At 50.1% G+C, this 112,816-nt stretch overlaps 1 protein-coding gene and 1 long non-coding RNA gene across 32 annotated transcripts; both read left to right on the top strand.

The window, feature by feature from the left end:
- Positions 1-11,281: 11,281 nt before the first annotated feature.
- LRRFIP1 (LRR binding FLII interacting protein 1) lies at positions 11,282-95,541 on the top strand. Of its 31 annotated transcripts, XM_030324066.1 has the most exons (26): positions 11,285-11,527; positions 26,732-26,818; positions 34,214-34,231; positions 37,572-37,619; positions 39,138-39,182; positions 39,716-39,796; positions 42,575-42,613; positions 47,634-47,693; positions 50,115-50,183; positions 52,704-52,775; positions 54,116-54,160; positions 55,706-55,771; positions 60,011-60,088; positions 67,884-67,919; positions 68,338-68,463; positions 70,121-70,192; positions 71,925-72,095; positions 74,656-74,748; positions 75,897-75,989; positions 76,998-77,090; positions 78,667-78,808; positions 88,905-88,954; positions 90,513-90,630; positions 91,503-91,582; positions 92,662-92,766; positions 94,692-95,541. In XM_030324066.1, the coding sequence occupies exons 1-26, from the start codon at positions 11,462-11,464 to the stop codon at positions 94,800-94,802; spliced, it is 2,064 nt and encodes a 687-aa protein (XP_030179926.1). In that variant the 5' UTR covers positions 11,285-11,461; the 3' UTR covers positions 94,803-95,541. The 31 variants fall into 31 exon arrangements, 30 of the variants coding, with proteins under 30 accessions (XP_032450449.1, XP_030179926.1, XP_032450448.1 ...); XR_004344056.1 differs by lacking the exon at positions 91,503-91,582 and having other exon boundaries at positions 11,282-11,527; positions 94,692-94,780; XM_032594558.1 differs by lacking the exon at positions 94,692-95,541 and having other exon boundaries at positions 11,282-11,527; positions 90,513-90,614; positions 92,662-92,752.
- On the top strand, positions 11,535-14,714 carry LOC115520073. The gene is made up of 2 exons (XR_003970684.1): positions 11,535-12,457; positions 12,651-14,714. It is a non-coding gene; the product is annotated as an uncharacterized LOC115520073 (long non-coding RNA).
- Positions 95,542-112,816: the final 17,275 nt, after the last annotated feature.

Below are 112,816 nucleotides of genomic sequence, written 5' to 3' on the forward strand. Positions count from 1 at the left end.
AAACGTTTCGCGTGTCCAGTTTCGCGTGGAGACTGCTGGACCTCACACCATCCAACCTCTGTTTTCGGGGAAACACTCCACACTGACGCTCCTCCTTCCTCCTTTTGTGATACCTGCATAAACAGAGTAACTAGGATTTTTCTAGCCATTATTTTTTAAGTTGTGGTTAAATACACCTAATGGAGTTTCGCAACTTAACCGTTTTTAAGTGCGTTCACACTTCAGATGCGGCCATCCCCGTTTCCAGAACTTTCTCTTTTTCCCCAAACTAAAACTCTGTCCCCATGAAACACTGAGTCTCCGTCCCCCTCCCCCAGCCCCGGGTGCCCCCCAGTCGACCTTCTGTGTCTGTGAGTTTCACCATTCCGGAGATCTCCTGTAAGTGGACCATACAATATTTGGCCTTCTGTGTCTGGCTTACCTCACTTTGCGTATTGTTTTCGAGGCTTCACTGAAGTCCCTTTTTATCATTACCTTACTGGATAGTATTAAGCCAACATGAACATTTAGCTCAGGCCCCTTGGAAGTGCCCACCTGTGGCCACCAGAAGTTGGACAGCCCCTCCCCCACCCTTCCCCCCCAGATTTCTCCTGGTCTCCACTGCCTATACCCCTTTGCCTTCTTCCAGAGATAAAAGTTCCAAAAGACAAAGATAGTTCTATGGTGTTTTATTCTAAATGTAGGACATATACTTTAAACAATCATAGAATATTAGAGCTGGAATCTCTGAATATTTTCATCTTTTTAATACTCTTAGTTGCCCCACGATGGCAGATCGTTTCTTCTTTTTCAAAAGCCTATACCATAGGAGAGCCCCTTGACCCAAAAAGAGAAGTCCAGGAGCTTCTCCTGCATAATACCATTCTTTGGAGACACAGTCATACCCCCTTATCTGGCCTGTGAAATTCAGGTTGCACATCTAGATCAGAGTCACAAGTAGGCAGTGACGGGTACCTCGAAGAAAGTAACTGTGGCCAAGTTCGGGCCTCTTGTTCTAGGAAGGTAACCTGGTTACTCCCGCATACTCCTGCCAGAGCCCCATGACTTCCGATTCTGGTTAATATTGCGATTCTAAGGGTTTAACCGGCTTACGTATTGCCTGGCGCGAGGGGTCACGTGCAGCCTGTGCATTCTGAGCTGAAGGCCAAGGGCAGAGCCATGCTGCCTGGAGCCGGAAGGCAGCAGGGGAGCGGGGAGAACCGGAGTTCGTCTGGGAAAAGAGCTAACTCCCATTCCCCTTGGTAAATGGTGACTAGATACACAAGATTTAGATTCCGTGCCCCCTGAATTCTCTTGTAACATTGTGCCTTACACAGACCAAACACCTGCACCTCATTCACAGCTAGCGTTGTATTTACTTAAATACTGATGGCGAATAATGACTCATTTGCTGCTTACAAACCATAGGAAGTAGGTAACACCGTTACTCCTATTTTACAGATGAGGACACTGAGGCACAGAGAGGGGTTTGCGTAACTGGCCCAAGGCCAGCAGTGAGTTTAGGGAAACTTCCCGCCCAGGCAGAGCTGGTGCGTTCCTCGTCTTCCGTCTTCCGGACTCGCCCAGCAGAAAGCAATTGTATTCTAACACCGACAATAGTAATTAACTTCACGCCGGCCTCAGTGCTGCGCCTTCTCCAAGTTGCTTTGCCTGTTTATCTTTTATTGGTCAGAATTAGACACTAGCCTTTAGCCAAGAGTGTCTTGTTCTGAGACGTGTCATTTGCTTCCTTTCAGGTGGTTCAGCAGGTGACTGACCACAGATTCTCTGCTCACTTTATTGGCGACTTTAATGCTATTTAAATTCTAACAAGCTCTGAGTCTGCCTGTATTATGACAGCAAAAGCACCAACTCACATGGCTGCTGTGTCCTTACTAGTTCCCTGAGCCTAGAGGACCCATGTTAAGAGGAGACCAGTAAACCAGGGCTGCTGGGATGTTCTAAGACGGCAGTTCTGATGTTCAGACAGGGTAAAGAAACCTGCGGAGTAACTACGGGAAGAGGGGAGAATTTGTAACCACTTGTACGTCTAATCCAAAAAACCAGTGTAATGTTGAGAGTTCGGTGAAATCTTTTGTGATGATATATTAAAACACACACACACACACACACACACACACATAGCAGTGGCATATCCCACGATAATGATTTTTTTTTTCAATTATGGCAAAAAGGTCAGAGCCCGTTCAAAGTCGTATTGAGGAACAAGGAACTCTGCAGGACCTCTGTGGAGAAACTATTACAATATACTGAAGGCCGTATCAGATTGGAAAGTGGAGAGAGACACCTGGTTTCTCAAATAAAATTCCAGTTTAGGGGACAAGACTGGTTTAACGTTTGACGAGTGGACTCTCAAGTTAATGTCGAAGAGTAAAGAGTGAGACGAACCAAGACATTTTTGGAAAAGAATTAATGAGGGCGATTTTTTCGACTTGTTTGGTAGCCCCAGGTTCTTTGTTCAAACAAAATCCTACCTCCCTCTTCAAATGCAGTCAGTGGGTCCTCTGCTGCTTCCTGAATAAAGTTCACCTATTATGTAAAAAAAGAACATTCTAATAATATCTAAAGGTATTCTGAAAAGCAGTCAAATTCCCACGATGCCATCACTGAATAGAGCGGCCGGCTGTGTTGTTTATTCTGTATTTCCTTCCAGTCTTTGTCTGTATGAGTTCATTTTTACTTAGTCGTATTCAAAATATACTTGTCTAAGGACCGAGAACATGGAAAGCTTGGCTGCGGGAAGAGCTGTAGAGGCCATGCCAGAATTCGGGGGGGCAGCTGCCTGCCAGGGGCACAGCTCCGTGAGTGCTCCCAAAATGCCGATTAAAGCCTCAAACCAAACTAATTAAGCGACAGGGACTACCCACGGCTTCTCTAAACCCGGACGTAAACTGCAGTTCTGGAGTCCTTATCTTGCCGGAAGAATCATCCGTGTGCTTTTAGAAGAACGGACAGAATGTGCTGCAAGCCCTTTTTGCCGGCCTGGGGGCCCACTGTGACCTGCCATCCTGCGTGGCGGCTGCGTCCCTCCCATTCTACACGGGAAGCTGGGGGTGGGGTGGGGGAGTCCCTGGAGGGCCCGAAACCACACACCAAGGAGCAGCAGAGCGGGGATTCCGGCCGGAATCAAAGCAAAGGCTTGAGGGCTTCCTGCGGGAGTCACTGTGGCCTCTGGGTGGGAGTTAGTGGGGCCCTGACCCTTCAGCCCCTTCTCACCCTCTGTGATGGCGCCCGGCCAGAGGGGCCGAGAAGCCAGGCCCCGTTCTGGGACCTTCTCCCGTGCAAGGCTCTTGCTTCCAGTTCACTTCCACCGTGACCCCCTTGGCCTTGGCCTGACCGTGCCACCTCTGAAGTCTCAGCTTCAGACTTCCCGCCTGGGGGGCCCCCACCTTCCGTCTCTATGTCTGGTGCTGACCGCTTTGCTCTTCCTGCTACGACAATTAGCGCGACTCCCCTGTGTCACTTGGTAAGTCAGAGTGCTTCTAGAGCGTGGGAACCTTTGGTGAAGGTACAAGCCCCTGTACATCAGGGGTTCTCGCCTGGGGGCGTTTTGCCTCCCGGGGGACAGTTGCCAGTATCTGGAGACATTCTGGGTCGTCCCAGCTAGGGTGGAGAGTGCTCCTGGCATCTAGAGTGCGGAGGCCAAGGACGCGGCTGGACGTCCTATGAGGCACAGGACAGAGGCCACACCAAGAATTACTTGGCCCCAATGTCCCTGGTGTCGAGGTTAAGAAACCCTGCTCTCTATTCACGTTAGAGTTTCCTCATAAAGTCTGATCCCACATTTGATACTGGATGTCTCCACAGAAGTGGGGTAAGAGGAGGGGGCTTCGATATAATCTGAGTAGCTAGCCTAGCATCAAAGCTCCTGGTCAGAAGCATTTCAAAAGGCCCCAGTGAGCTCAGAGAACCCCGCCCCCCATTATGCCAAGGCGGGTCCAAGCAGCCCCACAAGATGTCAGGTATAAAGGTGCCTGTAATTGACCTCTTTGCTGGTGCTCGGAGATGACGTGGTCAGGAGTGGCTATATGATCTCCGGTTATTCCAGAATTTCCACTCTTATGCCAAACATGCCTCTCCAGACTGCTGTCCTTTGCTCCTCCTTAAACTTCCCTTGAATTTCATCTACAATACTCATTTTTCAAAGGTAAGACTTTCTGATTCTATGTTAAAGCCTTCTGTAAAGATACACAGTTCCTATAGATTGACGGTAAAGGAGTCGCTCGTAATCTGGTACTTTTCTGGAGTCTCTAGGTGATGACTTATCTCTGAACTGTATTTCAGGGACTCGAGTGCAGAGGGGAGTAGCCTTATATCAGGGTAGGGGCTTGTGTTTTTAATGCCACGCGGAAGTGTGTGAGACGGTCTTCATTATACGTTATTTACTCCTTTCTTTAGAAAGATGCCTTTAGGGATGCTGTTTAGGAATTTCTGTACCTTGGGGTAGAAGGCGGCTCTCACTTCTGCCGTTCTCGTCCGTCCTTAAGTCAGGTCTCCTTGAAGTCAGGCTGCTTATTTGTGGGAATGCTTGATTTTTAAACCTTTGAATCCATCTTACCCGCCCTTAAGTTTCCCTGTTTGCTGTAGGTACTGCCTCAATTCAGATCATAAAGCCCTATGCTCCCCACACTTCTTTTCTGTGAATGACATTTGTCGATCCCATCTGTAGCCTGATGGATTTCTGAAGGGTAAAGATTTGTTCCGTGGCTGTGATTATGATTGCGTTCTACCTTTCTAGCACGGTAAACTCAGGGGCGGGAGCACTGAGGTCCAAGCCAAATAAATGAGTGAGAACCTAGAAAAAGCATTGCCTTCACTTATTTAATCACCATATTCTATTCCCAAGTATATGGTGAGGCGTTTGGTTTATTTCTTATCGGTGGGGTATTCCATTAGCTAGTGAACACCATTCTCGAGAGTACAGTGTATTTTCCCACCTCCCTATTTATTCTGAGCAAAAGCCTTTCAAGTTGACTATTCAGAGAGCATAGGTAGATATATTCTTTTCTTTGCTTTAGAGTTGACTTGGAGGGATTTTTCACAATGTGTCCCTATCTGGCTGAGAAATGCATAATAGAATTTGGTTGTTTTGTTTTCAATATTCTTAGAAAATAACTGGTCGATTTTTGCCGTGTGTTACGCTTACGAGAGGCACAACTGGTTTTCCTAAGAGGTAATTCATTGGAGGTGGATGTGGCCGTTTCCTTGGTTACAATAAATGGGAGATGCTTCTGCGATCTCCCACGTCCCCGGTCTGGCCTCAGGATCACCAGTTCTGAGAGACGGAATGAAAAAATGGATCCTTTTTTTTTTTTCCTCCAGGATTGCTATGGACTTATTCCTGGACACTTTTGGATATGAACTTAATTCCAGAGTATAATAAATCAGAGATTATGTTAAGTGTGGGTCCAACTTTACCCTGTGACAGCACCGCTGGGCTTTCTGGAGCTCGTGGAAGGGCTCTGTGTTTGGGAATGGAAACAGCATCGCCCTGGCTGGGCCAGAGACAGCTCTGTGGCAGGCCCTCAATTTCTGTTCCTCCTCCCTCAGCCCCATGCTCCTCGGTCCCTGTGCCAGGATCGTGCTCCCTGTTATCTGTCCTCTCCTGGCCACTTGGTTTCTCATCTCCATTCAGCTCAGAATCAGGGCCAAATCCCAAAGTCCAGACACCTGACCCTTTGGGCCAGAGTCTCTCGGGCCTGTCCCCACCCCCACGCCCTTTCCCCCACTCTCCCGTGGCTCCCACCTTTCAGCCTCTCCCATCCTCACAAACCGAGAGGGACAAATGAACACGTGTCCCTACCCGAGCCCTCCCCCCCATCCCTCCTTCCTCCCAGGCTGCCAATCTGCCATTTGTCACACCTGCCCAAATCGCTAAAAATGTTCAATTGTAGAATTTGAACAACGGCATGCAGTAGCCGTGTTGTAAATTAAAGGCTTCGTCACCCCTTCTCCTCCCTCCGTCTGCCGTGTGTAACACGGCTGTCACACCAGCCCACTGGGGCTGTCCGGAGACGCCTCTTTCTCTGTGTCTCTGACCTCCCCTCGTCCGTCTTGGCTTGTTGCTGGCACATCTCTCACCCCCTGCGTGTCGCAGCCCCACGATTCCTTCCCTCACCTCTTTCCTCTTCTGTGCCTGCGCTCACCTTCCTCGCCACCTTAAACCAGCTCACGCTTGTGACGGTGCCGATGGGCCTGCTGGACACCTCCACCAGGCTTTCTGCCCCTTCAGTGCCGTCCGCCCAAGACCCAAACTCATCACCTTCCTTAGAAAATCCAAAGGGATTTATTAGATGAAAAGGAAGCGTGGTGAATCGCGGGGCACTAGGCGGTTATTAAAGAAAAAAAAATTCCTAAAGACATTCCATTTTTAAGAGAGAGTTTCTATTCCCAGTTTCTACAAAAATAGAAAATACTGAAGATCTATGAGAGTTAATGATAACCTGCCAAAGTCCTCCGTTCAGGAAAATCATCCACCCACCCGCCCATCATTTCTGAAGTGCCCACCGTGTTCCAAGGTGAGGACACCCTCCCATTCTGGAAGGGCCCACTCCCGGGGGAGGAGAGGCTAAGTACCAAGTCGTAGGCAGCTGAGAGAAGGAAGCGTGTGGTTGTATCACACCCCAGCACAGGTGAGTGCTCCCTAAGCAAGAGCCGTTTCTACGCTAGAAACGAGCTCACTCTTCTTTTCAGCTCCCCCGGCCCCGGGTGCTTGTGTCCACTGGAGGCAGCCAGCATTCTGGCCCACAAGCTGTGTTCGCTGCCCCGTGGGGTGCAGCTTTCTCGGCAGATGGCAAGCGGGGTCTGGCCCTCCACCAGATGAAGTGCTTTGTAAACTGGACGGTGCCGTGCAAGTCTGGGTAATCGTTTCACGAACCGGCTTTTTAACGTGAAGTGTTCTTTGATATTCGCCAAAAGGGTCCATACGAAATCATAACAAAAATGCAAGCTCATTGCTTGTAGAAGGATTTAGAGACGTTCATTTTGTAGCAATTCGTGTTCACGAAAAGCAGTAGTTAACGGCTGATTGTGACTGATTTAGAAAAATGGTTTCGTGTCAGTCATCTGACTCAAGGGGAAGCCGAGAGCACCCCCCGCCCCCACCGTCTGCCCTCTGCGTCGTGCTAGGATCCCAGGAAGGGTTTGTCTCTGTGGTTCCGACACTTAGAACCAAACCGCAGCTGGAGGCAAAGCTCGTGAACCTAGCAACAGACCCAACACCATGGAGATGAGTAAACTCAGTTTGGGTGTGGCCATGTTGGTTAAATGTCCTGGCATTTGCCGGTCAGCTCTGCTTCTGCTGTTCCCAGAACCAAGTGAGACTGATCAATTTACCTTTGGCTCATTTCCCAGGGGTCCCTTAAGAAGTTAAGTCCCCACCGATGATCTTACTGTACATCGGAGAACTGCTTTTTAGACATTGGACATTCAACTTTTGTTGAGGGGGCACAGAGGATCACAAGCAGGGCGACTTCTAGGAATGCCTGAGAAAGTCTAGAGCGTTCAGGAACCCTCACTACAGAGCTCCCAGTGACTGCACGTTTGCTGGTCCTTAACAGCCAGGAAGGGGCCGGAAATCCAGAGTCCACCTGTTAGAAGCGGCACCTTGGCCAAAAAACTGTGGAACTGGGGGGAATTGAACCTGCGTCCCTAACCTCACAGCTGCTGATATAAGGACCCTGGGGCAGCACTGGCCCAGTCCAGATGGACGGCCACCCTGTTCTGAGCACATCCCCCCCCCCCCCCCCGCCCCCGTCATGCTGCTCAGCCCATGCAAAGACACCCCGGGTTTCTCCTGCTAACCTTCCTGAGGATGGAAACCTGGGGCTTCTTGTCTGCTTTCTTCTCACCTGACACTCAGGTGGTTTTAGTTTTGTCTTCTTCAAGGGAAAGGGTGTTGATTACTCTGCCAAGCTGCCTTTCGAGCCCCGAGCACGGGGGAGAAATGTGTATTTGGAGCGAGACATTCGACAGAATGTCACTTTTGACAGCTGTACCCCCTGTCTTCCATGTTTTCCTGCACTTGCCGAAAACAAGCTTGTAGGCTCCTCATTAAGTCCTTACAAGCGGCCTTGCTAAGAATTAAAAAAAAAAAAAAAAAAAACCTGCCTGGAAAGGGGGCTTCAATGAAGGACCTTTTCATTAGAGACCTATTTATAATCAAAATCAACAGAAGGCAACGCGACCCCTTGGGCCCCGGGATCTGCACAATAATATCAAGAAGCATGGATTCAGGGCTCCACTTACAATTTAGGCTCTGACATTCGCCCTGTGGCTGGGAATGGTTCTGGGACTTGGCCGTCTCCCAGGACTCCTGGACTGAGACACGCTCACAAGGGAGCAGTCTCCTATCTGGAAGGATGTTGGGTTAGCAGTTTGCTCTGATGTGCTCCCACTTAGTGGAGTAAGAAATCTCTTGTGCACAGACCGTTCTTATTTTACTGCTGGTATTGTTAGTTTATCCCTAGAACTAAAAGTAGCCAGCTTCTTCCTCCCTGACGGTGTCCTGCCACCCAGGGCTTCTGTAGCCGGCCCCTCTTGTAGCTTCTCTGGTCATCCCCGTTCTCAGCCATTTTAACTCAGTGTTTTTTGTTTTTTTTAATCTTTATTTAGTTTTGAGAGAGAGCGGAAGCAGGCTCCAGGCTCTGAGCTGTCCTCACAGAACCTGATGCAGGGCTCAAACTCACGAACCGTGAGATCATGACTTGAGCCAAAGTCGGACGCTCAACCGACTGAGCCACCCAGGCGCCCCTATGATTGAAACTTTTGATGTCATTAATTGTTACCTGAAATTATGTTATTGTTGGTCTTCTTGCCAGTTTTTTTATTTAAAATTTTTTGTAATGTTTATTTATTTTTGAGAGAGAGAGAGAGAGAGAGAGAGAGAGAGAGAGAGAGAGAGAGAGAATCTTAAGCAGTCTCCACGCTTAGCGCAGAGACTGACTAGGGGCTCGATCCTATGACCCCTGGATCATGACCTGAGCTGAAATCAAGAGCCAGACACTCAACCAACTAAGCCACCCAGGCGCCCCTCATTGTTGCCCTGCTTCCTTCCTGCTGTAGAGGAGGACAGGAAGTCCTGGACACCTTGGGTGGGGACTCTGGGGACCATGGGAAGAGAGGGGCTGACCAGCAGCATTGATTTACCTTTCCATCAGGCCAGCAGGGCTGCTCAAAGGGGTCTGTGCGTTGGTACCCTCGGTCCTCCCCTCTGTAGCGGGCACTGTCATTATCATTGGCATGTTTCAAATGAATCTCCAGACACAGCGCTAAGTAACTTGCTCTCGTGACAGAGCCAGGAATGGGACCAGGGACTTTAATTCCAGAGCCCACTTAACGGCTTCCCTGCTCGGTTTCATGGAGCTGATACTCAGATTGGATGGTGGCTGGAGGTTGGGGAGAATGCAGACATCTGGCATTGCCCCGTCACAGTGCCCTGCTCTGGGAGATGTGGTCATCGAGTTTAGGATGGCCAGTAGCTCTAGAATTTGCCTCCCCAGGTTGGAATATTCAAGCTGACGTCTATCATTCTCACCTGTGAAGTTGCTGCTGCTACCAAAATTATAATTGCTTTCCATGATAAATTCTCTAAGTTCCACACTTGTTTATGTAGAACAGTTTATTTTCTCCAATGAATGTAACTTTCAAGGATCAAGAATTGTACCACACTAACATTTCAAAAGAGGCACAGAATAACAAGAAAACAGGCATTAAAAGGTAGGCGTTTCACTCTTTGAAAGGTCATTTGGCAAACCTAAAGATCATCCATCAAAGCTTGGCGCGGAGTTCGCCTTCATCAAAGTTGAGGCCTGGTGAATTTCTCCCACATCGGTCAGTCCAGGCGTCTGCTCGGCCTCTCTTTCTGTCGCCCCTCCTCTCTCCCAGGTCAGGTCCTCTAGTCCATCAGTACCCCCTGTGCCCGCCCACCCTCCGGGTTAACCCCTTCCTTTACGAGCCCACTCCTCTGAAGCCTGGTGCTCCGGCGCGCCCGTCCACCGTGGGAAGGTCAGTGCGCACAGGCCACGCGCTAACATCTGGCGAGAACTGTGGCTCGGCGGGCAGAGTGCGAAGTTGGGCTGCTGTAACATCGAAACGTGAATCTGTGGTCTCGCAAGACTTTCTGGAGCCGCCTTTGCAGAGAATTAGGCCAAGCGATTCTACTGAAAACTCCCGTTTTGAGGCGGGGAGGTGGTCTTTCCGAGAAGGACCTTCTGGGCAGGAGGGGGCCCGAGCAGCCTCGACCCAGGAGAGGAGGAGGGGCGCAGCCAGGTTCCAGGCACCCAGGCCCAGGGCCTGGCCAGGGCAGAGTAACATTCCGGTGAAAACCTGCGCCGCGTCCTTCCCGTCGCTCCTGCCCCAGCCTGGCGAGGTCCGCTCTGCCCCGAGGACTTTTTAAGGAACGAGCAGCGCGCATCCCGGCGCGGGGACGACCCCGCTCCGCTCGGCCCCTGCCTCACACCGCCCTCCCGGCCGGACCCCCGGCCGGTGCACGCAGCCCCCCGGCTCCGCGCCGAACCGCTGGCACCCGCCCTCTTTGCTGCGCGGCCGACGCAGTTTTGTGGCTCCGACAGCCGGCCCCTTGTCGGGGCGACGCGTTAACGGGGTACCCCCGCCAGCAGGTGCTACCGCGCTCGGGCCGAGGTGGTCGCGAACTCAGAAGCTCAGTTTGGCGCGAGTCAGGAGGGCGTCGCGGGGCGGGAGCCGCGGGAAGCGGGGGCGGGGTCAAGGCGGCAGTCCGCCCCGCCCCCCGCCCGAGCCCCGCCCCGGAGGACCCCGCCCCGCGCTGGCTCCTCCCCGGAGGGCCCTTCCCCCGCCCAGACCCGCACGGGCCCCTCCCCAAGCAGACCCCTGTCCCGCGAGCTCTCCACCCGCAAGCCCCCTGTTTCCCCGGCCCCTGAACCTCTCAACTCGCGCTCCCCCGACTCTGGGCGGACAGCCGGGGCTGGGTTGTGGGCGGGCCGGCTGGGGTCTTTTTTTTTTTTTTCCTCCCCTCCACCTCCGCCTTTCCGGTGTCGAGCGGAGGGGGTTGGGTGGTGATTGATAACCGCGCAGCTGGGGCGCGGGGCGAGTAGGACGGACGCACAGGGTGGACGGGGGTGGCGGGGGCGCACGCGGGTGGGGGGCGGGGGTGGAAGGACCCTCGGGGGCGGGGCGCGCGGGAGGCAGGGCGGAGGGGGGGGGGACCCTCCGGGGCGGGGCGCAGGGGGCCGGCCCCGGCTCCACCGCCCCCGGGTGCCCCCGCCCCCTCCCCGCCCGGCCCCGGCCACCTGCGCCCCGCCCCGGCCGCGCCCGAGCCCGGGAAAGGCGGAGGCGCGCCTCTGCTTAGGGAAGGGCGAGTTCCCGTTGCGACGCGCCGTGTGTGTCCGGGGACAGTCGTCCGCTGCCCTGGGCATCGCGGATCCCAGGACGTTCGCGAGGGCCTTTCCCGGTTGTGCGAGACGGCGCCCCTCTGGCCGGCAGGATGACCAACCCTGCGGCCACGCAGAACAAGGAAATAGACTGTCTGAGCCCAGAAGCCCAGAGGCTGGTAAGACGAAAACACTGTCGAAACTTTCGGTTTGCCCCTGGCTGCCCGGGGCAGGGCGCGCCGCCGTCCTCTGGGCCCGGGGAGCTGTGGGGTGGGAGGTGCGGGCCGGAGCGGGCTCTGCCGTCGGGGCTGCGCTCCGGCCCCGAGGGCTCGGCCCCTCCTCGCGCGCCGGGAAGCACGTTTTACCGGCCGGAGCCGCCCCTCACCGGGACCAGGAGGAACGCGGGCGCTCCCCTCTGCCCGTAGCGGTGGCCTTTCGACGCGCTCCGCCCAGCCCGCGACGGCGGTGGACCCAGCGGAGGTCTCAGAGCTGCGCGTGGTCGGGAGTTTCCATCTCAGCTGCTAGTTTGGTGTTTGACAAAATCCAGCACCTGGGAACTGGTGCCCCCACGCAGAGGCTGGCACCTCCAGAGGCTGGGGTGGTTTGGGGTAGTATTTATCCTGCTCTGGATGTTAGGACCTTTGGGGCTGAGCCCCATTCCTCCAAACACCTCCAAGGACCCCTGTCACCTGATCTACTTTGGCTGGTCTCCTGGGGTCTCCAGGTCTGGACAGGACCCTCCCTCTACGGGATTTTGCAGTTACTCAGCTCAGTACCCAGTATTGGGATCCTGTATGTGGGGCTGGTTTGACATTGAAGTTGGACAAGGGGGTAGGGTGGCAAAGGTTTGTAATTGCCGGTTTTCATGAAGCTTGTGGTTGACTTCGAATGGGAACCTAGGGAGGCAGAGGGGTGCACTTTGGAAAAGAACCATGATGTCAATGCTACAGACAGGGACCCTAGATTTCCACTTTACTGGGCTTTTGTGGAAGCCTTGATAAAAGTGTGAGCCCAACACAATCACTCCTTCATCAGGCAGGAGTTAATCATCTACTGGGAGTTTGTGGAGGGTCCAAGATAAGACCGCCCTCGCCTTGGAGAGTTTACTGGTAAGCCGGGCAGAGGCGTAGAAATAAATAGACTGTGATGAATAACACTTGAAAGTTACCTTCCTTGGTGAGTACGGTCGGTCAGGTGGATATTTTTAAGGTCTGGTTTAGCGCGTTCCTATGGCCTCATTTTAAACCTCCATGAGCCAGACGTTGAAGCTGGTTCCTACCCCTTAACCTGGCTGGTTTCCAGGGGCCTGGGAGCCTGCAGAGGGATTCTGGTTCACCATCAGGGGAGCTAGAAGGAAGGACGAGAAGGCTGCTGGGAGATGCTGGTGTTTCGCGGAGGGGTCTGGGCAAACCATAGATGGCAGGCGCAGAGTGATGTTAACCTTGGGCAAGAATCGAGCTCAGAGGGACGACGTGCCGGGCAGGGAGCCCTCGAAGGAGGACAGAATAAACATGGAGAATCAGGATGTGAGGACGGGAGGCACAGGCCATCGGAGAAATGAGGAGAAAGAACCAGTGTGGCCTGGCCCTGGCTGTCGACTCCCCTTCACCCTCACCCCGTGGACTGGATCTGGTTGAGACACACACTTCTCAGAGGTGCTGTGGGACTAGGTGCCAGCGGGTCTGGAGTGGGCTTTGATTGAGGCGCGCCATTGTTCCCCAGCGCCTGGACCCAATACGCTCTGAAAACTGGAAGTTGTTGCCTTTTTTTGGTAAGGTTTATGGCAGAATTCATTTGGCCGGGAGACCTTCCCTGGCTGATGGGAGGCTGTTTTCTATCTTTCTCCCTCTCCTTGTGAATATTCACACATTTCTCTGCAGCCTGTGAATGGCCTTGATTGAGGGCTGTCGCTCCGGGTGGCCACAGACCATACGGTGTTTACAACTTACTACCCTCCTGAAATCCCAAAACGTTGAATTCTGGTCCCAGGAGTTTCCAACAAGAAATTGTAAACCTATAGGAGTTGTTTGGGTGTTTTTGTTTTTGTTTTCTTTTTAGTAAATAGTAGCACAAAGTATCTTAGAGTGGGGCTTGGGGAACAGAAATAAAACTCCATGTTTGTTTTATGAGGTTAATGGTCTGATTAAAAGGAAGTTGAACAGTTGGGGGCTCTTTACATAAGTCAGCCCTGGCCCCAGAGCTCCGGGAGAGGCCAGCGTAGAAACCATACATTTCTTGAACTTTTGTAACTTCCTCCTGTTTCAGATGGGTTGTGTTATCTCTGGTCCCTTTCCATATGCTGATTAGCACCAAGCCCTTACAGACCGACCAGCAGTCCTGTCCCGAGAAGGTGGACACAGCCTCCCAAGCCCCGTCTCATCATCACAGATACCTTTGCAAAGGTCCCCCAGGTCTGGGCGAGTGCCAGCATTGACCGGAGTCCGTGCAAAGGCCGTAGGCCCCTCTGTTGCTCAGTCTGAGATTTTGAGCCCTGGAATCATGGTTTGTTTTACATGGGTCATTTTCCCAAGCAGTTAAGGTATAAAAATAGTTACGTAAGAGCTTTTCCCATAGGATTAAGAGTGGTCCGCTAGGGCAGAGATAGAGACAAAAGTCCCTTTTGCTTTAAGAGTTAGTTTCTGTTCAGCCGAAGCTAACACGACATAGCGGAAGCCTCCTTAGCAACTTTTTTTCTTTTTTAACTAGAAAACCCTTGAGTCTAAACTGCCACTTACACCGAGCACAGGAAATCCAGTTACAAAACAGGTCTCAGGCCAAGTTAGTCGGAGTATTACCTGATTAGAGGTCCTTATCTGGTTTCTACAGAATTGTGAGGCCGAATGTTGGTGTAACATGTTTGTGCCTCAAAAGGCAATGTTCGAGAGGAATTTGTTATCCCTGAAAAATCAGGAGACGTGACTCAGCACAGGCATTGTTTATGACTGGTTACTCAGTGTTTCCAAGTATCTGTTCATATTTAAGAGTATTAATCTTGGAGCCTTGGAGGCCATAAGGTCCAAATTACTAACCTGTTATCGAAATAAGCCTATCACATCCCCCCACTAAAGGTTGGACCCAGAGGGTGGGGAGCAGAGGAGTTTGTACTCTGGGCCACCAAAATTTTAGTGGTTTTTTTTTCTTTTTTTCTTTTAATAAAGAAGCTCATTTCCATGGAATGGATTTACTAAATTTTCATTACTCCCACTTTTTAGATAAAATTACATACATTAGTTTCTTTCTTCCACATGTACATCCATGATGTAATAATTCAAAATTGCCATGCATTTGATCGCAGACCACTACTGAAAACTCCCCTTCCCCTGGCCACATTCCAAAATAAATAAACAACAAAAACCAACAACAACACGAATGTGTCTTCTGAGACTCCTCCATTCATTCGGGCAAGAGCCAGAGTTCAAGTGGTTTTTTGTTTTCTCCTCGGACAGTAACTGGACAGTGTTAAAGTCATGTAAGTGGTTTTTCCTTGAGTCTAAAGTACAACTACTTTGTAGTGGGGAAGTCATTTAGCCTCACTCGAACAAGGACTTTTTAACCAGAATGTTCCACTTGTATGCTTGCGTGATAGGGCTTGTCAAAGCAATGTCATTTCTGGTCCTCATGTCTTTTTCTGTTATCTGGCAAGTAGGTGTGCAATCTTCCAGGGGGAAGAGAAATAGAGTGGCCTTTTGGTGCGGGCTGGGACCCTCTCCTCCCTCCCCTGAAACTCCCCCCCTGCATGTTCTCCTGGTGGGCGCCTGACCTCACTTGTCTTCTCCCGGTGCTTTAAATTTTTTTTTTTTTAATGTTTATTTTTGAGAGAGACAGGGACAGAATGCAAGTGGGGGAGGGGCAGAGAGCGAGGGAGACACAGAATCCGAAGCAGGCTCCAGGCTCCGAGCTGTCAGCACAGAGCCCGACGCGGGGCTTGAACTTGGGAACAGGGAGGTCATGACCTGAGCGGAAGTCGGACGCTCCGCCGACTGAGCCCCCCGGGGCGCCCCTCTCCCGGTGCTCTTAAAGCTGAGTTGTGTTCGCAGCTGGTTGTGTGCTGCTGTGGGAGGTGCTGTGTAAGTATCAGCAGGCAGCACTTGCTGAGCCCTGCGGTGGCCGCCTTGCTAAGTGTTTTCTGCAGACGTCTTCCCTAGCCCTTGCTGGAACCTTGTCCGGTTGCCTCCACGTACAGATGAAAGGGAAACTGAGGCTCAGAGAGGTCAGGGGACTTTCCCAAGCGCACACAGCCGGCAGGCAGTAGGGCCGGCTCAGACCCAGGCCTGCTGGCTCAGAGCTGCTGCTGAGAACCATTGCCAGTGTATACAGTTTGCAGAGGCGCTGACCGGCCGCTGCTCGGCTGCTCTCGGCGGCCTCTGGGCTGAAGGACGTGTTTTTTACTAAGGCAGCCTCTTAGGACACATGCCCTTGCTCCTGAATGCATGGTGAGACGTCCTCGTTGCATCCAACGTTTTGTTGCCCTTCCTGGTAGTTTTCAGACAGAAGAAGTTTCAATGGGCTTTATTTTTCTAAATAAGGAAAAGAACAGTAGAAACGAAAGAGCTGCAGAAATTTCGATTTTTCTGTTTTCATCCTGCACTAACTTTGTAACTCTTACGGGTGTCAGCATCCTCCAGAAGCCTCCTTCCTGGGTGCTGTGTGCTTGCACCCCACCCCACCCAGACAGACAGGCTCCCTGAGAATTGAAGTGATGTGGGGACAGTTGTAAATAGCCCTGAGCTGCCTGATGTAGGAGCCCTGGTGCTTCTGGTTGTCCTGCCTTCTTTTGAGAAGGAACAGTTCCAATGTTTGGTTTTTAATGTTTATTTATTTTTGAGAGAGAGACACAGAGCACGAGCGGGGGAGGGACAGAGAGAGAGGGAGACATAGGATCCGAAGCTGGCTCCAGGCTCCGAGCTGTCAGCGCAGGGCCTGATGGGGGGCTCGAACCCATGAGATCATGACCTGAGCTGAAGTCAGACGCTCAACCAACTAAGCCACCCGGGCACCCCCAATTTCAGTGTTTTGTGACACCTTAAAGACACGGGGTTTGCAGAGAAATCCGTGAGCAGAACAGGTGAAGGTGAAGGGAGTGGAGCCCTGGTGCACTGGCTGCAACGGGACGGCCGCCAGGATGCTGTCACCTGCCAGTCCCACACTGTTATTTGTGGCCACACTGTATTTGTTATTTCTTTATTCCTTTGTAATTCCGGCATGATGAGGCTGTTAAAGGAAATAAATGTGAACATTCTCTCATCTCAGAAGAAAATACAGGAGGTGTTGGCAGCAAGAGGGGAAATGTATCTGCACGGAGGGTACCGTGCAACATCCTTCGTCATCGGCATCCGTATGAGTAGTTGCTGAACTCAAGAGGATGATGTGGAGTTTGAGTAAATGTTCCTCAAGTCACTGCTGTCGATAAAGTAACATGGATAATTTTGTTCCTGAATAATACCGGTTTGCTATTTTGGGCATGTGGGGTGCTTTTAAGAAGTTCATTACCCAGAAAAACAAAGTCGGGAGATTTCTGGTAGCAAAACGGGGAGAGAGAAGTGATCGTCTCACAGTAGAAACAACTCACCCCTGGTGGAGAGAGAGACACGGTTCTAGAGACAGAGGAAGCTCCCAGAGATCACATAGTCTGATTCCTCCCACTCCCTGTGATGAGGGCTACTGTTCAAAAGTGATGTCCTTTCCAGAAACCACACTCATAACTCTAGAGCACAAACAGGTGGGTGGGGGAAAGAGGTGATGGGGATTAGGAGGGCACTTGTGATGCACACTTGTGATGTATGGAAGTGTTGACTCACTGTACTGTACCCCTGAAACTAGAATTACACTACGTGTTAATTACCCTGGAAGTAGGATAAGATAACGTAAATAAAGAAATATTGCATGATTAATACCAAAAAAAAAAAAAAAAAGGCAACATACTTTGTCAGAGCCCATATACCTGGTAGACAGTCGAGCCAGGGGGGAAGGCTGGGGCTGGGTGTCTCTGCCTGCAAAAACCCAGAGCCCTGCTGAGGAGCCCGTGCCCGGCCTGCGGAGAGGTGGCACCGAAGTTCTGGCCTTTTCCATCTGGTCCCCCGGTCCGGGCTCCTGGAGGCCCATGGCCCAGCCACCTCAGCCTTGCAAGGTAAAGGCTTCTCTGAAGGCTGATGTTTTATCGTAAAATTCCATGATCATTTTACAGTCTACTCCGGAACCCATCGGAGTTGGTGTTTTAGATTACCAGTTAAATGTCAGTCTTTAACTTTCTGTCCTCCAAACCTTCAAGGAAAAATTGACAAAGTGTGTTTTGTTTAGTTTATGGCTCATGCAGCGGCCCCCGGACCCGTGCCCTTAACCTGTACCGGGGCTGTTTGGACAGTGTGGCCGTGCAGTAGAGAGGTTCAGCTCCCCCGCTCCACTCTGCATTTTATCAAAAACTGCGGTCCTCAACCCTGTCAGACCCAGTGCCCCCTTTTTATAGCAAGTTTTTCACATCCTCACTGCTCACCTGAAATGAAGTCCGTAGGTAGTAAGATCTGGTACACATCATCTCAAGTCAACGTAAGGTTTTAACTGTAGCGTTGAAATGAAAGCAAACGAAGGTAAATTGCGATAACAGAACGTAGATGTTGACATAGAAACGCTCCGGCCCTGATGTCCCAGAAGAAGGACGGAGCGGTCACACGTGTGCAGACCTGTGCCCAGCACCATAGCTGTGGGCAGACTGACACAGGCGTGCTCTGTCCCAGGTGCCGCACGTCACGTTGCTCTTGGTGGCTCGACGTTCCAGAATGGGCACCAGCTCTCCGAGAGGTCTGAACAAAGCCAAGTGTAGCCTTCCCTCAATTTTCATGCTGATCACATTCCTGGGATTTGCAGCGGAGGTTGAAACTGCACAAAACATACTTTGATTTTGTGTGTCAGTTGGAAGCCATTTGTAGATCCGAAACGGATAGAGTCGTTTTTTTCCGTCTGCCTAGATAGTCCGTGGGAAGGTTCTTCAAGGTGCAGTCCTGCCTGAGTGTGGGATGGTTCGCCTGCCATGGCCTGCCCCTTCCCCACTTTTTTTTGAGAGAGAAGAAGAGCACGTGTGTGTGTGTGTGTGTGTGTGTGTGTGTGTGTTTGCACACTTGCGCAGGGGAGGGGCAGAAGGAGAGAGAGAATCCCAAGCAGGCTCCACACTCACGTGGGGCTCGCCACGACCCTGGGATCATGACCCAAGCCGAAATCAAGAGGCGGTCGCTCAACCGACTGAGCCACCCAGGTGGCACCACCCTGCCCCTTAAATGCCATCAGTGCCTGCCTCCACTCACTGTGACCTCCCAACAACACGCCCCAAGTTCCCAAAATGCCCTCTGCAGGGTTGGCACCGCCCCCACTGATAACTGCCATGCCAAAGCATCTTCTCCTCCGTGGTGATTGTAGTTACAGACATGTCCCTAAACGTAGGTCCCCTCTTTGGGGAAAAACATACAGTAATTGTGTAAGCAAGGGTTTGGGGAAGATGAGCATTTTTTTTTTTTTTTTTTTGACATGCACATGACGGCTGAGGGACCCGGGGCGGTGGGTGCCTGGCACAGAGGCGACCTGAGCCTCAGTTGTGAGCTGCTGGCTGAGCACGATCCCCTCCCTGTTGGCACCCCTGCGGGAGAGCGTGTCCCTAATCCCACCTGCTTGCTTTGACTAGTGACCCACCTTTAGAACCTACTGCACGTGAGGGGTTGGGAAAACAGAAGTTTCTGGCTGTTGCCACTTCCTGGAACAAAGGCCACTCTGGAGAGGGATTCTGCACAGCTGTCCACTCTCAACGGGAAATGTGTGCGACGTTAGAAGGCGCTTCCAAGCGGGCCTGTGTACGTGGCCTCCAGCGACTCGGGGGTTTCAGGCCTGCCCGTCAGGAGCTGCGTTCCTCTGTCCTGGGGAAGAATCACATGGACAGAAGTGCTCTGCTGCTTTCTTTCTTTCTTTCTTTTTTTTAAATTTTTTAAAATGTTTTTATTTTGGGAGGTGGGGGGTTGGAAGGACAGAGAGAGAGGGAGACACAGAATCGGAAGCAGGCTCCAGGCTCCGAGCTGTCGGCACAGAGCCCGACGCGGGGCTCGAACTCACGGACCGCGAGATCATGACCTGAGCCGAAGTCGGACGCCCAACCGACTGAGCCACCCAGGCGCCCCTAGTGAACTTTAAATACATCCTTAAACTTTCCCCGAGAGCTTATGAGCTATAGTTACATTATGTGGCCTGGAGGAAGAAAGTCTGGTTTTCAGTTGTGCTGGAGTCTAAAGCCTGACGGCCAAAGCGAATGTGTATAATCAATGCTAAAGCTTCCTCCTAACTTTGGGACGCTGTTCAGCCGACAGACCGATTGCTTGTGTTTCTGCACAGCCCATGCGGCTCATTTCCACTTTACGTCTGAGGAGACTAAGGAGGCGGCAGTTGCTGAGGTCCCCAAGGCCTGGGCCCTCTCCGTTGACCCCGGCAGTGTTCTAGCTGTGTGGCGAGTCCCCTCCCACACACCTGTTCTCGGATGGTTGCACCCAGCGTCACAGAGCACGCAGTCACCTCACACGTCAGCAGCGTGCACGAGGGTGCCCTGGGCTCTGCACTGAGGCCGTGGCGGCCGGCTTCCGGCACCTTCACCCTGGTGCCTGTCTAGGCCCCAGGGCCTTCCTCGCGTAGCTGGAGGAAGTGAAGGAAGCATGTCTCGGTCCCCTTTCTCAAGCTGGCCCCAGAGTTGTGGCTCATGAACCCCTTCCCGCTCCCACGTAGGGTTCTAGAAGCCCTGGGAGGGCCCGCAGAGTCCAAGAGCGGAATAAGAACATTTCCCGTGACTGCAGGATGAGACGGCTTGGGAGACCGAATTCCACACTGTGCTCGAATCCCAGGAAAGCCTGGAAGCTCGGGACACGTACACACAGAGCCGGGCTTCCCTGTAGCAGCTCAAGGCTCTGCAAGGGACCCAGTCTCCCTCCTCCTCCGCCAGCTCCTGCTCTCAGCCCTTCTGTTCTAGCAGGTACTCCTCATGTCCCCGTACCTCAAGGGTCATCACGCGGGGTCCTCCGGGTGGTTAAATGGGGAGGAGCCACGAGAGCCTTAGAGCCCCCAGGTGCCACTGGAATTGGGGTGCAAGGTGTTGGGGGACGGGGTGTGGCAGCATCTCTGCCCCCACCCCCAGCCCGGCTGCAGGAAGGTGAGGTCGGCCGGGGTGCAGGGCGTTTGGGAGCTTCTCGGCCGAGGCCTGCCTCCTCCCTCCTCGTCCTCCTCACGTCCCCGCGCAGGACTTCTCTTTACAGTTGTCCTCAGCCTCAGACCGCAGCTGAGCGGGGCTGTCCCTGAGCTCCCGCCGCACCTTGGGATGACGCATCCGTCACGGCCTGGACCGTCTGATGCCCCGAGCAGGAGGCCTGTCGCGGTGTCAGCCCAGAACGGGTGCGTCTGGCTCTTCCCCCGCCGCCCTCTGTGTCCTGCTCAGTGGACTCGGCTTGTGCTCTGTGGCCCGCTGTGGGACCGGAGCCCGTCGGGGCTGTTGCTGTGGCGTAGTGACCCCGCCCTACAGGATCCTGCTTTCCCCCCAGACCGTTCACCTGCTCCCCGGCCCGGCCAGGCCCGTGCTGCGGGGACAGGGCTACCAGGGGAGAAGGGTCCCCCCCCCGCCACCCGTGCGCCCCTGCGGCCAGCCCCGGGCTGGTGGCCTCTGTGGCTGCGGGGACCCCACCGGGAGACCCAGGGCGTGCGGGCCGTTTGTTAGGAGGCCTGGGGTCAGGCCCGTGCCGCTCTGTGTGCGCAGCATCTCCCCCGCTGTACGCGACACCGTGGCGACGGAGGGCCGTCGTGTCTGCGGTAAAATGGACCGTGAACGCGGAACTTCGAAGGGTTCAGCCTTTTAGAATTATTCTAAGGCCACTGTGGCGATGAGTGGAGGCTTCTGACCGTCTCCGTCATCAGAGGGCGCCTCACTTTAAAACCTAGCATGTCAGGGGGCCTGGGGGCTCAGTGGAGCGTGCGACCCTTCATCTCGGGGTTGAGTTAGAGCCCCATGCTGGTTGTAGAGATTACTAAACAAACAGAATCTTTAGACAAACGAAACAGGGTCAGTAAAGCTCCGTCTGTGGGGTTCCCAGCCAGGGCAGGGGGCCCCTGGGGGTGAGGGCACTTGCATTCCGGCCAGGAGCCTGGATCTCATCCCCGTGCCTGGCTGGATCAGCTCTCCCCTGCCCTGCCCCCGACCCTGCAGGGGCCTCGGGAGCAGAGGGGGAGCCTGGCTGGGGGAGCGACAGGGGTTTCCAGCAACAGAACCAGGGCCACCTTCCAGCAGCAGTGAGCAGGGTTTGGGTTTGGGGGCTCCTTCATTACCTTCCTTCCTCTCTCCCTCTGCCTGCCTCCCCCCTTTCTTCCTTCCTTTAAAACGTTTGCTATTTATTCTGAAAGCTGTCAAACACAGAAGGGATGACAGAAAGCAGAGGTCCTTCTCACACTTGAGCAAGTGCCTGCGACCCCCCCCCCCCCCCCCCCACCAGGGACATGCTGATTCTCCCCCAAGAGCGTCTGGGTGGGGTGATTCTGCATCTCTAACTGTTCCCAGGTGTGCTGAGGGGTGGGGGGCATGCTGTGACAGCTAGGTCCCACCAGCCAGCCCCAGCACTTGTCAGCTCACAGCCATTTAGACCCCACCCACTCCCCCCCCAGCTCCTCTCGTTATTAGAAGGCAAGGCCTAGGGAGAGCTTATCATTTCTTCTTAAACGCTTTAGTTTGTTTCGCAACAAAGACACAGTGGGGTGCAAGAGGAGGCTTGGGGCCCAGAGCTCCGCCTTTTCTGGAGCCCTCACCCCCCCACCCCCCGGGGGGCGGGAGCTGAGGGCTTGGTACCCTTTTCCTGTTGCCTCCTGTAGGAAGGGAAGAGGGCAGGCCAGGACCCAGGAGGAAGGGCCTGCTGCTGCCCTAGCGGGTCCCAGAAGGAGCTTGGTCCCAGGCCAATCGGTGGAGCAACCGAAGAGCTCCCCGGGAGCTGAGGGTGATCGAACAGACCCCTCGCCCCTCGCTGGGCAGTGTGTGAACTCCCGTTTTCCAAGCTTGCTGTTTTGAAGCGCTGTGCGGTTTGTACCTCTCCACCTTGCCACTCCTTCCCCCGTCACCATACCCCCACCCCGGGCCTGGCTTTCTCCTCCGGAGACTGGGGACCCACCCTGCAGCCTGAAGGCCCTGCTCTGGCTGTGTCTGAAGGTGTTACCAGGTTGGGTGGCCCTGGCTGGCGATCACCAGTAGCCGCAGTCCCCACAAGTGGAGAGCAGAAGTGAAAGTAAGTGTTTGGAAACTCTCATGCAGTCAGACGTGGCTGTGAATTTGTATTTCACAAAAGCGTGGGTGGTGATGGGTTTGTCCTGAACCACAGAAGCATTGGCCTGAGGCCCACGGAGCCCTAGACCCGTTGCCTGGAGGGGGGCAGGTGGGAGGCAGCACTGGGCCTCACAGGAGAGGTTGGAGGGGAATGAATTCTCGTTTCCTTATCATTGTGGCGGACCATAGCTGTCTTGTGTTTTGTGTTCATTTAATGACTTGATCATATCACATATTTTCTCTGGAGACTTTGCACTGATCGTTTGAGTGATCATGGTCTCTTGGGCTGTGGGTCAGGCTCTTGCGTGTTCTTGGAAATGTCAGCGTTTTTAGGATGAATCATGTCAAAACCCTACGATTTTTCGTTCAGGCATCTCAGGCCAGGGTCAGGGTTGTGATGTTGATTGCAGTTCTGTGCTCACAAAGTTGGCTGGGCCGAGGTTTTGGACTACTTTAAATGTTGGCCCGTATGTCTGTGGGTTTTTAATTAGCCGATTCCCAGAAGCAAGCATGGGTGTGACCACTTCCTGTGCCACGGACGTCTTGCTTCCCACGTACGAGTCCCACGAGGATCCTGGGAGATGGAGCTGTGCCCACGGCGGCCATTGCCAGGACACGAGATTGTACCGAATTACGTATTTACCTCCTTTCTAAATCCTAAACCGAGGTAGACTGAAGGGCGCCTGGGTGGCTCAGTCGGTTGAGTGTCCGACTCCTGATTTTGGCTCAGGTCGTGAGCTCATGGTCGTGAGATCAAACCCCGCATCGGGCTCTGCCCTGAGTGTGGAGGCTGCTTGGAATTCTCTCTCTCCCTCTCTCTGCCCCTTCCCTGCTTGCTCTCTCTTTCTCTCTCTCTCAAAACAAATAAAAAGTTAAAAAAAAAAGAATACTATTTTTAAAATGTAGATTGACTACAGTCGCTGTGTCTTTGAGGTTGGCCAGGGCGTCCTCAAGAGGAATTTACTGCATAACTTGGTTCATTCAAATGCGTCCCTGTCATCCCAAGCCCAGGTCCCTCGAGTTGGGGGCTGGTGGCTTTCAGTGCCATTATCCTCACGGCTGGGACGGACTTCCTGGGCTGGACATGAGGGCCCCCACGGGTGGGTGGGTCATGACAGGAGCCTTTTCCTGGGTGGGGGGAGGCCCCCAGGACTAGCCGCTGTGGTCTGACGGGATATTGTACTGGAGGCCTGTCCATCTGGCAGGGCGGCCACTCCAGGCCTCGGGTCTGTCCACGTAGGGTGGGCTCTTCAGGGATCTTCGGCCCGGTCCCAAGCAGAGCAGGACCGAAGGTGGGCGGGATGGGGGTGCGCGACCCCTCGGGTCAGAGACACGAGCACCGTGAGAGTAGGAGTCATCTGAGACCCCACCTCCCCGTCCTCGTTATCTGTCGCCTCGTAGCAAATACTCACACACCTGAAATAGCACACGTGTCTCATCTCGGTGTCTCGGGTCAGAAGCCGCAAGCGGAGGACTCTTGATTGCAGCTCAGGTCCTGATCTCACAGTTCGTGAGCTCAGGCCCCACGTCGGCTCCGCACTGACAGTGTGTGGAGCCTGCTTCTGATTCTCTCTCTCCCTCTCCCTGGCCCTCCCGCGCCCACACTCGCTATCTCTAAAATACATCAACCTAAAAAAAAAAAAAAAAAAGAAGTCCGGGCACAGCTTACTGGGTCCCGCGCTCAGGGCCTCACAGGCTGCAGTCATTTCTGGAGCCTGAGGTCCCCTCGAGCTCACATGGCAGAATCTAGCTCCTTGGTGTTGCAAAACCAAGCTTCCCGTTTTCCTACCGGTTGTCAGCCGGCTGGGGGTCCCTCTCGGCTCTTAGAGCTCACCTGCAGGTCCTTGTCGTGTGACCCCTCCCGGGCCCTGTCACACATGCCAGCTTGAGAGTCCGTCTGACTTCCAGTCCCTCTTTTAAACTTTTTTTTTTTTTACCATTTTATTTATTTTTGGAAGAGAGAGAGAGAGCATGAGTGGGGAAGGGGCAGAGAGAGAGGGAGACACAGAATGTGAAGCAGGCTCCAGGCTCCAAGCTGTCAGCACAGAGCCCGACGCGGGGCTCGAACTCACGGACCGCGAGATCATGACCTGAGCCGAAGTCGGACACCCAACCGACTGAGCCCCCCAGGCACCCCCGCCCCAGTCCCTCTTTTAAAGGTCTCATCTGATTAGGTGAGGCCCACCCAGGATAATCTATCTTTTGATTAACTCTTGAGTCAGCTGATAAGGAACCTTAATTACTTTTGCATTTCTCTTTGCCATGTGATGTAACCCGGTCACAGGACGGGCGTCTGTCACTCTTGCAGTGCGGCTCACTCTCAAGGGGAGAGGATTATGTGGGAGTCTCAGGGACCCCCGAGGATTGGGCCTACCGTACTCCTCTCGGCCTGTGTGCCCCTGCAGCCCTCTTCCCTCTGTCCCCTTTCTTGCTTCTCACATTCCCACTCTGTCCCTCCCCTTCTCCCTCCCCCATGACCTCCCTTCTCTTTTCCCCGATCCCCTCCCCTGTTCCTCCCACCCGAGCTGAGGCCATAGCTGTCTGGTCTGTGCCGGCTTAGACAGGGAGCCAGCAGGCAGGGAGCCCACGCCTCCCCCCAGGAAGATGGGGAGGCAGGCTGCACTCAGTGTGAACCTCGCCCTCTTGCTGGCCCGGCCCTGGGCTACGGCATCACAGCATGGCTGGATATCTGTCAAGTGAACCCCCCACCCCTCCCCTTGAGCTTTGCCGGATCTTTTTATAGACCCCGAGCGCCCCTTCACTCGGTGTAATGTGGTTTACAGAATTGAAAATGGCCCCGAGGTATCAAAGTTCTGAGGCTGCTGCGATTTTTGACGCCCCTGACTTGAGGGACCTGGGCTGGGACTGATAAAGGAACCATGAGAATGAACCAAGTTAGAACAGATTCCTTATGAGGACACACACAACGGCCGACCTCTGACAGATCAGCGGTGGTCAGTTTTCAACTTAGATGAGCACTTGGACAGAAGATGCATTTGTAATTCAGTACAAGTGTGGCGGGGGGTGGGGGGGGGACACCGCCCCCCGACGTGAGCCTGGTCCTTTGAGAGAAGCTGGATAATGACCCTTGGGCCCCCTCCTGCTTGCTGGCCCCACACCACACCAGAAGTACTTGGCCGTCTGTCCTGGCCCTGCTTTAACGTCTGAAACTGTATGTACAGAACTGTCGGTGGAAGAATTACAAGTGTATCCCCCCCCCCCAAATTAAGTGGAAAGAAGGTGGGTTGTGTTTGGCCCCAAAAAGCCTGCATGGTGCACCTGCACCAGTTACCTGACTAGCCCTCCACTGTATCAGCTGACGTGGTGCATAAACGTGACATTTGTAAAATTGGGAAGCAGTGTCCAAGCGGCAAGTTCCATGGCGGTGGGCAGCCCATCAGCCAGAAACACTCTGCCACCATCTCGGTTCTCTCGATAAAAAAGATGGGCTTCCCGGCACTGCAGGCGGCCACGGGGAGCTGAGGCCAGCGGGGTGCCCTGAGAGCTGACCGGACGGGAGTTCTGGAAAGCAGCAGTCCGGAGTCCCAGCCCCTGGAGACCCGTCTGGCAGCCTCTCCAGGCCTCCGCTTCCTGCTCTGTAAAGGGAGGGGTTGAGCCGGTGGCCTGTGGCCATGCCCAGCTCTAATGTTTGCTTCCTGCAATGGTGTGTCAGAGCTCCAGAGGAAGGCACACTGCCCAGCCCTGGCGCTTTCGCGCTGTGCGACCTTGGTTAAGTTACCCTCTCTGTGCCAGTTTCCTCATCTGCAAACCGGAGATGGTAACAGTATCTACCTAACGGCACTGTTGCAAGGAGCATACGGCATGACACAAAAAGCCCTTAGAACAGCATCCACTCGGCGTTTAGCAAGGGCTCCGTAAATGGTAGGCATCCTTGTTACTGTAACTTTTGCTGCTGTCCCTCCCGATGACCCTTAACTCTTGTCAGTTTGCAGTGTGTTCCTGTATGTTTATTAAGCCCTGAACAAAGTCTCTTGCAACATCCTCGTCGTTAACGGTGGGAAGGAGGCGCTGGTCTGTCTGCTGATAAAACTCGTGTCTGTTTCAGGCGGAGGCGAGGCTGGCCGCGAAGCGTGCGGCCCGCGCGGAGGCCCGAGAGATCCGAATGAAGGAGCTGGAGCGACAGCAGAAGGAGGTAACGCGGCTCCATTATTTATTTTAGGGATAGTGTGCAAACACAGGCACCTGTCCCGTTGACAGTGCCCGCGATTGGAATGCACTGTGCCTGTGACTTTGTTCAAGGTCAGGCCAGGGAGCGCGCATAGCACGGATACCAGACGTGCCTGTCCCAGGCCTCGATGTGCTGGATCCCGAGACGGCCCCCCCCGCACGGCCACTTGCCTGCAGACGTCTCCCAGCCCAGGCTTCCGGCTGAAAGGGGCCGAGAGTCGCTGGCTCTGAACTTCGAGGTCCAGCCGTCGAACTAGAATCTCGAGCCTCTGAATTAAAATGTGAAGGAACGGGTTATTGTTTTTTTAAACTAATCAAACTGTTTGTTGAAAAATACTTCCCCTGTGGTTTTTACGTGTTTTAATAGGTTTCGTGATGACTGAGGCCCACGGGGGGGGGAAATCACCGGGGAAGTGGACGGTAACGTCCCACCCCGGGAGCGTGGACAGTAATGTGTTTACACACCTGTTAATGCCGTTTGCCACTTATTTTCATAACCTTGGGCTGGAGCCTGAGCCGTGTGGGCAGGATGAGGACTCTTGAACTCAGAGCAGAGAGCTTTCCCCTGAGCTTGAGGTCAACACGGAAGAAGCAACTCCCCGTCCACCTGACCTGTGTCCTCTACGGGTCACACCCTGCGGGGACATCCACACCGGGCACCGCTTGAGGGCTTTGAGTGTATCGTGTCGCGGGGAGGTGGCCGGGCGCTTTGCCCGGGGCTGGTTGCACACAGCCAGCATTTCGAAGTTGAGCGAGTGTTTTAAAGCCTGTGAGATTTCAGATAAAAACCTGGATTTCCAGTTTCTCCAAAAATCACCGCAGATTCCGCCACACAGCCTCGAGTTCCCTGTAGGGTGAGACCCGGCCACCAGCCCCGGGTGTCCTTTGTCATTTCCCTGCCTGCAGAGTGTGCAGTCCACGCTGTGGAGCTACAGAAGCAGGGAAGGGGCACAGCCACGTTTGGATTTGGGGAAGAAATCTCTTCCGTGGGGTTTGAAGGTGACTAGACCAAGCCAGAATGTTACTTAGGAGAATCCGACCACAGGCCGGATGTCCCTGCAGTGATGGGGACAGGCGGGAATGTGGATCCCCACCCCCCCCCCCCCCCCCGGGGAAGGCCACACCACACCAGCAGTTCCTGGGAGTGACCCAAGCAGATGAGGGTCAGTCACACTTCTGCGGTAGCTTAGCCCTTGTCCTGTGTTTACGCCGTGAATGAAGACGGGACAAATATTTGAAAGTAAATCACCACGTTCTCTCTCCTCGTTAGAAATACACACACAGTTGTGGGCCTGCCTCTAGAATTGACTTTGTTTTTTTGTCCTTTTTTTCTCTTAATTTATGCAGAGCACGGGTTTGGCCCCTTCTCAGTGCCTTCCCCCAAGAATCACATGTGTCATTTTCAAACTGGATATAGGCGCTCTTGAATTTTCATGTTAATTATCCGGCCTCGACTGTTGAGCTGATGGCTAACATGAAGCCCCCTCCCCTCCCGTTGTGTCAGGGGCGAGCTTCGGCTCCGACCGGGATGGGGACCTGACTGATCCCCGCCTGTGAACCCCAGGGTACCGGTCACACCAGGAGTGACTATTGGAAGTCATTCAAAGAAGCATTTTCAGGAACATCTCTGGAGAGAAGCGTTTGAACGAGAGGTAGAGATGAAGTATAGGTGTTGCTGGTAGACTTTGTCACATACCTGAGACAGTGTCACCTGTGCTGTAGGACAGTGTCACCTGTGCTGTAGGACCCACCCAGACGCCAGGCACCTTCTGTGCACTCAGATGCCGGGATCAGTTGTAACCAGAGGCCGCCTAATGGAAACGTTCTCTTAGAGTGCACTGGTTTTTAAAAATTAGGTATTTTTCCTTTTTCAAATGCTTTTCTCTTAAAGTGTTTTTTTAACGTTTATTCACTTTTGAGAGACAGAGCAAGCGGGGGAGGGGCAGACAGAGAGAGGAGACACAGAATCCGAGGCAGGCTCCAGGCTCTGAGCCATCAGCCCAGAGCCCGACGCGGGGCTCGAACTCACGGACCGCGAGATCATGACCTGAGCCGAAGTCGGACGCTCAACCGACTGAGCCCCCCAGGCGCCCCCTCCAATGCTTTTTTCAAATTGCTGGGTATCAGTTGCTCTTTAGAATGTTTCTGTTCGTTCAGTGGATATTTGCAAGCCCACTGTGTGCAGGATGCTGTTGCCCCCGACCTGGCTTCAGAAAGGAATGGGGCAGTGGGGGCAGTAAGGTGTTAGTGCCAAGGGCCACCAGCATGGCCAGGAGCTGCGCCAGCGCCTGGGGCGACGGCTGCCCCGCTGCCCAGGGCCAACGGCCCTGACCTCTCGCCCTCTCGCCTTCTCGGGGCTCATTTGGTTTTAATCAGCTCCCCTGGTTCTCCCGCGGCCCCCAGTCATTGTGTTAAGGTCATAAAAGACCTGTAAGAACAACTTTCCTTTCACCTCCGCCCGGTTTGGCCACAGTTGGTGGCACCTTGTTGCTATCAGTGTTTCGGGTGGCCCGTGGTGCCTCTGAGCCCCGTTGCTGGAGCGGACGCAGCGGGCTGGGGAAGGAGACGGCGGTGACGCCTGGGTTTCCAGGAGGGCGTCAGTGATCATTTTGTCACTGTCCTCGAGGGTAGGAGAAGATTAGCGTTCGCTAAGAATAAGATGGGAGATTTCTACAGAGCCAAGGCGAGAAGGAATCATGCAGTGTGTACCTTCCCATCTGCCTTCCAGATTCCACGTGTAGGTAAAGTGTGTCCTCTCCCGAATTGATTTAAATACAAGCCTGCTAACATATGTGGCCTGGCAGAAGTTCTTGATTTGGCAAATGAAAGTTAAAAACAGTTGAGGCCCGAAAGCCCCTCTCTGAGTGGCCTCCTTAGAAGCCTCCCTCAGGCTGGGGGTGGCCCTCACAGCAGCCGTGCGAGGCCAAGGCCCCCACGGTGCACACGGACACGGGAGCCCGGTCCTGGCCGCAGGGCGTTGGAAGCCGGGCCTGTGCGCGGGCACTGCCCGGCTCCTGTGCGGCACGGGCCGTCCCCAGCGTTCAGTGCCCACTGAGGAGCTCGGCTTTGCAAAGGAAGCCTGGTTAAAACCGGGGATCTGATCACAAAGGCCACAGTCGGCCTCGTGGGTCTTACGCACAGGTATCGTTCCATTAGTACCCGCGTTGGAGTTTTGAAATTCTCCATTTTAACAAGATGTGACAGCTTTGTAATGATTCAGGTCCAATGGAACGTCTCACCGGGAAGCAGGTGGTCGTTTGGGTCCTGTCGGTATCCACACAGTCGCACAGCAGAGGCACGTTCAGGCCTGGGAGCGGCTTCCCCCGAGCGTGGGTTTGAGTTGTGAGAAGACCAGCGGGAAAGCTTGGCTTTACTTGTGAGAAAGTGCCTCAGGTGGACACTAGCTTCTTTTTTTTTTTTTTTAATTTTTTTTTTTTTCAACGTTTATTTATTTTTGGGACAGAGAGAGACAGAGCATGAACGGGCGAGGGGCAGAGAGAGAGGGAGACACAGAATCAGAAACAGGCTCCAGGCTCTGAGCCATCAGCCCAGAGCCCGACGCGGGGCTCGAACTCACAGACCGCGAGATCGTGACCTGGCTGAAGTCGGACGCTTAACCGACTGCGCCACCCAGGCGCCCCTGGACACTAGCTTCTTAATTTCCCTTCCCAGCGTGACTTCACCCTCCTCTCAGTGTGACCTCACCCTCCTCCCCGGGTGACCTCACCCTCCTCCCCGTGTGACCTCACCCTCCTCCCTGTGTGATCTCACCCTCCTCCCCGTGTGACCCCTCCTCCCGTGTGACCTCACCCTCCTCCCCGGGTGACCTCACCCTCCTCCCCATGTGACCTCACCCTCCTCCCCGGGTGACCTCACCCTCCTCCCCGGGTGACCTCACCCTCCTCTCCGTGTGACCTCACCCTCCTCCCCGGGTGACCTCACCCTCCTCCCGGTGTGACCTCACCCTCCTCCCCGTGTGATCTCACCCTCCTCTCAGTGTGACCTCACCCTCCTCCCCGTGTGATCTCACCCTCCTCCCCGTGTGATCTCACCTCTTCCCCGTGTGATCTCACCCTTCTCCCCGTGTGACCTCACCCTCCTCCCCGTGTGACCTCACCCTCCTCCCCGTGTGACCTCACCCTCCTCCCCGTGTGATCTCACCCTCCTCCCCGTGTGGCTTCACCCTCCTCCCCGTGTGGCCTCACCCTCCTCCCCGTGTGGCCTCACCCTCCTCCCCGTGTGATCTCACCCTCCTCCCCGTGTGACCCCTCTCCCCGTGTGACCTCACCCTCCTCTCCGTGTGATCTTACCCTCCTCCCTATGTGACTTCACCCTCCTCCCGTGTGACTTCACCCTCCTCCCTGTGTGATCTCACCTTCCTCCCCCTGTGATCTTACCCTCCTCCCTATATGGTCTCACAGACATCACTTGCCTGTGCTCATCTTCCTTTCTATGTGTTCTTACCCTCCTCCCTGTGTGATCTCACTCTCCTCTCCGTGTGACCTCACCCTCCTCCCCGTGTGACCTCACCCTCCTCCCCGTGTCATCTCACCCTCCTCCCTGTGTAATCTCACCTCTTCCCTGTGTGATCTCACCCTTCTCCCTGTGTGACCTCACCCTCCTCCCCGTGTGACCTCACCCTCCTCCCCCTGTGACCTCACCCTCCTCCCCGTGTGATCCCACCCTCCTCCCCCTGTGACTTCACCCTCCTCCCTGTGTGGCCTCACCCTCCTCCCCGTGTGATCTCACAGACATCATTCACCTGTGCTCCCCCTCCTCCCTATGTGATCTCACAGACACAGTGATTGAGTGAAGGTACCTCAACAATTCCTTTTCTGCTGAACTCAGACTCTTATTTGGGATCAGTCACAGGCCTGATGACCAGCTCCCACGATGTGAATTATCCGTGTGTCAGGGAGGAAACGAGAAGCTAACCCTGGTCCACGCAGCCGGGGGGACACTGAATGAAGGAGGGGCATGTGGGGGTGGGCAGAACACAGAGACAGCCAGGTCAAGGAAGGGGTGAAGCGTGGAGGGAGGCCCCCTGGTCTGCCCTGTGGTTTATACTGATCTGGTTGGCTCAGCAGAAGCACTGACCCATCCAAGTGACAATTACGCGGGCAGAAACGTAAGGTATTTGAACTAGGAGAGCACTGGTGTTTAAAGTTTGCTTTCTCAAAAAGGGTAGTTGAAAGGTTTAAACTAAAATAGATGCGTATTTTCTTGCTAGTCAAAGAGAACTGGGGTAGGGCAGAAGGGACGAGCAGGGACATCCTGGGAGCCCCTGGTCCGGGGCAGTCCACACACACCTGGGTAGTGTCACAGTGTGTGAGGGGGTCTCCCCGAGTTTTATGTACAGGTGAGGAAAATGGACAGTTTCCCCCACAGCCGCGGTGGTTGAGCTAAGATTCATGTGTAGATCTGACCGCTGCAAAGCCGTGGTCCTCCGCGTGTGCTCTCTACCTCAAGATCAGGTTAACGATAAAAACAAGAACAAAGGGCAGTGTCCGTGGGATGAAAGTTGTCTGTGAGCTGGCTGGCACCACAGCAAAGGGGGAAGAGAAGACGTACACAATCTGGTCATTTCACAAGTAGAGGCAAACCTTGGAAGTCATTTTCTCGTCGGTGTGGACTTAGAAGCCCAGTATAATAAAAGGAATAGGCAACTTTGTTGGAGTTTTACAGACAACACAGAAGCAGTAGCTGTTCTGGATTTGAGCCAGATCCTGGGGCGGGGGACCGGACACGTGCGTGTGCATGCATGAGCGTTTGTGTGCACCTCCGGAGGGAGAGACGAGGCAAGCTAGCGGAGTCTGGGGATTTCGGAAGGTGTACAGACAGCACTTCCCTAGCCTGCCCTTTGCATATCACATCTCTGGGCCGGACTATTCTTAGACCGCGCTAACACAATTTGAGGTTATACAATCTGATAGCCCGGGGTACTGGCATTTTAAGTTGTTGGTTAAGTGGAAATGAATATGCTTTGGAAGGCCAGCGTTCCACTAGGAAGGTTGATATTTTGGTGTAAGAAATTGAGAAGCATGATCCCCGAGCCGTGTATCTCTACACAGGTGTTTCTGAGCTGGGCCAGAAAGGGTTTCCTTGAGAGGGAGCGCAGATCCACTGAAGGTGGACAGAGCCTGTGAGTCCCTGGAGGAGGAGGGGGAGGAGGAGAAGTGACCGTCCCTGGGGGCCAGGAGAGCGGGAAGCTGGTGCCAGAGGTTGGGAGTTCCGGAGGCAGGCTGTGTTTGGAGCCACACGGGGGCCTCGGAGCTAGCTGGGATTTACCGGGACCACCCCACCGAGGCCAGCCCAGCCCCCCTCCGCCCCCCGCCCCATGGCAGAGCCCCTACGCTCACCCATCACAGTTCTTTGCCCTGCAGATGGTGAGAGTCTGTGGCCTCTGTTCACTGTGCTGGGGGCTGTTTAGAAGGATGCTGAGGTCCTTTCTAATGGATTCATCAGGGGAGAATAACATGTGGAGAGTCTTTGGGAACTCCTAGGGAACCTTTTATTTCACACAAGGACCCCCGCTAAGAGAAGACAGATGGTGAGACGTGCCCCCCCTGGTGTGATGTTCTCTTGCTAGTGACTTTCATGGAGAGTGCTGTGTTCCACGTGGTCGTAATGTTGTGTATGTTCATCCGTGCTCCCCCACGAACACCTAGAAACGCCTTGAGTAAAGCCTGACTTGGCCGATGTTTTGTTCTGTGAATGAATGAGTGAGCAAATGAGTGAATGAAGCAGATTATCTCCGCCTCACCTAGTGATTGGGACACCCTGAGGAGAAACACCTGGAGCAAATGAATATGTCCGTGCGTCATAATAGGCTTTTTAAAATGTGTATTTCAGTTCTCTTCTAGTGATCGCTCGGTTGAGCCGTAACTTTCCTGGCATTCTGTTTCTGTCTGCATGAATCAGGACAGGAAAGCGTCTTTCTTCCTATCTGTGAATTTGACCAGTTGACTTTATAATCTGGTTTCTTTGCTTTCTAGTTAAACTTTCATCGCAGTGCAAAGAAATTTCGAATTGAAGACGAAGTGCTCTTCCCCACTGATGGTGACGGGTTCTGCAGACTCGTGCATTGGAATGATAACCGGATTCTCGTAGGGATCCGTGTGTGCGCCCGGGCCTCACCATTGTACCTAAAACAGAATGTAAAGGAGTCAGGAAATTAAGAATTCTTTCAATGAGACTTCAAACATTTTTCAATTCGTATTTTACCAGTATTCAGCCCCCCCACCCCAGTATGACTTTTATTCACATTTCCAGGTACTTACAGAACCTTTCTTTCTGATGCTTCTCCTCTTGTAATTGGATTTCCTATTTCTTTTCCCGTTTCTTTTGCCCTTCTCTGTAGATCTATCAGGTTCAAAAGGTAGGCTCTTTCTTCTTTGTTTTCTAAATTGCACGTACTAGTTTTTTCCTTGCCAAGGGCCTGGTCACCTTTCAGAAATAATGCCCTTCATTGAAATAGAAGTTGTTACTGCTTCTTTTACTGCTTTGTTGATGAATCGGTTTGATCAAGATGCCAAAGTTGCTACTTATACCCCCTTAAAAAGCCACCATTAGACACACGTCTGTTCACAGAAGGCTTTCCTCGTCTCTGCTTTTCTCAAATTAGAAAATCACTTCTTTGAAAAAAAAAATTCTAAGGCAAAGTAAAATCACATTTCAGGATGTGGGAAACCTTTGAAATCAGCTGTTTAAGGAGACATTATCCTTCCATATAATTTTATTAGAAAAAAAATTAAATATCCATGCAGATTACCGTACACTAAAAGAGTATTAAATATTGATTTAAAAATCGGAGCAAAAAAGAAAATGATACAACAGGAAAATCCAAGAGCTTAAAATATGCCTGCCGTCCACCCCTAACATTCAGGATAGTAACGTGCCTCTCTGTTCCCTAGCCCTTCATAGAACCAGCTGAAGGTTAGAGATAAATACACTAGCAGGCCAGGTGCAGAGAGTACAGTAGGAAACAACCAGGTAAGGGGCTCCTGATGCAGCGATGATGATGGAGTGAGTGGGAATTCAGAGTGTGTATACTGGAGCCTTTCCTGTAAATGTACCTAGTTTGTTACTTACGACAACCATAATAGCTGCTTTTCATAAATGTATTTAGTCTATAGATGAAGAATGGTATCTTTTAGAGCAGCTAAGAAAATCAAAGTAAGATGACTGTTTCAGAGGTTAGAACAAGCCCTTTTAAACACAGTCCATTTAAAAAGTCCTCCCGTGGGGTCCTTTGCTATGATATCAGACTGCCTTTGTGTCCTGCTCCCCATCCCCACTCTGCATAACTATTACCTGGTGGGAAGAAAGCAGGTGAGTAATTGCAATGGATGTTGAAGCTAGGTCCAAACATACCTACAGAGTCTCCGTAGGAATTTAACAAGTAAAAGGCAAGGGGGAACCCTCACTGTAACAAATCGCCCTGAACTGAGGAAAGAGACTCCACCTGCTAATTTCCACTCTGGTTCATTCCTTTCTAGTTCTAGATCACTTTTATCTTCTCAGCAACACCAGGGACGGGGTGTTAGAACTTTGTCAGAATGTTAACTTGTACACAAAGTAAAACTAGAAAGGAGTTCAGGAAGTCCCCGCTCCAAAAGCGGATGTACATTTTTGTAATAAATATGTGCCAGGGAGGGAAAGCTTTCCTTATTACCATTTGAGAAGAGGAAAAGGAGGCAGTAAACATCTCTCAGCCCATCTGGCTGTTCTGTGCGACAGTTTCTCTTCTCCTGAATCAAAGCTATTTCTGAAAGTCAAGCCCCTTTTGTAAGTTTGGCTGTTGCTTCCTGCGCATGACTCACTGGCTAATCATAGTCGTTTACATTTGAAACATTGTACGCTTTCTGCACGCTGCTGTGCTGGCCTGCTCACTAACATCAGAACTGCTAGCTGGGGGCACCTGGCTCTTTCTGGGGGTGTTCTCCCTCCCTGAAGTGACATGGAAATGTAGCCACAGTCATAGAGCTACTTATATAGGCCACCATGATCATCGCAAAAGACAGCAGTAGATGGTGTGCCTTTGCTGATACAGGCACAGAACTGGCAGAAGAAAATAGGGAGACTGATAATACAAGCTTCTTTTTTTTTTTTTTTAATTTTTTTTTTTCAACGTTTATTTATTTTTGGGACAGAGAGAGACAGAGCATGAACGGGGGAGGGGCAGAGAGAGAGAGAGAGACACAGAATCGGAAACAGGCTCCAGGCTCTGAGCCATCAGCCCAGAGCCCGACGCGGGGCTCGAACTCACGGACCGCGAGATCGTGACCTGGCTGAAGTCGGACGCTTAACCGACTGCGCCACCCAGGCGCCCCTGATAATACAAGCTTCTTTTGGAATTTAGACAATTTTTGTGAACTGATGTAGGCTCCCCCCCCTTTTTTTTTTAAAAAAAATACATTTTTTCCATCTTGTAATTAAGCCAGGAGATGACGAGGTTTGGTGGCATCTCATTTCACGTGTGAGAAACACGGAATTTGGCAGTGAGAGTGGAGCGAGCGTTAACGCACAATAGCCTGACGCTGTTGCTCGGCTGGGAAACTGAGCTCGAAACATCAAAGTAAGGAAAGTGACTAACAGGAAGAGACCCGGCTCGCGTAGGTTTGATATTGCAGTTCTGCCCCGGGCGGAATGCTCGAGTCTGCTTCAACTCTCCCTCCAGCGTCTTCCTCTTCCAGTCCGCCGCTGTCTTGAGGAGGAAGGGCCAAGACTGTCGCAGAGCCATCTACTGAAAGTCTGGCCACCCCTCAAGATCCACTGGAACTAAGCCAAATTTAGCAGCGTGTTGCGGCGATTGGAAAACAATTTCAAAACTTGTCTTCTACTTTCAGCAATGGATTTTTTCTTCCTTTTTCTGATTATAAGGTTTTCACGTATGAAGAGGAAAACCACATGTTGTGTGGTATGGGGGTTTGGTCAGGTATTCCTCGCTTTTCCTGTTGGAATGGAGGGAAAACTGAGGAGAAAGGCAGAACCCCATTATCTGAGACTGTATGTGGGCTCCCACCGATCTTTGGAATTACTATATTTAATAATGGTAACAGCCATTCTGAGTCCGCTCTCCTAGTTTTAACTTGACCCGCTGTGGCTTAGCCAAGCAAGCTAAACCCTGCAGACATTGGCTAAAGAAAATGCCGAACATATAAGCTGCTCATGTAAATTTTTTTTTTTTTTTCCTGCACCAAGCCCTCTTAGCTAAGTCATCTTTGCATCGGTGACGTGCTATAAAGACATCCAAAGAACGTAAATTCTCCTGGGCCTAAATTTAGCGTGGACACCAGATAGCTGGCGGCCTAGGGGTCAGCACACATTCTCTCCCTCCTCCCCCACACCGAGGAAGCTTTTCTCATTCTGCTGTAGCAACAGCATGAGTTCTTTCGCTCCGCAGGCTTGAACAGCCTTCCCCAAGGGCTGCTGGGCTGAGTTTCAGTTCCCGGTCCAGAGTGCCTCGTCCTGGCCCTGTTGGCTTGCCTGGGAGGGGTGGGGTGAGGAGGGCGAGGGGTCTCTCTGCACAGGCTCACTGTGCAGATCGCTCGGGAGCGCTCCCCTGCGGAGCCGCGACCTTGGTCTCTGCTGCTTTGCCCCAGCATGTTACCCTCAGCGTGTGGCTTGGGCAGCGGTTTGGAAATGCATGTCAGAGCAGTTTCTTGTGTGGTTACCGTCTCACTTCTTGCCTAATTTTCTTTCCCTTCTGTCCATAGAAATATTATGGGCTGGACACAAAATGGGGTGACATCGAACAGTGGATGGTAGGCCTTGAATACAATTTTAAGAACTTTAAGTGGCTTATAATTTTATTCTTTTAAAAAAATTTTTTTTAATGTTTGTTTTTGACAGAGAGAGAGAGAGAGAGAGATCAAACATGAGTGGGGGAGGGGCAGAGAGAGAGGGAGACACAGAATCCGAAACAGGCTCCAGGCTCTGAGCTGTCCGCACAGAGCCTGATGCAGGCCTCGAACCCGCAAACCGTGAGCTCATGACCTGAGCCAAAGTCGGACGCTCAACCGACTGAGCCACCCAGGCGGCCCGGTTTATAATTTTATTCTTATTCAGTTTGATTATAGCAATAGATTCCTGCCCCGCCATAATTGAATCCTGAGACATTTTCTCCCCGGGACTTCTGGTCTGGCCTGATTGTTTACATCCCTGTGAAGCTGGGTCAGAAATGGTCCTGGCCGGGCATTTTTGTCTGGTCTGTTCAGTAGCCGCTGACTCTTGGAGTCAGCACGCTAGCTGTGGCTTGTGGGGGTCTCCGGGGCCACTGCCTCCTGTCGCCTTGGGCAGAGGACTCTCCTCCAGGCACACTCAGCAGGAGATGGTGCCTCAGGCATGACCCTCTAGAAGGGGGAGCATTCTCCTTGCCCCAGGAGAACGTGGACCCACTCCTTCTCTCATTAATTCATCCACCTCAATTCCCGCCCCTGCCTCTTGTCCTTGACACCTTACTGAATGGCCTCATGGACATCATCACATACTTTTAGCAATTAAGAGCCTGGCCAGTGGAAATGCCACAGTCATTGTCCCTTATGGATAAATAATGCAAAGAAATGTAAAATTATCTCCTCTCTTAGACACTTGTATAGAACGTGAAAGAGAAGAGTTCTTGAAATATAAAGAGTATATATGTCCTCTACCGAAAAAATTATTCACTTCAACCTTCATTATGTGTAAACCCCATCATTTTAGGCTTCTGTGGCATAGGCAGATGTATTTTTGTCAAATCTTAAGACCCAGTTAAAAGATGTATCATTGCTTTGTATACCATCGAGAAAGAAAAAAGTGCTGCTAATTATAATGTGGGCAACCTTGATTATAAGATATACCCCCAACTGCAGAGATGTGCAAACATGTGGAAAACTGTGCCTATCTCAGAATGCACAAAATACAGTAGATGGGGTGACACCCTTATTGGATCTTTTCCAGAAATGATTTATCTTCTGATTCCCAAAGGAAAGAGAATAACGTTCTGAATGTAGGGGGAAAAGTAGACTAGTTTTAATGGACCACATAGTAGAGGTTAGGGACAAACTAAGGCCCAACCTCTCTCCCAACACATGCTTTTAAAGCCAAAATGAAAGATGCAGATTACTTGTGTGCTTACATACCCCCGCCCAAAGAGAACATCCTTCCCCAGTGGTTTAATTGAAGCCTTTGATGACAGCAAAGAAAATATTTATGTGACATTTATATCAGAAATACCAGCGGACTAAGGCTTCTGCTCTGTCTGTACCTGACCTTTAATGCTGTTTCTTCCCTTGCTTTGGTAGGAAGACAGTGAGCGTTATTCACGTAGATCCAGAAGAAACACATCGGTTAGTACTGTGTTCATTTTGATTGAAGTCTAATTTGTAGTTGTAGTGGCTGAAATACATAAATTGCGTGCATGCGTGTGTGTATTTTAGTGATGCTTATAAAAGAAATTAACACTGATACTATTACCTAAACAAAGGCTTTTAGCCTGTTGACCTAACTTGGTGAAGGGAGCATTGGAAACTTCTGAATATTAATATGTTCGTGACAGTTTTAATGCTCTTTCTGCTATTGAATACCCATGAATAATTTTGAGAGTGACACGCACTGAGGCTACGTGTTTATAGGTTGCCAGCAAAGAAATGACATTAACGTAAAGCGGTATCATCCAGAAACAGCCCTCTGTAAACAGAGGCGCACAGACGGGGCCGTTTGGAGAAGACACAGGCTCAGGTGTGCTGAGATTTCCAGAGTCACCTACCTTGGGGCCCTGCTATGGTGTCGTGGGCCACGTCCCCTCTGAAAGCTGGACGTCGGCTTCTTTTATGCGTGTTATATTATGCTTCATGGCTGTTTTCATCCTTTCTTTCACTAGGCTTCCGACGAAGACGAGCGCATGTCAGTGGGTAGTCGTGGAAGTCTGAGGGTCAGTAACCAGGATGACTGGGTTTGCACGGTACAGTCTGTGTGGACATCCTTTGCCCCCTGTGTCCCCGCAGTCAGATTCCGCGTCCATTACCCCGCAGTCTTGTTACCAGTATCTGGGAAGCCGCTCGTTTGAAGTCTCATCACTGGTGGCATGTTTCCTTGTGGTGCGGAAAGAGTATTGGTAAACGCGGGCACTTTTGTCGTGTCTTTCGCCCGCGTGGGCAAATCGTAACGTTTTTATATCCCTCCGCATCACAACACTGCCACGCCCCGATTAAGTCCTCTCTGTGCGGCGCTGGTGCCCTGGAGGGATCCTGCTTGCCTCCACACTCCCCGCCAAATGTGCATCTCAGCTCAAGCACCTGTTAACTCAGTGCTGTTCTTGTGTAGCTCCTTGAAAACTACAGCAGGCGACCTGGTGGGAAATCAGAGCAGGTCAGAGCCCTGAGACCCGGGTCTGCTCACCCAAGTCCTTCCTTCGGTCAGCGGCGATGGAACGTCTTCGTCACTGACAGCTTGATGGCTGGCAGAGACGAATACGTGGTTTTCCGTAAACATTCCCAAAACCTTCATAATTAGACTGGAGAACATTGCGTGCTTTGGGAAGCAAAGCAGAGAAACTGCGTTTTGCTTAGTGCCTTAAGTCGGTAAATGACTGCGAGCATGTCCGTGTTACCACCACAGGGTTGCTGTCGCTGTCGCTGCTGGTAAGAAGGAGGCCTCAATGCAGCCGCTCCATTTCACTTGGGGACAGTATGGAGTAGAAAGCTTGTTTCCACCTTAACAATTAAATTATAGTATCACTCCTAGACTTCTTTTTTTTTTTTTTTTTTTTTGACGTTTATTTATTTTAAGAGAGAGAGAGCTCGAGAAGGGGAGGGACAGAGAGAGAGGGAGAGAGACAGAATCCCAAGCAGGGTCCATGCTGCCAGCATAGAGCCTGACGGGGCTCCGACTGACAAACCCGTGAGACCTTGTTCCGAGCTGAAATCAAGACTTGGATGGTCACGGACTGAGCCCACCCGGGCGCCCCACCAGCCCTAGACTTCCCGTGTGGCCGCTGAGCGTGCATTTCGTCGGCTGTTCACAACAGTCAGCTATAAAGATAACACACTGTTGGGGTGTCAGGCAAGTCACTGTCACTGCCCTGGCAGGTGCCAAGAACAGATCTGCATTGATTTTGCCAGAAAGTAACGGTTCAGATGTGAGGTCTGTTCTAGAGCTTCCGCACTCTGAAACTTTCCCCTCAGCCATACGGTCGTCACTTCCTCATAGACCTTCTCTCTGACAAGAGGCCAGAGGAAGTAACTTTTATGTAACCAAAACACCATAAATGCAAAACTCAGTTTGCAGAATCTGTGGAGGAGACACAGGAGTAAGCAGGCCCAGGAGAAGGGCGGCCCTTGAAACCGAGAGAAGATACTGTTTCCAGGAGGAAGCGAGGGGTCCAGTAAGCATGGGACCGAGGGCCTTAGCATCGTGGAGGACGTCGGTGACCTTGACAAGGAGACTTTTGGTGGAAATGGGGAGAGCAAAACCTGATTAATGCAGGCCCAAGAGAGAACAGCAGAGAAATCGGCCGCAGAATCCAAATCTATCACCGTATCGTTTTCAGATCTTTGATCCTCCACACTTAGTATTCGGGATTTGGGGTACACTTGCATTTTTCTGGGAAGAGAATTTGTCGCTTTCTTAACGTTCTTGGAAAGTCTCCTGACCCCAGGGAGTTTAAAACGATTGCAGTCTTAGTGAGTGTTAGGGTGTTTATAGCCTTCATTTCATTCTCAATGAGTTTAACCTACATAAGTTACGTTTCTCTGCTAGACGCCGTTCTTTGCCAAGATTTCAAGCATTTTTGGTTAAGGTGTCACATTTTAGAGAAGAGGCCCACAACCTGGACGTTGAATAAGAGAGGGGGAGAAAGTGGAAAATCAACCGTGGTTGGGATTTTCATGTTCAGCCGGGTGGTTTCCTACACCGCTCTTCCCCGTGATATGTCTGATCTCGTGAAATAACACTCTTTAAAAACCACAGACTTGAGCACTTGGATCCTGGAGATAAGAGGCAGACCTCGTAACTCTGACGGGTTCAGGACAAGCGCAGAGCAGCGAGGAGGTGACAGCATCCGTCCCCAGGTCCTCTGGGGCCTGGACGCTCTGACCGCCTTTGGTTGTTGGGCCAACTGTGCTGCTGGGAGAAAGCTCATCTCGCTCCCTGTCCGTACAGGGTCAGTTCATGCTGTGTTTATGTGTCTTAATATTCTGAAATCCTCCATTTGCAAAGTTCAGAGGTCAGGTCTCTTATTTCTTGACTTTCTTAAAATATAGGCCTTCTTCATTCATCACGGACAGCGACGTAAACCCCAAACAGGAAAATGTTATCTCCCTGGGGTCTGCATGGACCTTCTTCTCGGCAAACCTAGATTTTTGGACATCTTAAGACTTTCATTTTTCTTAGTTAAAAATTGAGAGTGATACAGGTGTTCCCCTTTTGTCTAATATAAATAGAGTAGGTCTTATATAAGAGGAGGGGGTCAGACTGCTCAGTCTGATCTCGTGAATTACAGCAACCCTTGCCATGGAAGTTTGGTTTAATGTTACTGCATTTTATGATGGCTTCATTCTGATGCTGTTCCTTTTGTAAATACACAAGATCCTGGAAGTCCTGAAAAAAAATGTAATTTTGTGAAGATTTCAAGATCGCCTGGCTTGTATTTTATGTTTTGTGATGTATGAGTTAACTTATTCTCACTGATCTTTGACAACTCTGTTTTCTGTTGTTTTCCTCTCCATCCGCACGCCGACAGCCACAGCCTGACCTGGATTATGGGGGTCCTTACGCCTGGGTGAGACGGTTGGATAGATGCTGGGGCGTGATCCTAATAGTACTTACTGTGTGATACGTAATAACCTATGGTGCTTCCACTAATCTCGTGGTTGTGTTTGTCCACAAAGCCAAGTATGTCTTTGTCCAGAAAGACACACTTGCTGTCCCCCAGACTCCCTCGGGGGACGACGGGCCAGAGGGCAGATGTCCCCACCAGAGTGAGCGCTCTGCGTCCAGAGCCCCCTGGGTGTGTCACTGGTCCTCAGGGTCGGCCCGTGCGTGAACACACTCACTCACCACGCGGTCTGTGAGCACCAGCTGTGTGCACCAGTCGGGGGGAGGGCACTTTGCTTTCAAGGAACTCCGATCAGATCAGGAATTCCCAAAGCCTCTGCATTGCTTTTCAAAGATTAAGTTCAAAGTCACTTTATCTAATGAAAATTCCGTCGTTTTCTGATCTGTCCGTTGAAACGAAATGTGCGATCTGGCCCTTTTGCCAAAAAGTGCTGTTCCAGTAACAAAAATGAAGGCTTTCGATTTAAATTCGGAGTTTCCCTTCCTACGTCCGTCTGTCTGCACCTCATGCTTTCTGAAAACCTGTAAATTTAAACGACAAATTAAAAAGGAGAGAAGTTTCATCTCGCCAGAAATTAGCAATAAAGTGATTTCCGTACTGAAGGGATTGTAGCAATTTAGACATGGCTGCATTTTTAGGACTTTTTCTAGAGCATTTTGGGCTTCATTCATTCTACCGCATTTCAAAGTTACTTAGCAAATCTCTGTTTTTAAAACGCGTTTTTGCCTCTAAGACGATAATTTAATAGTGCCATAGAGTTGCGTAGCACTGGTGAGCCCCGAGCCTCCTGCTGGGCTGCTGGTTATGGATCGGAGCCGTCGAGGGACAGGGACGGATCCGCCACGGAGCGTGGGAAGCCCAGGGGCACGTGATTAGATTCGGGAAGTGCTTTCACACAGCGTCCCACAGCACTTAACAGTGACCTCAGTCCTCACCAGTCCTCGTAGTTCTTCCATTCTCCACCATTCAGCACATCAGCAGCAGATTTCTAGATGTTTAGCCTTCTCATTCTAAACCCAAAGCAAATTGTTTGTCAGGGCCAGTCCCTGGGGGAACGAGTGGCTACGTGTGTTAGCAAGACACGGAAACACGTTTCCGATTTCATTTTTATTTTTCAGTTTTCATTCTGTTTTCAAACTCAGTTGAGTGCCTGAAAGACTGCACTTCAGGGTTTTGATTTTGCCTTCCTTCTTTTGCTTCCCATCTCCCATACCCTTGGACGTGATCTGTCTGTCGACTCACTGTAAAAGTAATCTAACACCATTAATCAGAAAAGACAGCCGTTGCCCTCCGCATGCTTGCACGTGAGGGGCGCTGCTTTGATAGCCCAGCACGGTGGCTGGTGGCATTGGGACTAATCACACGTTTCCCTTGGAATAATTGGCTGCGACGGGACGTTTATGCTTGGATCTTACACTCTTTTAGAAAACGCTGATTTGTGGATGTCTTCTGTGTTTTGTTCTCTCTGATAGCAGTGCTCGTGTGTGTTTGCTGTGTGTGAGATCCACCTGGGAAGCTTATCACAACACACTTCCCCAGCCCCCAGCTCTAGGTGCTCTGATGGCTGCCTAGGTCAGGGTGCCGTGGTCCTAAGATGCACACCAGGTAACCGTGATGCAGGTGGTCAGCACAGTAAGGGTGTTGAAAAATCGCCCCGTAGGGGTGCCTGGGTGGCTCAATCAGTTACACGTCCAACAGCTTTGGCTCAGGTCATGATCTAACGGTTCACGGGTTCAAGCCCTGCGTCAGGCTCTACGCTGCCACCTCGGAGCCTGGAGCCTGCTTCGAGTCTCTGTCTTCCTCCCGCTGCCCTTCCAACACTCACGCTTTGTCTCTCTTTTCTCTCTCAAAAAAAAGTAAACATTTAAAAAAAGTAAAATAGAAAAGAAAAGAAAAATCGCCCTGTAGAGCAAAGAAAGTTCAAACAGAGCCCCGACTTAAAATGAAGCTGGTATCCCGTCTATGGACTTTTTATTCCGATGCGTTAGGTTAATTTTCAACTCTCCTTAGCCTGTTCTGCTACATAAAAACAGCTCCACCATAAAAACTAGCCAAGAGGAAAAGGTTGGTGGTGTTCTTTAAGAAGTCGGAGTACTCTAAGGGCGCCTGGGTGGCTCAGTCAGTTAAGCATCTGATTCCCACTCAGGTCGTGATCTCACTGTTCTGAGTTCGAGCCCCGCGTCGGGCTCCGTGCTGACAGCTCAGTGCCAGGAGTCTGCTTTGGATTCTGTGTCTCCCTCTCTCTCTGCCCCTCCCCTGCTCACGCTCTGTCTCTCTTTCTCTCTCTCTCAAAAATAAAAGGAACATTAAAAAAAATTTTTTTTTAAAGAGGTCAAAGTACTTTTCACCATAGAGGTGTCCATGAGCTCTGTGGATTGGAGAATTTGTTCTAGGAATATACTCCCCACGGCAGAATTCCACTACAACAGAAAGGGTGGGTGTTCCACAGAGCTGTTGAAGGGGGAGTTTTTCCTGCACGGCCGTGGAAAGCTAGGACAGAAATGGTGACAATGAGGGGCGCATTTGCCCTCCCGCCCTTCACGGCCCTCTGCTCTGGGCTGCACACCGCGCTGGAAAATGAGAAGGCCAGAAGGAAGAACTCGCATGGGGAAGGATGTATTTCACAAGCAGCAGTGGAAAGCCAGAGGGTTCATATATGTAATATATTTTACTTTATTTGTTAGTAAAGGAAAAGGCATCAAACATTGATTGATGTTAGCCTTTCTTGTTACATTAATTTTTCCCAGGAATGAGTTTCTAAGCAGATAGGAAAGGTATCCAAGTCCTTGATACATGTTTCCATATCAGAAAATCCTGTCAGTGGGGAAAGGGATTAGATTAGATTAGATTGAGTAAAATTCCTGCCTATCAAATTTATTTCAGAAATGTTTTAATGTTATTCACAGAGTTTTCTAATTTATTTTTTTTTATATTTATTTTTGAGAGAGAGAGAGAAAGAGAGGCAAGTGAGGGAGGGGCAGAGAGAGAGAGAGACACAGAATCCGAAACAGGCTCCGGGCTCCGAGCTGTCAGCACAGAGCCCGACGCGGGGCTCGAACCCACGAACCGCGAGATCATGACCTGAGCCGAAATCAGATGCTTAACTGACTGAGCCCCTCAGGCGCCCCAAGGTTTGAAATTTAAAGTTGAGGGATGTCTACATACCCTTTTGTTTCATGTAGAAACTTCAAGTTGACTTGGTATTGAGTTGTAACAAAAGTAAATACATAGTTTTATAGTCAGGATGGCATGAACCTGGGTTTGTAACCTGTCTGGAAATCCCTTTCTTTATTCTTCATTAATGTCTAGCTGCGGAATACCTGCCAACCGGTCTCCCGATGCCCGACCCCGTGAGCAAGGCTCCCGTTCCTCGTGGGTGCTGGGTCCCTCCCACGGGCGCTCACTCAGCCACGGTTCATTCATTCTACGGCACACGGTTCAGGCACTCGGGATACTCATTTTAATCCGGTCTAACCCTCCCAGTGGCCTTATAAAGTATGTATTTCTAGGCACATTTTTAACAGCTGAGGAAGTGGAGGTGTCAGTGGATTAAGCAACCAGCTTAAGGTCACACGATACAGCATTGATTTGGAATTCGGACTCACCTCCACGACCCCCTGGCGTCTCCTTCCGGTTTTACCAGTTCTGTGGACTGCTTTCCTTTTTCCTTGTTTTAAATTTTTTTTAACGTTTATTTGTTTTTGAGGGTGAGAACACACCAGCAGGGGAAAGGCAGAGAGAGAAGGAGACAGAGAATCCCAAGCAGGCTCTGAGCTGTCAGCACAAAGCCCAGCACGGGGCTCCATCCCATGAACCATGAGATGGTGACCTGAGCCGCTCAACCGAAGGAGCCCCACCCCCCAACCCCACTGTTTTCCTTTTTCTATCTCGAGAGCTGGTCAGGCCTCTGACATGTAACAGCTCTTGTCTTAAATCAGCAGAAACATCCTTATAGAATGAGAGCAATTCGAGATAGGCCAGACTTTGGCTGGTGGAACGTGGGTGCAGAGGTGAGGAGAGAAGGGAGGTGGGGTCCCAATCATTCTCTTTTCTAGAGGACAAATTAGGAAATCATGAAATGCATCCTCAGATTTCATTCTGAAAAATAAAGTTGGAAGACAGGATGAATGAAAAGCTAAGACAGAGGGGCTCCTGGATGGCTCAGTTGGTCGAGCATCCGACTTCGACTCAGGTCATAATCTTGCAGTTCACGGGTTCAAGCCCTGTGTCCGTCTCTGTGCTGACAGCTCAGAGCCTGGAGCCTGTTTCAGATTCTGTGTCTCCCTCTCTCTCTGCCCCTCCCCTGCTCCCGTGCTCTCTGTCAAAAATAAACACACATTAAAAAAAGAAAGAGAAGCTAATCAGAGAATCTACCCCCATGAGAAACATTTTTTCCATGATGAACTTTGGCACCGAATTATAGATTGAGCAGAAGCTATTTCTGAATCTTCTGAATGCAACTTCATACCGGGCCATGACTTTCAAGGACTTAACCCTGTGAACCAACAACTGAAAACTAGTTGATGTGGGCCAAGGCATTACCCCACTTGCCCGTGGCATTCAGGCCGCTGGAAAACTAGGACTCCCGCGGCACCCCCGTAAAACGGGAAACGGGAAAACTGCCGAGGAAAAGCAGCCGTGGACCCGTGGCCACGTGCTTCACCCCGCGGGAAGGGCTGGGCATTGCCTGCAATCCTACAGTGACCTGTACTGACAAGTAACAGTGACTCGGGCGGCTGTGATTAGCTTGAGTGTCCGATCCCCCCCCGAGTTGCGGCAGAGCAGATCAGAAGCACGGAAGCATCTAGGGGCATGCTAAGGTTTGTGTTGTCCTGGGCCTGTCATTCGTTCGCTCCGCGAAGGAAGCCCAGTTTACAGCCCAGCTAATGCTTCCCTGCTGATTTGTTCCTGCGTCTTCATTTGTATGCTGATGTCAGTTTTCTTCTTTTCTTCATTGAAACAGACAAATGGTTATGATGGAGAATCATATGGATCCCAGTCCCTGAATAGAAGATCTGGCAGGGTTAGTATAGTAAATGCGCATGCCACAAAACTCAACCAGGTTGCCGCAGCGGTTTAAAGAGAATATTGCTACATTTAGCTTCCTCGTGGTTTTGGTTTTTTTCCGGGTGATAAAGGGTCTCTCCCCACCCCCAGCCAAGCACGTGAATGAGTGGAAACTAATGGTTTTCAACTGGGAAACACTCTTCGAAAGTTGGTCTTCCGGACATTCTAAGTCTCAATGCAAGAGGCGGATGTTAAAAAGAATCTCTTCAGCTTAGAAATATGTAGGATTAAGTACTCACTCTGTCATTATTTTGTTGCCCCGGGTGTAACATGCAGAATGCGTACAGTAAGTGTATTCAGCTTTCAAGTATACCTCCCATCTGACATTCTCTCCCTCCGTGCCCACCTCTCCCTGGGCATTTTAAGGACACGTATGTTCGAGTCCGTGTTCCCCTGGACCCTGACCATGGAACGCTCCCAGGGCAGGGGTCAGAGACCGCAGAACGGGCAGGGTCATGAACGTTCCGTGGTGGGAGAAAGGAGCAGAGGGACCGACAGCAGGAGACAAGTGGGGAGGCCTTTGGATCTATCTAGCAGGGAGGTCACAGGGGACTTCACAAGGTCACAAACTGCGTATATTCTAATGAAGTTTCATGACCCACTTGCAGACCCGTTGTACATTAAATTATCTAAAGTCTTCCTAGTCCTACATTTGCTTTATTTTTCACCTTATAGTAAATTTTACTAGTTGTATAATTAGTGTTTCTTCTCATTTATCTTACTTGTATTAAGATATATCCTATCTGCACTTGAATTCTGTTTTCAGGTGTCAGAGGGGTTACCCAGTCCCACTGTAGCTTTCTGAAACTGGCTGATGAGTTTAGCCTCTCGTCCTCTTAAGCATTGCATACACCTCCATGTCATCTAAACTCTCCTCATTCCAGGCTAAAAAAACCCTCCCCTTTTAAAGGCCGTGTCTTCCTATTTATGTTTTTTACGTTGACGGCCTTTGGATTTCCTCCAGTTCTGTTATGTTTTCCTTTAAGGTAAGGCCGCCGTCTGGGGATGGAAGCAGGCAGCACACCATTCTGTCCTCGTGTGGTGGGGACAGCTGTGTCTCCTGTGCACTGATCGGAGCTGGCTTTACAGGACAGGCTGCAGGACTCTGCTGGCCCCAGACTGCTCATTGGGGTTACGTTGGCTAATGAGCAACTTCTTCCCCCAGAGGCATAGTTTTCCCCATAATTGATCCTAAAGAATCATCGCTTAGAGCTGGCAGTTCCTTGAGAAGTTCCGTCATCCACTCTTTCTACCCAATGCCACCTTCTTCTCTAGAGCACCCCGGTCAGTACGAGGTAGCATCAGTGAGCTATGTGCCATCCGTATGTCTGTATTTCTTCATCTTTGACGTTTATGTTGAAACAGTGTTAACGGTAAGCTAAACAGTAAGTTAAAAAAGTTAAACCTTTTGATTTGGTTTAGGATTTGAGCAATGCCTCTAGAAATCAAATGCAAAAGAGCTTGTTGGTAAAATTGCTCACCGCAGAGTAAAACGGGACAGAAAATTGATCTCATAAACAGTGAGGAAACAGAACAATTGAAGAACCAAATAGCGTACGTGCACGCAGCGAGTCCTGTGGGAAGGTCCCAGGGCGAGGATGGGCTTGGAGAAAAGACTGGAAGGGAGGGAGGCATTTCACAGATGCCAGCAGCACACGTCCGTGGGGAGGAGTAAAATAGCCAGACTGACCACAAGGGTTTGGAAGCACCTCTTTCTTCCGTGAAGGAATTGAAAGTCTCCGAAGGAGAACGACCTTGACCGTATGGATGAGCATCTTACGCCTTGTGTGTCACATGCATCCGTACTGCCTCCCCGTGCAGACTCTGACCTTTATAAGGTATACGCCAAGTCCCCGGAGACCGCTGCGGGTCTGGGGGGTGGCTCTCGGCTACATGGGTGCAGCTCGCTCAGGCTGCAGCCACCTCCCTGCAAATTCGGCTGAGCTGAGCCATCAGCTGTGTCAGGCCCAGGAAAGATGGAAAACACTGCACCAGACATCATCTTCGTTACCTAACGAAGTACGTAATAAGGAAAGTCCCCGGTGGGAGGTTACAGGCGGCTCATCAGGAGATTGAGTTGAGTAAGTAATTACGAATAATTTGAGAGCTGAAATATTGTGAAAACCAGTACGAGTTAAACCATAAGACATCGCGGGGATGGAAACACCAAAATACAGCTTAGGACCTCTGGTTGTTAAGAAGTTCTGCCGTAGCCGAGTGTCTTGATTCTTAAGCTACATTGGTATTTCTGGGGCACTGATACCGGTGTGATTTTATACATTGGTGATTTTATATTTGCCTTTTGGCCAGGACAGGTGGTGCTTTGGGGGACAGTGAGGAAGTGCTCACCACTTACAATGTCTTCTTTGGTTCTCAGAATTCCAGCTACAGCAGCAGCGGTGAGGGCAGATTCTCTACTTTGTCATCAGCCAGAGAGGAGACGTTGGTTGGTTTTCATTTAAATCTTTTCACATCCTCTATTCAAAAACCACAGGTTTTGTAGCATGCAGTGTTGTGTGTGAATTCAGTTCTCTTTTCATTTTTCACGCCTGTTTTACTAATTTTCATTTGGGTGGATGCTGAGGTCAGGTTGGGGGCAGTAATAGACATGATGTATTTTATGCAGGCTTAGCCCACTGTCTTGCTTTCGAATCCCTATTTGCATTCAAGCTGGGTACAAGGAAAGAAAGTATTCATGTGGGTGTTTGTAGTCAGAAGTAATCAAAAGGGGGGGGGGGAGAAAACCTTATCATTCTTTCCTTGAGAGTTCCTGAAAACAATTACTTTGTAGGGTGCATGCAAACTTTGTGGCAGTTTCTCAGGGACAGACTGGACTAGGGATGAAGACCACATCAAATCCAAATTCAGATGTCTACACAGTAGAGTTCCTTCCCACACTTTAAGGACATGCATCGATCTCGATGGGCGCAAAGATTTCTCAATTATGTGAGAGCTCTCATAGAGAAGGTTTGTTTTCCATCAGGCTCATGCTCACTTAGCAAACACTAGGGAACCTAGTGTGGGCAGGACTATCACAGAAAGATCACACAGGTAACGCGTGAGATAGGTCGGTACTGTGGAAGCATTTACTTCTAGAACAAAAGGCAGACCCAGCTACCAGATACGCTGGTGCAGCATAAATGGGACAATAGGGAGAAAGGGGTGTCGCAACAAAGGATGTGAACTGAACCTCGAAGAGTACGTGGGGGAAAAATAAATAGAAACTAAGGAGCTAAAGCCGGTGGTTCCTGGTCCTTCTCCCCTGTCCTGCCTCATCCCCTGCCCCCTCTCATTCCTGCTGCAGGGGGCTCCGGACACGGCTGGCCTTTCCATTCCCCCATCAGCTTGCTTGTCCACTTTCCAAACTCCACTGTTGCCTTTCAGCCCCATATGTTAATAAGAACTCCTCCCTTTCTTCCCCCAGTAGGTGAATTTTGACTGAAAACAAGATCAGCTGTAATCACCAAAGTATTGGTGGGTTTCGCCATCTTGAATTTTTTGTGTATTGTGTGAATTTCAGTGGGAGATTTTGCTGTTTCCAAAGAGCACCTTGTCGTCCAGAAAACTTGACTTCCTCGTCACTTTCTGAGCTGAGAAACTTGCTCTGAAGTAGACGATGGTGTTAGGTAGCTAATATGTGGGTGTGAATTATTCACCCCAGTTCAGCACGGATCCGACTCACTTAGATTCGTTTAAGAGAAATAACCCACATTGGAGTCAAAATTAGAGCCGATCCATTCAAAACGTTAAACATCAGAACTTTCCTGAGGCCACATGTCCCACCCTTGTTCTGCCCGAGGTCTTACTGTACTCACCGACCGGCAGAATCTTCTGGTAATTACCGTGTTCTGTAGGTATTATATCTATTCCTGCAAAACACATGGGTATGTTTCATTTTAGTTAAATCTAAAACAGAAAGATATTAAGGTAGCACGGAGTGTTGAAGACTCCTCTAAATAACTTCTCCAGTCTTCCAGATTTGTCAGACCTACACCCTGGCATGGCGGCCACAGCTGTGGACGCTTTCTCCCCCTTGGCACTTTCCACGTCCCACAGAGGGGTTGACAAGATGGCCACTACCCACGGTGTCCTCTCAACCATTCTCTCAATATTTGTGTCAGACGTTAGAACATTTCCCCCCTGTTCCGTCCCCCCACCCCACCTCCAGAGTTCCACTTGCCTGCCCCTCAGGTCAGGTGGGATAGCTTATGCAAGACATAGGAATGTTAGGCACAAGTTATGGGACCTTGAGGGGATGGCAGGATATCTTCAGGTGCCATCAGGCTACTTGAATGGAGCCACTTCATCTTCAAGGACTGTCCCGTGCTTGTACAATTAGTAGAATACTGCCAAGGTGACAATCTGGAGCTGCTGGCTTCTTCTTCAAGGAGCCTTCCATTTGGATAAAGCATTTTATTTGGGGAAACAACTTGTATGGTAGCATTCCCCAGAGACGTTGCATAGACTGTTGGTCTCAGAATTAGACCCCTGAATTAGACCCCGTCTTCTGTGAATCCTGAACACATACGCATTGTGTGAATAGCTAACTAAGAAAGCCAGGTCAGAGGTCCTGTCCAGTGAAATATCTTATTACATAAAGGCTGATACCTCTGCCAATCCTTAGTTTTGAATTTTTCCATCCAAACTTTAAAACTCAGAGCTCAAATTACAAAGACCTCTCAAACCCCTATGGTCTGGCTGTCGGTTAAAACGTAATGAAATGTAGTTTTGCCTGTTTGTTGATTCAGAACTCCTGGTTTGGTCCCGTGTCCTAGTTTTGTCAATTAACCGGATCGTCTTTATTTCCTTCTGATCGTCCTCCTTTCTCCCTCCTCCGTAAGTGCATGCCCTTAACCGATTTTGTCGTAGAAGGTAGTTGTGTGCGGACGCGCCATACCGTTGTACCTTTGAGGTGAAATGAAGCTGTGAGCCCTTCTCCCCTCCTTCCCATTTTCTCTGACTACAGGGACTCTCCTGCTCGGACCTCGGGCTTCCCAGGGGCGGCCTTGCTCTCCTGTCTACCCAGAGCGGAAACCAGGTCTGTCCTCCTCCTTGTCACCCGCTTCCCTTCCTCTTTCCTTCTGTGGGGTCACTTCACTCTCTGATCAAATGTACGAAGATACGTCAACCTCTTCCATGTCAAGTCCAGAGAGCAGAGTTTAGCAGGCGTTTTATTTGGCTTGACTAACTTGCTAAGACTTTCGTCAACGTTGTAAGACATTATCAAAATCATTTAGGACCTTATATAGAAAAAGGAGCCTCTATTAAGTGTATATTTCCAAAAGCTCAGGCCCAAAGAATTGGTCTCTTGGGGCTCTCTCCTCCTTTTCCAGCAATTGTTCCCCATTTGGGGTTTCATGTGTTTCTTTAAAAATATTTTTCTCCTGTAAATGTGTCCAGGAAGCAATTTGGAAGCCTTTGTGCCTAATCTGGTTCCTCCATCTTTGAGAAGTGGGAGAACAGCCCTATTTCTTTGGCTCAGTCTCCCTTCTGTTTCCTGGTTTGTTTTGTTTTGTTTTGTTTTCACAAGGCGGGTGGGCGGGTCAGGCCCTGGGCTGTAGGTACAGGAGCCCGTTGTCCATACAAGGAACTCAGCGTCAGAGCCCTGCACTCCTCCTCCCGCAGAGGTTGAACCATATCTCCTTGCATTGCTGTCTCCCCTGCCTTGCTGAGTGACTCATCCTGGGTCCCGCACATTCCCTGACCCTCTTGGTGGCCCTGCACTGCGGGCTTACGTGGCCTCTGCTTGTAAATGAGTCATGATCCTATTCTGGAACTCAGGGTCTGGCCGAGCCAGGAGCTGCCCTTTCACTGGGGCACATGCCCGCACAGGCGCGGCTCAGCCCGGGTCGGGATATGGGTGTGGGTGTGGGCTCCCCGTTACAGGGACGTGCCAGCCCTGGCCGGCTGGAGAAGTCTTAACAGCTCCTGTTGGCTCCTGGAGACCGGGACTGGGATCATTTGATGGAAATAGAAGCACTGTGTCCGCAGCTCTCTTCCTGTGTGGAAATTGATGTATTAACACCCTGGAGTGCTTTATTAACCTGGGATTTTGAGTTGTGGGGTTTGGTTGCTGCTGGTGACATTTTCACCTTGTCACCATTCGGTCTCACTCCCTGACTCTTTCCTCCAGGAATGCCTGAAAAGAAATGACTAGAAAATAGTCCTATTTCAGAGATCCTGGGGACGTTTACTATCTTAAAGTCGGATTTGTGTCTCTGTGATTTACTGAAAACCCTAAGTCGACTTTTTTCTTTCCTTCTGTTGTACGACAGTTCAGCTGTCATGATTACTGAAAGCATCATGATTATCTTGTCACTGTTATTTGTTGCTGTTTTCCAAGGCTTTTAAAACCTGCCTTTCGCTCTCGTCCTGCAGCCCTCCTATCTGTACAGTGCTGCCTGGCCTCCTGCAAGTTACCGGGTGCGTGTGCTGTCTGCCCCCCTCCCATCCGCCACCCCCGCCCCCTTCCCCATCCCTCCTCTGCCGTCCCCTGACCTGCCCCCGCCCCATCCCCCCACCCTCACCCCTGCACAGTCCTCTGACCTGCCCTCCACATCCCCCCCCGTCCCCTTTCCCCTCCACAATCCCCTGACCTGCCCCCCCACCTCCATCCCCCTTCCCCTACAGAGGCCTCTGACCTGCCCCCCCGCCCCCAATTTCCTTCCCCCCCAATAGTCAGTCCTCTGACCCTCACCCGCCCCCAACCCTTCTTACCCAGCCACAGTCCCCTCACCTGCCCCAACCTCCCTTCCCCCCCATACTCCCCTGACCTCCCTTCCCCCTCCCACAGTCCTCTGACCTGCCCTCACCCCCCATCCCCTTTCCCCCCCACAGTCCCCTGACCTTCCCCCGCCCCATCCCCCAACTTATCCGGGCCCCACTGGCCCCCTCGGGGCCAGGCGCCTCTCACACCTGCTCTGGGAGTGTGGAGGCGCATGTCTGCATCTTCACCACCTGAGAGCTCCCCCCTTACAAGGAGCCTGTAGGACCGGTGATGTCTGTCAGTCCCCTTTGGCTGGATCTGGGCATTCTTTCTCCCCTAGCTGTCATACTGCCTCAGGCTCCGGGAAGACACGTGCTCGCATAGGATTATTAGCCAGGAATGGAGCAAAGACATCATTTACTTACTCTGCTGGCAGAAAGAAAGATGGCTTTTGATTTGTTTGGTAACCTCAACTGATGTTAACCCATTGCGCTCTATGACTTTGTAAATTTCCAGTTTTAAATACAAGGCACTTCCCCCTTGCAGGAAACCCTCACTAAACAAAGTAGTTCTACTGTATTGCTAATAAGCTTCTGAATTTTCATCAGAATTCACCCCTAAGAATTAGCATATATAACTGGCTGAACAAACCAGCTGTGTCCTCAAGGAGAGAGAGGGGAATCCAAGCTCCTTTCAGCCGGGCAAAGTTCGGTGTGGCCATGCACAGTCCTGTAAACCCCCATTCGCCTTCAGTGCCTAATTACGTGAGATTTCCAGGTTAATCAAGTATTGTTTTCTAGTTAGCAGTTTCCAAAGAATTACAAAATACTGAACTATCGTTATCATACTGCTGTATCCCGAAGTTTCTTCGTACTAGCATAATTTTCTGCACGTCAGGCGTGAGGATGCCATGACAGAATTCAGGATATTTGAATTATCTGCTCACTTTAAATCTGAATTAACAGGTTTTTCCTTAGCAAGGAACGTTTTTCAGAACGATGCGTTTCAAGGAGCTACTGGGGGGTTGCATCGCATGCCAGTTAACAGCAACTCGTTTCTCTCTCAGATCTTTGCATGACCCTGTTGTGTACAGCTTTGGCCTCTGTGGGTGGTTTAAGGCCTTCCCTGCTTGTTTTCCATCGTGATTTGTTCCGAACGTGTTCTTCTCTCGGGTCAGACCTCCTTAGCTTCCCTTTTCCTGTGTTCTGGGCACCGGTGGAAAGGGAAGGGCTCCCTGACCTGACAGTCTGTTTTTGTCACAGGCATCTGTGTTCGATGACATCGGTCCCGGCGGGACACGGCGGGGTAGTGCCTGCGGTTCCTATGCTGTAAGGCATTTTCTGTGGTTTCCGAATTTTCTCCCGTGTGCTGCATGACCCTGACTGGCTTACTGGGCACAGTCCCAACCCCTGGAGATAACTAACCAGAGTTACAGGGAGGAAACGCTATCTCATCTCAATTTCCCATTATAGTGAGGCTGGGTCATGGATGATGCGAATCGCGAAGCCTTTGGTTGGCGGGTTAGTGTCCTCACACGTCAGTTTACATTGAGTTCAAGGGAGAAGACCCACCTCAACTGAGTTTCATCCGCTGTTTTCCTGCAACACGCTGACAGTACTAATAAGTGGTGAGGTGCCCTTAAAATAATAAAAGGAAGAAGAGGGGAGTTCCACAGGCTGCAAATTATTTTCACCTCTGGATACTTGAGGAAGATGAACAGATTTATTAGAGACTCAGGATGTTACACGTACATAATTTCCTTTTATTTTGCCGTCTCTCCGCCTCTTCAAAGGATTTGAAATGACAGACTTGGCTATCACATAAGGGTGTAGCTAGTCGTGCAAGAAATACTTGTTGAATGAAAAAAAATGTGTGAATAAATGAATGAAAGAGGGAAGCAAAATAGAAAAAATGGAGTCAGTCCGTGGAAGCGGGAAACCAGTTGGCCCATCTTGAGGGGCCGCGGAAACTGAACGGCAACTGACCACATGGGTCCTTCTGCCTGGCAGGGCTCCCCCCCTCAGGTCCTGTGAAAATGGACCCAGGCCCCATGTGAAATATAATGGCTTGCTAACCACTGCTTGAAAGTGCTTTTATAACGTTGCTTTCGGTGTTAATTGGCTACTTAAGTGGTTAAATAATCCAATTTATGGTTTACTGTATTTCATGAGTATTTAGGAATCCTTACAAAGCCAATCAAACCTACAGGCTTCTCTAGAATGTAATTTTTATAAATATCGAAACCCAATCATTAACTGACACAGCATTGGTTTTTGTTGACATTTAATTAACCATTTATTTTATATTGCATAACATTTTATTCTTTTTAAGATTTATCTTGAGAGAGAGATGGAGAGAGAGAGAGAGCAGAGTGGGGGAAGGGGGGGGGAGAGAGAGAGAGAGAGAGAGAGAGAGAGAGAGAGAATCCCAAGCCCTGTCAGCACAGAACCTGAGATCATGACCTGAGCCGAAATCAAGAGTCAGACACTCAACCGACTGAGCCACCCAGACGCCCTTATTACATAACATTTTAAATGGGGTGGAGCCCACTGTATTAAGTCTTTTTCTCAGTTCTTAAACATGTCTGTAGGCCATTAAGAAGCTCACAGATCATGCCTAATGCGTGCATTAGCTCTGGCCTGCATATGATTAGGATAAAGTGCAACGAAATGGTTTTCTTCTATCAGAAAAGAGACAACATACTAATTCTTCAAGAGAATGAAACTTGTCGCAAGCCCTGGGTAGTTCTCCTGTGACCCAAGTAGAACTTCGGATCAGGCAGGATGTGTGTCCCATCCACTCTCCTTCTATATGGCCTCTGCAGGTGGACTTTTAGACCACCCGCCCCTCCCCCATTCTTACCAGGGCGTTGCTGAGCACTCTTACTTGTGTGCTTTCTGCCTCCTGGAGGAACCACCTGGGAGCCATGGGGTTCGGGAAGTTTAAGGAAGTGAAAGGTCTTCTTGTCCTGACAGCACAAATGACTAAAATCTAGCCACGTGTCCCTGGCATCAAACCATGCCGAAGAAGTCAGAGGGAACAAAAACAAATTCTTTCTGCGCTTATCACTGCACTCCCACGCAGAAAGAGCCCCGCGTGAATTTGTTGAATTCAATTGGACAGATTGGACCCTGGGGTTGAAAATCCCTCACATCCTGTCCCGCAATGCAGGGTGGAGGGGGGGGGGGGACCCTGTGTTTCGACCTGAGTCCAGGCTGACCCCCCTCGGCCTGCACAGGGTGGTCCTGATCCCGCAGCGTCCAGCTTCTGTTAGCCTCCCCAGGAAGGTAGCTCCACTGCCGTGCATGTTTGCAATTAAATGACTTAATTACAGGGGCGCCTGGGTGGCACAGTCGGTTAAGCGTCCGACTTCAGCCAGGTCACGATCTCGCGGTCCGTGAGTTCGAGCCCCGCGTCAGGCTCTGGGCTGATGGCTCGGAGCCTGGAGCCTGTTTCCGATTCTGTGTCTCCCTCTCTCTCTGCCCCTCCCCCGTTCATGCTCTGTCTCTCTCTGTCCCAAAAATAAATAAACGTTGAAAAAAAAAATAAAAAAAAAATGACTTAATTACAGTTTAACGACTAAATGGCTCACTTTTAAGTACCATTGTTTTGCCTGAAAACCTTTCTATTTTATACCTTCCTCAACATCCGTAAGGTGTGTGTGTGTGTGAGGTGGGGGAAGGACTCCTGGCCGTGAGTGAACTGGCGGGAGTTAATTTGACACGCTGGGGAGCAGTCATCACCACCAGTGCGCTCTGAGCCAGGAGCGTGCAAGTTGCTTGTAGCAGAAAGTGAAGTCGGGGAAGAGAGTGATGTCCATAATCCTTGGCACCTCTGTGTGGCCAGTGTCCTTACGATTCCATGTCCCCGGTCGCAGGCTGATTAGCTTTTCCAAGGTCCCATGGCCAGTAAGAGATGAGGCCTGGACAGGATCTTTATAATTTACATCAGCCCCGCATCAGCCACACTGGCTCTCAGACACCAGCTGCTCAGAAGGTGGCACCCTGGACCCGGGTGATACTGACCTGAAACTTACTTTTCCCTGTGAGATCAGGTCAGTTGACTTGAGAGCAGGTTTTGACTAGGCGTTTGGAAAGACGTGGGCCAGCAAAAAGCCCTGTCAACCACAACCTGTCCTATCTCTGCATGGTGAACCGGGACACGAATGACGACCTAGAACGCAGTAGGATTTGTCTCTAGGACAGTTTTCCTCTGGCTTGTGACCGTGAACCCAAAAGCAAAATTCTTCTGCCTTAAAGCGCTGACCTTGGGTATTTTCTTTTATGTTGACCAATAAAGCAAAAGGCGAGACTAGGAATGGTGGTGAGTTTCTTGGTGTACGCATGGCTGTATTTTCTGTGCACCTGTAAGCGTAAGTATACAATAGATACTAATGGGGTAAAGAAACGAGAAGGACGATGGGGTAGGGTGGGTCTGGCTGCTTATAGTCTGAAGTTGGTTTTGTTCATTCAACAAGTATTGCTTAAGTGCACCCTGTGCCTGGCCTCATCCGGTCCCTGCAGGGAATTCAGGGAATAGACAAAGACCCTGTCCTCAGGGGATTACATTCTGGTGGAAAGATGTGCCAGCTGAAAGGTGGTGTTTAAGATGAGAATCGTGAGCACCTCTGAAGTTCTGAGCCTAGAGCATGCAGGGAGGCAGAGAACAGTCCGCTCCCGCCAGGGTACACGGTGTCCCGGGGGGCTGGGTGGAGGGGCTCACCGCTGGGCTGTGCAGGTCTCTGGGACGACGACGCCCCTCAGGCCACGCCACAGACCGCTGGCTGACTGCGGTCCTCAGTCATGTGCGTGTTCGAATCCTGCCTCCCGGCTCCCTCTCCTCGCCCACCTCGCTCAAGAGGCAAGTAAGACTTGAAAACACAAGAACAAAAACACATGGCACCGTGTCTAGGGCTGGAACAAAGGTGAATAAAAATCGAAGTTAAGAGGGAGAAGCTTCCAGATCGGCTACTTGCTGTGTTTTCCTTTCCCGGAAGAGAGGAAGTACAGGCAGACAGACACCTTCATTCAGGCCACCAGACCAGGCAATCTGGGCCATGCCTTGATTTGGTATTAACCCTAAATCTTACTTTGTTTTCACTTGGAATGAGAGAGAAAGCAAACTTCTCCCCTGCTAAAAAAGCCAAGCACCCTGTCCGGCTGTCACTTTCTGTGCTCAAGTGGAAGGACTCATGTTCTCAAATACACAGACCTGTCCGCGTGGACGAGGTGGCTTTCTGTGCGTAAAGCAGGCGTGACTCCACAGCCGACTTGAACGGACGCTTTGTGTTACTTTCTTTTCGCTCCCCCTGAATTCTGTGTCCTTTTGATACTAGGACTGATTTTTTTTTTTTTTTTCTGTTCCTCGCGGGCCTTTATTTGAAGCTTGGAGACACAGCCTTCCTTTTCACGGGGAGCCTGGTGTCCGTGCTCACCCCTGTCTTTTCCGCACTGCACGTGGCTGACCTCTACTAACGGGCCGCTGGTGGGGGCCTCCGCTGTCACTGATCCCTGCTGACCCTGTCCCTTTGTTTCTGTCTGCGTCCCGGCGGCGGGCTGCGCGGGCAGCCTTCGGAGCGCGGCGGCCACCTCAACTCCAGCTCCCGGGCCTCCTCCAGAGCCAGCTCGGCGCGGGCCAGCCCAGTGGTGAGTGTGCGTCCTGTCCCGTCCTGCTCGGCCACCATCCTGCTCGTCCCTTCTCCTCCTCCCCTCTGCTCTCTACCTCGCTGTCCTGCAGAAGGGACCCTCCACCTCCAAAAACCTAAACCCAGCATAAAGTGGGAGGGCTTTCCTAAGATTTATTTCAGGTCTAAGCAAAGACACAATTGGGAAAAATGCTCCCAAATTTGGAATATTACTATTCTGTGATACCAGAATTGCATTGCTAAATATCTAAAGTTAGCGGTTATCAAGAAGTTAACGGTGCTTGGGGCTGGGCTCTTCCTGGGATGGAGGGAAACTTTGTCCAGTGGGGGGAAATGTAGCCAGGCGTACTAACGTGTTGTTTTTTCATGAGTGAAAAGTTGGAAGGATTGGCTTTTAATATTGTGTTTGTGATGTCGTCTGTTACCGGACCCAGATAGTTTTTAAAATCAAGTATCGCCTAGAAGGGTCATGGTGTTCCTAGCTCTGCCCCGCCCCCCAGTTGCTCAGTATCGAAAAACTGCAGGGGCACCCGGGTGGCTCAGTCGGTTGAGCGTTTGACTTCGGCTCAGGTCATGATCTCGCAGTTCACGAGTCCAAGCCCCGCATCAGGCTCTGTGCTGACAATCCTGTAATGACAGAGGATTCTGTGTCTCCCTCTCTCTCTGCTCTTGCCCTGCTCATGCTCTGTCTCTCTCTCTCTCTCTCTCTCTCTCTCCCTCCCTGTCTCAAAAAATAAACATTGAAAAAATTTTTAGAAAAGAAAGAAAACTACAGAGCTGCCCTCCTGTTCCTCACCATCTAGTCCCCAGCCTTTCAGTGTCCTTGTTATGTATTTTTCCCAGGGTCTTTGCAATTTCAGACGTTTGGTACGAGGCCGCCACGCAGTCTCTTTATAGGAAGGCCGTGCAGGACAGTTGCCCGGGGGCATCTGGGAAGTGGGCAGGCATAGTGTCCGGTGGGCAGGAGCTGGGGCTGTGTGGCATGCATGCCCGCCCCACACGGTAAGGATTGCCACATCAGAGGACGGTGGCACCCTCCGTGGTAAACCCCGGCTATAAGAAGGCAAAATGGGCAAAGTGGATCCCTTGCTCTGCTCCCCACTTAGGGAGAAGCTTGAACGTGGTTACACAACACCACGATTAGATGTGTTGATGCCTAAAATTTAGGAAGCGTTCCTGCTAATCAGAGAAGAGGCCGTGGGGCCGAGATCTCCCGCTTGCACAGATGTGCCGCTGGGCACCGGTTTCATGCAAATACAGATCCCAGCTGCTTCTGGGGAAGCGAGTAAAGGGATTCCTGGGAGCTGAGCGCGTGCGGTCGAGGATGAGGACACAAGAGATAGACCAAAGGGACGAGGATTCTAGCAGGAGAGCCTGCTTCTTTGTGGAAATGAAGACTCCCCACTCCGTGTCGACACAGGTGCCTGTACCTGCCTCTGCACACGCTTCACACGCCCCCCCCCCCCGAGCCCCCCTCACGGCCTTTTGAGCACCCCCATCCTGGAGAGGGGTGCTGAGGAGAATAGGAGAAGCCATGGCCTGAACAAAAGCTCAGGTGCTCGCTGGGGTGTGTGGGGGCCAGACGCCCCCACAAGGACCAGTTGCAGGAACAGGAAGATCGTCGTCGTTCAAGGTCACGTAGCTTCGGTTTTTAAAATCGGGCAGGTTGCTTTTTATGGGTCGTCCATGAGTGACCCGAGAGCAGTTCTTGTGAACTAGGGAATCCCTGCTCACTGAGGCCACGGTGCGCCACCCTCTACGTCCACTCTTCGTGGTGCCCTTCGTGGCCTGGGGTAGCACAGCAGATGCAGGCTCAGCCACGTGTAGCCTTAGAAGCCCTGGGAGTAAAACGTTCCCACGATAAACTTAGCGGAAAGTCACTCTTCCTTAGGCACGATACCCTCGCGCGCTCGCTCACCCTTTGGAAACCAGTGAAAGTGTTTGCAGTTGGCAGAAGGTGGCTGTGGCCTGGCTGGCGAAGGATCCCGGGCTCCCTTCGCACAACGCTGGGGTGACCGCTGGGACGTGTGGAGCTGTAAATGCCACGGTTATTTGACTTCTTTGACATCATGAAGTCACAGAATAACGGGGCTCTGTCTAGTCTCTTTGACTGAGGAGACTGGGATCAGATACAAATTTCTGTGCCATCTGCTTCCCATGTTTGTGAAGAATTTTACCCACGTACGATGGGTTTAGTGGGTCACCGTAACCAGAGAGGTGGGCGTTAAATGTGCCTCTGGGACCTGGTGACCAGCGATGGACAGCCTCCCTGTGACCTAGCTGCGCCCAGACTCGGAGCCCATGCCCTCGGGAGCCTCTCCAGGCGCCATTGACGGGGAAAAGCCACCGGAACAGAGGCTGTGAGGCCCCCCCTGACTCTAAAGCGCTCCCTCGTCTTAATTCTGTGTGTTTACAGCCAAGGAAACGTAACTGTCCTTACCTGTGGCTTCCCCGAGCTCCAAAGGGAAGGTGGGCAGAAGAGCTCACAGTGCGGGAGGCTGAGCTAACTTCCCAGTTCGTTACAAACACATAAACCCTCCTTTCCCTTCCCTGAGTGAAGTGCTCATTCACAAAGGTCAGCGGATCATCACACTGTTGACACGTTGAACGAGCAAAGGTCAGCATCTCGCAGACTGTGTGTGACGGGCCATTCTCCAGCTCCATCTGGGCGCCCAAAGAACCAGGGACTGGTCACTTGCATCCCTGCTGTTGCCGGTCGGTGGCCCTCGATCCATGGCCTGATGACTCATCAGGAATGTGGTGCGGGGGGAGGCGGGGAATGTGAGGGAGGACAGGGGACAGGAGTCTCTCTGGGAAGGAGATAGGATGGGGAGGGGAGGAAGGGACAATTCTAGGAGGCTGGGTGTGGAAGAAAGCCTGGTGCACCAGGGGATGGGGGAGGGGGCACTCTTAAAGAGGAAAAGTAACCAGAATGGAAGAAGTGATAGCTTGTCCCACTTGAAAAGAAAGGTGCCTCGGCATCCAAAGACATCGCCCACCACTTGGTCCTCTTGGCCTTGTAGGAAAGCAGAGAGGGCGCCCGCCCGGTCTCAGGACATGTCTTTGACCTTCCTCTCGTTTTTCCCATTCTATACATGAGCTGTATGTTCTTCCCCAGCAAGTCTGGGGTCTTCCCCTTGAGGAAGCTATTGAGTACCTGGAATGTTCTAGGCACAGGGCTACAGTGTTGAGCAGACGCACCTTTCCCAGCCTTCACGGATGCATTGACTGGAGGAGACAGGCCGGCAGCAAACAGCACACATACAGTGTAAAACTCCTGGGGACAGACGCAGGAAGCTTTCCGAGTTGGAACCAGGAGGCTTGGTACTCCCGGCCTGGAGCCCACGCAAGCAGAGGGCCTCAGCTGGTGCAGCCTGCACATCTGTGTCGTCGGGGCCCCGGAATCCTTCCGGGAACCCAGGGAAAGCTGCCCAGGTTCTAAAGCATCCATCAGAAATGTCCTGAGCGGAGCCCGGGTTCATGTCCCCCTGTGTGCATGTAGAGAAAACACGAGTGACGGAGCGTGCAGCCGGTTTGAGCTAGAAAAACAAGACTGTAGACTCCTCCTCTGCATTGTATGAAGAGGCAGGGGCGGGGACCAGGTGGAAAAAGAGGTCATGCATTGTGAATACAGGAGTTCAAGGCGAAGTCATTCAGGAGAACGTAATGATTGCATGAAAAGCGGAAATCTCCACGCCAATGGAAGACTTTACTGCTTATTTATATTTGAAGGAAAATTACCCTGAACGTGGGTGTTTTCTGAGCAGTGTTCACGAGTGTCCCTTTGTCTGTCAAGAGGGACCGTGTGCTGACGTTGCTTCCGTGGTCCTGTTTCCCATCCGGGCTCTAGGGTTGCCCGGCTGGGGGGTCGGGGACACCATGGGGAAAGTTCCATTGTGCCTGGCCCCTCTGCTAGAGCCCGTCCATGCCCACACGTTGTATTCTGTCTCGAGGAAGCCGGGCAGCCCAGGTCGGGACGTCTGGACTCGGCAGACATCCCGTTTGAGCGAGCCTTGCTGGCATGCTCATATAGACGCGATGCTGGAAGCTTGGAACTAATAAAACATTTAACGTGCTACTGTGAGCACTTGTGTGTGAGAGGGAAGAGTTGCCATGATTTAAAATTCAACAGAAAATTTTCAGAAGTGACTATTTCTAGTAGACTTCAGAAGAGGCCTTTGTGTATGCTCAGTGGTGATTGTAAAATCCTGGCACACACGTTTCATAAATCTGTTGCTGTGAACATTTCATGCTGACCTGAAACATTTAGAACTGCTCGGCACGGGGGAGTAACGGGGTGCCAGCCTCCCGGAGGCTGCCCTGACTCAGGGAGGCCCTGCAGCTCGTCCCAGGCCCCAGGCTCGCGTGCACCCCGGTGCCTTGGCAGTGGGTGCGCCCGACAGCATCTCCTGGGTCCCTCTCTGCTCCGTGTCTACACCGTGGCGCCCCCCACACCGCGTCTGGCAGCGGCTAGGACAGTGTTCACGTTTTTCAATTCTGTTTCTCTACATAGTATTTTCAGAGGTAAAGTGCAGTGTTTTTGTCAAAATCGAACCCACGGCCCCCCAGGTGACTTGTCTGTCCCTTTGTTTAGGGGAAGGTGAGGAGGGCTTGTATGAAGTGAGTGCAGGTGCCCGCGGCTCCAGGACCTGCCCCACTCGGCTCTGTCCAGGCTGCCATCTGGTGGCAGCTGAGGGGACTGCGACGGCTCCTGCCTCGGTGGCGCTTTCCGTGGGGTCCGTGTACTTCTATTTCAGGAGGGCTGGCAAACACACGTGTCCTTTGTCACTCAGAAACACAAAGCGGCACCCACCCTAACATGCCCACGAGAGGTGGGACGCAACGGTTAAGGGGAGACTGGCTTCCTTTTTTCCTCGCTTGGTCTCTAGACGCATCCGAAATTTCCACGTTCTGAGTTCATCATGTGTTTCGAACAAAGGCTTTTTTAAAACTATTTTTGAACTTTTTTTGAACTAAAGAGCCAGCCGTGGTCCTAGGTGTTTTGTCTCATTTGATGTCTCGCAAATTACAAAAATAACGTTTACGTGGATGGTATCAGGTGAAACAGCACAGAACAAAGCTGTGTTAAAGACCCCCACGCCCCGGTGCACGTTCTCTCTCCTCTTTATTACAGGAAATACTAAAAACCGCGGGGCCTTCTTTTATAGGCGCAGATATTACTGTGGGTGAACAGAGGATTTCTGGTGTCTCGTGTATACGTATGATATTTATCTGTTGCTGGTGAGTGGTCGGAAGGGATTCTACACCGCAGAGCAAAAAGGCAGCAGACTTTTCAGCGGTGGCTCGACAGTCTGTTAAACTGGGCTTCGTATTCGACCAGCAGTTAAATTACCCTCCTTACCTTCATTAAAATTCGTTCTGCAGACCACCTGATTCTAGGGAATGAAGGCGTCGGGCCCGGGAGACTTAATAAACCGATTCCCCTGCAGACCAGTTGCTATATAGCCCGCTTTTCTTGAGTGATTTGAAGTTTTCAGGAAGATTTTTATTCCCAAGGGGAGAGGAGAGCCCCACTTGAAATGCTAGATCATCGTAACTCAGCACATCGGCCCAGGGCTCTGTGGGGCTCTGCCAGGGACGGGGAGACAGAACCGTCCTGAGCAAAGACCGCCCCGGGATATCCGCAGTAGGCTGACGTGGCATCCGTATCTGCAAACATAATGATCATAGGTGTACGTGTTTACACACACCAAACACGCATACCGACAAACGGCAGGTGCTGTGGCACACAGCTGGAGAGTGTGTACCCGGCCACATCAAGGAAAAGGGCACATGGGGTGGAGATTGCCTGGAAGGCTCCCGTGAGACACACAGGCTCGCGCTGGCCCCGGGAGCGCCGCCGGCTGTGGCCAAGTGGAAAGGAGAGGCCTGTGGGCGGGGGGAGGACTGGAGTCCCAAAGGCCCCCTCCCCCACCCACGGGGCTCACTTAACAAACTGGGAGTGAGGCCAGTCTGCTCTTTGGTCCATCCCCCGGCCTGAGGATTGACCTCTTTGCTCACGTTTCCTCTCCTACTCTCACGACATCAAGGAGACCCGCAAGATGAAAGTAGAAGGTTCTCGCTAAAGACCCAAGGGTGGGCCTGGTGGGGGGACCAGATGTGGTCGCTTCAAGACCCCGGGGCTGAACTTGGATCTGTTGAGCAGGAGACCCTTGAGCTTGGCTGAGCTGAGAGCTGGTTCCAGAAACTACCTTTTTTTGGATTAATCGAGTATTCTGTAGGATTCCATGGCAGCCTCTTGGTTGTCTGGTTCGCTCTTATATTTGCTGTGTCATTTTACTGTTGGCTTTAGGTGTCCTGCCCTCGGAGAGAAGGGTGAAGGCGTGAGGGGTTTGGAGGAGAGAAGGTGGCTATTAGCGAGGCTTGCTGGCGGGGGACGGATGGTGAGGCCGTGGGCATCTGGCCCCGTGTGGGCCCAGGGTGGGCCCAAGACAGGGATCATTCGTCCTTACGAGAGATCGCTGCCTTTATTGAGGCGCCCCTGCGCCCTCAGGCTCTCCTGTGCGCAGCTTCATGGTGGGCTGTTTACATGTCCACGAGCCACCCTGCCGTGGCCTCCGACCCAGCTCTGTCGGGATTCCTCAGCCTGAGTTCGGACGGTCTATGGTGCAAGCATACAGGGTATCTGCAGAGCCCCTGATCGCCATCCGGCCTACTGAGTCAGAGCCGTGGCCCGCGCTCGTCGTGTGCACCTGCGGCCGGCTCCCTGGAGGTCAAATTTAGGAACATCTGAGCCGCAGGAAGGAGGATCGGAGACGTGAGGGGAAAGGCATGGTTCGTTGTCAGCTTCCCCCAGAGGTTTGGACACAAGCGAGCCCCAGGTTCTCTCACCCACCGTGACCTTCCCGGTGCGCTCGCGGCAAGGAGCTCTCAGCGTGCACCAAAATGAAAACAGTCGCCCTTTGTTGGACGCTCAGCAAAGAAGGAAGTAGGAGCGGTGCCAGCCTCGGCCTGCTGACCCTGAGATACCCTTGAGGTACAGGGTCTCCCTTGGGGGTGATGCCCTGGGTCCCACTGAGACAGGATCCTGCCTGAGGAAGGGGCAGAGCGACCTCAGGGACGCGTGTAAACGGGAGACACGTAAAAGCCAAATTTGGAGGGGAGGGGGTCTCACTTTTCACCTGGCAGATTTTCCTGTGCCTTCACCCCCCTCCGCCAGCTCCCCACATCTGGGCATCAGTCCCGAGACGGTTAAACCAGAGTCTTCATGGGGACTCTGTTACTCATGAGAAGTAGGAAAACTTCCAACCAGTTCCGCTGCTTCCTCTCGCTTGGGAGACCCAGGCAGCGGGAGTCAAAACGAGGACTCTGGTCGCGTCTTCCAGCCCCAGAGGCTCCTGGTCCTGCTCTCCCTCTGTAACCATAGTAATGTGGGGGGTGGTGAACAAGCTGGGCGCCTGTCATCCTCTCCCACATCGGGGACCGGCACGCACAACTGTGGAATCTGTGAAGGAAGCTTGTCCAGTTCATGAACGGATCCCTGATGACGAGGCTTTCTGCAGTCAGCGTGGGTGTCCTTTAGCTGTTGTGTCCGCCCGGAGATTAAGATCGGTGAAAAACCACACAGCGAAGTTCGAGCTGGCCCACCAAGCTGCCCGCGAGCCCCCGCCGTGCCCGCACCGCCTGGCAGAATCATCTCCGCAGGTGCTCGTTGGCAAAGTAGTTTTTAAAGCACAAAGGAAGCTGATGTTTCATTGTTACCCGCGTGCCCCTTAAATCCCTGTTACCCGCTCAGTGATCTTAAGCGTTTAGTATTTGTCCACTTTCCTCCACAGGTTGAAGAGAGACCAGACAAAGATTTCACTGAGAAGGTAAGGAATTTCCGTAAGCCGTTAGGTGGTGTCGTTGCTGAACGACGAGGGGCCTGACACGCGTGGGTGAAATGAACAAGAAAACGTGTCGGTTCATCTTTGATAAAGACTGTGTGTGGCCCACCAGCCGGCATCACAGCCATGAGGGGTCCCCAGGACTCACTTGTAGCATGTGTGTTAAACCCCACAGAGAGGCAAAGGCATCCACCGTGGGCCCGACCGTAGAGCGTAAGGTTAATCCAGGCCAATTCCCAGGCACCCACGAGGCCCCTCAAAGTGAATCTCTCTTTATCGCTTTCTGGGAGCCACGGATGATTTTCCGATTGAAAACTGAATTCAAGTGAAAGTTCCGTAACAGTAGACTCGCGAGTAATGCTGGTTTCGTCCGAAATCACATTCGATCCTTGCAACCTTGCAGGGGTCTCGGAGCCTGCCCGGCCTGTCGGCAGCCACGCTGGCCTCCCTGGGCGGGACTTCCTCCCGGAGGGGAAGCGGGGACACGTCCATCTCCATCGACACGGAGGCATCCATTAGGGAGATCAAGGTAAGGCTGCCTACCTACTTATGACCTAGAGGAACCTTTTATGAAAATCAGCCTTCAAGTCTATATTCGTAAAGTTCCAGATCTTTCTTCTTGCTCCGGTCTCCCCTACCTGCCTTAAACACATGTTCTAGGCACCCGCAGGAAGCCACACCTGCCTGCCCCGCCCCCCCCAGCAGGGCAGACAGGTGCCCGTGCCCTCTGCACCCCCTCAGCTCCCTGGGCACACCCTGGTGGGGGCCCTCGCCACACCGCACCGCGGTGCTCGGCTGCTTCTGTAGACACTCAGTCTCCATATTTTGGAATGTGTTGGACACCAGATCACTCACTGCTCCCAACAACCCCACTTTCCCCTTTCAGTGTCTCCCATTCTCCGCCTAGAAGGTGCCCCTCTTTTCTATTTGTAATACGCATAACATGCTTTCAATAGATCTCATCGTTGTATCTTGGTAATTTTTTTTTCCCTTCCACTGGAACATAAACATTTTTCTCTGAAAAATGGTGCATCCTTACCACTCAGTGCGAAGCCACCGTGAGTGTGTGAGAGAGAAGTGCAGTGCTGTTTGTTAAGGTAACTAGGAAGCCCAAGGTACTGGCACTCGTGTCCTCTGGAGAGCAGAGCCAAGGCCAGAGGGGGAAATGTAAAGGATCGGAATTGGCTTCGCTGATGGAAGAACTTTCTAATAATTAAAACTGGTTGGGGGGTGCCTGGGCGGCTCAGTCAGTTAAGCGTCCAGCTCTTGACTTCAGCTGACCATGATCTCATGGTTTGTGGGTTCGAGCCCCACATCAGGCTCTGCACTGACAGCATGGAGTCTGCTTGGGATTCTCTCTCTCTCTCTCTCTCTCTCTCTCTCTCTCTCTACCTCCCTCCCTCCCTCCCTCCCTCCTCTGCTTGTGCATGCTCTCTCTCAAATTGAATAAATTAACTTAAAAAAATAAAATGTGCAAAATTGTAGTAATAGTGGCCTAAATTTTGTAAAATTTTGTGAAAATATCATGTGAGAGACACCTCAATTTTGATCTTTGTAGTTTTGAAATTTATTTTATTTTCCTTTTGCACTTAAGAGGAAAAAAAATGGAAAATCACTTGCTCAGATTTCCTGAATGAAGGAAACTCCCCAGAAATAGAAAAGATTTAGAGAACCACTTCTCTTTTTTTTTAATTTTTTTTAAATGTTTTTTTTTTGAGAGAGAGAGAGAGAGAGAGAGAGCGAGCAGGAGAGGGGTAGAGAGAGAGGGAGACACAGAATCGGAAGCAGGCTCCAGGCTCTGAGCGGTCAGCACAGAGCCCGACGTGGGGCTCGAACTCACGGACCGTGAGATCATGACCTGAGCTGAAGTCGGACGCTTAACTGACTGAGCCACCCAGGCACCCCAATGTGTGTTTATTTATTTATTTTTTTCGAGAGAGAGAATGAGTGGGGTAGGGGCAGAGAGAGAGGGAGACACAGAATCCGAAACAGGCTCCGGGCTCCCAGCCATCAGCACAGAGCCTGACGCGGGGCTCGCACCTGTGAACCGTGAGATCGTGACCTGAGCGGAAGTCGGACGCTTAACCAAGACTGAGCCACCCAGGCGCCCGAGAACCACTTCTCTTTCTTCATGGTCGTGCCCCCTTTTCCCCTTGATATGATTTGCCTCTTTCACCAATTCCTAGGAACTGAATGAGTTGAAGGACCAGATTCAGGACGTAGAAGGCAAATACATGCAGGGGTTGAAAGAGCTGAAGGTACCTGTTCGTGGAAGTGTGGGCTTATGGTATTAACCCAGCTTAACCTTCAGAAATCCCAAAGACCTTCCGACTGCATGCCTCTTCCTGGGAGCCTCCGGACTGCAGAATTCCAAGCGGCAGGGACGCCGGCGTGGGCTCGCACCACGTGCATTTTGAGCGTTCTCCCAAATGCAGCTTTTGAGCCAAGACCTGAACGCCATAACCCTCAGTAGAAAAACTAACACGCTTCCTGATGCACGCTTTGTACTCACTCCCTTCCCCCCGGCGTAAGCCCAGTTCTTCCCACAGAAGCGGGCCGTCCGCTTGCAGGAGGGTGTCCGGGTTTCCTTCACGTTCCGCAGCCCTAACATACAAAGAGCGCTCCCTCCGTTTGCTTCTCAAAACATCTGATGTCTGCCGATGAGGCGTTCCGTACCGCTGTGCTTTTGAAACATCCAAATTATTTGCATGCTGTAGAATTTCCCTAGTTGAAGCAGTGTCTGAATGGGCACCATCTTGGATTTGAGTAAATACACCCCACTTTTAGAATGTGAAACGACTGCGTTGTGCCCACCAGGAGGTATGCTTGCCACATTCCCTGAAGGTGAGGTGGATAGTGTGGGCTGTGATCTCCGTGAACCTAGCAGTAGATGGCAGACCTCCCCCTTCTTTCTCAGCTCCCCAGAAGGAGTCTGAGTTTAGTATCAGACTACGAGCACCAAACAGAGGACACGTTGGTTCTAAAGCGACTCAGTAATCACTGGCATATTTGTCACCTCTCTTTGAAAAGAGGGGGAAATTATGACGGGCTCTCAGCGCGTGTGAAAAAGGAGTCACGGAACCAGCCGTGGAGCCACTGGTCCCACCTAAAGTCATCGCCCTGGTTCGCACGTTGCAGGCAGCACTGGTCTCCGCGAGGCCTCTGACGGGACCTGTTGCACCGGACCGCACAGCCCAGCTCCCTTTAGCTCTGGTGGTTCACACCCCGGGGATTTACTCTCCCCGTTCTGGGGTCACCTGGCCCTGATCTGTGCTCTGGGATGTAAGCACTGGTCTACTCTGTGGCCTGGCCGGCACGGGTGTGAGACACAGCAGGGCCACGTTGATTTTGCAGGCCTCTTTCCCCAGCGCTGTCCTTTCAAAGGAATGCGCTCTGTCCTTCCAGCACCGACCCAGTGAGGCCTGTGTTGTTTGCTTAGTTGGCCTGTGGGTTGAAACCTAAAATTCTGCCGAATCCTTTCCCGCCTCACAAGCCCAGGCAGGGGCAGCCGGCAGCTAGCGGTGGGTGTTCTGTTCTCTCCGCCATCACGCACTGGCTCTTTCCTGGGTTCTGGGCACATTTCTTGAGTGATTCCTTCAGAAACCTGTTGAGGACCCCAAGCCGCCGCAGCAGGTGCCCCTGAGTGATGAGATCGGAGGCAGGAGGCCTGCCCGCGCTCAGAGCCTCCTCATCGTGTATCTCCCTTGTGCTGATGGCCGTGGAAGCCATCTTCCTCCCAGACACAATTGAGAGCCAACTCTCTGAGTTAATAGCTGATGTTCTGAGTGGCTAATAACCGATTTGACCAAAGTGAAAAGGGGGGAATTTCTGTGCGTTTGAAATGATCCTGTATTTCTTCTCCTGGTTCATTTGCCCTAAGATTAGGGCTGGATTTTGTTTGTTTTGTTGTTGTTGTTTTCAAAGACCACTCAACTAATCTCCCTTTTGTTTTCTTACTATGATTTCAAAAACATGACATGGTTTCCGCAGGACTCGCTGGCGGAAGTTGAGGAGAAATACAAAAAGGCAATGGTTTCCAACGCTCAGCTTGACAATGAAAAGACGAACTTCATGTACCAGGTTGACACATTAAAGGACATGTTGCTGGAGCTCGAAGAACAGCTGGCTGAGTCCAGGCGGCAGTACGAAGAGAAGAACAAAGTGAGCTTCTGTGTGAGAGAGAATGGTGGAATGTGTGCGTTTGGGATAATGGCGCGTATGTGGAGTGTGTGTGTGTGTTTATGTGTATGTGTGTTTGTACGTATGAGTTTTTTTAGTTTATTTTTACTTTTTAAAATTTATTTATTTTGAGAGAGAATGCATGCACCAGTGGAGCAGGGGCAGACACAGAGGGCAAGAGAGAATCCCAAGCAGGCTCCACACTGTGAATGCAGAGCCTGACTCGGGGCTCGAACTCAAAAATCCATGAGATCATGACCGGAGCTAAACTCAAGAGCTGGGCGCTTAACCGACTGAGCCACCCAGCAGCCCCTGTCATCATCTTTTTCTTTTTTGTTTTTCTTTTTAATTGAAAAAAAAATTTTTTTATGTTTATTCATTTTTGAAAGACAGAGAGAGACAGAGCACAAGCAGGGGTGAGGCGGAGAGAGAGGGGGACACAGAATCTGAAGCAGGCTCCAGGCTCTGAGCTGTCAGCGCAGAGCCTGACGCGGGGCTCGAACTCACCAGCTGCGAGATCATGACCTGAGCCCAGGTCGGACGCTCAACCGACTGAGCCACCCAGGCGCCCCTGATCGTCTTTTTTTTAATGATGGTCCTCCACTTGTCCAGGAAGCCCAGACATCTGAGAATAAGAATGCCATGCTCTTTGCTGAGGGATTTGCAATAATATTAAAATTAATTATTATAATTATAATATTAATATTAGTATCATGCACAACTTCAGTCTGTAAACTAGAGACAATTCTACTGGGAGATTATTTGTGTGTTTGCATGTAAGGTAAAGTCATAACCATGGAAAAAACATGCCTGTAAAAACCAGCATGTTTGAATGGTCATAAATGGAGGCTTTAAGATGTTCCTGTGGGGGCGCCTGGCTGGCTCAGTCGGTAGAGTGTTTGACTCTTGATCTTGGGGTCCTGAGTTTGAGCCCCACGTTGGGTATAGAGATTACTTAATAATAAAATCTTTAAAAATTGTTTTTCTATTAAACTGCATTTCTGGATTTTTATTTTGTTACCTCTTATCACCGACAAGAAATTGTAGGTATCAAATCTTTTAAGAAAACGATATTTATTTTCACCTGATTGGAGAAAGTCACAGTTATTCTATTTAAGGATTAAATACTTTCATTAAGCTAAATTAGGTTAATTTATGATACCAGCAAAAAGTCTGAGCCTGTGTTGAAATTAATGACAAAAGACTAATTAGATGTTCTTTGTGGAACATAAAGTAAGGAATACTTGTTTTTCAGATTTTTAGGAATTATTTGGTCTGTCAACCCCTGGGATGTTGTCTGATTTTTCAGAGTTGCTGAGATAAGCAAAATTTATGTTGTGTGTGTCCCTATCTTTTTTTTTTTAACTGACTCTGTACCCTAAATCCCAAGGGTCAAAACCAAGCTGCCATTAACACCTCAAAGGTCTCCTTCTTTGACTGCTATAGAGTTGATTTAGAAGCTAAAGAAGAATTTTATTTATGAAGTTTCTGGGAGCAAGACTCTGAAACAAAGGAGAAACTTTCCATGAGACTCGCTGCCCTGTTGGAATATAGGAGCAGAGAGAACGTTCTGGGCCCCATGTGTGGGGGAGGACACATTAATGCCTTCTAAGTACCCCTAGGATGTCCTCACTTAGGCATCAGGAAGTAGACCAAGAACCCCCAAATCTAATTCCAGAGAATTTGGATGAATCTGGAATGTTGTCCCAAGCTGGGGAGCAGGGCCCAAGCTGGGGAGCAGGGACCGAGCAGAGCCCCCAAAAGGCAGGCCCTTGTCACAGCTAGGAGGGTACGGGGACCCTCGGACTTCAGAAGGTGGGCGAGCAGTGATGCCAGGGTGAGAAGTGAAGGTCATGTACCTTCCAGAATAACCCCTCACCGACCTAGGAGATGGACCCCGCTGTCCCCTAAGCTGTCGGCCGTCAGTTGGATACCAAACCGTCCTCAGGGACCGTGCAGCGTCTAAGCTTCTCGGGGACCTCAGAGGAGCGTGCTGCCGGGTCCCTGGGGTGAGGGCGGGGTCGGACTGGGCGATCTTTGTGCTCCCCACCTTTTCCTGTTTTGTCCCTGGGGTGGGGGCCCCGGAGTACAGAGTTGGCCATCCCCTTAGTTAGATACGCTTGCCAAAGTAGACCATGTCTACACCCCTTTTGGTCCCCAGTGTTCCTTGTTGAATTTCAAAATCGGGGAGAGTTCCCTCCGATGTCCGTGGCACAGCCACCCCCCCGCACGGACAGCCTGGGCTGCGGCAGCCCCTCGGGGAAGGGGCCACTCCTGGGCCCTGCCGGCCCGCGAAGTGTCAGGGGGCACCTGTCAGATGCACCGGGTCCTCGGGGAGAGCTCACGGTAAACCAGAAAAGTGCAGAGAAGTGGGCTCACGTCGCTAAAAGGCCTTGAAAGCTGTGACGGCGGGTATGGTAACAGGTAGTCTGTTCCAAGGTCAGTTAAGTCGTGGGAGCGCGGACTAGGAAGAAAGTGCGTTCGCACCGCCACGTGCACGGTCAGTCTTTTCCTCCCTGGTCGGTGTTTTCCTCCCTCGTAGGAGTTCGAGAGGGAGAAGCACGCGCACAGCGTCCTGCAGTTCCAGTTTGCCGAAGTTAAGGAGGCCCTGAAGCAACGAGAAGAGATGCTGGAGGTGGGTAGCCCTTCCCGGTCTTCTCTTCTCTTTGTGGCTTAGGAGGGCGTTGCGGGTGCATTATGAAAGTGAACCGTTTTCTCGAAAATCGAGAGTTCAGGCTAATTCTTCATCATGCCTCGCCTAAGGAGAACAGTCCCTTTTGCTGGTGAAGATTTTCATTCCTTTTTGTTTGTTTGTTTGTTTGTTTGTTTAACGTTCACTTATTTTGAGAGAGGGAGAGCGCATGTGTATGCGTGAGCAGGCAAGGGGCAGAGACAGAGACTCCCAGGCAGGCTCAGCACAGAGCCCGACGCTGCGGGGCTCAGTCTCACGAGCTGTGAGATCGTTCGTACATGACCTGAGCGGGACGCTTAACCGACAGAGCCACCCAGGCACCCCGAAGGTTTTCACCTTTGGTGGCTTTGCGTTTGTTTTGGGAGGTGTGACAGAATGATGGCCCCCTACGAGGTCCACGTCCTGATTCCTGGGATCTGTGGATGTGACACCTTACCCATCCCAAGGGACATTGCAGGTGTGATTAACTTAAGGGCCTTGTGATGGAGAATTGCCCCTAAATTATCTGGGGGCCCGGTGTTATCACAGGGAGGCAGGAGAGTCAAAGGCAGCAGCGGGGAGGGAGCAGAGGCTGGTGCCTAGGGAGGAAGGGCCGTGAGCCAAGGAACACGGCGGCCTCTGGAAGCTGAAAAGAAGGGGAGGGTACAGCTTCTCTCCTAGAGCCTCCGAAGAGAGTCCAGACCTGCCCTCACCGTAACTCCAGGGCGTAAGACTCATTGTGGACCCCTGAGTTCCAGAACTCGAAGAGAATAAACCCGTGTTGTTTTTAAGCTGCTGAATTTGCGGTAACGTGTTACATTCGCAACAGGAAACCGATACAGGCTTGGTTCTAATTTTTTAACCTGATCAGAACTTTAGTGCCTCTGAGAATTTCCCCCAGGCAGGATTTCCGTCTGCGCTCCGGCAGCTGGGGACGAGGCGGCAGCTGGGGACGAGGCGGAGGAAAAGGCTCCTGGGTGCAGAGAGACAGGTCGAATCAGGGCTGATACCTGCTCCCTGGGGCTCCCTGGGGGTCAGAGCTCTCCAGCCCACCCTTTGTCTTCTCGCTTAACCCTTTATCTGCTTTCTTTCTATCTGTTCCTATCCTTCAGGAAATCCGACAGCTACAGCAGAAGCAGGCGAGTTATATCAGGGACATTTCTGACCTTCAGGAGACAATAGAGTGGAAAGACAAGAAGATAGGGGTAGGACTCCCACATCTGTGCAACTGTTCACACGGGCAGTCCACTAGCAGATACAGTGCTTTGGGTCTTCGGTTTGCAGAAACACTTGCATGAGCGTGCATGTGGCCCCAGGTGACACCAGGTAGTAATACCGAGAACGCACTGGCTTACTCAAGCTGCCGTTAACTCTGAACCTGAAGCTGACTTCCGGGACGGGGGGTGGGCATGTCGTGGACACTCACCGGGCTCTCTGCCTGCACGGAGCAGGCCGGCAGCACGCTGAGATGTAAGGAGCGAGGAAGGCACGCTGGGGCAGTTGGACGGGCGAAGGCTCCGGCCTCCTGGAGTCAGTCTCTGTCTGGCGTTTCCCGGGCTTTTCTGAAAGGCATTTGAGGAATCGCAAGGCGGAGGGCGCTGTGCCCACCTATCCCCACCTTGAAATGTGCCCCGGGAGGCCTCAGCCGCCCCCCTCCGTTAATGACAAAAGCAGCCCACCTGCCTTTAGGCGCGATGAGTAGGAAGGAACCCGCTTAGGGTAACCGCCGTGCTTCCTGATGACAGCCGTCTTCCAGAACCCGGCGCCCTCCACGGCGCCAGCGCGGGTCTCCGAGGTGGGAGCACACCGTCCGTGCGCGTGCTTCGCGAGGCCGTCCCTGTTGTCCCTTCCGTCTCCCCTTCCACGCTCGCTCAGGACGTGGAGCGCGTGCGTCTGCCCCAGGACCACGTGGTGTGCATCGGGGACAACAAACGCCGAGCGGCGAAGGACAGAAATAGGATACAGGAGCCTCCAAATGTTAATGCCTTTAAAGGGAGCGTGAGGCGCCATTTCTCGGCTGGCGTAAATCCCCGAGGAGCTTATTCTTGGCGTTTTGTCTGTATCTTTAAGCGTATCCTACACAACGCCTTAACCCTGTTGGTGTTTTATGCAGCAGAAGCCTCCTTATTCCCGCTTCAGTCACCTGCTCACCCGTGCGAATCTTCTCTCTCTCTCTCTCTCTCTCTCTCTCTCTCTGCTCTGCTCACACTCAGGCTTTAGAGAGGCAGAAAGAGTTCTTTGATTCCATAAGGAGTGACCGAGATGATCTTAGAGAAGAAGTAGTCATGCTGAAAGAGGAATTGAAGGTATGAAGCCAAAGTAGAGTTAAAAACGAAAAAACCCGCATGACAGCGGATTCCGGGGTTCTCAACAATGACTGCGTGTGCGAACTGGTGTTAGTTAATTTTGTGTCATTGGTTTTAGTTGTGTTTGTTTGTTTGTTCTTGGTTTTTTTTTTTTTTTTTAATGTTTATTTTTGCGAGAGACAGAGACAGAGAGAGAGACAGAGAGAGAGGGGCAGAGTGCTAGTGAGGGAGGGGCAGAGAGGGAGGGAGACACAGAACCCGAAGCAGCCTCCAGGCTCCGAGCTGTCAGCACAGAGCCCCGACGCGGGGCTCGAACCCGTGAACCCGGAGATCACGAGCTGAGCCAGAGTCTGGCGCTTCACTGACTGAGCCACCCAGGCGCCCCAGATTTTAGTCCTGGAAATTACAAATCTTAGGTTCACTGACACAGAAGAGACACATCCAATAAGCACAGGTTCCCTCGGGTCTGTTTACAAGCATATCTGATCCCAAAAGCAGCTCTGATTTCCAGGAATTTTTTGGATTTTTGTCTCACATTCATTAATAAATTCTCCAGGACATTACTCAAAGTTAGAGAACATATGTGTTTCTTTTCATTGAAGACTCAAGTTTAAGGACTTCTCCAGCTGAACAGTGGTGCAGGTGAGGCCCACACTAACTAGACTTTGAGACCCAGTGGTTTGAGGAAAGTCCCACGTCCTGTTTGGGCCAAGTGAAGGGGTCTTCAGCTGCTGGCTGGACACTGAGTTAAGAAAAACGGGCTCCGGGTGGGCTGTTAGCATTGTAGGAGACAGTGTTGGGAGAGGGTATGGCCATGGCCAGTTCCTACATCGGCGGTGGAAACACGTCAGTGTAAGCTGCTTATATTCAGGGGTCAGGGCCACAGCGGTCAACCAGGGGGAACAGGTTCCTATCACTGCTCCTCCCAGGGCTGTGAGTCCGGCACGGGGCTGCCTCTAAGCTCAGGGAGACAGCCGTGGGCAGCAGGAGTGGTGAGTGAGTCTGAGATCCCTGGTGAAGTGCGCAGCCTGGAGCTGCCGAGCGTTAACTGGTTTTAGAGTGTTTGGCTGTGTGGTGAACGTGGACGATATTTCCTTTGAGTATAGCCGATGTTCCAGCCATTTCTTAATTCCTTCTTCAGCACGAATTGTACTTATTCCTTTCAGAAGACGCACATAACCTCTTTCTTTATCTCTGTCTCTCTTTTTAAAGAATGCACCCAGGGTTTTAAAAGTGAGGTCACTTGACGGTGATTTGCTTGATGCCCTCCTTCGTGGCAGCCTGCGGGCCACTACGTGCAGTTACAAGGGATGCTTATTAAAAGTGTCTGGTCACCAGCACATTAAGGCATGGGATTGATTGGTGCATGTAAGAAAGAGGTGGCCCTTGGAGGAAGATGTCCCAGATTTGTGTGTGTTGATAGAACGCTTCTGAGCGTGGTGTCTGCTGCTTCTCTGACTCTGTGGAAGTTTCTGGACTTCGTGGAAAAAACAGTTTCTTTTTAATTATCATTAACAAAACAGAGTTTGAACCTAATATCAGTCAGCGAGTATTACGAGTCTGTTTTTGTCCCCAGAAACACGGAATAGTCCTCAATTCAGAGATCACTACCAATGGAGAGACTTCCGACACCCTAAATAACGTTGGACACCGAGGTCCTACCAAGATAACAAAAGAAGAGTTAAATGCTCTCAAGACGATGGGGGACGGGACGCTAGGTAAGTGCCGATTCTCCTTTGCGTTCTTGTATCTTCCGGTCAGCATTGGTGCACCTTCCATGCATTATTAGAATTGGCGTAATCATCACTGATCAATTAACCATCACCCAGCATGCCATGCGTTCTGTCACTTCATGGGAGTTTCCTTGCCGAGCGGTGCGATCACCCACGTGTGTTTTCTGGCACGCATCTCTGTGCTCACCACCGATGGCTGAAGAATACATTTCTCTTGCTTCTCAAAGCCACCAAGCGAAACTGTGAAACACAAGGAAGATCGTCTTGAACTTAAGGGACCGTTTGGGCAGTACTGTTTGCCTCTCCTCAGATATGTGCCAAGTACGGCTTTTAACTTACTGCGTTGCAGATTTCTTGAAAGGTCAGAACAGCCAAGGCTGTAGAGCAAGTGAGTGAGTGAGTGAGTTAGTTAACGCTGTTTACAAGAACTGCACATTCTACCCACCATCCATTCGGTGTTTTGAGGCCATGAGGTGCCCGCGGACGGCGGCTTGGGGCTTGTGACATACAGTCTGGTTGCCATTCTCAGGTGCCCTAGGTGAGGGGCAAAGGAGGGGGGAACGAGGCAGACAGGCAGCCCCAGGCTGGTAGAGGGGGTGGGAGGGACAAAACAGACAGGCAGCCCCAGGCTGGAGGGTCAGAGTGGGAGTTGGACCTTTACTAACAGGAGTCTGACTATGCCTTCCCCTTTGTCAGAGGTGCTGTCCCTCTGTAGGTCACATTTTGTTTTCTGAAAGAATGTAAATTGGGAAACCCAACAGACAGTAAGAACATTTGCTGCAGTTTGCAAACACCTGCAAAGATTCACCCGTTGAGATTTGTCGTAATATTTGGCTTTTGGATAAGCGTTTGGAATCTGGTGTGCAGCCTTCGGAATCCGGCCAGCAGATATGGCCTCCTTGTCACTTAGGACCAGCTGTGCCCCTGCTTTTTACAGTGAGGCTGCAGTACAGCCAGGGCCCGTGACTTTGAGTTCCACGTGGAAGCTTTCATCCTACTGCCTTACTCATGGAAATGTAGACACCTGTAGGCCTGCGCTTCTCAAGACTCGCTTCCTAGGGAGAGTATCTCCGTTACCTTTACAACATAATGCGTGTATGCTACACTCATACAACGCCTTGTGTATAAGTTGCTGAAAGGAGAAAAACGGGTTGATTTCCATCATACCTTTATATTAGCTCTGTGAGCAGCTGGGAATTTGATCATGCTGCTCTCATTCAAATATACATTTTATAAATCTTCGTTCACCATTTAGGACACCAACCCTTAAAGAACCAGACATATCGCTTTTATCAGTGAGCTCCAAATGTTTTTTGACCGAAAAATCCCCATCAGTGAAGAATTACGGGAACTTCCCAATATGTGTATTTTTAATCTGCATATCTACATACGTATCTGCAAATATGCGTATATACATGTACACATACTATTTTATCAATGCGAAGTGTGTGTTATAAAACCCGTGCCCTGATAGACATCTTTAAAGGGTGAAGCAAAACTACCAGAAGTCCTACTAATGTTCCCATTTTGTCTGGGGTGAGTGGGCGCACTGTGGAGACCACCGTGGTAGAAAATTATCAGGCTTTCACTTCATAGCAACATGGCATCTAATACGCCGGGGGTGTGTTTGTTTGGAGAATCTAAACTGTAAGCGTTCATTCCAGAGTAGTAACGTGGTTTTTTTAGTTCGTAATTCTTCAGTTGGTGAATAACTGATCGTTAATTAAGTGGTCATCTTGCCCTCGAGTGTTGGCCTCTGCTGAAACACCCCCCAGTCCGTTAGGGAACAAAGCAGGGGTGTGTCAGACACAGGCTGCTTTCTCAGAAACACAGTAATTAGATGGTGGGGGTTGATTTCCTTTTACCTCATGTGAGCTATTTCAGAAGGATCTCCCTTAGGACTGACCAAAGGCTGAATTTCTTCAGGTGAATTGCAGGTTTCAGATGACTTGAAGAGGGTTTTAGAGCCACGTGATGTGCAGTGCAGGTGGACAGCTGAGGAAGTAGGAGTAGCCCAGACGCGTGTTTGGAAATGAGAAGAGGGAACGGGGACCAGAGGTCGTTCTTAAGCCCCTCATTTGGGATTGTTTGGCTGCCCGATCCAGAGCTCTATCTGTTAAACCTTAACGGCACCCTTTGAAAACCAGCTCACACGAGATGGCACCAGCCGCCACTCTTGCCTTGAAGATGGCGGCAGTGGCCCTCGCTGATCAGATGTTGGCTGACGCAATGGCTGCTTGGCCGCACGGAACTGGCAAAGGCTTCTGTTTCGTGTGATTCTCGGGCGATTCTCTCTCCTTAGGAACGGGGTCGGGTGGGAGAGAGAACACGTGTTTACGCTGTAATGTGTGTTAAGCGGTCGCCACCTCACGGGGTCCCTTCAATTTTCTCAATGGTCTTTTAGGAAGAGCCAGTGAAGTGGAGGTGAGAAGCGAAATTGTGGAGAATGTGGGGGAGAAAGGAATGTTGCAGAATACTGAGCAAGAACAGCACACAGAGGACCCAGCACGGGAGCGTGCGGACACAGAGGTGTTCCATGCTGGTGGAAATGCCGAGGACCAGAAAGCCTCTGAAGACAGGGCCCCCTCACTGGGAGTCTTAGCAGATGAGGAACCCGTTCCAAACCAGAGTCTAGAGAATGCTTCCTTTCTTGAAAACACGGAGCAGGTTGAGTCCACACCAGACGACAGGACTGGGGCTTCTCTTGAGCGGTCCGACTGCTTGGGTGAATTAGATGGTGAAATCCCAGGTCTTGTGACTGAGCAGGACAGTTCCAATGCCTTGGATATCAACAACCAAAGTAAAGAATCTGCAGAAACACAGGAAGATTTGAAAATCTTGGGAGAGGGTAGCACAGAGCCATGTCAAGAATCTGCATCTCCACAAACACCTGAAATTGGAGAGCTGGGCAGTGTAGACATGGGGGAGCGAGGTGGGAGCCCCACAGAGGGTGTGGTGGAGGCAGGGCCAAGGGGGCTTGGGGAGCAGGTGGGCACAGTAGCCTCCAGACCTCCGAGGTATAACAGTGACACCGTGAGTGATGATGAAAAGTATGCGGTAGATGTCCCCACCGAGTTGGACCCGAGCTCAGGGCATGACCTAGAGAAAGAGCCCGCCACGCAGGAAGTTGCTGAGCCCAGGGAGCTCCCAGTTCAGAGCACAGCGGTAGGTGAGGAGAGTGATGAAAAGGAGGACCAGGAAAGGGGGCCGAGGGATGAGAAACCGATCCAGACGGAAGTGCGGAACGTGCCTTGTTGTCCAGCAGCCGAGAGCAGTCCTCAGGGAGCAACGGATATAGGTGTGGCAGACACAGAAAGCGAGCCCCCAGATACGAAAGAACCCGAGGAAGAAAAGAATGACCAACAGGGAGAGGCATTGGATTCATCCCAGAAGAAGACGAAGAACAAGAAGAAGAAAAACAAGAAGAAAAAACCACTGGCGCCTATGGAGACCCTGAAAGATGTTAAGAAAGAGTTAACATTTCAGAACCCAGACTTAAGTGAAGTTAAGGAAGAAGAGCAGGTAAAATCTACTGACGAAAAACCAGTTGTAGAAGCACAAGATGAGGTCACTGAAAGCCCAGAAAAGGAGAGTATAGCAGGAAGCAGTGAAAATGTTGATGGTCCAGAGAATCCGAAAATTGAGTCGGATGAAAAACTTAACCAAGAAGATGAGGACGTAAACACTAAAGCGGGGAAAGAAGCAGCCGATGGCGACACATCGGGGTCGGGAGATGACACAGCCCAGTCATCAGGCGCGACGAAGGAGCCAGATGAAGCCGTTCTAAACGATGGCGCTGAACAAGACGGCGCCACCCACAACATTCCAGAACCAGGGAGTGCAGAAGCGTCCGGCGGCACCCTGCTGGAGAATGAAAGCCCCCTCGAGGACATCGACGATGCGTCTCACACGGGAAGCACAGAGCCGCAGGAGATGACGGAATGTGCCGGTCAGGTAGCCCGGAAGGTTGTAGAGGATGAGGATGACCTAGCACCCGCAGGAGAGCCGGGAGCCTCCGATTCAGAAAGCAAAGACCAGCCGAGAGGCGGAAGCGAGAAGGGCAAAAGCAAGGAGGACTGCACCCTGTCGTAAGTGGAGTTGAGGCTGGCTGTGGAGGGGCCAAGGACTGCACAGTAGGTCCAGCTGTCAGAGGCTCATCTGCTCTTAACACTGGCGAGGCTCCTAAAACGTCCCCCGTTGATTCAGACGCACCATGTGACAGTCAGCCACCGAGCTGTCTACCACGTTGAGTTATAGACTGTTACTTGGGGATGGATACTTCCTCGCAAAGCCTGTCACCCCGATTAGAAAGAAAGACACGCTTGTAATCAGTATGCGTTCCAACGGAGAGCACTCCAGTTGTGTCTCTCATAACACTTCGTATTTCTGCTTAAATTCCACCTAAAGCTATCTAGCACTTGCCTTAGGCTGATACTCGTGACCAAATCTGTCGGCATACAGTTGACCAAATGGCATTCTGAGACTTCCATATTGTAAGTACGGTGATATTTAAATTGATTTGTCGCATTCAAACGTGTGCTTTCATACTTGATTTTGATGTGTACGTTATGACCTATGAGGTATTTTATTTTAAAAGGAAATAAACGGCCAAATAGCGTATAGGTCACTGAGTGATAAGATTTGCACCTTAGGACAGTAATGCATCATGTTAGGGATAAGAAAGCACTGGGAGATCTCCCTTCCCTTTACCGCATTTAAATATTTTATCTCAAACCAATAACCTTTTGATCTCATTGTTAATGATACCTGAATTTGTTTTGTAGATTTTGACCTCACTCTGTGCTGATCATGTACCAAAGCCATTTTATACAAAGATTTTTTTTTTTAATTTGTTTCTGGAAGAGATGTACATTGAAATTGTATTTCCTAATGCGGTATTTGGGCGGGGGGACCATTTCTAAAATTTTTTAGGTTTTCTTAACCTTAAAATTACTTCTCTTTCTATTTGTCTAAGTGTTACTCAATCCAAAAGGTGACCGTTTTTGTGCAAACTGCTCATTGGACTGTAACAGGATATTTTAAATAGAGAATCACTTTTGGTGTTTTGGTATAAATATTTTCCTTTGCTGTTTCTCAGTATATTCTTATTGGAAAATTCTTGATTTGATCTTCCTGAAGGAGATCTATCTTTTCTATACAAGGAAGCCTTTTAAAAAGTAATTGTAAAGTTAAATAAAAAATATTGTGAAATGTTAAAATTACAAAGGACTGTACATGATGAATGCTGTTGACACTTTATGAAATTATATGAATTCATGTCACTGTTACAAGATATAATTGAGTGCAAAAAAAAGACCAGAACCTCAATAAAATTTGAGGCAAGTGTGTTATTATGTAACTGAAATAAAAAAAACCAACATTTTATAATTTGACAAGCCTGTGACTCCAGTCTTTGGCCTACTTGAATTCTGACTGCCTAAATGTGGTCTTAAAAGTAGTACCTACTTCTGGACTGCTGATTCCCAGTCGGCCTTGTGTGAAGGACTCATGCTTGATGCTCTTTGTCAGTGACGAATCAACTTCTCTCCGGGCCCCTAGGCCAGGGCCAGTGTTGGACCTTCCTGGGGAGAATTGAGAAGATCTTCCCTCATAGACTCCCCTGTGATCTGTGAGTCTGGTGAGGAACCCCATTCTGTTAAGAAAGCTCTCCATTCTGTTACTGTGTTGACCCAATCCAACACTTAGAATGTTTTGAAGAATATGGTGGAAATAAACATTGACTCTTCCTGTGTAAGTATCCTGAAGTCGGGGACTGATGCGCCCTCTCCACCTGTGCCAGCTACGTGGACAAATACAAGGCTTGCCAGAGACTCAAGTCCAAGGGCTGCAAAGAACTTGAAAGGGGGTCGGCGGCTGCCTGTAACTTCAGCAAAGCCGCATCCACCCTGGAATGCACGTTTGCGAGCAGTTCTCTCATTCCTACTTCCAAAGGCCCCTGGGGAGGTGATTCGACAACCAAACTCACTAAATGGTGAGATCATCCAACCATTTTAAGGGCTTTCTTGCCTCTGTTACTCAACAGCATATGTAAGGGCACTGTGCCATGCTTCATACCCCTCAGACCAGCTGTCCAGGGGTCTCGATCATCCACTCACTCATTTAAGTAATGGACTTTTTGATCACTTCATATCCGGAAGCACTGTGCCGGTAGACAGGCAGATACGAACCAGCTCCTAGTGGACGGGGACAGCTGAGAATCAGCAAGTGAGCAAAGAAAGAAGAAAGGGATTCTGAACAGCCAACCCATTTCTTGATAATCTAAGAGCCTTCAGTGTGAACATCAGTGACCCTGCTCCAAGGGGGAAATGACATTGTGGCACAGCAATTGATGTCCACAGGAAGGCCCTTAAAATTACCAAGAAATCGTTACCGTAGGTATATTCAGGTCAGGAATGCACAGAGGCATATGAGGCAATTTGGAAAGATCCCGAGTCAAAAGATTGACTCAGAAAAGAATGGAAAGTCTACCTGTCAGCCCCATCCCCAGAGCAACCCAGGCCCCTGAGATTTCAGTATGATCCAGAACAGAGGAAAGCGCTGATCACTGATACCTTAAATCAAAAAACGAGAATATTTACCAGCCCCAAACCAGAACATACTACTGTATGTAAAATGGAACTCTTCCTTCAAAAGCATAATTAAGTGTAATTATGAGTATACACAGAAAACAGGGAAAGGTAACAGAATTTTGAATTATGGGCTATTACGATAGAGGCTGAGAATCAATAAATTTTTTTTCAAGGGTTTTTAGGAATGAGATGTATTGCCCTGAGTTTTGGTGAACAGAAAACCCGAACATTTACGTTTCCACGGTCACGAGGACCCTGGAGTGTTGGTTCCGGGAGTTCACACAGATAGACTCCTCTCCTAGGAGACCACCTTGTACAGCACGCCATCGAAACAAGGAACACCTCAGTGAGATTCATTCCAAATGTCCAGGCTCCGGAAGGAGAGGAAGGGGTGTTTGTGCCTGTGTTATGTTAGACTATATGCTTATTCAGTGTGATGATTGTATATAGTGAAAGCTGTGTCTTTTAGGAGCAAGGCTTTCACTCACTCTTTCCTTTTCATTCTATCCACTGTGCCTTTTACAGCAAGGCTTACATTTTTTTCAAGATGTGAATGACCTCGGTGGTGGCTGATGTATACAGTTCCCATCTGTACAGACGTCTCGGGCCTGTAAATGGGGAAAGACCTGTCCCTGTTCTTCCTTTTGCCGGAAGGAGAGGCTCTCTTGGAGGGGCCAGGGGGAGGCTGGCCCCGGGGACGATGAAAACTGTCCACGTGGGTTATAGTCCCAACTAAGTCAGTGCGAGGCAGGAGTGGATTCTTGAGAGACCTCAGCCTCCTGCTCACTCTCTTTGCAAATGCAGAGGGGAGGTGGCTTGTCCTCTGCTGTGGGGAGAGGAGGCCTGAGGCCCACAACGGCTGAAATTAATCCCCACAGGGGAAATTATGCTCCCGGTCGTGTATCATTATCCCCCCTGCCACCCGTCTTCGGTTGCTCTCTGAAAATGGAATCGGAACCCGCTCTCTTGAGTCGTGGGCCAGATCCAGGCAAAGCAGCACAGAGGAGGAGGGCTCGGGGACAGTGGTGGCTGCCGGTGGTTGACAAGGCTGTACCTGGACAGATGGGGTGATGATGGGCAGGCCAGAAGAATGATCAAGGAGAACAGGGGTTCAGAGACTTCCGGAGTGGTCTGCAACTGGCCGCCCCCTGTCCCGAGACCTTGTCACTCTGAGTGTTTCTCATTTCACGGGTCTCTTAACTTGTGTACCGGAAAGCTTATTGGAGTTTAATACAGAAAAACCCGGCTTTTTAAAAAAATGGAGACCTTTTAATAGCCAACTCATTTTGACTTCTCCGTTTAAGAGAAAAGTCTGAAGTTGAAACACCGTGACTTCGTTTTCTTTGATGCCTGGTTTCTAAAAGCTGCAATTGTGGTCTTGAAATGAATGGTTTATGTCTATTTGTAACTGAGTATTATGGGCCAACGATGAGCGGTGACACTTGGTAAATACAGGGTAAAGGTGGGTGTGCGGTACTCTGGTTAAGGATTCCGGTAAGCATACCGACGATGCCCCACCGTGCAGTCAACAAACCAGGCTTGGTTTTTAAACCTGCAAAAAAAACTGTAGAACTGCAAAAAGCTGTTTCGTCTTCTTCATACCAAATTAATTTGCTCCTTTCTCTCTTCCGTTCTCTTCGAACAATTTAGTTTTTAAACTTCCTCTCCAATTCTGCTTCCAAACTTTTCTTCCTTGAAAGTTTACTTCTCTGTTTCCATATTCTCGCCATAAGAGTGAAGGTCACGTTACCCTTATCTTTTGTTGGCTGGTGCTATTGTTACATCTTAACCTTGGTTTTGTACTTGCTACCCAGGATATTTGGAGTCTTCTAATAGAAAGAAATATCGTAATAAAAGCGCACAATACGTAGGTGAGCTTTAAGATCATTTTCAAGTATATTCAGTGCCTCTTACGATGCCTACGGTTTTTGTATATAGACCATAAGATGAAAAGTAATATTGAACAAACAGCTGAGTTTATATTTCATTTCAGCGTTGGGTGGGCTTGCGGAAGAGAAAGCATAAGATATCAGAAGCAATTTGGTTATGCACGTTAAAATGGAATCCAGAAGATCATAAATTTATGGTTGACATTTCTGGTTTCAGTTCTTTTGTAATTGAAAATAACAACTTGGGGTGTTTGGAAAAACAACTTAGAGAAAGCGTGTAACTTGGGGAACCATGTGAGATAGGTGATTTTTTTTTTAGATGCAAATTGCATTTTTTTTTTTAATTTTTTTTTTCAACGTTTATTTATTTTTGGGACAGAGAGAGACAGAGCATGAACGGGGGAGGGGCAGAGAGAGAGGGAGACACAGAATCGGAAACAGGCTCCAGGCTCCGAGCCATCAGCCCAGAGCCTGACGCGGGGCTCGAACTCACCGACCGCGAGATCGTGACCTGGCTGAAGTCGGAAGCTTAACCGACTGCGCCACCCAGGCGCCCCGCAAATTGCATTTTATACAGATTATTTCCTTTTCACGTGGTGAGTCAGAGCTGCGCAGTGTGAGAGCAGTGTCCCCTCGGGAGTAAGAGTCTGGGGCTGGGAGTCGGGCTCCGACACCGAGGTCCCGGTTTAGATCTGGAACAACAGAGGAGGCCGCGGTGAGGGGTGTGGCCCTGAGGACAGTTGTTAGCTGTTCTGGGCCGCGGGTGCTCGCCTGTAGAAGAGGGATGGAGTATTGAGGCGCACCCGTGGGGCTTTGCGGGTGAAGGCACACCTGCTCGAGCCGAGCGGGGACACAGTGACCGTGCAGGACCCATTAGCATCACTGTCACCATCGCACCATCCTGATTTGTCCTTTAAAGTGGTGTAGGGTTTTGCCCAAACCCAGCCCTTGGTCTCCTCCTCTGTATTCCAGATCGTATTCCTCAACGCCCCTTCAAAGAAATGGTTGGGGATGGGTCCTGAGATGCTTCTGTCTGGGGTGGGGGAGGGTGACGGGGACCTGGAGCGTTACCGCGTCTGTCTCGAGACCGTATCCGCTCTTGACGAGCGGGTTAGCAGACTTAAGGTTCGTGGACGTGTAGTCAGAGCTCTGACACTGGTGGGCCCGTGAGAGAAAAGAGAGCAAGAAATTCTCCTGGGATATAAGCTCGGAAAGTCAAGGACAATGAAAATGCCACTGACATGAACCACGATGCCCAGTGCGTTTGTACCTTGCTAATGATGTTGAACCATGAAGCCTGTGAGATCTTGTGTTGCAGTGTGGTTGCTCTTGCATGTTAACCCCAAGTAGAAGATTAGCCTGTTTGCATGCAGCCGGACGCTACCCATGATGACATAAGCATGTTGTAGGAGGTTGACCCAACTCAACCTCCCTCGGCTGACGTCCTCCCCAGTCCTGTCTGTGGCCTCATTCGCTGTGGTACGTGCATAATACCTTCATCATTCGTTTCACTAACCTCAGTGCTCATTCTTCGGTGTAGCGATCTGCTGAAAGGTGCGCTCCGCGGATCCACCTCAACCTGTGTCTTTTTGGTTTCTTTAGATATTAGGTTGAAAAAGCTTGTTGATGAACGGGAATGCTTATTGGAACAGGTAACAATCTTTTTATTACTTTATGAGCTCTGCGGGGGCGGGGGGGGGGGCACCCGAACGTCTCCCTTCGTTGGGGAAACCCTAGCGTGTCATGTCTGCAGATGACCAAGCCAACCTGTGTTCTTGCTATTTTTATCCAAGTAGGGCATCCTAGGTCATGCGAGGTGTAGAGAGGATGTCCCCAAAGACTCAAGGCCACAGAACTGAATTTGGGATGCTCCATGCAAATTGCTACTTAAATATTTATGTGAAGAGCCTAGATTAGCCATTGAGGCAACGAGGCAAGAGCTCTACTGAGTCACCCCAGACACCACTTCTCTCACTTCCGCCGGCTCAGAGAAGTCGGTTTTGGGATCTCTGGGCGATCACCACCCCTTTCCGGCAGATGTTCTCTCGTTCCAGCCGATCGAAGTTGTTTTCATTGGGGTTTACCTTCGTGGCTCTCTTCCACCCCCGGAAACACTAACCAGCTGTCCCATTTGTATGGGACATACAGCATCGTTCTTAAACCCTGCCACAGTCCCTTTCTAAGGAAACTCAGTTCCGTTTTCCTTCATGAGCGCAATCAAAGGTATTTTTGCCTTGCTTGTGACAATTCTCTTGAAGAGTTCCCTCAAAATCGGGGAAAGCGCTCAATGTGGTGGCAGCATTGAGGTTCCTTTGATCTTTTAAGAACGTGTATCCATCGCGATTCCGTACTTATTTTCTCAGAGCAGAGAGCGCCAACGGTCAGTATGGGGCGGGGGGTCTGACTTGGTGGTGCTGGTCGCTCGGGGAGGCGGGGTCCCCCAGGTCCCCGGGGGATGGAGGTTAACAGCACAAGGGCTGGGAGACTCCCCTAGACACCGTAACTTTCTGCAGTCCCGGCTGCTGACTGCATTTCCGGCTCTACCTGGCTCTCCCCGGGGAGAGGAGAGCTCTGCAGGGGCCAGCTCCTTGAAGGTGGCACCCCTGCACCTTGACCGGGCTCTGTGCGCGACCACACGGTTCTGCTGGCGACACGATGACAGTATTTCTGTGCCTGGGGGGATCCAGAAGGTCCTTCCTGGCTTCTTAGTGAATAAAGAAAAGGCGACCCGGCACACCGACTTCCTAACCCTTAGAGAAACACTTCAAGTGTTTTATGTACCATCTCCTCCTGAACTCAAGAGGAATTTCAAACTTAGAAATAACCTTTCACCCCAAGTTACAAAATAATGTATGTCTGATACTGTAAATCTAATTCCATTTTCACCCATTATGCCATCACTTTCTGAGAAAAGCACTAACCGGCCAAAGTTTTTCATTTATTTGGTTTGGTTATTAGAGAGGAGAGACTCCCTACTACAGGTGGCTGGTAGATTATAACCTCTTACTACATTTTTCTGGTACCTCGTCACGTAACCCCTATTCTTTGGCACCTTGCAGACCCACGGAATAACTCCAGAGCAACATCTGATTGTATTTATGGGGTATTGTTTCTTTACACTCTGCTTCCTTCCTGATAGGCTCTAAGCTCAGCTTTTCAGTCTCCTTGAGAATAGAGAAATTCACCTATTTTATCGGTGGGTGTTTTCAGATTAAGAAACTCAAAGGGCAGCTGGAAGAGAGACAGAAGAATGGCAAGTTAGACAATCTGCGTCCTGGAGATGACGTCTTAGAAAACGGGACAGACATGCATGTAATGGACCTACAAAGTAAATGTCAACCCTTGTGTAGAAGTGAATGCTTTACGTGTCCTATTTTTATCCTATTTGTGCTGGAAGAGAAAAACCATCCTCGCAAAAAAAGCCTGGTGTTCCCCTTGGCTGCCCCCAAACCCTTGAGCACAAGAGTGCAAAGAAGTTTCTGTGTGGGATTGAACAAGGATGGGCAGGTGGGTGGAGCAAGGATGTTTCTGTCTGAGCCTAAAGAATAGAACAGGTGCGCCAAGATAGCACCAGGTGGCGCCCCGTGAGAAACCATATTTCCTACGCTGGATGCAACTGCCTTTTTTTTTTTTTTTTAATGTTTATTTATTTTCAAGAGACAGAGACGGAGCGTGAACAGGGGAGGGGCAGAGAGAGAGAGGGAGACACAGAATCCGAAGCAGGCTCCGGGCTCTGAGCTGTCAGCACAGCTTGAACCCACGAACCCCGAGACCGTGACCTGAGCCGAAGTCAGCCGCTTAACCGACTGAGCCACCCAGGCGCCCCGATATAACTGCCTTTTGATCAGCCTGTTGTATGGAAAAATTCAAAGGCGTTTTTCTATACACGTAAACCAGAAAGAAGCTTAAAGGAGATAAAATGACTCCCAGTCTCCCCCGCCCCCCGTGTGCCCCACCCCTACCATTTCTTTGTCCTCTGTGCCCGCAAGGTGCTCTCCTGCCTGGCACTTGCCATCCTGGGCTCCTGGAGAACCTGTGCCTTCTCCTGTCTCAGCCCCACCAGGTGTGGGGCCACAGGCCAGGACTTAACAGATTTGCATGCCGGTTCCTAAGGAAGGGCTTGGTTCCCAGTAACTATTGTTTCAACACTTTAAAAAGCCCGAAGAGCTTAACGCATGTTCCTTCTCTCTCACCCTTTAGGGGATGCCAACAGACAGATCAGCGACCTCAAATTTAAACTTGCAAAGTCTGAGCAAGAGATAACAGCATTAGAACAAAATGTACGTGCACACTTTTAAGCAATATTGGGCAGAGTGACAGTGATGATTAAGCAGGTTGTACTTGCTAGAACTCGCTCGGAAAGGCTGAGCACCAAGAGGCGCAGACAGATTTCTAGAACCAAAAAAGGTCCTCTGTGTATTTCCTGCAGAGAGAGAGTAGGGAAGGGAAGATCACTATTAGGATTCGGGCTGTTGTAACAGATACTAACCCTTTATAAACAATGCTTGGTTGTAGAAAATCACTAAAGTGGCTGGGAAGTTTTTAAAGTTTGTTCTTTAAAGATAATTTAATATTAAAACACTTCACGCAGCGACATTCCTCTTGCCTGGATTTTTCCGTCTTTCTCTCCCAACCAGGTGGCTCTCTCTGGTTCCTAGATTTGGGGTATTCATTGCCTCCAGCATGCTGGGCAAATTTGGGGCAAACTGCGTCCTAACCAAAGGGAGAGTTAAAAATGGTACTCTCTCCCCCTCAGTTATGGGTCTGCGTGGCTCGAACTCTGGGGAATGTTTGAGGACAGAGAAGTGAGAATGGCATCCCACGGAAGGAGTTTAGGAAGCATGCTGTGGCCTCCGTGGACCGAGGGTCTCCGCTGGGCCGTGGCTGCTTCTGTCTCTCGCCGCAGACCTGGCTGGGGACTGCCATCCCAAAGCCTCTGACTCCTCCCCCCTGCTATTTCCTGGGCTTTCCTTCTCCCCTGCCACCTCCACACCATGCCACCCCAGGAGACACTGGACCAGAGCTGAGGTCCTTTGCCTAAGTGTCGTTCTGCATCGACCTGCCTTCAGCAGGATGGCCCTACGCAGGGAAGGGGACAGCAGCACTGTGGGAGCCACCCTTCTGGACCAGGGGTCAGAGAGGGAATGAGGCCCTAGCAGGTGTCAGCAGGGGGGTGCTCCGAACAGCTTGCTTGGCTGGAACCTACACGATAGCCCAACATGCTAGATCATACGTTTGCGTCGTCTGTCCCCCCCTCCATTCCCTAAGCCACACCCCCTTGGTCTCACATGTGATAAAGCAACTGGAGAAAGAAAACAGGCCTATGAATTTATACATACGGTGTTTCCCTTCCTTTTAGGTAATAAGGTTAGAGAGTCAAGTATCACGTTATAAATCGGCAGCCGAAAACGCCGAAAAGATAGAAGATGAACTTAAGGCTGAAAAGCGGAAACTCCAAAGAGAGGTAAATTTTCTAGGCTGTTTCCCGGGAGAGCGGGACGATTGTCCAGCTGGCGGCACGGGGCAGGGGGGGAGGGGAGGGGACATCTGCCTACGACGTCACGGGGAGCCTGGGGCCAAATCACGGCCGCCTTCTCAAGGCTGCCGCTGAGAGTCTGTCTGTCCTTCTGCCCAGCCGCCTACAGACGAGCTTCTCTCGAGTTCTTTGTGTCTTTGACTTTCTACAACTTCACCCCAGTGTGCTGTGTGCAGGCTTCTTGCTGTTTGTTCTGCTGGCTCAAGAGCGTGTGGTGTCTCTTGCATCCATGAAGTCTATTTTCTTTTACATTTATTTCCTTTTGAGAGAGTGAGACAGAGCACAGTGGGGAGGGGCAGAGAGAGAAGGAGACACAGAATCTGAAGCAGGCTCCAGGCTCCGAGCAGGTGTTCGGCACAGAGCCCCATGTGGGGCTCGGACCCCCACAAACCATGAGATCATGACCTGAGCGGAAGTCACTCAACCGACTGAGCCACCCAGGTGCCCCCAGGAAGTCTTTTTTCTAAGTCAAGTACGGAAAGTTTGCAACCATGACCTCCTTAAGTATTCCTCTTCCCTGGTGTGTCCACTCCCCCGCGGGGGTTCCAACCCGAGGCCAAGGCCGGCTGGTGGACGGTCCCTGCAGCCCGCGCATTTCTTAGCCACCTGACCTTGTACTTCCCACTTCCTGGCTGCACTGGTGACGAATCTTCCCGTTCACCTTTTCTGGTCTTAAAGTGTATTCATTCCTGATGCTTTCCTGTTGTGTGGTCACATGTGGTCCTGCTGCTTTGTTAACTGTATCCTTATTTCTTTAAAGATGTCATACACAGGGTGGGGGGGGGGAGGTTCAGTCAAATGAGCATCTGACTTCAGCTCGGGTCATGATCTCACGGTTCATGAGTTCGAGCCCCACATCAGGCTCACTGCTTTCAGCGCAGAGCCTGCTTTGGATCCTCTGTCCCTCTCTCTCTCTCTGCCCCTCCTCCGCTCATGCGCGTGCTCTCTCTCTCTCTCTCTCTCTTCTCTCTCAAAAATACACATTAAAAACAAAGGTGTCACACACAGGTGTTCTGTTTTCCACGTCTGAGGATGGGTTCGTGTCTTTGAGGGCCTGACCCTGTGGTTTCTTGCTTCTGCTGGTCAGATGGCTTGTCCTTCGTGCGTTGGGTGTCTTGTGAATCTACGCTTGATCGGCATTTGTAGGAACACTCCAGGCCAGACTTGGGGAAGTTTCTTGCCGGGAGGGCTTGCCTCTGCCTCTGCCCTTGCCGGTGAGAGGGGACGCAGAGGGGGCTGACCTCGGGACCCCAGCCCCCCTCCCTGGAGGTTTTGGACCAGAAGTAGGGCTGCACACCCTGCTCCCACAACGCGTGTCTGCACGACCGCGTGGCTGCTGTACCCGCTGCCCCGCCCCCACCTTAGGGCACCTGCACCTGGTCCACGTGGCTCCCTGCTGTTGGGGCTTCCGTCTGACTCCCAGGCTCCGCGGCCCTGGCTCCAGGACAGACCGCCTTGGCCTCAGGCGTTCCTTTCTGGTTGCAGAAGCCTTGCTGCCCAGGCCGTGGGGACCGACTCCCGCAGCCGGCCTGGGCCCCGCTCTTCTTTCTCTGCCTCCCTTACCTTTTGTGAGACCCTCAGGACCCCCAGGACCGTGTCATAGGAGTCTGGGGCCAAGTTGTTCCAGAGGATGACTGTTGCCTAGTGACTCATGAGGCCAGAGTCTTGTCCTTTGTGTTACTTAAGGAATCGTTCAGAAAAATACGTCCACGCACAGATGCGTACGTACGTACCTCTAGGACCTCAGTGGGTCCGGGCTACGACCGCGTCTCCCAGTAGGATGGAATCTGGGCGACCCTTTTACGTTTGGGGGAAGCGGGTTCCTCAGAGCGGCCTTTCCTCTTTGTTTGCAGCTGCGCTGCGCGCTGGACAAAACCGAAGAGCTTGAGGTGAGCAACGGCCACTTAGTGAAGCGTCTGGAGAAGATGAAAGCAAACAGGAGTGCGCTGCTGTCCCAGCAGTGAGCACCAGCCTTGCACACGAGCCTGGGCGGCGGAAGGCGAGCGCTGTTTCGCGGGCTTGCCTCTGTCGCCGTCCGGGATTGCTGCTTCCTCCCCTGCTTCTGAGAAGGCCCGCCGGGCACTCGGCTCCCCTGCTCGCCCGCGGGAGCCCCCGCGGCCACCAGATGCCTCTGTCTGCGGCCCCCGCCCCCCGGCGGGGCCGCCTCTCCGAACCTGCAGGTCATTTTAACGAGCACATCGGGCCCACGGGAGCTCCGGGCTCCCACTGAACGTGGCAGTCGAAGTAAAGGCTAAACTGGGACTTGGGTTTTCTTTTCCTGTGTCTTGCTGAAAATTGAGGGGAAATGTCACGGTGTCGGGATTTCCTTTGGGGGCACAATCTACAAATGTGAGCGACTTCAGTAGTATCTCTTAGTCTACGCTTTTCGTACACAAAACACTGTGGAACCACAAGCCATTACCAAGCGAAACTCTTCTCACTCGAAACAAGGGGATGGTCTAGAAGTAAAAGTGACCTTAAGAAGACTCTTCACAGGCAACAAATGAAGCTTTTCTAAGGGATTTTTGCATCGGTTCAATCATAAGGATACTTTTTTCCAGGGTAATTAGGCAATAGCTCCACCGAAAAATGACAGCTTTCCATTTGCATTGTTTAATCCTTATATTTGGAATTGAAGTTGTTAACTTCTTTTAAAGAATGTACTGTTAGAAAAATTAAAACATGAAATGTTGAAAGACTTTAGCCATGTGGTTTGTGTTTTTTTTTCTTCCCACTGAGAAAGAAGATCTTTATTTCATATTAATTGTTCTGTACACGTGGGGTCATTTTTTGAAGCCTATCAAATCAATTAATTTCTCTTGCCCTGTGGAAAAAACAAAGTATATTCACAGGAATCGGAAGAGCTCACTTCCAAGAATTGGCATTCTTAGAATAAAAAATAAACTGAGGAAGTTACAGGCTGGAGACAACTGTGATTTCTTCAAGGACAGAAGTAGAGAAAGTCTGGCTACTTGCTAATTTTTAGTTACTCTGTGTATATTGCACCTGAAGTCAGCTTGGTGACGCGGGCCACCTTTTCGGGACATTAGCGAGCGCAAACCAAGGGTCACCCGAAACTATACCTTGTGTTGACCCTGGGAGAGTGCTGGTGTGGGCGATGTGGGTTGGGCGCCTACGTTTGAGAAAATGCTTCCAGCACGTTGCTGGAGGTCACGAGGGCCCGTCCCCGGCACCGTCTGGGTCCAGGACCCGCAAGGTTATATTGCATCAGGGCACAAGAGGGGTTCGTGTCTCCTCACGCCAAGGACAGCTTACAGTTCAGATCTCCTTCCTGAGCACTTCATAGATAACAATCATCCAATCCACAGTCCACGGTTGGTGCCCACAGACCTGCTATAGCTGATGCATGTTCAGGACCAGTATTTGTACAGAAACCTCCTCTTGCGTTGATCCCGTGGAAGCTCCCAACTGTCCACAGCAACGTGGTTTTTACGTTGACCTAAGATTTGTCAGAATACGTTGGTTTTCAAAAGACTTCCGAGTTTGAAATTTTACTTAATGAGCGTTAAGCGTTCCGGGTTCTTTCAAGAATGCCATATATCAGGGTCCGGTCCAAAAACAAAAACCACCAGTAATTTGAATGGGGAAAATTTAATATAAAGAATGATCGGCCCACCGCAGGGCATCAACTCCGAAGAAAGGGTGGAAGAGAATTCTAGAGAATGTCCTGGAGCTGAGGGAGAGCACCCAAGAGAGGACAAATTAGGATTGAGACCTCACTGGAGGGCCTGGGGCCACCGCCCACGAGAGAGGACAGACAAGTCACAGGGCGCCGGGGGGGGGGGGGGGGGGGGGGGGGGGCTGACACCAGCAGGCGGGAAACCGGGGGCCAGGACTGAGGAGCTAACTTTGCTGGAGCGTGAGCGCCTCCGGGTGGCCTACGTTGCACACCACAGGCGCTGAACGAGAAAGAAGCAACCAGGAGGGGGGAGCCCTGGCTTCCTGCATGGTCTCTCCAACACCCTCTTCAGACCGTAGTGGGCCAGCCGGCAAGGAAGAGATGTTTACTTCATTGTCTTATCCTCAAGGTTTCTTTTCTTTTTATGAAATTTATTGTCAATTTGGTTTCCATACAACACCCGGTGCTCATCCCAGCAGGTGCCCTCCTCGATACCCATCACCCACCCACCCCTCCCTTCCACCCCCCTCAACCCTCAGTTCCTTCTCAGTTTTTAGGAGTCTCTTATGTTTTGGCTCCCTCCTTCTCTAACCATTTTTTTCCTTCCCCTCCCCCATGGTCTTCTGTTAAGTTTCTCAGGATCCACATAGGAGTGAAAACATATGGAATCTGTCCTTCTCTGTATGGCTTATTTCACTTAGCATCACACTCTCCAGTTCCATCCACGTTGCTACAAAAGGCCATATTTCATTCTTTCTCATTGCCACGTAGTACTCCATTGTGTATATAAACCACAATTTCTTTATCCATTCGTCACTTGGTGGACATTTAGGCTCTTTCCATAATTTGGCTATTGTTGAGAGTGCTGCTATGAACATTGGGGTACAAGTGCCCCTATGCATCAGTACTCCTGTATCCCTTGGGGACATTCCTAGCAGTGCTACTGCTGGGTCATAGGGTAGGGTTTTTTCTAATTTTTTGAGGATCAAGGTTTCTTCTACAACCGACATCTTAATACAACTATGTTTAACCAGCAAAATATCCACATATAGAGATCACAGATAATAATAGCAAACACACACAGCACTTCCACGGGCCTGGCAGTTAGATACATATTTTCACTGAATTAATTTTCACAAAAACCCTGTGAGGCTACAGACGAAGAGGCCGGAGCCCAAGGACTGGCTGGAAGTCTCGCCACTGGTAAGAGGGGGGCTCCCTGTCTCCCCAGTCCTGGGAAGATGGCGTTTCCCAGAACTGCGGCTCCAAACAGGTCAAACCTTCCGTGTCTACCTTTCACACCCATCTTTGCAAAAAGAGCAGATCCATTTTATGCACACTTCCTAATCCAGAGGAAGATAGAACATGATTTTCAAATTTATTTCATGTAATACAGCTTCTCCTCAGATAACAGCTACGGGAATTTGTTGCCGGCTTTTTTTCTTCCCGGAATTTCTCGACCCCGCACTACTGACGCCCTGGGCGGGATAGCGCTTGGTTGCTGGGCTGCCGTCCCGGGCATCAGGAGCTGTTGAACGGCATCCCTGGCCTCTGCCCACTGGAGGCAAACGGGCTCCACCCCAAGTCGTGATCAACAAAAATATTGCAAGCATTGCCAAGGGTCTGCTGGGGGCGTGGGGTGCCAAAGCATCCCCCATTGAGAACCACAGCTTTAAGCTGAATTAGAAAATTGGGAGAAGAAAAGAGTTGGTTGAAAACCTGGGTCAGGATCCCTATTGAATTTTTCCTACGAAGTGTTTTCGTTTTTTAGAAACAAAATGGCATTTAGGATGTAGAGAGACCATTAAAAAGACATGCTAAGTGGACAATACAAACGGGTAACGTAAGTCAGATGCAATTCAGAGCCGCTGGGAGGTGTTAGTTTCCATTTTTTGTTTCTGATTTCGCATTCTGATCATCTGAAATGTAAACTACAGAATCAAAACTTACTGTTGATATTTTTGAAATTTTATGTTATTATTCAGCAAATATGGATTTCTGCTTTGTGCAGTGCTGAGCTCTTGGGAGACACCAGACGGATGCCCACCTTAAGGGGGCGGTGGTCCCAAGGAAGGGCATGGCCACACACACTGATAACCACAGAAGAGGGCGGCGTGGGATGGGGTCGGGGAAAGTGCCAGGTGGAGACAGCCAGGTTCAGATTTTCAAACTGGGGCATAAGCATCTGGCGTGTTTCTCCAAATGGCCGGGCCAGATGGGTGCACACGCCTGTCTGGGTATTTGGAAGTGAGAGCTGCCGTCTGTGGACCTGCCCGGCTTCCTGCACCCGTAGCCCGATCCCCAGCTCAGGGGTCGGGGACTCTGCCCTGTGTCCAAGAGCCTCCAGGACTAGATTCCCACCCTGCTCCCAGTCTCTCGAGGACTAGGCAGCTGTCCCAAGCCCCAGCCCCACACTTGCCCCCACACTGCCTTTCTGCTGGCTGGTATGGTCTCTATGTACGGTCGGTTCCTGACCCCCACTGCTTCCTCCTTTCCCCTCTCTGACAGAATAGCCCCCATCACCACCTGCCAGGTGGCTCCTACTCTGTCCCCGAGAGCACTGAGTACGAAGCAGGCTCTTCGAGTCCTGAGTGGCTGAGTGTCTCCGTCTGCAGTCGCCCGTCCACGTGGGTGGCCACCAACCTAGCCTCCAAGCTCCACAAGGACAGAAGTTCCTTTGTTCAAGACCTCACCCGATAGATCTCTTCCTTCATGTCTTTTATCATGCCCTTTAATAAGCTGGTAAGTGTGTTTCTCTGAGTCCTGTGAGCCGTGTGAGCGCCCCCAGCAAATTAACTGAACCTAAAGAGGAGGCCACTGGAGCCTCCAATCTGTAGCCGGTTGGTCAGAAGCACAGTGACAGCCTGTGGGGGTTGGGGTGGCGGGGAGAGCCTTGGAGGACTAAACCCTTTACCTGTGCAAGCTGATGCTATCTCCAGTAGATCATGTTAGAATTCAGTTCATGCCTGCTGTGTCCAAAAATTGCTTGGTGTTTTTTGGGGGGGGTCACCCCCCCCCGCCCACATTGGCCTTGGTTCCAAGAACGCTAAAAGAACTCCCTACATCTCAAGAGGCACATATTCTGTATTTAGATGTGGGTGCCAGGATAAGGGAGGAGGGATCTTGAGGTTTGTGTTTGCCCCTCACCGCTAGCCTTCTGGGCCCATCACCACCGCCATGAGCACACATGGAGTCCACGCCCCCCCCCCCCCCCCCCCCCCGCTCCCCCTTGAGCTCTGCCTTTTGAAGACCGCACCCCTGTCTGGCTCTCTTCCGCTTTGAATGAAATGTTGCCCCATCCCCAATGCTGGGGTGCTGAGAGTTTCTGCCTGAGCTTGTCGTGTAAGCTACCCCAGGGCAAAGCTGCCTTGGCTTCTTGGCTCTGGCCTGCCGGGGTTTTCTCACCTGCCTCACCTAGCCTGGAATTCTGTAGAGCAGTAATTCCTCACCCGCCATGATTTTACTAAGTGGGGCTGAAGATCGTGTGGTCTAATGTTCCCACACCGAGACATTTTAATTTATTAATCTTAAAAACCTAGTTCTAGGGGCACCTGGGTGGCTCAGTCGGTCGAGCGCCCGACTTCAGCTCAGGTCATGATCTCACAGTCCGTGAGTTCGAGCCCCGCGTCAGGCTCTGTGCTGACAGCTCAGAGCCTGGAGCCTGTTTCAGATTCTGTGTCTCCCTCTCTCTGACCCTCCCCCGTTCATGCTTTGTCTCTCTCTGTCTCAAAAATAAATAAACATTAAAAAAATTTTAAAAAAAAGATTTAGCAAAGTAAAACACAGGAGAATGCACCCGTGAATACATCAATGTGAAAACAAAATATGTGGGAAAAATCTGATTTAGCTGGGCGAAAACGGCCAGTCCTCATCTCAGCAAAGGTGCCTGCAGCCGCACAAATGACTCAAAGAGCCAAATCAAGACAAGAAAAAGTTTCCAGAAGGAGCTTTTAATACCTAGGAACCTGTATTAGAGGAAATCTGTGCGTTCTGCTCTGAGATATACAGCATGAAACACTATGGAGATGTATAGTAAGAATAAATAGCATAAAGATTGTTAACTTTCTCCCAAATACAGAGACTTAATACGTTTCTTAGGAAAATCGCTTTGAGTTTTTTCTTTTTTGGGGGAAGGGGGTGTGAATCTCACAGTTGTTCTAATAGTCATCTGGAAGTTAAAAAAAAAAAAAATACCACCAGCTTAGATGACTTTGATAAACGCCCCTGTGGGGTCAGCGAGTAGCCTCCACCAGGTGCTACAGATATTACAAAGGTGCAAAGACAGGTCCCCTCGAGAGCACAGCCAGCCTGGCTCAGGGCACTGGATGCATTCCTGGAGGACCCCCCGGCTGTGGCTCCGTGCCACTGAGGCTCCGCGCCACTGTCCTGAATCTCAAGTCTGCTCCACACATCCCAGCCCACGACGAATTCTCTGTGCCATCAGCTAGAGAGTGTGTCCTTTCAGATGCACCGCATCAGGCTCTATACTCCTCAGCCCGCCTGGTACCCAGCAGGACGTCAGTGGGTGTTTGTGGCATGAGGTGTTAACAGCTCGGGTGAGCAAGCATAAGGGCACTGAAGGGGGGGCGTGGGAGAGGATCTCAGTGGTGTCTCCGTGCAGCACCCCCAAAACTTCTAAAGCGAGGCCCTGTGAGATGATGATGCAGGATTTCTATTTTCCTCTTCACACTGTTCTGCGTTTTCTCCACGGACACAAGTAACTTTCACAATGCTAAAACATTTAATAAAAGTCAGAAGGGAGAAGTTAAATGTAAAAAATCAAATCATAAAAGGCAAGAGGAACCTGTTGTGTAAATAGCCATCATTCTGAACTCGGAACGGGGTGGGGGGAAAAATCACCGCAATAAATCACAAAGAGATTGATGGATTCCATAAAATGTGAAACTTCACATCACAACAGTTTAAGCCCCAAGTCAATGATGTGAGTCCAGACCCGTTAGAGCTGCTGGGCAGAGGAGGTGTTGGCCGAGGCTAGACTCTAAGGCTCCCAGAACTCTGACGAAGAGAAGCAAGGATCCCACTGCCCCAGGGCTGGTGGGAAATGTGGAGATGATGTCAGAAAACTAAGCCTTTGGGGCACCTGGGTGGCTCAGTTAAGTGTGGGACTCTTGATTTCGGCTCAGGTCGTGATCTCAGGGTGGTGGGATGGAGCCCCGAGTCTGGCTCTGCACTCACAATGTGGAGCCTGCTTGGGATTGTCTCTCCCTCTTTCTGTCCCTCCCCCCTCCTCCCCTCCCCCCCCCATAAATAATAAACAAAGATATGCTTTTAGCACAGTCTTTAATGTTTTTTTTTTAATGTTTATTTATTTTCAAGAAAGAGAAAGACAGAGCACGAGTGGGGGAAGGGCAGAGAGCAAGGACACACAGAATCCAAAGCAGGTTCCAGACTCTGAGCTATCAGCACAGAGCCGGACGCAGGGCTCAAACCCATGAACCATGAGATCATGACCTGAGCCCAAAGTCAGACGCTCAACCGACTTAGCCACCCAGGCACCCCCACAATCTTAAATGATTTTAAACAAGTTTAGGGGCGCCTAGCTGATTCAGTCTATACAGCATGAGACTCTTGATCTCTGGGTCATACATTCAAGCCCCATGTTGGGGGTGGACATTATTTAAAAATAAAATCTTTAAGGAAAAAAATAGTCTGGGGCGCCTGGGTGGCTCAGTCGGTTAGGCCTCCGACTCTTGGTTTGGGCTCAGGTCATGATCTCGGCGGTTTGTAAGTTCAAGTTAAATTTAAATTTAAAAAATTTAAAAATTAAAAAAAAAAAAGAAAGAAAAGAAACAGTCTTAAAAAAAAATAATAAAGACAGGTGCCGGAGGGGGCTGAGTTGGTTAAGCATCTGATTTCGGCTCAGGTCCTGATCTCAGGGTTTGTGGGTTCCGGCCCCACACGAGACTCCAAGCTCACAGTGTGGAGCCCACTTGGGATTCCCTCTCTCTCTCTCTCTGCTTCCCCCCACGCTTGCACTTTCTCTCTCTCTCTCAAATAAACGCTTAAAAAAAAGTAAATTCAAAACATAATGATTCGAGTAAAAATCAAAATTAATGCCGAAAGGGGCGCCTGGGTGGCCAAGTCCGTTAAGCGTCTGACTTTGGCTCAGGTCGTTATCTCACGGTTTGAGTTCGCGCCCCTCATCCGGCTCCCTGCTGTCAGCGCAGAGCCTGCTTCAGATCCTCTCTTTCTCTGCCCCTTCCCCTCTGATTCCCTCTCTCAAAATAAATAATCTTAAAAAAAGTTAATGCCAAAACATTCACCAGGGATGAAAAAAATATGCCCATTTTAAAGACGGGATAGCTCTGCCTTGCAGAACCATACTTGGGATTTTTCACTACTTGGGATTTTGATTTCCTTAAAGGACTGCATTGAAATGGGGTCTTGATGACTGGGTTTTGGTGCTCCCTTCAATGTTGCGCATCTCACCCAGGCCCCTCCTGGTGGGGATACCCTAGCGGACTGCCCGAGGGCGGCGCCGTGCCAGGGGCAGGAAGAGACACCTGTCGGGTCGGGCTGCCTGACCACAGCTGGCACCGGGGGCTCTCCCGCCACTGCCGGAGGAGGACTCCGCGGGCTCTGGGCCCGCACAGGGAGCGGCTGGGCCCGTGCAGACAACATCGTCCACACTAGGGTCTGGGGCCGCACCGCAGGGAAGGGTTCCGCTCGCGCCACAGTCGCCTCCCGCGCTCGCCTTGGCACACCGCCAGCCGGCTGCCTTGTTCCCGCCTCCCCGCCCACATTCCGGGCCAATCACGGCGCCGCCCCTGCCGGCGTCAACCAATGGGAGCCCCCGCCGGGCGGTGGGCGGGCCGCCGGCGTCCGTTACCCGACAGGCCTCGCGGCAGCACGCGGTGCGGACTTCGCCTGGAGTCAGAGGCTGAGGTCGCGTTCTCGCGCGGCGGCAGCAGCGGCGGCGGCGACGCGGTTCCGAGGTGCGCTGGGCGTGGACGCGGGGCACAGGCCCGGGACCTGGGGGTCCGCAGCAGCGAAGTCCAGCGGTGGTCGGGCGTGGTGGCGAGGTCCCTCCGCTGCTGATGGCCGGGAGGTGTGAAGGAGGGCGTCCCCGGCGGCGGCTCCTCCGCGGGCCCCAGGGCAGGGGGCCGGGCGGGGGGCGGGTGGGGGCCGGGCTCAGGTCGGCCGCCAAGGCCCCGGGTTTGCGCGTTCCTGGGTGGCCCGGACGTTCCAGAATCCCCCAATTTGGTACGTTTACATTCAGCCCTGGGCGTGGTCCCCAGCCTCACTTCACCAGCGCCGAGGCGCACTTGCACCCCAAAACCTGGCCTGGAGTGAAGTTACCGGACCTATCGCACAAGTGCGGTTACTTTCCCCGAGCAGGTGGACAGCCACCCGTATGTGCATCGTTGTGACATGTGCTCGAGGAGCCCTCGCAGTGGGCAGGCGCGTCCGGACAGGGAGACAGGAGGTGGACACCAGTCCCCCGGAAGTGTGGGGTGTTTGCCGGCCTGGCAGCGGTTCCCGGGACCGCGTGGGGCGGCGGGGAAGGGACCCCGCGGAAGGGACGTTTAGGGTGGGACCCGAAGGTCAAGCAGGAGCGGGAGTTCCGGGTGGCCGGCCGGGAGGGGGATGCGGCGGGCCGCGGAATGCACGTGGCAGACCCGTGCTAGGAAGGAGGCAGGTGTGTCTGGAACCAAGGTGCCAAGGTTAACGCAGAGCCCAGGCCCTTGGAGGGTCTCTCGGGAGATCCTACAGAGTTTTAGTCCTTATTCATCCAAAGAACAACAACCATCTGTTGCTGAGTTGTAAGCAATAGGTTGAGCCGATCAGATTTGCGTTTTGGAAAGACTATTGCCGCCGTCCGTGTGGGAGTCTGTTGGCGCTTGACGCTGTGTCAGATGTTAAAAGTGACAAGACCTGGTAGGGATGAAGGAGGTGTCAGGGGAGAGTCCTGTGGTTCTGGCTTGGTTCTGGGATTGAAAACACAGGAGGGAATCGTTTGGGTAATGAGAACTGGGAGGACACAATAAAGATGGGTACATACCTAGGAGTGGAATTGCTGGGTCACGTGGTCGTGTATTTAACTTATTTAGGAACTGCCAGATTGCTTTTCAAGCTGGCAGCACCATTTTACATTCTCACCAACAATATATGAGGCTTCCAGTTTCTGCAACCCCTTGCCAACACTTATTTTCTGTGTGTGCTTTAAAAAATGATAATAGGGGCGCCTGGGTGGCGCAGTCGGTTAAGCGTCCGACTTCAGCCAGGTCACGATCTCGCGGTCCGTGAGTTCGAGCCCCGCGTCAGGCTCTGGGCTGATGGCTCGGAGCCTGGAGCCTGTTTCCGATTCTGTGTCTCCCTCTCTCTCTGCCCCTCCCCCGTTCATGCTCTGTCTCTCTCTGTCCCAAAAATAAATAAACGTTGAAAAAAAAAAATTTAAAAAAAAAATAAAAAATGATAATATAACCATCCTAGAGGATATAAAGTATCTTATTATGGGTTTGATTTGCATTTCCCTAATACTGATATATTGAGAATCTTTTCATGTGTTTATTGGCCATTTATACATCTTTGGAGGATTGTTTATTCAAACCTTTTTCTTATTTTAAAAATTGGGCTGGCTTTTTGTTGCTGAGTTCTAAGAGTTCTTTATATATTATGGGTAGTAGACCCTTACCAGATATAATGATTTACAAGTGTTTTTGTTGTACTCAAATATTTCTTTTTGTCAAAGTTTTTGACGTTGGGCATCTGTTCACATTTAAGAATGAAGCCTGCACAATCAAGAAGAATGAAATCTTGCCATTTGCAACTACGTGGATGGAACTGGAGGGTATTATGCTAAGTGAAATTAGTCAGAGAAAGACAGATATCATATGACTTCACTCATATGAGGACTTTAAGATACGAAACTGATGAACATATGGGAAGGGAAGCAAAAATAATATAGAAATAGGGAGGGGGACAAAACACAAGAGACTCTTAAATATGGAGAACAAACAGGGTTACTGGAGGGATTGTGGGAGGGGAATGGGCTAAATTGGTAAGGGGCGTTAAGGAATCTACTACTGAAGTCATTGTTGCACTATATGCTGTCTTGGATGTAAATTAAAAAAATAAATAAAAAAAAAAAAAAAGAATGAAGCCTGCAACCCATTGAATGCAGATTTGAATGCAGAGTCAGATATGAATGAGATCCCAGCTCGCTAAAACAGATATTAAAGAGATTTGCAAAATGTTAATGCTCTTCTTACTAATATATTTGAAAATACACATTTTTACATTTAAAATGTTACTTATGCTAAGTATTGGGTTTGTTAGTGTTAATAAATATTGAAAATTTTTCTATTTTAATTCTAACGTGATAAGTATTAATAGATACTGTCCACATAAACAAATACTCCTTGAGGTTCTCAATATTTTTTAAGAATGTGAAGACTTTCTGAGCGCAAAAAATAAGAAACCACAGATGTATTGTAATGTCAGTTATTTTGATAAGCTAGCTTTCTGTTCATCTTACTCTTTATTTTAAATATTTACCTGGAATTCCTAGAGTAGGATCTTTACTGACTTAAGTAAAATCCTGTAAGCCAGGAGTTACTAGGAATTTTTAAATGTGGTATAAAGTCCATAAATCCTTTAAATTATACGTATGTGTATGTGCATTTTCTCAGGGAAGTTAAGTGTGTGATTTTTATCAAATCTTTGGAAACTCCATAACCCCAAAGGTTAACAACCATGAGCCAGTCTTAAGGCAGTAAAAATAATAAAAGGCTACTAAACTCTTGGTATTAGGCCAATTTTTTTCTGTTACTAGCTAAAAAAGAATTTCTGAAACATGAAATTAGAGGTTGAATACTTCCAGCCCAGATTATCTGTAAGCTTCACAACTGTATATCTATTTCAGTTTGTACATGTTACAGGCACTTAGAACTTACTATGTATAAAATGAACTCATCATCTCCCATGGCTTCCCATCCAAAAGAAAAATAATATAAAATTATTCCTTCTCCTTTGTTCCTCGTTGAGTGAGTGTACCATCAATGATGATGAGTTCACTTTGATACATATTAAATATATCATCTTGTCTCCTCTTTTTACCCCTCTTTACCTGGGGGCCATCCCATATTTGTTTTTTTAACTCGAGATGCTCTTTTCCCTTTGAGATGCTCTTTCTTAGTGGTTAGCCCCTATGTGACCTTTATGAATTTAGCTTAGATGTCACTTTCTTTATAAGATTTCCCTTACCTTTATCCATGCAACCATGCTATATTGTCGACTTAATTATCTGTGAAATCCAAAGTAGATATAGGTTATATTTCTCTTACTAGGCTAGAATATTAGTTTTTATTGCTTTTTAAGTACAACTGTCAGTTTTAAAAATTCCAAATGTGTTTGTGTGTGTGACATTATATCCTTTATGTCAAAATCAATATTAAATTGATATAGTAGTCACTGTGATAGCAGACTCCTATTTGCATGTCTTTCAGATCTTAGTTTAAACGACAATGACAGTTCCTCAGGAAGGCCTTCCCTAACCCTAAGACTAGGGCAGGTCATTTTATGTCACACATAGCAATTTGTGTCTTTCCAAATCTCTAGAGTATAGAAATTTCCTAGAGTATTATTTCTTGGCCCCGATTAAGCTGTGGAATGTGTATTTTTAAAGAGTGTCCCACGTGATTCTCATATTGGGCAAGTTTGAGAAAAGGGACCCTATAATAAAATTTATGTGCTCCCTCTCCATCCTCCCATCCCATGTTTGGAAATCACTTGTTATGTGTCTATCATGTTTCACAAGGGTGGAGACTAATCAACTGTGTATCCTCAACACTTAGCATATGACTTAAACAGATTCAGTCATTATTGCATTATGTATTTTTTCACATTTATTCAATATTAATTATTTTTTTATTTTATTTATTTTTTTATATTGAATTTTTATTTAAGAATGATTCTCTAGAGAAGGGTATACATTCCTGAAACTGGAATGGAACTTACTGGTAATAGGATAGGTATATGTTTGACATCATTAGAAACTTCCAAACAGTTTTTCAAAATATTTTTAACAATTTGCATTCCCTCTAGCAGTGTTGTTATGAATTCCTGTTTGCCTGCACCCTCACCAATATTTGGTGTTAATCAGTGTTCTTTTTTTTTCTTTTTTGCCATTCTAGTGCGTGTGAAATGGTATGTTAGTGGTTTAAATTTGCACTTCCCTGATGACTAATGATGTTGAGCACTTTCTCATACATTTAAGAACATTCCGTATGCCTTATGTTATGTGTGTGAAGTAATGTCCAAGTGAAACTTTTTGAAGCTTTTTTTAAAATTCGATTTGTATGTGTTCTTTACATAATCTGGGTAACAGTCCTCTGTTGGATATGTAAATTGTAAATATTTTCTCCCTGTCTTTGTCTTGTCCTGTCACTTTTTTAGTGGTGTCTTTTGATGAGCAGCAGTTTTGAAATTTTGTGGAAGTTCAAATTAACACCTTTTTAGTTAATGCCTTTTGTATTCTAAGACTATTCTAAGAAATCTTTGCCTACCCCAAAGTCATGAATATATTCTCCTATATTTCCTTGAGAAAATTTACAGGTTTGTTTTTTACATTCGGAAATATGATCCACCTCACCTCTGTTACCATATATGATGTAAAGGAGGGGTCCAGGTATTTTTCTTCTCCCCTTCAAAAATCTGGTTGTGTCGGCACCATTTACTGAATATGCATCAGACCTTCCTTTCCACATTGAATTGAATTAGTGCCTTTCTCAAAACTCAAGTGGCTCTCTTTCTGGACTCTCATAATCTATTAGTTTAATATACGACATTGCAAATACTGTAGCTTCATAATAAGTCTTGAGATACATGTCATTTAGCTTTCTTCTAAATTGTTTTGGCTATTATAGGTTTGTTGCATTTCCATATAAGTTTTTAACCAACTTGTCAACTTCTACCCCCAAAAAATTCTTCTGCAGTTTTGATTGAAATTGTGTTCAGTGTGTAGTTCAATTTGTAGAGAACAGATCTTAACAATACTGAGTTTCTTGATCCATGAACATGGTATATCTTTCCTTTTATTTAGTTCTTCCTTAATTTCTCTCAGTAGTATTTTGTAGGTTTCAACATAAAAGTCTTACGCATCTTTCATTACATTTAACAAGTAAGTTTTTCATGTTTTTGATGCTTTTATAAATGATACTCTTAAAATTTTCATTTTCCAAATCTTTGTTGCTAGAATATAGAAATGCACTTGGCCTTTTATTTTTCAACCTTGCTAAACTCACTTATTAGTTGTAGTAGTTTCTTTCTATATCTTTTTTGGCTTTTGTCTGTGCATTATCATGTGGTCTGTGAATAAAGTAGTTTAACCTTTTTTTTCCTCTCCAGTCTGTATGCCTTTTATTCATTACATGGCTAATATCTCTAGTACATGAAATAAGTGGTAAGAGAACAAATGTTTTGTTTTTGGTAGAAATTACTCGATTTTTCACCATCAAGCATGTTGTCTATATGGTTTTTTATTCTTTCACGTTTTCTGTAGATACCCATTATTAGACTGAGGAAATTCCTTATTGTTTTTGGTTTACTGAGAGCTTTTACCATGAATAGGTTCTGAGTTTTAACAAATGTTTAATCAAATTCTGTTTCTGCATCTACCGAGAGCACCATGTGATTTTTCTACTTTATTCCCTAACTTTGGTCAGTGACTGACTGCCTTTATATGTTGCTGGATTTGTTTTGCAAAAAGTTATTTTAGGATATGTGACTCTATGTGCTATTGGTATTTTTATTTTTTTCTTGCAGGTTCCTCAGAGTTTGGTAACAAGGTTATGCTAGATCTGTAAAACATATTGGGAAGACTTCCCTCTTCCTCACTTTTCTAAAGGACTTTGGTTACCAAAGTTGAATTCTGCCTTTATTTCTACCTTAGTAGATGAGTAGAATTCATCAATGAAACCATCTGCATCTGGAGTTTTCTTTGAGGGAAAATTTTTAATTACAGGCTTAATTTTCTTAAGAGATATAAGACTATTCATTAATTCAAAAAGGGGGGCTGTGTGTGGGTAGCTCAGTCGGTTAAGCGCCCTACTTCGGCTCAGGTCATGATCTCATGGTTTGTGAGTTCGAGTCCCGCATCGAGCTCTGTGCTGACACCTCAGAGCTGCTTTGGATTCTGTGTCTCCCTGTCTCTTTCTTTCCCTCCCCCACCTGCACACACTCTCTCTCTCTCTCTTAAAAGTAAATATTAAAAAAAGAGAGAGAGATGGGACTATTCACATTGTTTATTTCTTCTTATATATGTTTTGGAAGGTTGTAGTTTTCAAGGAAATGTGTCTGAATTGTAGAATTTATCAGATAATGTTGTTCATTGCATTTACCATTGTTTTAATGTCTGAAGGTTCTATAATGTCCCCTTTATCATGTATGATATTGGCAATTTGCGTTTGCTCTTAAATGTTTTGTGTGGGTTTAATTTGTTCTAATTTTTCTAGTTTCTTAAGACAGATAACTGATGTTAGGGGTGCCTAGGTGGCTCAGCTGGTTAAGAATCTGACTCTTGGTTTTGACTCAGGTCATGATCTCATAGTTTGTGAAATCGAGCCCCACGTCAGGCTCTGTGCTGATGCAAGCCTGTTGGGGATTCTCTCTCTCCCTCTCTCTCTGCCCCTGCCCTGCTCTCTTTCTCTCTTCCTCTCTCAAGATAAATAAATATTTTTAAGTGATAATTGATTTTAAACCTTTTTTCTTTTCTGTTATAAGCTCTTAAAGCTATACATTTCCCTCTAAGCAGTACAACTTTTGATATGTTGTATTTTCATCATTTAGTTTAAAATATTTTCTAATTTCCATTGTGATATGGTTTTTTTTTTTTTTTTTGCCCATGAATTATTTACAAGTGTTTTGTTTAATTTCTAAATACTTGGGAAATTATTATCCTTTTAATTATTCTTAGTTGTGCTGTAGTCAGAAAATGTACTCTCAAGCGTGTGGAAGATTCTGGCCATGATGTAGTAACAGACTAGATTTATCATGTTGCTATAAAACAACTTGAAAACTAGGCCACGGGTATGAAACAGCTGTTTCCAGGCAGTGCGGGACTGCGACTTCTTAAGGAAAGAAAACATACAGCATGAACCCTGTGGTAGCCTGGCTTCCTACCTGGAACACATTTGCCAGGTCAGTGGCTTCGAACCAGGTACTGCAAGGTGTGCTAGCTTGCTCAGGCAATGAAACCACATTTGGTTGAGCCCTTGCCGTTGGAGTCACCACCTAGTTAAGTGTATGATAAACGCACTGGCATCTCCAAGATGTATGTGTCTTCTGCCAAATATGAGAATTGAGTGGGGATCTGGGAATCCTAGAGTCCTTGGTGGTGACACTCATCTCTGCAGTCCCTTTGGATGTGATATTGCTTTGATTTACCGTTTCTTTTCCTAGGTAGAGGCAGTTCTGATGCCTTCCACTTGGCTTCTCCCACCGTGTAATAGCCCTTACTCAATAGGTCAGGGAACCAATGGGAGGATTCTGCCATCTGTTAAGTATGTCTTTGCCAACTGTGCTTCCCGAAACTGGGCACATAGCCACAGGATGGGTTCAGGGACCCGGTGCACCCACTACAAAATGGACCCAAGCTAAAATTGCACTGATCATCTGATCTCCGTAAGTCCCTACTCTGGTTGGAGGGCCGGGCCACAGTGACATTTTGGGTCTCCTAAAATCAGTGTCAGTGCAGAGCCAGTAGTCCCTGAAAGGTCTGATTAGTTCCTTTTTTCCAATATACAGTTAGCCTAGCAAAAGGCTGTAAGTCCCTTTGGGAAAGGCTAGGAGAAAGATTAACGGTTTTAATTTTTGTTAGTGTATTTTTGGGGTCCTTCCTCAAGAGGACCCAGATTCCCCTTCATTCAAGGTTTTCTGGGTCTGTAAACTGGCACAAGCCTGGGAATTGATTAAGGGGTCAGGACTCTATTTTTAGGACTCAGGTGAGAATTTTGTTCACTTGACCTAGAATTTTCCTCCTTGCACAGATGAAATAAGAATTTAGTAGGCTTTGGGGAATCTGAGTAGCTCAGTCAGTTGAGTGTCCGACTCTTAATCTCAGCTCAGGTCTTGATCTCAGGGTCATGAGTTCAAGCCCCACATTGGACTCAGTGCGGGGTGTGGAGCCTACTTCGGTGTCTCCCTCTCTGCCCCTAACCCGCTTGTGCTCTGTCTCTGTCTCTCTCAAAAATAGATAAACATTAAAAAAAAATTTTTTTTAAGAATTTAGTAGGCTTGATAGGAATTGATATAGGATGGATCTTTGATGGCCTTTTAAATTTTTTTCTGACTGGTTTTCTGTTCAGCTTTTTCTGTTAAGTTTTTTAATTATTTTCCTAGAAAATTACCTATTTTGGTTAAATTTTCATTTATCCATCAGAGATGTGTATAGCAATCTGGTTTTTTTTAACTTTTTAAAAGTTTGCTTATTTTTGAGAGAGAGAGACAGAGAGAGAGCAAGAGTGCAACCGGGGGAGGGGCAGAGAGAGAGGGAAACGCAGAATCCGAAGCAGGCTCCGGGCTCCGAGCTGTCGGCACCGTGCCCGACGCGGGGCTCAAACCCACAAATGGCAAGATCATGGCCTAAGCCAAAGTCGGACATCTAACTGACTGAGCCACCCGAGCCCCACCAATCTCAGTTTTTAAAATAACTTTTTTTTTTTAGTTTATGTATTTGAGAGAGAGAGAGAATGAGCAGGGGAGGGGCAGAGAGGACGAGACAGAGAATCCCAAGCAGGCTCCATACTGTCAGTGTGGAGCCCAATGTGGGGCTCAAACTCACAAACCATGAGACCATAACCTGAGCTGAAACCAAGAGTCGGACACTGAAGTGACTGAACCACCCAGGTGCCCCCAAATTTTTTTTTTAAATCTCTTATTAAAATGCTCCTTTTCTCATTGTGACTCAGTCCTTTCTCAGATTTGTCAGGTATTTATTTATTTTTTCAAAGAATAGCTTTTGGTTTTAGTTATTATTTTTTACTCTTTTTAAATAGGTCACTTCTGCTTTTGTCTTAACTAATTCTTTTTTGATTTAAGTACTTTAGATCTTTTCTATACTCTTTTTTTTTTTTTTTTTTTAAAGTAAGCTCCATACCCATCGTGGGGCTTGAACTCGGGATCCTGAGCTCAAGAATTGCCTGCTGTATGGACCGAGGCTGGAGTTGACTGCTTATGATCATAGTTCGTTAAGTTTGACTTAATAACGAGCATCTAAAGCTGTGGGTTCTTTGAGTTATAACTTTGGCCAGGTCCCATGTATTTAGAAAGTCTGTGCTCTCGTTGTCACCAATTTGTTTTCACTTGTTGAAGTTTGTA

The sequence above is a fragment of the Lynx canadensis genome, chromosome C1, assembly GCF_007474595.2.
Source record: "Lynx canadensis isolate LIC74 chromosome C1, mLynCan4.pri.v2, whole genome shotgun sequence".
Lineage (NCBI taxonomy): Eukaryota > Metazoa > Chordata > Mammalia > Carnivora > Felidae > Lynx > Lynx canadensis.

What these genes read in the sequence shown, in the direction of transcription:
- LRRFIP1 (XM_030324050.1), top strand. Translation starts at nt 11,462, where the DNA reads ATGACCAACCCTGCGGCCACGCAGAACAAGGAAATAGACTGTCTGAGC. An exon ending in CAGCCAGAGAGGAGACGTTG is followed by an intron (nt 50,184 to 52,703) that starts GTTGGTTTTCAT and finishes CTCTGACTACAG; the next exon opens with GGACTCTCCTGCTCGGACCT. An exon ending in GGCCTCCTGCAAGTTACCGG is followed by an intron (nt 54,161 to 55,705) that starts GTGCGTGTGCTG and finishes TTTTTGTCACAG; the next exon opens with GCATCTGTGTTCGATGACAT.